We start from the raw sequence: 106,995 nt of genomic DNA, 5'->3' as shown, positions 1-106,995 counted from the left end.
GGTCAAGTCGAATACGATCATGCCGGGTCAAAACACTAGGTCAGTGGGGTCACTTAGTGCGTTTTAAACATTGAGCATGGGTGTCCACTCTCTATTTCAAGTAGTTTTCATCCGAGCTTCAACAAACTTAGTCAGAAGTTGTATCTAGATGATCTTAAGGCCACGTTCGAACATGGGCCATGCCAGATCAAAAACTAGGTTATGGGGTCACTTAGTACGTTTACTTATTCAGCATGGTGTCTGCTCTCTTATCCAAGTTGTTTTCATCCAATCTTCACCACACTTGGTCAGAAGTTGTATCTAGATGATGTGTAGGTAAAGTTCGAACACGGGTAAAAAAAACTAGGTCACAGAGTCACTTCGTGCGTTTTAAACATCGAGCATGGTGTCCGCCTTTTTTTGTTATGACAACATGCTAAATATTCTGTGGCATGTGGGGGTATACCCCCCCCCCCCCCCTATGAAGGAAGAGACACAATACAGACTTCAAGACAAAACTCTCCGGTCTTTTTCTCTGCTTCTGAACTTGGAGAATACCTGTTGAACGAGGCTTAGCCAGTTTTTTCACATTTTTATTCCAAAACAAAAACTTATCAGTTTTTGACAGGCTAAATGATAATATTTCTCCCTAATTAATTTCTCTATTGTTTTTGGATAAGCACAATTTAGCGGTCCACAATGGCCCGTGTATAGCCTTATGTTGGTTAAGACGTCTTATCTGAGATTGTCAAGAGTCTACACTTGGTTGGTTTTTAAATAAGCAGAATGCCTACCAACGAGGAGACAGCGGTCTGAGCCTGTAACAACCACATCTGTCTATTTTAAAGGTTCAAGGTCACACAAAGGGGTTAAAATCTAATATTTGGGCATAAAACCACTTGTCCAGACCATAACTTCACTTCCTCAAGCAACCTTTCCTTGCCACAAGTCTTCACCCAATTTCGTTGACATGTTGCAATGCTGAGTAGGACTTATTGAAAATAATTTCCAAAATTCATTGTAGTGGCACATAGGTCAATGGGCAAAATCTTATCAAAATTAGTACAAATTCATAAATTTTATCAGTATTTTTATAATTAAATGGTTGAAAGCTAAAACTCTGCCGAGTTACATTAATGAACAGTCAAAGAATCCTTTATATGAAAATTAAAACTAAAACTGTTAAAACTAACATCATTTATAATTTCATCATCTTCATCAATATCATCCACATCCTCTTCATCATCATCTTCTGCTTCCATAGCTTCAATTTCAGCTTTAGACTTTTTGGCGGGACGCACTAAAACACAAATTCAAAACTGTGAACAAATAGCTTCAGTAAATCATTGATCTAACAAGAAAGCTTTGGTTTTTGTGGAATAGAATAGGAAAATATCAAATTTAGTTTAGTGCATACATCAGATGACAACAGGAGTTTTTTTTCACCTAGGTATTAATGTGTCAAGTATTTTTGGGTTAATATAAGACAACATCTCAATAAGGACTCAGGATACAGGGAGATGGTCTTATTCCACTAAAAGAGCCATGTTCTGAGAAAACTGGGCTTTATGCATGTACGTAAAGTGTCATCCTAGATTAGCCTGTGCAGTGCGCACAGGCTAATCAGGGACGACACTTTCCGCCTAAACATGATTTTTGGTAAGGGCTACTACTACTAAGGAGAAATTTTCTTGAAACTAAAAATACCATACAAGCGGAAAGTGTCGTCCCTAATTAGCCTGTGCTGACTGCACAGGCCTATCTGGGACGACACTTAATGCACATGCGCTAAACCCAGTTTTCTCAGAACGTGGCTCAAATTATCAGCGCCCACCCAAGGCTATGTCTGATGGTAAGCCAAGCGAGGCAGAAGATTCGTCTCAAAAAGAGGATTCTGTCATCCAGCATGATCCAGGATGAACAAACATATGCTAAAGAAATCTTGGGAATTCTGAATGAATAAATGCATGATTTGTATATTATATATTATAACGATAATTTCAAAATATTGTTAAAAATCTCATATTTGTCTTTCTGTGTCATTTTTTCCATTTTTGGGCCTGAAATGATCAGTCTGGGCCAGAAAAGGCTGCATGATTATAGGACTTCATGGCCGGCATTATATTATAATTTTAGGAAGGACTGGATATCTCATATTTCATATTTGATCTTGACCTTCAACTAAGGGATGTTGTTCTTGTCGAGACTCTTGGTCTTATACTTTTAACATCTGCCAAGTAACATTAAAATCCTAAAAATGCTCAATATTATGTCTCTGACTTTGAATTGTTAATTTGACTGAGGTGCCTACTGGATTTCCTTGGCACCCCACAATCTGTTTAACCATGCATGCAACTACAGCAAAAATATGGGCCTCACTTCTGGAAAACAGTTGTTTAATGCGTATGTGTAGTGTCGTCGCCGATTAGTCTGTGCAGTCTGCAAAGGCTGATCAGGGTAAAGGCTTTCAGCTTTAATGGATCTTTGTTTCAAGAAAGTCTCTTCTTAATCTCAGCAAACATCAAGTTTAGGCAGAAACTGTAGTCCCAAACAGTATGCCCATGCTAATTTCAAACTACTCTTTTGCATGTGAAACAAACCCCGTTTTTCCAGAGCCAGTCTCATATGGAAAAGCCACCAACGCTGTATAAAATTACGCTCCGGTCAAAGTGTTGTGATCTATTTCCATCATGTCAAATCTGACCCTGACCTAAAACCTAAAGACTTGGTTTTTCCATGTGATGTTCTTTCCAATATGTCGGTCTTTACTACCAAAAGTATTTTGAAAATCCATTGACATTGAATTTGACCTTGGAAATTGAGCACATCACTTAATCTCATCATGCTTATTTGTGATCACTTCCTAAAGTGATTTGAAAATAAATGCTTGATAACAGTATGCAAGGCAATTAACAATCCAATCCTCCCCTCAATCTCTGAGCGAAGCTTACCATAGGGTCAGTAAAGTTGTTAAATACTCAAAATCAGGCCTGGCAAGTGCTTTTGTCCATTTTGTGAATGTAAATCCAACGACAAATTCCTGCCACACCAATGCAAGGTTAAATAAAGGTTAACAAATAATATTCTACGCCGAGAAACTGTACTTTCATTTTGACAATTTCGATGACCTAAAGGGCTCAGTAAAATAATGATCGAATTCTGCTATGCATAATGCAATCCATAGGTGGATGGTGATGCTGAACATTGAATCAATAATTAAAGTAAAAATTTGACAAAAGCTAAATTTACACTTTTAAAAAATACCATAGAAAGAAATTTCTGCACAGATTTGAATTTAATTTGGGTATGTTTGTATCAATTAATTAATTTTTACACAGATTGTGAAATTATTAATGTAAGGGAGTAGTTCATGAAAATACAGACTAGCTTGGGACTTCATGTAAAAGGAGGTTTTTCAAACAAGCATAAACAATTGTACAATCTTCACAAGCAAGGTACCTATAACTTTTGTGGGTGTGTTAGTTTCTACTGATTCCTGTAGGAGCTCGAACGTTCCATCATTGGACCACATGTTCTCCATGGTGACCTTGAATTCTGACATCTTGTAGCCAAACAGTTTCTGAAAAAGTATCTTGAATTATGACAACTGGAAGCCAAACAACATTTGCCAAAGAATTTTGTAGCTTAAAGGGGCCTTTTCACAGATTTTGGCATATATTGAAGTTTGTCATTAAATGCTTTATATTGATAAATGTAAACATTGGATCTAAGAAGCTCCAATAAAAAATCAAGAATAAATTTAAAAAGAAAAAAAAGTAAACCTCAGCAGGGTTCGAACCAGTGACCTCTGGAGTCCTGGAGTAAAAACCAATTAGACCGCTCGGTCATCCTGCCAAGTATATATGACAGATGTATTTTATACCTTATATAAGCAATCTTCGTAGTTTCCCAAAATTAAACGACTACAACAGAACTCTCCAAATTATTCAATCGTTTCGCGTTGCAACACTTTATAATTTTCAGGTTTTTAAATCTTTAAAAGATGCATATAATGGATATATTAGAGCATGGTAAATGTTCAGTTTTACTGTTTTCTTACAAATATCATACCTAAAATGAAAATGTGCGAATCTGAAACTTTTTTTTAATTTTGTCAATTTGACAAAATGTGAAAAGGCCCCTTTAAGACTTTCTGAAATATTTTAGAACTCTTTCATCTTAAAGCCAAACAGTTTCTCTTTTTTTATTCTGGAAAAGAATATACACAGTAAAAATTACTATTACCTTAATTTCAAAAGTGATTCAGAGATGAGGTGTCTACCTTGTGTGCAAAGGCAAGAAATGCATTTGAGTTGTCGTCACGTTACATGTACTTGCAGGCTTTTTCTCACAATTTTGGTAATATGACCAATACCCTTGAAATTGGAATTTTAGCATCAAATTTACTTCAAATTTGGGTAAAAGTGTTATTGCTGGATTTACAACTTGTGAATAGTTATTGATATTAAACTTGCATAAAAACAGAAAATACAAAAAAAAAGAAAAAACAGATAACAAACTGAAACTGTTTATTTTGTTATTCAACAGCTCTATTTCCAAGCAACTGAAAGTAAAACCATTTATTTTGAATTTTGGGACTGAATTTGGGAAAAATGATTTTCCATTAGAAATATGACAGAATAACCGCTCCATATGCCAAAACAAGGGACAAAATTGTCACAAAACCAGGTTTTTAATGTGAAAAAAAAGTCTGATAAAGGAAGACAACTCATACTGAACTGATTGATTATAATTAACCCCCTTTGTTTAAAAATAAATATATTTTTAGTCCTGAGGACCTTTACCTTGGAGATATTGACGTAATTCTTTCGTGCAACACACCGTCCACTGATGGTGAACACATGTGCCAAATGATTTTAAAATCTCACAATCAATGACAAAGTTATGGCCCGGACAAGCTCATTTATGGCCATTTTTTACCTTTGAACTCAAAGTGTGACCTTGACCTTGGAGATATCGACGTAATTCTTTTGCGCGACAAACCGTCTAATAATGGTGAACAAATGTGCCAAAAGATTTTAAAATCCCATAATGAACAACAAAGTTATGGCCCGGACAAGCTTGTTCCACCGGCCTGCAAGCCCGCCTGCCTGCTGACATTTGTAAATCTAATAACCAGTTTTTTCCTTCAGAAAACCTGGTTAAAAAACCAGCCCCGACTTGTATCAATACTGTTAGAAAAGATTGTGCGGCCTTGGGCTCGTACAAACCAATGAAATGAATCAAGATAAATAACAATCGCTATTTAACCCATATCAATAACTGAGCAAGGGTTGGGTCAAGGACAGTGACTGCTCCTTGCTTGATGCTAACTTACCAGTATCCGAGCCTGTTCTGGGGTCAACACTTGACCCAGGTCACACACTTTGTGTTCTTTGAGAAGGTGAATAACCCCTGCAAATAGATGGAGACAACCTTGAACAATTTGAGTCTTTTAACCCTTTCCCACTTAGAAGCAAATTGAAAATTGCTATGTGCAAACAGCATAAAACCAAAACAGCCTGGGAGTAACTAGCAGTCTGTTCAGGTTTTATGCTGTTTGCTGCTCATCAGTATCTAAGGGTTGGAGATAAAGCCTTTAAAAAATTTGAATCTAGTAAGAAAGGTCTTTAACTAAATGAAAATTTCTAAGGGACAACAAATGGGTGAAAATATGTATCTAATTGGTAAAGGGTTAAATATAAAACTGTGTATGATAAAGTTAGAGACAGACAAAAAAGCTGGGTTCTGGACGTAGTAAACAGTATTATTTCCAATTCTCTTGGAACTCAATTTGATGTTCACATAATAAAAGTTTTTGTAGTGTTTGAAAGGAATAAAAATAGAAATTTGACGTCAAAACAATGAAGTTCCTCTTGACCTCTACAGTATGTAAATCCTCAATTCGTATAAATCCAATAGCCTTTATCATTATGCAATAAACTCAAAAAGGTGAAATTGTGTGTGCGTGTATATTTATTTCCAAGAGTATGGGATTCTCCTTATCTGAGATTGCAGTTTTTGAGGACCCATAGCATGTCACGGCACACCTACATGTCAGCATACTAGACTTAAGAGTTGTTAAATTAAAGCTATAAAATTAAGCCTTGCTCTGCAAAATAGGGGTTAAATGCATGTGCGTAAAGTGTCGTCCCAGTCCGCTAATCTGGGACGACACTGATCGCTTTAAAGATATTTTCTGTTCAAAGAAAGTCTCTTCTTAGCATTAATCAAGCTTAGGCGGAAAGTGTCATCCCTTGGACAACACTTTACGCACATGCATTAAACCCCTTTTCACAAAGCACGGCTCAATAATAAAGAATAACAGGTGTGGGTCATGCTGTGGGGAAAATGGAGTTCAGAAAGGATACCCCACCTGTCTGGTATGAAGACCACCAACCAAATTCACATTCATACGGAATGGAAGTGAAACAAGCAAATTCGTTGAATTGATATCCCCCGCCAATATGCTTCTGGACACAAAAGTGTTATATTTGACACTCAAAAAAGCATTTTTTCAAGATACAAAGGGCCATAACTCTGTTATTAACAGATGGTGTACAATGCCATTTGGTGTGCATCATCCTATTATCCATATATATACATATATACTCATACCGAGTTTCAATGAAACCAAAGCACTTCCAAAATATGAGTCCGGACGGACGGAAAGACGCACAGACGGAAGACCAAAACAATATCCCTCCGCCTATGGCGCCAGATAACAAGGTTGTTTAGGTGAAAAGCGCATGTACCAACCACTTTTCTTTCAGTCTGAACCGATGAAATTTCTACCCGCCATCCAAGCTATTTTTGACTTTTGATCTGAATATCCACTTAACAACTCAAACGTAAAGAAAAAAAAGCTAAATGCAACTCAAAGTCTGTTCAGGCTTTATACTGTTTGCTGTTCATTGGTATCTTTGTGTTAGAAATGAAGCATTTTAAACTTAATTCAAGTGAGAAGGTATTTAATTTATTTAGATTTGTTAAGGTACTACAAAGACATTAGGGTGCTTATCTGTGTAATGATGGTTTACGTACAACTAAAACTAAAAGTCAACTTAGCAGGCCACGCCCACCTCAAAATTGTCAGAAGCAAAATTTACCTTTTTATGTCTGAATTCGTAGTTTTTTGGATATTGAATGGGTGATTATGAATAAAAACTTGTAGTCAAATGGAAATTTCTATAACCCATTTTTTACTTATCTGTAGCAATTGGCTAATTGTGAATAATGGCCCTAACCTTTCTTGAGCGCAGTGGGCAGCCCAAGCCCTCGTAGCTGGGGTTCCATGGAGTGTGTGAACTCAGGCAGCGCGCCTTCCTCCAGAGTGACTTCCTGCTCAGCAACCACCCCTGACCGTGCATAGTCAGCCTTCTTGAATGCGGAGAAATATCTGGAATTGAAAATATGCAATCAGTGGTTCTCTTTGGTCAAATCTAGGGCTGAATTTTGACCCCATTCTCCACCTGTAAAAAAGTTCAACATAACCAACACCTATTTGGGTCATCAAAACACTAGGGGAAAGGCTGTTGGCAAGAGGAGGAGCCCCCCCCCCCAAGTTTTTTTTATAGGAACTATTATTTTTTATCTGAAGCAACATGTAACGAGCCATGTGCATGTTATTAACCATAATATATAATGCATAATGTCTAAACACACAAATCAAGGATTTACACAATAACTGTTAGATGATGGAATTCCGCCTACATAATTGAAGATGGAGATCCAAGCAACTGAATGTTTTATTGATAAAAACAATTACATGATGACCGTGCAGTGTGTAAGGGAACCCATTCCTAATGGACAAAAGTATATATTTTTCCCAAATTGGACCTAAAAATTTCCTATTAAAGGTTTCCAAAAAGAAAAGAAAATTTTGACCCGGCCCCATTCCCAAAATGGTGAAATAAACACAATGCAGGTTTTTTTTCCCACTTTTTGGGAAGATAGCCCATGGCTTTGGAATTGGGAATTTTATCGGCATTTTCATGAAATTGGGAAAATACATTCATTTGCCTTTTTTTTCCACCAAAAAAGTCCTCTGATTAGGGAAATACTAAACTTTACATAACTCTTTATAATCATTCAAATTAAAAGAACAAAATCATATAATACTTTGTTAGACGTAATTGAATTAAAATTGAGATAAAATACGCATTAGACACTTCTTTCGAAAAAAAAAACAAAAAAAAAATTATTTTTTTTTGAAATTGGTAATTTTTTGCCACATTTTGGGAAAAAAGTATACTTTTTGGGATTGGGAACATAGCCGAATTTCGGCTATAAAATCGGGCAAAAAAACCCCCTGCAATGTGACGCATCCCTGCTCCAATAGCAAAGTGCAACAAAGTGACTAGAAGCATATGCAGTTTACTCTTTAACCCCTTAGAGACGTATTTTGACGCACTTGTAGTCGCTTTAATTTAATTAAAGACCTTCCTTGCTACATTCAAGTTTTAAAGGCTTTATTTCCAAGCCTTAGATACTGATTAGCAGCAAACAGCATAAAACCTGAACAGACTGTGTTACTCGCAGGCTGTTATGGCTTTATGCTGTTTGCACATAGCCATTTTCACTTTGCTTCTGAGTTGGAAAGAGTTTATAAGTAGTTACCAGAATACAGATTCATGAATACCACCACTAAATCATTTCAGCTAGCGCCAACAGTCTTCAAACCCTTCAAACACTGTACATGGTAGCGACTGTCCATATTTTTACATGTATTCACAAGACAAATATGTATATCAATTAAGTGCTATCATTCAGTATTGCACGACATATGGTTAATAAAATCTTGACAACAGGTTAATACCTTAGAAGTATGATCAGTGACTGAAAAAAAACACGAAATTCAATTGTCAGCAGTGTCCTTTTAACTTTCTGAGTTCGCCTTTCAGTGATTCATAATTGTATACTAGTGTATGGCTTTATGCTATTACAGACTTTGTGCTTTCCAGAATAAACTGGTATCCTTTATGCTAACAACTATGGTGACCTTTTATCGTAAATATATCAGTGATTTTTTTGTTCAAATTTTGGGGCCGTTATATTGCCCCATTCCATATGGAAAAAAGCATATATTTTTCCCAAAGGGGACCTACAATTTCTGATTTTAGGTTTCCCAAAAACATCATTTTTTTATCTCAACATTAACTTTATCTCCCATCCAGCTCTATAAGTTAAACCTTACTAAATATAATATTGAAAACACTTCTCAATTTTGAAGCATTTGCTAGAAAAACAACAACAAGCCTGCTCAGAATAAAGTCAAATGATCATGTGTATAATTTTTAATCATGAACTTAACCCTTTCCCACTCAACGTGAAAATGGCTTTTGCAGCCAGCATAAAACCAGAACAGCCCGTGAGTAACTCGCTGTCTGTTCAGGTTGTATGCTGTTTGCTACTCCTCAGTATCTAAGGGTTGGAAATGAAGCCTTTAAAACTTGAATATAGTAAGAAAGATCTTTACTTTAATTTAACTTTCTAAGTGACTACAATTGTGTCAAAATACGTACCTAAGGGGCAAAGGGTTAACTGATAATTGAGACATTAAAGTTTGAAGTGTTGCGTTAGAAAAGTCTTCAAGTGTACTCACTTCAGAACCTCCTCCTTAGTTTTGTTTGTAAACAGCAGTCCAGTCTGGCCTTGTAAATGCTTGCAGATCTTGTGAAGGTTTTCACGATATTCGTCAGAACTCGTACGGCCCAAGGCTAATGACATGACTTTGTTCTTTCCAAAATAAAATCTACAATGAAATATATATTCTTCTTTTGAATTTTGCTAACAGTTTGAAACCATAAATTTACACATTCAATCAGATTAGATGCATGCAAAATTACAAATCATAAATAGCTATTCCAACAACGCTGTAGCATAGTAGTATGTAATTTTTATTTGATTTTTTTGGTATTCAGAAATAATTAAGTTAAATAATTTTGACAAACGTCATCATGATCATCAACATTTTGTCTATTTATTTACAGAGTAAACAGAAATAAATGTAGCACAATTGTAGCTAAGCGCATGTGCCACAATGCAGTATTTTTCAAATAAATGGGCCATGCTCTGTGAAAAGGAGGTTTAATTCACATGTGTAAGTGTTGTCCCAGATTAGTCTGTGAAGTCCGCACAGGCTAATCAGGGACAAGACTTTCCTCTTTTATGATATTTTTTTGTTTAAAGAAAGTCTCTTCTTGGTTAAAATCAAGTTTAGGTGGAAAGTGTCGTCCCTGCTGGCGTATCTACAGGTCTGTTAAAATGGAAAAAAGTTTCCATAAATTCAAAAGAAATCCCAGAATTGAAGAATTTTCTTTTATAAATTAGTGTCTATTTATAATAATATCTCAATGTTATTATTTTAATTGCAAGCAACAAAGTATATAGCTAAAATTAATATGATTTTGATTCTTATAATTAAAATTATAATTCTTGTAAAAAGTGGTATAAAAGAAGTTTTTACCAAATCAGTGGACTTTTCATGCAAAACAATTCACAATCCCAAAAAAGCATTTTCCCCAAAAACGCCATGGAAAGGCCTACCGTGTAAAGATCATGATAATACAAGAGATGATACAATGCCCCCGATTTTTTTTTTACCTTTGACCTTGACGGATGACCTTGACCTTGAACTTCCACCACTCAAATTGTGCAGCTTCATGAGAACGCCGCTTTGAATTTTTTTCTTTTTTTGACCTTTGACCTTGAAGGATGACCTTGACCTTAAACTTCCACCACTAAAAATGTGCAGCTTCACGAGATACACATGCATGCCAAATATCAAGTTGCTATCTTCAATATTGAAAAAGTTATGGCCAATGTTAAAGTTTTCGGACGGACAGATGCCATATATTTGACATTTGACCTTGAAAAATGACCTTGACCTTCACCTTTCACCACTTTAAATGTTCAGCTTCATGAGATACACATGCATGCCAAATATCAAGTTGCTATCTTCAATAGTGAAAACGTTATGGCAAATGTTAAAGTTTTTGGACGGACGGACAGACGCCATATATAAGAAATTTGACCTTGAATGATGACCTTGACCTTCACCTTTTACCACTCAAAATGTGCAGCTCCCTGAGATGCACATGCATGCCAAATATCAAGTTGCTATCTTCAATATTGAAAAAGTTATGGCCAATGTTAGTTTTCGGACGGACAGACACCATATATTTGACATTTGACCTTGAAGGATGACCTTGACCTTCACCTTTCACTACTCAAAATGTTCAGCTCTATGAGATACACATGCATGCCAAATATCAAGTTGCTATCTTCAATAGTGAAAAAGTTATGGCCAATGTTAAAGTTTTTGGACGTACGGACAGACGCCATATATTAGACATTTGACCTTGAAGGATGACATTCACCTTCACCTTTCACCACTCAAAATGTGCAGCTCCGTGAGATGCACATGCATGCTAAATATCAAGTTGCTATCTTTAATATTGAAAAAGTAATGGCCATTAAAGTTTTCAGAAGGACGGACAGACTGACTGACATACACATATACTGACACACTGACAGACAGTTCAAATGCTATATGCCACCCTACCGGGAGCATAAAAATGACACTATGATGAGCACCTGCTGTGTTTCCAGTCTTGGCGGACGTCTTTCAAGTAGGTGTTCCTCATGTTGTGTACAGAAAACGTGAAAATTCTTGCATACTTGTCCACATTGTCCCGAATCTGAAGAAACAAGAGATGTTTGTGCAACATGTATGACCTTGACTTTTTTTTTATTATTTTTTTTTATTATTATTTTTTTTTTCAATCTGACAAGACCATTGTGAATATACAACAAAACACACAAGCCCAGTATGCTTTCTTCCGCCTTTACACAACTCATCATTTTTCATAACTATTCCTCTGTTGTTCTTTTCTTTTCTCTCTAAAAAAATATATATATTATATTAGCATATCTTGTATAACATGTCTGAACTTTATTGCTTTGTACAATCACTATGTTGTATGATCATATACATGTTTACATTGTATGTATGATATTGAATAAAAAAAAAAAAATGACCTTGACTTACAGCAAAGTCATCGTGTGACCTTGACATTTTATCTCTTGATTTGCAAATCATTTGGGGGTCATCCTTTGTCTTTACAGTAAACAAACATAATACTGGCCTTATCCTAAAAATGATCTACATAGTGTGGAAGCTATTTTCATGTTGCAAGCACATGTGACCTTGATCTTTAACCCTTTCAGTGTTGGAACCAAAATTTGAAGTCCTTTGCAAACAGTTTGGATCCAGATGAGACGCCACAGAACGTGGCATCTCATCAGGATCCAAACTGTTTGCTATTCTGATAGTATTCTTTGAAAAAAAATCGAAGAAAATGCTAATTTTAGAAATTCAGCAGACGACATTTTAGCAGACTACAAATTTCCAAGCATGCATAGGGTTAACCTTTTGACCTCAAAATAAATAGGCTCTCTATCATCCCAGGAAACCAGCATAGCAATTAAGATGATCATAGGTCAGGGTGTTCTCAATATTTACAGATATAACATTATTGTGCTGAAACCAATTGCATTTGACAAGCTTAGTTGTGCTTTTTTCTTTACCATTTTGGGAATGGGACGGAGTCCCTTTGGATTGGAAAATATCGCGTCCTTTTGACATTAATTGGAAAATTAACATTATTGACTTTCTGCTTACAAATACTTCATAATTGATTAGAAAAGTAATTTCAATACATGTATTATATTTACTAAGGTCCAACTTATATAGCTGGATTTGGAGATGAATGACATGTTTAACTTATTAAACAACATTTTTTTTTTGGAAACCTTCAATTGTGATTTTTTAGGTCCCATTTGGGAAAAATAAATACTATTTTACATTGGGAATGGGTCCCCCTACCGGACCCAAATTTGAAAGAAAAAACATGAAATGTGTTAGTCAGAAACACTATGTCCCCTTTTGCGCCGCTTTGATTTATTTAATTTTTTATCATTTGGCAGGTTCAGATAATTATCTCACTTTAAAGCTTATTACTTCCCTTGGATTTGTTTGTTTGATCTTTGAGGATGACCTTGACATTTCACCACTCAAAATGTGCAGCTACATGAGATACACATGCATGCCAAATATGAAGTTGTTATCTTCAATATTGCAAAATGTTAAAGTTTGGGCAAACCAACCAACCGACAGGGCAAAAACAATATGTCCCCCACTATAGTGGTGGGGGACATAAAAAACACTGCTTAGTGAAATTAAGCTTTCACCTGATGACCTCAAACTTACAGGTACACTATCATGCTTATACAAAATTGCTATTTTATAGATATAAATATCCATTGATGATTGATATCATGGAAAAAAATTGCTTTTAAAAAAACGATGATTTTGTTGAGTGGCAATTTCCATAATCTGCTCGGGTATTTCCCCTACCTGTTTTGGTGATTATGTTAACTTTTCCCAATGTGCATGACACCGAATTTCATCCATTGTTATGATGATCTGAGCTTGAACATGTTTAGCATCATAAAATTTGACAATGAATAACGTGTTATTTCGTATGTTTTCCGTTAAGTTTTATTAAAAGCCTGTGGCGCAATAAGGATTAGTTTTTTGCATGACAAACGTTATTGAATATGAATCAGTGTTTCTTTCAGGTGCAAAACTTCGCAATACACACACCAAATTCTATAACTTTAAACACCTTTTACATTTTCTGAAATTGGGTATGTATTAGAATTACTAGCAACATGGCAAACCGTGAAATGGCAGCGAAACCCCTGAATTCATTGAAACTAATTTTACTTCCCAGTTGTGTTATAACGGTCTGTCTAAAATGCGTATATGACTCATATCCGCAGATATGAACGAAAAGTTCTAATATAAACGAATATAGGCAATATTCATGCGTTATTTGCAGTTTTTTTATGAACAAATCACTGTTATATTGAAAATTCACAATATGTGATAAATCTGTTGTTATTGCTGTCTCAAGATAGAGCAATTTAATAAAAGCGGTGTTCTGACTGGTCGTTCATATTCACGGATATGAATTTGGAGTTACTGAAATTAAAATGCCAATGCAAAACGCTTTTAAATTCATTCCATCGCAACATTACACATGAGCAACGTGTATTTTTGTCACAGAACAATTTTCATATAACAAAAATAAAGGAAAATACATTTTAAAAAGCTGTAGTCTGTTCATATCCGCACTTTTCAGTGATATCCGCGGATATGAATCATATACACATTTTAGTTGTACCCGTGTTATAAGTTTATAAAGATCAACTTGATTTCAAGACTTATATAACATATAAGTCAGCTATTTGTAAGTTATTATTAATTTACATCTTCAATCAGCTTCTGTTTTAACTCCAATCCCTTCTTTCTTGTCTGTGTAAGTGAAACTGAAAATAAAGAAAATGTTTGGATACATCACGTCATCAGTCTCAAATGAAGTCGGGGTATCAGTAAATGACATATCATATATGATATAAACTGATGATCTTTATTTAGTTATTGAAACACATTTAATGTTGAACAAATGTCTTGTTAACTTACGGACAATATTGTTAAAATACGGCAATCCGAAAATTATGTCACTTTTTGGAAGGTTTAGGTCCAGAAAGGCCGAAAACCAAAAAGGCCACATACCAAAAAGGCCGAATACCAAAAAGGTCTTACCATAAAAAGGCCCCAAAGCGTACCAAAAAGCCCAAAAAATGAACCAAAAAGGCCTTAAAGCAATTATTGTTATTTGAGGTTTCAAATTGTGTTTACAAACAAATACACATAAATCAATATGGAATAAGTCATAAAACAGGTATTAAGTTTATTATTTTCTTTATTTGTTGTTTATGTTTAAGTATACTTTTACGACATATACAGTCAGTGTACAGGCACAGTCACACAATTTATATAACAAAATATACAGTTACAAGTAAACATTTACAGACAATATACAGTCACACTGACAAAATACAACATAATAACATAATAATATTGTTAAACATGTGAATGCTATTTTTTTATTAAATCAAAATTGAGTATGACATAAAATATGTATGAAGTTGTTTATTTTCTTTATTAGAAAATATACACAATTTCAATTAATTGAAAATGGAGTACGACATAAATGAATGAAGTTTTTTATTTTCTTTTTTACAAAATATACATAATTTCTATTAATTTCAATTACATAATAATATTGTTCAACATATGAATGATATTTTCTATTAAATCAAAATGGAGTAAACCTGTAAGAACTTTTGTTATTTTCTTCATTACAAAAAATACATTTACAACAAAAATTACATAGAATATACAGTCAACGTGACAAAATACAACATAATTTAAACTACATAATAAAATATACATGTGCATTACTCCAACACAACACCTTACACTTGACCGACCTTGGCCAGGAACTCGGAGGTGGTGCATTGTTTCGCATCATACTTGTAACATAAATTAGAAATCGAAAGCGGTCGTTATCATAAGATACTATGCGAAAATAGAAAATGTAAGTTTTGCAACGGACACGCCATAGAAAACGAGTATACCTTTTTACTTGTTTGTCCTCTATATAGAAAAATTAGAAAGGAACATTTAAAACCATATTTTCAAAGGTGGCCAACGTTAAATAAATTTAATGCAGTTGGCTAATAAAAAAGACATTATAAACTTTGCTAAATATATTTTTAATGCTTATAAAATGCGTAATAATATATACAATCAGTTATAATTTTCGATAATATCACAAAGAATTAAGCATGTTTATTTATTTCGGTTTAAGTCTTCCAAATTTAATGTACCTATTTTACAATGCGCAAGTAATTATCAATAGGTGTCAACAAGTGTCATTTTACACCAGATGTGGGCTTTCTACTAATCCGTTATCAAAACAAATGCCGCAAACTGTGAATGACCATTGACACTTGGTTACCCGGTCTGATTAGCGAGTTTTTGTGTACATGCAAATTCTTTCAACTTCTTATGTTTTAAACATTGCAAAAAACAGTTTAAGAGGAAATTAATAATACATGTATATAAAATATGTACTTAATTATATACGTTATATATATTAAATATTTGTCTTTAACAGTCATTAAGCCATTTGCGTATATCTTATTTAATTTATTTTATTGTTTTACATAGTAACTAAGAATAACGTTGTACTCTATATATTGTGTGTGTTACTTTTTTCACGACATTTACTATGTTATACGATAGGAGGCCATACCACAACACTAACAAAATGTCAACACACAATAAATTAACACTCGTGAAGAAATAAACATAATTTACACGATTTAAAAAACACTATAATTTTTATATATTTCAAACGCCAAATAAAGTCCGGTATAATTTCCAATATAATGAATAAAAAAAAGAAACTATTATAGACAACTTTGACACATAAACGGGTTTTATATTTCTCAAAAATTTTGGATCTTATATATATTTGGCCGCCACGTAAGTTTACAACACCTTCATTACTTATTTGTTACACTTTTAGATGCAAACAGAAAGTTCAGAGAAAAATATAATTTTCTGAAATGGATAATTGCTATGTGCTAATTGGCGATCATTATGCCGACTTTGATTACAAAATTAACGGCTTTTAATTAAAAAAACTGAAACATCTATTACTCAAGGAAAAAAATGTGACAAACGAACAATTCATACTGTATGCAAAAATTCACGATAATTTTGCCGACTTTGATTATAAAATTAACGGCTTTGAAGTAGACTTTTAAAAAAGTTATGACTATTTAATAGATATGATAATTAAGTTATGACTATTTAATAGATATGATAATTATATTCAGCATTACTATTCAATGATAATAAAAAATTGTATGGCCTTTTTGGTATAACATGAGGCCTTTTTGGTTCACTTATGCGGCCTTTTTGGTGAGGCCTTTTTGGGAAGGCCTTTTTGGTAAACGGCCTTTCTGGTACTATACCTTTTGGAAGTCAGTAGATATTGTGCAAAATGTATGAAAATCACTCTCGTAATTAAATAAGTAAAAGTAATAAATAGTCAAACAACACATATAATGGTCCTACCCTTCTTATCTCTTTTCGACTTCGGCATTGTGTTTATATGCACACAATTTATTATTGTTTACTATTTTCGCGAAAACACGTGTTTGATAAAAACAGGAAGTTAAATCTAAGCGAAGGTTACAAACCAACACAAATAGTGCATTCAAACTGTTTGTTATATATTGTAGTTCAGATATTATTTCTTTTGACCTTGCAGTCAATGATAACCCATGAAAGTGCAAGCACTTATTTCCAATAGGGTCCTTTGGTTTTGCTGAAGAGACAGCAAGCAGAAGAGACAGTATTGAGATACAAGGAATCCGGGTGCGATACCGTAGCTTTTTGCGAATAGATCCCTTGGTTCTTTTACGTGCTCATTGTATGGCACCGATACACGCCAGCATTACCTGGGTTTCATACCAGTACATCTCTAGTTGGGTGGGAAACAATTGAAGCATTTTTAAATTTCCGGTGCCCCGGCCAGGAATTGAACCGGAGACCTCTGGAATGGTAGACCAGTGTGTTACAACTTGACTACCGCACCACCCTATACACATTTTTTACGTCTCTTTGAGATCTAGATGTCACATGAGATCCAGTATGGGCATAGACAGTAAGATGATGTTAAATATTTATATCATTAATTTGATAAGTTAATTTATTTATCACTTCGTGTGTGTTCAGGGACCTATTTGTCTGTATAGGTTCCAGGTTTATTTGACACTTTTGTGTTGACATTGTGATGTCACAATTTGAAGTATTGATAATATCGTTGATCTATTGTTTAACACAAATCCTTATAAAGTAGAATGATCCATCCGAATAAGCGCCAGTCACTCATTGTAATTGCTTCTATGTCATGAGTCAATCCCTCTCCGTATGCTTTAATATGCGTATATCTATTATTATTGGTATTATAGAGGTTCATCTCACTAAACGATTCGCTATATTTTGATAAAGATTCGCTCGCCAATGAAATATCATTGTTTATAAAATTTGTTTATTAAAGGATAACTGAAAGCCAATTGTTTGACGCTTAACGTTTCAAATTGAACAAGCAAATTCGTTGAATTGATATCCCCCGCCAATATGCTACTGGACACAGAATTGTTATATTTGACACTCAAAAACGCATTTTTTCAAGATACAAAGGGCCATAACTCCGTTATTAACAGATAGTGTACAATGTCATTTGGCGTGCATCATCCTCTTATCCATATATAAACTCATACCAAGTTTCAATGAAATCAGCCAAAGCACTTCCAAGATATGGCTCCGGACACACAAAAAGCATGTTTTCAAGATACAAAGGCCCATAACTCCGCTGTTAACAGCTGGTGTACAATGCCATTTGGCGTGCATCATCCTTTTATCCACACACACATATATATATATATATATATATATATATATATATATATATATATATATATATATATATATATATATATATATATATATATATATATATATATATATATATATATATATATATATATATATATATACATATCAATTCAACGAATATGCTTGTTCAATTTGAAACGTTAAGCGTCGAACAATTGGCTTCCAGTTATCCTTTAATAAATATATGTTATATATGTTTCAATGAAATCCGCCAAAGCACTTCCAAGATATGGCTCCGGACGGACGGACGGAAAGACGGAAAGACAAAGCCAAAACAATATCCCTCTGCCTATGGCGATGGATAATAACAACAATCGAGTAAGCATAAGCATACTTATAGAAAAAAAGCAGTGAAGCGAATTTGAACCTCATACATCCAAAAACAAATGTTATAACTGCTTGATGAAATATGAATAACAGTTCGTACAACCGCAGACGAACTGACACACTTACAAACGCCGCAATAAACGCTAGATCATGAACTCAACTTTGTGACACCTATTGCGAGCGGTATAGTACATAATACAAATGCTAACAGGACATGCGCATTACAATATGATATCTTACGGTTGTCGACAAAAATTGATTTTAAAATGCATGATTCATTTTGTTTTGAAAAGCATAAGTCAACACCCGATAAGTTACCGGTAAGTGTAGAAGTTTAAGGTTTACATAATCAGCAGTATTAACTCGTCTACTTTGGTAGTCTCTTTATCTGCTTGCGTATGAATTCCTATTGAATGCCTATTGAATTCTTGTTTACTTAACGTGTCATTTGAATATTTGCAAATGGCTTACACGGAAGATAAACACAGGTAAGCTTTAAAAGATAGGTAGTTCAAAATATACATTTTTAATGCTGTTTAATTATAGTTCAAATTATTAGAACAATAAATAAGGCGTGTCGGTTGATTGTTGTTGACTTACTCTATTGCTAAATAAAACTTTAACATATAATAATTATAATTACAAAAATGCTGTTTAACCTATTTATCGGGTTTAGGGTCTTTCCGTGCAGCGTTAAAAAGGTAGTATATTGTGTTGACATGTTATACAAGTACAATTATATGAAATCGTTTAAAGCACATTTGAACAGCAAAGTATTTGCAAAACTACTATTGTTTTACTGTACATGTATTTGGATTTTATACAAATATCTTAATACGCATTTGTGTGCGGAGATATTCCAGTGCGACAGGAACAAAAATTGTATTTGAAAAAAAAATGGGAAAATATAGATCTATGCATCTTTACTAAATAAACTTTACTTTAAATACAGGAAATCATACCATGTAAGGTGTAGTTAAATTAGTATTTATTAACTGTATAATATGCATGCACTTAGAGCGAACGTGCTGGCCGAATACTTGCACTTGGACAAGACTACCTGCTCGCGGGAGAACACGTTTCGGACAATATTGGACCGTTTCAGCAAACTAGACGATGTACGAAAGGCCATAGAAGCCACTGGGGTGCGAGAATGCGGCATAATATTTGGTACGATTATATTGTGTAAAGGGACTCGCGTAGGAATCTAATATTTTCCGATTGTTTTGGCGCACATTCATTAGAGAATTGATTGTACATTCATTTCAAAGAGGCAGATGAACGGTTAATTAGGTCTTCTGTTTTCACACATAAGTTTATTTTTGAAAGTATATATAAGTATTAACTGGTTGGTAGACAGATATGTCTCATTTTTTATGCTCATACATATATTTTGGTATACTACTAAAATGTCGTAACCATAAACGTATACGCGGGCACTAGTTTAATCTGTGTAAATAAAATGTACATACGGCAGCGCTAAACGCATGCGCGTGGTCTTTAAGAGAACTTTACTGAAGTTATTTTTTTTTAAGACGAGCCTTTTGAAAAAGGCTATTTTGTATTAGTTAGATAGAGTTCATGGAGGCGTGTATCAAAAATAATGTTAATATTGACATTGTGTTTTTCATGATTTCATAAATATCAATACGACGTTGTAACTAGATAAATCACTGATTGAAAGAGGGAATATTAATCGTTTAAAAACCGTCGATATACCTATTGGTCATCTGTCTTGAATACCAGACTAATTTATATTTATTGAGGGTCAGTATTCCTATATTTTAAGCAGTACATAGAAATCAAAGGTGTGTTTCTAATTATAGTTTTTATTTAGAAGATTGTTACCCGAAATTTCCACCTATGGTAATTATTATTAATAACTAAAATGTTCTTACCAAACAATTGAGCGTTAAACAAATCGTTCTTGCCAGGTTGACGCGTCTGAAATGGTTATAAATATTTACATAGAAAATACCACTCATTTTATTCCGTTTTGTACATAGAATACCCAACAATGTTCTTGTTAGAGTTGTGAAAGGAATTTTCTTCAGGCATTGATTACAGCAAAAGCAACGAGACACAGGGTGCGAAGACCTTCCAGGGCCAATGTCTGCATGCGGTCAAGGGAAAACACAATCCTTACAAAGAGGTAGAACGTTATTAAAAACACATGTAAATCTAAGCTGAATTAGTCAGGAATATTTTCAAATCATCGTACGTGGACAGCATGCGTTAATAAAGCGGTTAAACGATATTATTGAAAAGAGAAAGTGAATTTGGTTGTTCATTTACCATTTATTCTAAAACCAGAAGTCACTGAATCGGGATTTAATTCTTTTATATTTATGAGCACATGTGTTTGTAACGTTGACCAAAGATCGATTAACATATGCAAAGAGGTAAACCGCACTTAATTCATTAAATGTCGTCACAGATTATCCTGTGCAGCTTGTGCGTGTGTTAGTTTAGTTTGAAGTTAGTCTTTAGCGAAAATCATAGTTTAGACGGAAAGTTTCGTCACTGATAAGCTTGTGCGGAATGCAACGGTTAATCTGGGATTACAATTCAAGGGCATGCATTATGTCCATTTTCTTCAGAGCTGGGCTAATTTGTATTTTTAGGTGATATGTATCCTCGGTGAATGTATTGAAGAGTTGGACGATGACGGGTTCATACCTGTGTATGGGTTCGGGGCGAGTGGGTGCGACCTGTTCCCGCTGGATAAAGAGGTACACTGCAGTACACGGTCACTGTGTCCTGTACAATAAAATCAATATGCTTTTGCTAATTTAGTTTAAACCTATTAATTTTAGCTCGATTGCATCGAAAGCCTCAGGCTTATTGAAACGCCATCGAGTCCGTTTCCTGGGCCTAGAACCAATACTTGGTGTCTTTGTGGGAAATCTGAAGAACGCCCCCACATTGGGTATCGAACCCGTGACCTCCCGGTCACTAGACAGACACCTTATTCATTACATCACGGCGATTGCTAATTTAGGAATGTGTTAAGAAAATATATGCCAAAATAAGCAAACGAATGCTCCAAGGAATGACCACATCACTATGACGTGCTATTGATGTGCGTAATTTTTAATGAGCGTAATTCATTTATGCTCCAGACCTTATTATAACCATTTACCCGGTGTATTATTATAACAATAGCTTAGCATAATGAAAGTGTGTGCTATAGGCTTTTATCATTTTTATCATGTTTATGTTGAAGTAGATGTCGTATTATGTGTTATGTCCATAATCGCATAAAACTGGTTTAAGAGTTTTATTATTCATGCATATGACAAAAATAGGTTTAAAGCATCTTTCATAATAGTTTCTCACACATTTAATTACCGTTCACAACGATTCACGAACACGTTTGCTTACAGAAAGAGTGCAAAGGTTTTACGGAGGTGTTGGATGCCTACGAGAGGGCAACGTCAGACGTAGCTTTAGGAGGAGCCACTAGCATGGCGCCACTAATCGACAAAGCGGTGGATATTGTTAAAAATACGAACAAGGTTAGCCTTTAGCTTGCAATGACGTTACTTTAATTTAAATAGGAAAACTAAAACTCTATTTTTACTTAATTAGAACGTGCATTTATGTTTGATGAATACGAGTAACATTGGTTTCGATTTTCCCACCCTGAAAACTCTAGAGCTTAAATGAATGTTTAAGTGAAATATGTGCAATTATCGCTTCCTTTCTAAATGAAGAAAACTAAATTTTTGCAACACAAAATGTATATATTAAATCAAAGATATATTGTCCATGTTTCATATGCCAGACATCATATTTAAGATGTGAGTCATAGATGTCTTTACATTTGTTGTAGTATCACATTCTTGTAATTTGCTCCACCGGCCAACTCACGTGCGAAAAGGAAACAGTGGTCGCCATCGTTGCAGCGTCATCATATCCACTGTCAATCATCGTCATGGGCGTAGGTGACGGGCCATGGGAGCGCATGCGCCATTTTGACGACCAACTTCCGCAACGGAAGTTTGACAATTTTCAGTTTGTTGATTTTCATTGCATTAAGGATACGTCTAGAAACCCCCAAGCGGCAGTGGCATTGGCAGCATTAATGGAGATACCTGACCAGTACCAGTATATTCGGGACTTGAAGTTGTTGGAGAAAATGTCGAAGAAAAGTGAAGGCCGAAACTAATACATCCTTGATGACATTATTGACGCTTGGCTCTGCGTGCGATGAATGTTTTATAAAATGTTGTGAAATGGCATAACGGCTGTCGCCTCATGTAATGAAGAATAAAGCAGGACAATGACTTGATTGCGGAATTAAACTTTATTATCATGCTCCGTGAATCGAACTGCGCATACAATTACAGTCTGTTCACGTAATATTTTACTTCACGTCTGTTTGTCATGTAGTCGATTTATGTTTATGTTTTGTATTTTTGATTAATAAAGATCTATGCATACTTTTACTCATCACTTTTATAAACGTGCGTTTTAAAATGCTTCCTTTTCCAGACATCCACTTACATTCTTGATTTGATAATATATGTTTTTTGTAAGTTTACTGAATGTGTCAAAATAAAAAAAAATTGTTTACATAGATATATATATTGGTCGTCGGATATGGAATGCATAAACAGCTCATAGATTCTGTGCGCTCTGTAGAACGGTTATAGCAAGCGTGGGATTGTAGAGTTGAAAGTGGGTAGAAAACTTCTAACTTTCTATTATTGTACTGGCTCGACCGTTTTTATTTTGTTTGAAATATTAACGATGATTGGTCATGTTTTTAACGAGCAAATTTATTTAAGGTATCCTAACAAGATTGAAATCATGGAAAACACATTTTGCTACTAAAATCAATGATTGTATTGATCGGCAATTACCGGAACCCGCTCGAGTATTCCAAGCACCTATTTTGGTGATTGCGTAGACTCTTCTCAACACGCATGCCGCGGGAATCCGTGTATTGTTATTACCGGTACGTTTTGAAGCTTGAACATTTCGCACTTAACGTCAAGTCTGAAAATCAATATCGTGTTATTTTCTGATAGTGTTTCATTAAGATTTATTGAAAGCGTGTGTCGCAGCTGGTTTTTGCATGAAACTCGTTTATTTGACATCGTTCAGTGTGTTGCTTTTGGGTGCAAAAAGCGTCCAGACAAAACTTTGAAATGCACACACCGGATTCTTTAACTGTAAATGCTTTTTATATTTTCTTAAATTGCGTGAGAGAAATTTAAATGAATAAATATTACTAGTAACATGTAAAGGTATAATTATTACGCTTTTGTTATTTAGTTTGTTAAAAAATAAGTATTATCCAAAATGCCATAATAAACATGTTTACTCGCGTTTGTTGCAAAATTGTGTCCAAGTGCAAAATTAACAAAATACACAGAATTCTATTGATTTTCGAAAATTTAACATGCTTTTACTTTCGGAGTTTTATACTGAAAAGCGAAACTCGAATTAAATTAGTTTTCTGGTACCACTTCCTCTGAACTTTATTCAAGCTATTTAAATTCATCAACCTGTTATCAGATTTTAAAGTGTTTTTGTTACATCATATTTGTCAAAAGGCATATTGACTACTCCAAACCGATATATATTTTACTTCCCCCTTGTACATGATCCACGTTTTGTCAGCAGTTTTATCTACAAAGCAACGGATACAAAATAAAATTGTGAGTTTCAAACGCGTTATATCTATAACTGTTCAAGTTTAATTGAAGGTTTCTGATTTAGAAAATGATTTGTATAATAATCTTTACTGAATAAACACTGTCAGAATATTCAATAATCTTATGTCGGAAATATGTAATGAACATTTTATAATTTTCAAACCGACACTCTATTTTTTAAACAGTTGAAAAAAACACTACTCGTATGAAGACTCGTTTCTTTTAGATTGACAAAGATCTGTGGTTATTGGAGCTGACAGTTTACAACAAAAACAGCAGTCATGTTGGTGTAAGAAAGTGCGTGCATGTTTTCACTGACATACATTGTCATTTACTATGTTTATAACAAGAACGTAACGCACACTTTAAAAGGGGCCGTCCAACAGATAAGTAAATTAACAAAATCAAAAAAAGTTGTTTCAGATTCGCAAATTTTCGTTTTTGTCATGATATTTTCGAGGAAATAGAAATACTGACCATTTACCATGCTCTTTAATATCCATTATATGCATCTTTTGACGATTTGAAAACCTGAAACTTATAAAACGTCGTGCAACGCGAAACAATTTAATAATTTGTAAAGTTCTGTTGTTGTAGTTATATTTTGGGAAACTACGAGGATTGCTTATATAGGTAAAAAATACATAGCATGAGCATGGATGGTCGAGTGGTCTAGGCGGAAGACTTTTTACTCAAGGACTCCAGGGGTCAGTGATTCGAGCCCTGTTGAGGGTTACTTTTTTTCCTTTTTTAAATTGTATTCTTGTTTTTTTTTACTGGAGATTTTTAGGTCAAATGTTCAAATTTATCAATATAAAGCATTTAATGACATGCTTCAATACATGCCAAAATCTGTTGGACGGCCCCTTTAAGTAACTGTACCATGTCGACGGGAAAAACTTAAAGAGCGTTGCTCTAGCGTCGGATATCAGCAATGTGCTATTATTTGTCTTAATATTTATCACCCTGATAAGTTAAATATTCAAGCGTTTGCGTAATCAGCGAAATGGCTCAACAATCAAATCAAATCAAATCAAATAAATTTTATTTTGAGTCGGCAAGACAATAACAAATAACATAAGCTGTGAAGCTTTTGAACCGACTATACAACAAATGTAAACAGTAAAACAAGAGTAAAGAAGCCAGTTAAAAGAAAGACAATTACTTGGGTATTAAAATACAAATACATAATCAGAAGAAATACAAATACACAAATACACAATTTAAGGCATACAACACAAATTAGACTTCGGTAGACATATTCCTTACTTTCCTGCTGGTATTTCACTAGGAGGGGCCATTTAAGGCATGATATTATCATTATCGTGGCACGCATGGGGTTAAATATGTTTAAAACAAACAAATCAATGTAAGGATGTAGATTAGCTGGACCAGCAGCAGAGTCAGTGCAAGAAGTTATTTATAATGACCAGGGAGTAATAAAGCATCGATGGAAACCAAAAGCAATATAAAGCAAAAATAAACGTACATTTGCAACCACAAATAAAACAATATGAGAGTTTAAAAGCTGTGTAGGAAGCTGCTGATCTACTCCTGTGGATAGGACTAAAAACTGCAATAAGAGAAAAGGAAATAAAAAACTGAACACAAAAAGAAACACAAAAGTGCGACCCGATAAAACTTATCTAAGAACGAATATCATATCAAATCAGATTTGGGGTGAACTGATCAGCAGCTTTCTCACAATAAAACAAGTAACATAGCGAAAAGCAACATAACTATGAGTAACACAACTATGAGCAGGCACAGGCAAACTAATATATTAAAGCAAAATAAAATACAAAAGCAAAAATAAAATACAAAAGCAGAAATAAGGACAGCACAAGCAGCCGAAGAACAAAACAAAGGAAGCAGTGTGGCATGCCGCTCCAGATCTGTGTGCTAGCTATGCGAGCCTATGTGACATTGCATGCTGAGCATTTACATTCTTTACCATTCCAGTGCACAATAAAGCTCTTAAATTGATTAAAATTGCTCGCTTTTCTGAAGCTTTCTGGAAAGGAATTCCACAGAACTGGAGCCGCATGCCGGAAACTGCTACTACCGTACTTTGATGACTTAACCTGGGGAATCTTTAATAAGTTGGTGTACCTGAAATGGTAACAAGAGTCACGTTTAAACACTAGGTCATTTAAAACAGGTGGTGCCATGTTATTTATAATTATAATTTTGAAAGTTTCAAGTGCCATAGATCTGATTCTTCTGATATACAGGCTAGGTAGATTTGCTTTACTAAGTAATTGATCATAGGAACTACAATAATCATCATATACAAAACGGAGCGCTCTTTCCTGTATTTTTTCAATTTTATCTGTATTACTTTTACCGCAGAAATGCCAAGTAAAAGGGCAAAAACTGAAATTTGATAAAATAAATGAATGAAAAATGGTCAGTCTACTTAAGCGACAGAGGTTTTTCCCAATTCTCTTCAAGATATTAAGTTGCTGAAATGCCTTACTGCATATACTACTAATATGACTATTAAAATTTAAGTTGGAGTCTAAGTTTACACCAAGGAGTTTGACTACATCATCACATTTTATGTTAGCATTTCTTATATCAAAAGAGGGATTTCTTGAAGAAGTTCTTTTTCCTACAGCGATTGCTTGAAACTTGTCGGGATTGGCTTGCATACAATTAAAAGTAAACCAGTCTATTAGAATATTGCTCTCTTCTTGTAGAACATTTACTAAACATCAACATTTGAGGTACAGTACGACAAGCATAAGAGTGATCAGCGGAGAATATGGTTACACAAAGACCTATCAATATACATGTATATTGATAGGTCTTTGGGTTACCTAGCTGACGCAAGAAATCACAAACTAGATAATTGATCTAACGGACTGCCATTTTAATACATCCTTCGATATCACCGACAACATTTTATCAAAGAGGAAGAAAAATAAACAGTTGTTTGGTGTACAATAGATGCAATTTTTGCTTTGTCTTCACCCCCTTCTATGTTTAAGGACTTTGTATATGTGGGGTATTGGCAATAATTTGTTATCTCCTGTTTAGTTTTGCCTTTTTAGTTATTTTAATTTCAGATTTTGTTTGGATTTGCCTTTGCTTCCGTAGCTTAGTTTTTGTCATAATCTTTTCAACCATTATCACATCGTATAAAGTTGGGTAGGCGTATGAGAGAGGCCTATGCAGAACCAGTCATAGATCTTCTTATCCGACCGTTTTGGGTTTGGTCGTTTTGTCCTATTCGGTAGATCAGACTGGTTTTAAATTTAATTTTATACCAGTCGAGCGTCTCCTGAGGCTATTTTGTTTATTTTGCTATTAAATTCAACATATTGAAGAAACAAGAAACCACACAAAGCCGGTAAGGTAATATGCTGCACTGTATTGAGTATCTCATTGAACATACGTATACAAAGACTATGAACTTGAGCCTTTAATGTAGGTATTCTTACCTTGTCGTGTGTATCACATAATTTCGCGATATTGTTTTTTTCGCTTGAGTGGATTTTGATTTAAAGACAATTTCAAGTTGTTCTACCGATAAGTAATCACTTATTGTAACAACGGGTTGCTCTTAATTAAAATGATATCTTAAACTCGTTTCTTAATGATTATTTATACTGTAGACGGTTGGAAAAAGTGTAACTGAACTTAAAGTTAATCCAAAACAGGAAATGAAAGTAATTAAAAAGTTGCACTTGAACTGTTATAAAGAAAGCATTTTTTTATATCAAATAGTGTTGTGTGCTGTTCTGTTAAATAAATTCTCTTTATTCTTTTTGAAATTACTTTTTCTCTTAGGTCTTATTTTCTATTTTATAGGTGAATATGAAGTTACTACTTGTGATGTTAGTCATCGTTATGGGAGTGGATGCAGGTATAAACTTAATGTATTAATTATTAGTCATGCAATGTTTTTAAATAAAACATACTCAAAACAGGACTTGTTTTATTGTAACATGTGATATTTTCAAGTTTTTCACTGGGACGTATTTTGTTTGAAAAACCATTTTCACCATTTTTTGAAAAAAACCTACATATTTCTCTCATTTTCATCAGAAAGATTGTTTGAATCAGTAAAATTAAAGTAATGTTCCAGAAATCCTCAATAATCAATGAGTTTGAATGTATTTAATTATTGTTCAAAATAAATTAATCATTTTTATGTTTTTTTTTTAATTTCAAGTGAAAAAAAAAGAAATTTTTTTTGATGTCCTAATATTTAGAAACAAATGAATACTATTAAATACAGATGTGCGAAATTTAAGAGAAAAATGCAGGTGTTTAAAAATAAGGGATATTTCTAAATTACCTGACTTCTAAATTACTCTAATTCTAAATTAATGCATTTCAAATCAGATATGGGTTATACATTGTGTAAATACTTGTCAATTGTTTCAACAAATGATTACACATGATTGTAAAATGTTGTTCCATTAGGTATCAGGGCCCTCAATCCATTTTAGGGGAAGCGGGGGGATTTTTCGCGGCGTTTCCCTTTTTGGGGGATTTTTTACTTACTCTCTCTCTCATTATTACATTTGTACATTTTTGCACTATATTCATTTCTTTTTTCATAATTTAGTATCAGGATCAGGGGTGGCGAAATCTAAAAAAACTATACTTGTCCACGGACAACCATTAAAGAACTTTAACTTGTCCGTTCTGAAGTACGCTTGTCCGTTAAATGTTTATATAAATTATAAACGCATTTATTGATTAATGTAAAATAATGTGGAATAAATCAAAATGAGTATTATTTTCTTGTTTTAGTTATAGTTGCATTTCCATGGTACATTCGTTATAGCATTATATTATGAACTACATAAACACTTTTTCAAACTTGTAATCTTGCAAAGCTAGTGTTATTGAAACATGTGTTACACATAATTAGCCTTTTGAGGAGTGAAACAAATCATCATAAAAATTGGCATACGCATTTTGTGCAATAATGATCAGTTGAGCCAACAGTGCCCTGATTCGGATCATTTTATCAGCCATTTCAAAATGCATGTTTATGCAAACAAGAGTAGATGTTCTTTATTATTAATACATGTTTTCTGCATGTTCATGTATAAAAAAATACATAATACAAAATCAAAGACTTTTACTCCCGCAAAATTCTTTGATTTTGTATTTTACTCATCAGCTAAAAAAAGTCATGAGAGAAATACTATTTATCTAAAAAAAATTATATGGAGCTCTGATCGTAATCTTAACAAATTAAACTAGTCCAATATGTGGATCTCATCAGTTCCATCTTTACCGTTAAAGTTGTCTGACATAACAAGGTACATGTAGACTGTGTTTTGATCATCTCATTTCGATACTTTTATATCTGTCTGATTGTAAAAATAAAGAAACCAGTCAGTACACTGTCTAACAGTCGGGACGAATGTTGAAAATGCGGCATGCTCCCGGTCTCTTATAGAATATGGGAGATCACTGTGCAGGAGAGTGCCCGTATTTTAGCTTGATTGCTCCGCAAATAGCACTTACAATGTAATCAAGTGTCAACATCCGGTTTTGTAATACTTAATAACGGCTTTAATACAATGTAAGTTTTTGTATTCCTCGACCAGACTGGTTGTCCACGGACAACTAAATTGAAAAAAAATCAGTTGACCAGACAAGCAAATGTACGACTCGGGCAACTCGGACATTTGATTTCGCCACCCCTGAGGATTGGCATAAAACCCGGGTTTTATAGTATTGACTGGCCCGGGCGGGTAATACTGGGAAAACCAGGGTTTTACTGGGCAAAAGCAGGCAATACTGGGTAATAAAGATATTACAATATTGTATAACTTATACGATAATAATGAGTTTGTACATATTAAAAGAACATATCTATTAACAATTTTTAACTATTAGTTCTAATTCATGTGAAAACATATTCATAATTCCTTCTAATTTTCATGAAAATGGAAATTCTTTTTCTTTGTCTGTTTGGATGGGCATTACTTGAGTATCAAAGATATTACACAACTAGTCAACTATACAACAGCACAACTTGCAATAATGATAATAATGATTTAGTACATAGCAGAAAATAACTATTAATTTTAGCAATTCTATTCTATTATTTACACTATTAACTTCTACTTCATGTGGATGCATAAATGATATTAATAATTACTTTTTTCTGCAAAAAAGTGCAATTCATTTTGTGTTTATTTTGGATGGTTTGGATGGGCTTTACTGGGTAATCAAGATATTACACAATTATATAACTTATGTAATTATTAGTCTCTATAAAAACATATCCATTAAGTATTAATAATTAGAAACTATTTGTTACATTTTAACCAACTACATCATGTGGAAAGTTTGGAATCCTAATAATACTATTTACCCAGACTTAACTGTGTATGGCTGCTCTGCTTATTGGCTAAACCTTCTGGGCCAAGATGTCACCCCATCGTCAGTGATGAGCCAAGTGGTTGAAATGAACAAATATTTTAGAAATCATCACAGTCCAGGTGCCCTACTCAGTGCTGTCGATAGTGCTGTGAAGCCGCAATTACCAGCGGACACCAGATGGAACACAGGGATTTCAATAGACGCAGAATCCTGCGTTTTGACGCGAGCAAATTAAAAATGACTTGTTTTTGACGCAACCCTTTTTTCTGCCGTGCGTCATGTTGACGCATCGAAAATTTGACCCGTATGTCAGTCTCTCGAGTTCCATGGTAATAAATCCCGCTGTGCTCCTAATTGAAATTAATGTTTCAGTATTTGAAACTCGGAATACCCCGACGCTGTTTATCTTATCTCATCTCTTCCAATACACATGTCACCGTCTAAATAGTGCGTGCACACTAACTGGGTAATTTACAGCAGTGATTACGTGATAAATGATTGACCATCCAATAATTGCAGGGTTTTGTCAGACTTTGCAGACGGCACGGTTTAAAAAGTAGGCAAAAGTAATTAAAGAAAAAACAAAATTGATCTGTTTATTAATTACGTAGATCCACTAGTAAGTCCAGTTTGTTAATCCACCGATAATTACGAGTAACACCCATCTTAAATAAACTGGAATCACAGTTCACTTTTTATACTAACAAGTCATAAAACTACACATAAACTTTGAGAAAACACATTTCCTCGATTAGATATAAATTATCAGAGAAGAATTAAATTGCTACGTCATGACCTTCGACATTGTAAATGGCGGACATAATGTAAATTAACATTCAACCTGCGTTCAATTCAAGGCAGCAAGCTGGCGATTTAAATTGCAAGTAATGGAGATTCAATAATAGAGAAAGCATTAACTAGATTTAACAAACATTTGATAAGGTTTGTTAAACCAGATATCAACAATAAAAATTTGGATTATTAAAGTTAAACTACTACCGGTAATTGTTAATTGTACATATTTCGGACATGTATAGTTTTCGGATGAACAGTAATAGATATACTAGATGTTCCATGCATTTAGATTGTAAATTAACATTCAACCTGCGTTCAATTCAAGGCAGCAAGCTGGCGATTTAAATTGCAAGTAATGGAGATTCAATAATAGAGAAAGCATTAACTAGATTTAACAAACATTTGATAAGGTTTGTTAAACCAGATATCAACAATAAAAATTTGGATTATTAAAGTTAAACTACTACCGGTAAATGTTAATTGTACATATTTCGGACATGTATAGTTTTCGGATGAACAGTAATAGATATACTAGATGTTCCATGCATTTAGATTGTGTTTTGTTAGAAAAGCTATCATAGGGATGCTGATAATATAATGACGATACATATGTGATGAAAAGGTGCTAACGGTCAGGGTTGGCATATTGACCGGTCAATTGAGTATTGACCGGGCCGGCGGTCAATACCCGGTTAAAACCGGTCAATACTGGTCATTATTGGTCAATACCGGTCGATTGAAAATTGTAGCATTTAAACATGACAAAGGAAGAATTTAAGCTATTCTATATTAAAGCAATCATTATTCTGTAATTGATAAACTTTTTTTTGAGTTATCTATTGTAAAAAAAAGCTTTAAAGCTGTAAAAAATACTTCTTTATTATTTATTGAAACGGTCTCAAATACAAAAGAGCTAAGGCAATATCTTTATCTCAGTGTATCACATCTGATACTGAAGTATTATTACTATTGTAGTTACCATAGTATTTTACTGATCTATTGATATATCTATTTGATAAGCTGATGGACAAACAGAACTCTTGTGGTTTCTAGGGTCATAAATGATCTGGCCCCTAAGCCTTATAATTGGTAATAAAATGCATGCACTGGTATGTCTCTGATAGTGACAATGAAGCAAATCTGCCCTTAGGCTATTTCATTTCACTCAAACAAAATGAGATAACTTGCTATTAATGTTATTAATTTAATAGTTACTTCTAACTTGTCTCCTTTCTATATTAAGAGGGTTTTCTTATTTTAAAGTTCAATTGGTCTTCAAATGAATAAGCAATCAAAGTTCTTGATTTTGGCAACAAATAATGTTTACCAATTGTTTACCAATTGTGGGTCTACTCTAGACTCTTCTTTTCAATTATTTCTTTCTTTTAATAATTATTTCTTATTCAGTTTTTTTTTATATCAATGGTAAAATAAAATATTTTTTCACTATTTTGTTAAAGAAATCCAGGCAAGAATACATGACAAGTAAGGGTTGTGTCAAAGGTGCCATGTAAGGCCCTATTATCAGTTTTGGGTGCCCTAACCTGTATAGGTTTGAAGACTGTGAAAGACTGTGGAGACAGTGGGGCATGAGGAACAAGTAATACACAGACAGGCTCTTGTTGAATCAAGCACAGAATTTTCTGAGCATTCATAATTCGTTAGAATTGGGGGAAAAAATTAAATCGACCAGCAAAATCCAATTGACCATCTTGACTCATTCGCAAAATTTTGAGAGATTGGCCTAAAAATTGCATGAACAGGTATAAAATAGTGGGTTTTAATAGCGTAAGACATTATTGGCAACATGTCTGTTTAATTTATATTATCAATTTTGCTTAATTAAGCGTGGAATATTAATCAAAATTGGGGGTAAAGTTCAATCGACCAGTATTGACCAGTAATGACCACTTTGGGAGTATTGACCGGGTCGGTTTTAACCGGTAAAAACCGCCGGTTAAAACCGGGGGCGGTCGATTGGTGCCAACCCTGCTAACGGTACATATCTAAAGTTACTTAAATGTGTTAAAAGACTTAAATGTGTTATAAGGAAGTAGATTTTAATGTAGTCAATATAAATTGCCGCCTTAGAGTCTTTTGATGATTTTTGCTTTGGCAGACTCTCTTCAGATTTATTCTGAACGCGAATTAGTTCAGCGAATTTTAATGTACCAATTCATTAAAATATGTTGTGTTATGTATCATGGTATTGTTATTTAATAAAGCAGTATAACTTTTTAAGATATTGTGTTACTCTTAGAGCATATTTTTATCTAAAAAATTGAATAATACAGACAAAAACACAATTAATGCGCTTCGAAATTGACCCCAGCATTTTTCAATTTGACTCCTCAAAATTTCAGTCCAGGGGTCATTGACTCCTGGTTTTTAAAATCTATTGAAATCCCTGGAACAGCCAAATAACAGCTCTGGACACCTACATCAGACATTGCCCTTACATGATCCTGCTGCTGGCTCAGCATGAGGACGCCATAGAACCACGCATCGTCATCCTCATATAGAACGTGGGCCTCTTCAATGAAGTGAAACACCTGAAGAAGCAGCTGTAGCTCATAGCGGACGCTTTAAACAAGGCGCAGTCAGATTCATGTATGCTGGCCGACGCATGTGAGTTGTGGCTGGACCTACTGGCCAACGAAGACCTTCAGCCTCATCACAAGCGTGTTTCCCAGAGGTTCAACCAAGCCATGACACTGTCCCACTTCCTGGCAAATGCTGCACATCCAGTATACAGTGGTCAAAAGCTTACACCATCTCATCACTGTGAGTGTAGTTCAGGAGTACATCATGGAGTCATGCCCAGAGGCTCTTCCAGACCTGCTGAATTTCACGTCCAAGGCTGTTGAAATCCTTTGTGCTCTGAGCAATAACAATGTGATAACTAAAGTGCAACCAAAAGTGTGGTGGTCCTTTTTAGAGAAGGCTTCAGTGGTTGATTCCAGTTTGTGCAACATCGCTAGAAAAGTTCTTCAAATGCCAAGCAGTTCAGCCTCGCTCGAACGTATCTTCTAAAATTTTGGAACTATACAGACAAAGCTCAGAAATAGACTCGGCATTCAGAGAGCAGCGAAGCTTGTTGACTGTTACCGGATTCTCAGAGGCCCACAGGAGCTAGACTGGTGAAATGTGACTGCATGTGTACAAATGATTATGTAACTTATGCAATGGGCACATATCCAAATATAATCTAATTAATTATTTTCTTAATCAGCATCATTTCACTGAACAACATGCAAATTTGTAGGTAGGCTTTCCATGCTTTTTAAAAAAATATACCGATTTTTTCAAAACCACCCCCACGCTCGGCTTTTGTCCAGTTTATTTTCACCCCTGGGGTATATAAAAGTTCCATAATTCATTCAAATTTCCAAATATGGGCATGCAGTTGGTGTGTACAGATGCTGTAAAGGTGTTTAAAGTTTAAACAAGATGAAATAAGTATTCTTTTACAGGAATTTATTTTTTACAAATTTTTATCTATGGAAGAGCGCCATGAAATGTAAGTGATTTCAGCCAAGTAAAAATTGGGTCGGTTAAAAACAAAGTGTCATAAAATTCAAAATAGTATCATTTAAGTCATATTTTAAACTTAGTTTTTATAGAAACACTATATACAGCAAAAATACCAAGAACTAGACAGATTTACCGTTTACTTTTTGAAATAAAAATAAACATGCAACATGCATGGTTCGTATTTTCAACAGTAAATCGCCCAATTTCGCCAAAACGTTGTTTTAATTTTAATAATTGAAAAATGTGCATAAAAATTGCAACATGTTTAACAATAAATATAGCTTATATGCCATATTAAATCAAATTACGTTAGAAAATAAATAAAACGCGTCGCAAAAAAGTATACGTCGTCGGCAGGATTCGAACCTGCGCGGGAATATCCCAAAAGATTTCTAGTCTATCGCCTTAACCACTAGGCTACGGCACCTAATAGTAGGCTCTTCAACCTTCGAAGCAATCGCGGGAAATCATTAGAGGTGCGCTACCTTAAGGAATGTCTATAAATAATACATATTAATTTATTATATTCATTGATTATTTATGTATTGTGTTAATAATATGTAGAGACTAAATTTATTGACGATGCTGGAACAGCAGCGTCCAAGGTTTGATAACCAGTAAAAAAATTCTTCACAATGGCGACCTATGTAAAAGACCGAGCCAGTCCGATTGAGATAACTCGATTTTTCAGTTACTTCCCTTGGCATTCCCCACTGCGTAGGAGATTGCTCGTTGATAATCATTGAAAACATTCTCCTAGATGAGTTCTCGTTCGTGTTGATAAAGGTAAATATTAATAGAACAGCATATCCTGGGGAAGCAGATTCAATAAGTGTATCAGAACGTTAATTTCAAATTAGTAATTTTACATCCATTTTATTTTTAGGCCACGACTTTTTTTTTTATTGGTTTACAAAAATTATTTTGAAAATGGTCCATCGGGCGGTCGAAAAAAAAAAAAGAAAAAACATTGGAAAAAAAAGTTAATACTAATAACATCAGAACAAAGACAACATATCTTTTATAACCTTAACACAGAGACAAAAAATCAAATTATGCAATGAAACACATCTATATCTTCAAATGAAATGAGTCCTAACAGCACCTTATGTAACATCAGGCAATTTTAAACACTCCATTACATGACATGCGTTCTTCTCCCATTAAAACGAAAAACTGCGCTTCATTTCCAAAATTGGATGCGCACCATTACGCAATGCGATGCCCGTTGCATAAATCTTATAAAAGATAAACTACTCATACACAAATTACCCGGTATGTGTTTGCTCTTACTCGACTTATGAGATCGTACATGAAAAAAAAATCGAGGTAGATAGATCCATGCGTCGTCGCGGTAATGTTTGTCAAAGTTGTTGTTGTCATGAAAACTCGTTGATTTACAACGCAAAACGTCTTATTTGAACTGACGCGAATTAATTCAATCATATTTGTCAACTTCGCTTTTGCTTTATTTTGATAATTTAATCCAAAGTTTAATGTTAGCAAGTGTTTTTTTTACTGGAATTGTAAACAAGGAGTCAGTTAAAGTCTTCCGAAAATGTGCAGTCTGTGTGAATTGACAGTTTGACGTCATCAAAGGAAAGCCGCTTTCTGTCGGAAGCAATTAAGCGACAAATTTCGCGCCGAAAAAATTGGCTTCCTTTGTTTAGCAATCAACATGCCGAACCAATCGTGTGTTTGTTTCTCAATTGCAATCCTCCAATTTAATAAAAGCATGTGCATAGCTCCGCCTTCGAATCTTTTGCAGAGAACGGAGGCGGAGTTTAACGGTTAATTGAGCTAGTGTTTTACACAAGTTGAGTTCCGATTTGCCGAAATTACTCGGCCCTAAGCATTGAAACGACAAATACATTTATCAATGATTTTCCGAGATATACCGATTTGTTCCGATTTCCAAACTTTCTGTACAGTTCCTATAAACTATGGCGGACGTGTTTACAAAATTCCTAAACACATATATCGTAAATAATGGCAGTGTTTTATTGGATTATTTATACTAATTATCAAATACTATCGGGTTTGTTTAATATAATTAACATGTTAAACAATATAGTTGCGTCACAGACACGGAAATAAATTTTGATGGGGTCGACATTTGACTGACGCTGATTATCTTATTGTCTGTAATTTTTACCCGAAATAAATTTTGAGAAGTGCCCATAAAAGGACTGGTACATAATGTGTCACATTGAAAAATATCCCGATCTCTGCAATATATGTGAACCAATGGTTGATTGTACTTACTTGATTTTATTCGCAACCGTACTCAAACCGGATCGTTTTTTTTCTCGTTTCGCTCGTTTTGCAGTGCGGTCGGGAATAAAATATTTTTAAAAAAAGACGATTTTCCGATTTTATTTTTTTTCCCATTTTCCAAAAATTAGGGTCGGCGGTTTTGTAAACCAAGAAATATAAAAGTCGTGGCCTTATGGACCAATGAAACAACTATATATTTTCTCTATTTTGTTTGATATTTGTTCTCGATTTAGTAAATAAATTGCAAATAAAAACATGTAAAATTAACTTTTTACGTGATCACAAAACTAAAGAATGCGAACGATTTCGAACCTGCAAATTGTTAACGCTGCACTGCTATGATATATATAGATAAAACAACATTTCATTGCGTGATTGTCCGTCCCGCTAGTGCAGTGATAAGGACGTTCGCTCCCGGCACAATGTTATATTTTGTATGTTTTGTGGTCACCATTCCTGACAGTTGTTTTTTTCCGTAAAATCTCACCCCCCCCCCCCCCCCCCCCCCCCCCGCAGCATTTGACCATATAAAAAATTAAAAAGTATTTCAGTACAAAACAAATAGCTTGAAATTGGAGCTATCATTCAAAATTCGTACCAACTGTCGTCAATCTAGTCTTATTAGGTAGGAGTGCTGGACACACTCCGGGTCCCAACATTATGCAGCCTCAGCGCGGAGGTAACTCATTACCTTGGAAAAACACAAATACACACACTGGGTGCAGCCTAGGCGCGTATAGACTCAAACAAGGCAACAAACTCAAGTGCGGGCACAATCATTAAAAATTTACATATTGAATACGATATTCTAACAGAAATAACACAACCACCTAAGTGTACATACACTACGCGACCCGTGATTTTTGCCTAATTTGCGAAGTCAAGGCGGGCATTTTGCTTTTTGGGTGGAAAATCACCGCGATTTCACGTGACTCATCACTCCGAAGTCGCGCGAGAGCAAGATAATCTTCGCGCTAAATCCCCTCAATGTTGTGGTGATTCGCTGCGATTCGCCGCAATTCGCCGTGATAGCAGTGGATATCGATGATTCGCCAATTCATGCATATAAACCGAATCATATCGATAGCTGTATACATAACGCTTTTCTAATGTTCACAATTATCAAATAATCCAACATAATCGCAACATCACTTCCGAAAAAAAATCTTTAACATTTATGTCGGTAAATATGTTTGAGAATTTCATTAACACAACTATATCACTATGTCATTTTTTAGAAGTGTAAAGAGTATAGTGCATAATGTGGAACATAGCTTTCATTGGACGAGCGTATTTAAATTTAGATCGAATGCAATACAATCTTACAAAAAAACGTTTTATTGCGTCATACGCCTTCATGTAAAAAACGTTTTCCTCCTGGAAATTGTGCTATGAATGCATAATATTATCAAAACATTTTTTCGACATGTAAAGCGTTGTAACAAATAAATATACCATTCAAAACAATTATACCATAAGAATTAATGTTTTGTTAAATTCCCAAATGAGAATAATAATTTATAATCCGAAACACACTTCCGATGTTTTAATGTTAGCACGACGTTCACAAATGCTTCCAATATAGCCATCATGTATATTTTCCGACAAAAGAGCGCGAAAATTATGCGGCAATGTACAAGGTCAAGATAAAGAGTGTGCAAGTATTGATTTTTTATACAAACTGCGTAGCGCAGAGAACATTGAATTCTGTTGATTTCGGTTAAATGTTTCTTTGGTATTTTTTAAACAGTTATATCGCCAAAAGTTTGATATTTCTTTTAAAGTCATATCAAATCAGACACGCCGTATCCGTATCGTAACTGATAGAAGTAAAACATAAAACCTTGACGTGTATAGTTTTTTTTGTTGTGAGAGACCATCTGAGTAAACGCCGAAAAATATATACAAACTGTTATTTTGTGTCAATGCCCTTTGATCCATTATCGCACTTTAATTGGCAGCGCAATGTTGTTGTTTCTGTGATTGTCACATCTTTTCACAGTTTGAACACGTACAAAGAGTGCCAATTAGACACTAGAATAAACAATATCACCCGCTGGACAGTCACAATAAATAATCAAATGTTGAGGGTTTTTTGTTTTGGACGTGAAAACCCAGAAAAATGCATGTACATTATACATCATCATATTTATTTAACTTTGCGAATGCTTAGTGCTACGTGATATACTCGTTTTTTGTCAGCAAAACAAACACAATGTTTAATGGCTTTGATATATATGCAATGATGTAATAACAACATAATATATAACACGATATCATAATAACATTTACTTAAAAATAGAACAGTAATGTATTTCCGATTTCCGGCTTATCAAGCATTGTGAATGTATGTACAACGCTCGGAAAGTAACGCGAGTAACACGAGTTATCCGCATTGGAGCCTGAAACAGAAAATAAATAAGTATAGCATAATCTAGTCCAAATAATTAGACGTAATCTACCGATTACATTTAAACTTTAAATGAAAGTGTTACTTAAACAATTTTCCGTGCCTTAAGGCGCGAATATTTTGCTAAACACTGTTAACAAAAGGGCTACACGTTATAATTCTTAATGAAATGCAAAAATAAGTATTAACATAATTAACAACGTCAATAAACACACACGGTAAGATCAAAGTTTAAAAGGAAAATTTATATCATATTTCTCGTAAATTACCAAATTATTAGTTTCGTCTAATTCAAATACCATGTATAGAGAAACAAGGTATTTATAACCGACCAATGACGAAACACTATGCAACTTTCAATTTACACAGTGCTACGCTACATGTATATGGCAACAATATGGAATTTGAACAGTGGTAGTGTATTCGGGCCTGGAATATAATTGATTGTAAGTGTTAATAAACATTCTGCTAATGCAATTAGTTAAATAATGTTTACATGTTATGTTCAATAGTTATTGCATGATCATTCTGCGCTGTTATATTAATTTGGAGCCGTTAAAGTTTCCGACATTACTTCATCAAGTTTGTGTCGCAACAGGAGTATTTAAGCTAATACGCCCATGGTATACAACAACGACAAAAGCTTTATTATTGCAATGTATAATGTTAGTGTATACATATATGTTACATGTAATGTAGTGTAACCCTCAACGTAAATCGCTTAAAAAGGGGAATCACGGCGGAACGCGGTGATTTGCGCTGATTCGCGCTGATTGCGCAACAGCGAGATACATCGCGCGACGGTCGCCGAGACATAACCCAAATTTTCTTGTCGCTCGGAAACACCGCGATTTGTCACGTTGCATCGATTGCGGTGATGCGAGAATCGCTGCAAAAATCACGGGTCGCGTAGTGTACCATGTTTGATATTTCGTTCGATTGTTAGATTTCAGCATATACATATATAAGGTCATTTCGCTATTAGTTAACTTATCCATATGTTCGTGGGCGAACTCAGATAGGCAAGTGCTCATACGATTGAGCTCACATGGTCCGGCTATGTGCTCATACCTACTTTCGAAAATCATCATGAATGTATTGCCATACTTAATGAACATGAATGTGACCCGCCTCCCAGTTTCGCTCAATGGGTCAAGTTACCCACGGGTACTACTTCCCCGTACCCCTAAAAAATTTTTCGTACCAAAAATGTTTCGTACCCAAATTTTTTTCGTACCAAATTTTTTTTCGTACCCAAAATTTTCGTACCCAAATTTTTTATCGTACCAAAATGTTAGTATCAATATACACAATTGTGGTGATATAGATAAACTTAAATTGATGTTTTATATCCATCCTCTTCAAAAGCATCGTCACACCAGTACTGCCAGTACTTTGATTTTCATATTGTTAGGTTAAAATCATGATCTAAGAAACTGTGACTAGATATTGTAATTAATAAAACAACAGTCACTTTGAAGTCTGCAGTAAAATTTTATATATCATACAGTGACAATATGTTACTTCTATTTCAATATTATTGCCAACAATTCTACAGCATTTGCTTACTCTTTTTTCTTTACAATAGAGGCTAGCAGAGAAGTAAGGATGATAAAAAACAATTACAACTGCATGTTTAATGAAGAAAAAATAGTATTGCCCACTTTCAGAGTATTGTCCAGGGTGGGAAAACAGGGGTTTTCCTGGGGGCGGGTTTTTCGTGCCAACCCTGTTTAGTAAGTTTGACAAGATTAAATTGAAATAGAATTGAGATATAATAATCATGAGACACATCTTTCTTTAAAAAAAATAAAAAAAATTCAGGGGGAATTTTTCTCCCCAAAAGGGGAAAAAAATATACTTTTCAGGTGGGGGACTGCGATCAGATTTGATAGAGTGAGGGCCCTGAGTGTAAATTACTTTTACAGTTTTTTTTGGCCCAATCTAATAGCTGAAATTTGGTTATATTTCCAAGTGCAAAAAGTATACTTTTTTTCCTAAAATTTGCTAAAAAATCCCAATTCGGAAAAAAAAGCTAATGACATTTCGCTTTTTAACCAAGTGTAGTCCGATCTGGTCTCGTCTGGGTTTTAGACTACACCTTGATTTGGATAACATCGGCATTATTCGTGTGCACAATATTCTCCGTGTTGTAAAGGCATTTATTATCCCCGCCAGGGGTCTCTGCCTGGTCTGGGGGAACATTACCTGTACCCTCAGGTGTGGAAGGGTAGCATCATTAGTTTAAAAAGGGGGATTTGCCACCAATTAATATATGAATACAAAATATATACCTTTTACATCATTTATTGGTTTTTATCATCTTCTAACTGTCAATACAGTTTAAAACTTAAATACATTTCAATTCATTTCATGTTGGGTGGGGTAATGACATCATAGAATCGATAATTGTTTGGCTGTCAATTTCAGTACAAGACAGTGTCTCGTCTTTATCATTGCATTTTGGAAGTGGTAACAACGTCGAGGTATCGACACATTGTTGAATTTCATTTGTTTTGCTAAGTTCTGTCTCGTCGTCGATTTTATTTCCGGTACTTTGAATCTGACTAAGCGTTTTCTGCGTCAATAAAATGTCAATTTTATTGCATTATTTAGAAATTGTTTTTCGTAATTTTCTTTCGATATTTTTTATTTTGCGATATGACAAAAAATATAAGCTTTGGTTCCTGAATAATCACTGGCCTATTTTTGTTTATGCTGTATTTTAAACCACGTGTCAGGGCTTTTTACTATTATATAACAGAGGCCGAAATTGGGCCTCTTCCCAATTGAAAATAAGGTCATTTTTCCCAAAATTGATAGAGGAATTTCCCAAATTGTAAAAATAAATTATTTTTTTTTTTTACTTAGACATATTGGGCATCTCCCTAATTGAAAGCAATGAGCTCTAATATGATTAATAATGCATGACAATCTGTCTTTTAATACTTATGCACAATGAAAAAGACCCTGTTTAAAAATCTTTCAAAAACACGGTCTTCCCTAAATGAGCAGTTATTGCGCATGAAATTCCCAATTTGAAAGGCCCGGGGCTGCTTCCCAATTTCCTGATGAAAAGCCCTGCGAGTTGTTATTATATCAGAAACCGGTACCAGTTAAAGCAAGTTTGAGAAAAGGTTACACAGCACTAAGAATATTTTTTTGATCCAAGGGGGAATTTTCATCTGAAATGGGGGGAAAGTATACTTTTTGACAGTGGGCATAGCGCTGAATTTCGACCCAAAAAAATGCAGATCGAGGCCCCTGGTAAATAATATGATTTAGTTCTTATGATTTTATTAATTTTAAATATTTGTATTGACTTTTTACGTTAAAAATACCCAATCCCAAAATTGCATTTTGCCCAAAATGGCCAGGAGTTGAACTGTATGTTTTCATTATTAAACAAGATGTGTTTGTGAAACACTTTGTACCCCCCCCCCCAGGCAGGGTTGGCACCAATTGACCGCCCCCGGTTTAAACCGGTGGTTTTTACCGGTTAAAACCGCCCCGGTCAATACTCCCAAAGTGGTCATTACTGGTCAATACTGGTCGATTGAACTTTACCCCCAATTTTGATTAATATTCCATGCTTAATTAAACAATATTGATAATATAAATTAAACAGACATGTTGCCAATAATGTCATAAGCTATTAAAATCCACTATTTTATACCTGTTCATGCAATTTGTAAGCCAATCTCTCAAAATTTTGCATATGAGTCAAGTTGGTCAATTGGATTTTGCTGGTCGATTGGATTTTTTTTTCAATTCTAACGAATTATGAATGCTCAGAAAATTCTGTGCTTGATTCAACAAGAACCTGTGTATTAGTTGTTCCTCATGCCCCACTGTCACCACAGTCTTTCACGGTCTTCAAACCTATACAGGTTAGGGCACCCAAAACTGATAATAGGGCCTTACATGGCACCTTTGACACAACCCTTACTTGTCATGTATTCTCGCCTGGATTTCTTTAACAAAATAGTGAAAAATATTTTGTTTTACCATTGATATAAAAAAAAACTTAATAAGAAATAATTATTAAAAGAAAGAAATAATTGAAAAGAAGAGTCTAGAGTAGACCAACAATTGGTAAACATTATTTGTTGCAAAAATCATGAACTTTGATTGCTTATTCATTTGAAGACCAATTGAACTTTAAAATAAGAAAACCCTCTTAATATAGAAAGGAGACAAGTTAGAAGTAACTATTAAATTAATAACATTAATAGCAAGTTATCTCATTTTGTTTGAGTGAAATGAAATAGCCTAAGGGCAGATTTGCTTCATTGTCACTATCAGAGACATACCAGTGCATGCATTTTATTACCAATTAAGGCTTAGGGGCTAGATCATTTATGACCCTAGAAACCACAAGAGTTCTGTTTGCCCATCAGCTTATCAAATAGATATATCAATAGATCAGTGAAATACTATGATAACTACAATAGTAATAAAACTTCAGCTATGTTAGCGTTTCCGATCGCCAAAATCGCCAAAGCCCATTGAATCTTTCAGCTGGCGATTAAAGTTTAAAATGTGAATGAAAATGGCGATTGCAAAAAACCCTGATATTTCTCTATAAGTATATAATATTCCCTACTTTTAAAGAGAACTCGGTACCGATTTCCACATGTAATCGCCATAAAAGCTCCAGGTGGTAATTGATAGTCCACTGATAAGAGATAACCGGATGCCCTAATCGTATATTCAAGCCACATAACACAGTCATGTATGCAGACAGATGCATCACAGGAAATTTTTCGGGTAACTTTCCAGTCGCCAAACTGTGATATGTAACGTCCAATCGGTTACGAGAATGTTTATGGAGGCGGAGTTATATAGCGATTATTATTTTTGATTGACGTCGGTCACAGAGTAAGCGTTTATCGCAAGTTTATTAACAATGAATAACAGTTGTAGCATTAATATGTGATATAAAACCGTTAAATAAAGCAGTACATTAAAGGCGGTTTCGGGCATCATCATCACACCTATTTACCGTACTGTAAACAATCATTAATTATGAGAAGTTAATTGCAATTGGTGAGCAGTGTAAATTTACTTACGGCGAGTAAGTTGTGAAAAACAAAACCCGTTAATAATTTGATGGTAACAAATTAAATCCAGTGCATGTATATTTTATCATGTCTATTTGTAGAACTGATTTACACCGTTTTTCTACAGCCACGTGATTATAACTATTCACTATGCATTAATACTGGTATGCCATGTAGAACCCGTGTGATAAGAAAGAGCGCGAAATTATTGCTGTCGTCTGCAATGCCAAGTTCTACGCATGCAAAGCATGCTTTTTTTAAAACAGAAGATGTGTAACTAAATATAGCCTTGCCGCTCAGTACATGCAGTATTTAAGACTTACACATTTACCGGTACGTTTAAATAAATTATATATTGCAACTATGGAAAAATATGTCCATTCAAGAATACATTGCAGTAAATGTATTTTTCAAGAATCAAGAAGCACCAGACTACGGCAAAAATTATTGGGAGAAGGGGGGGGCGAATAGGAGTTACGCAAGACCCACCCAATCAAAGACCGGGGCATATCTGAAAGTTCTAACATTGTATACCGTTTATGCCAGTGCATGAAAATAAATATAAATGAAAAATAAAAAGTAACAAATAATGTATTTAAATGCGACTTCATTAATAATTTAATACAGTCATTATTGATACCTATAGATTCGTGATAATGATTATGTCGTTCATTGAGCAAATAAGGTTATAATGTGGGTCGTCATCGTAGTGCTGAAATTTGGCTACTAATTTTTTTTCCTTAGCGCCAACCTAGCTTCAGTAACAGATGTGATTATACACTGAGATAAAGATATTTCCTTACTTCTTTTGTATTTGAGACCGTTTCCATAAATAATAAAGAAGTATTTTTTCCAGCTTTAAAGCTTTTTTTTTACAATAGATAACTCAAAAAAGGTTAATCAATTACAGTTTAATGATTGATTTAATATAGAATAGCTTAAATTCTTCCTTTGTCATGTTTAAATGCTACAATTTTCAATCGACCAGTATTGACCAATAATGACCAGTATTGACCGGTTTTAACCGGGTATTAACCGCCGGCCCGATCAATACTCAATTGACCGGTCAATATGCCAACCCTGCCCCCCCCCCCATATCTTTGACCTTAAAGGATAACCTTGACCTTTCACCACTCAAAATGTGCAGCTCCATGAGATACACATGCATGCCAAATATCAAGTTGCTATCTTCAATATGGCATATGTTATGGCCAATGTTAACGTTGGTGCAAACAAACCAACAAACAAACAGACAGGGCAAAAACATTATGTCAAGACATAAAAATGAAAGCTGGGGCAAACTGTGTTGATAAATCTTTCTCATATGTACAATTTAAGTGTTATAAAGGTTATAATAGAAAGCTTTAAAAGTTTTATTTGCAAATTGAAGAATGTGGTATTCAGTTGATAAGAACAAACAATCCCAAGTTTAGTTTCTAATGTATTTCATGTATACTTGTATATGTATTTTATATATTTACACAAATGTTTTAGGTGGTGCTCCCCCATCCATCAGTGTGCCCCAAGGAAATAATTGGCCAGAACCTGTCTCATACATCCGGTCTGGCACCAAGAAGACAATCACATGTACAGCTAAGGGCTCTGCAACACTCAAGTAAGGACGAACAGACATCAGGGATAGAAAATGATATGATATCAGGGCTTTTTTCCCTTTTTAGAGAATGGTCACAATTTTGACAAAGACATTTCACAAATGTAACATGACCACAAAACTGGACAAAAACTGCAGTTTTTAAATGTTAATTGGATTTTTTGGGCTCAAAACTGTGAAAAAGAGCCATTTCGCAACTAAAATTACAATTTGTTTTAATATTTTACACAAGCAAGACAAGATATTGACAGTGGTAAGTCTTTCCTATGGTTTGAGATAGAGTTTACCAGTCAGAATAATGTTGATCCCAATGAAAGTGATTATTTGTTGATAAAAAAGTGCCTGCACAATGAAATAGGATTTTAAGTAATAATTAAAGACATTTTAATATGATGCAAGTATTAACATGCTTTTACTATACTTATTAGCTCATCTATTTTTTGAAAAAAAATTATGAGCTATTGTCATCACCTTGGCGTTGGCGACCGGTTAAGTATTGCGTTTAAGTCCACTTTTCTCAGAAAGTATCAATGCTATTGCATTCAAACTTGGTACACTTACTAACTATCATGAGGGGACTGGGCAGGCAAAGTTAGATAACTCTGGCATGCATTTTGACAGAATTATGTGCCCTTTTTACACTTAGAAAATTTAAAATTTGGTTAAGTTTTGTGTTTAGGTCCACTTTATTCCTACAGTATCAAAGCTATTGCTTTCATACTTGCAACACTTATTAACTATCATAAGGGGACTGTGCAGGCAAAGTTATGTAACTCTGACTGGCATTTGGACGGAATTATGGGCCCTTTATACTTAGATAATTGAAAATTTTGTTAAGTTTTGTGTTTTGGTCCACTTTACCCCTAAAGTATCATAGATATTGCTTTCATACTTGGAACACTCGCAAACTATCATAATTGTACAGTAAAAGGACAAGTTGCATAACTCTGGTTGTCATTTTTACAGAATTATGGCCCTTTTTTGACTTAGTAACTTTGAATATATGGTTAAATTTTGTGTTTCGATCCACTTTACATCTAAAGTATCAAGGCTATTGCTTTCAAACTTCAAATACTTTCATGCTATCATGAGGTAACTGTACCTGGCAAGTTGAATTTTACCTTGACCTTTGAATGACCTTGACTCTCAATTATAAATTATAAAAATTATAAATTTTTGCAAAAATTGCCATAATTTCTTTATTTATGATTAGATTTGATTGATACTTTGACAAGATCATCTCACAAATGACCACCACACCCCACACCCTCAAACATCGCACCCAAGAATCCCCCCCCCCCACCCCCCAGCCCCCCCCCCCCCCCCCCCCCCCCCCCCCCCGAAATTTAATTAATTTTTTTTTGCCTGTTTTTTTCGCATTTTTGGAAGATAATGTAATAAATGTCCACATCCCCACACTATGCACCCTTCTTCACTCCACCCCTTCCTCCTTTGTGATTGAAATTGAGAGTCCCTTCACCTTTAAAAAGAAAATAGATGAGCGGTGCTCTTGTTTTTAACAAACGGAATTTTTTTACTAGTTTTGTTTTTCAAAATTTTGAAAAGTTTGCAACTAATTTTTCACAAAGTGAGGAAGCCAGGGCCGCTTAACAAAATCAGGAAAAAAGCCCTGGATATGGTTAGTTGTGAGAACAGAAAACCATCATATGTACTTTAATTGCTTAGTGAAACAGTAAGGAATCGAGAATCAGGGGTAGTGTTTTATCCAGGCCGTTTTAGCGTGGCGCGGCGCCACGCCGCTTTTTTGAAGCGCCTCGCTGCCCCTTTCAAAGCAAATCAGCGCCACGCTGCCCTTTTCAAAGGCCGCCGCCCTGTTTTCCGCCGTGCGCAACCTTATTGATAACATCTTAATTGCCTCTTAACCAAGCTTCTAAGCCAACTATTATCAGAGAAGATTCGGGCGGTTGTGAATACGTCATGCGTGAATAACCATGTGTCAATATCAATCGATAATTTCAGTGGCTTTGTAACACTAATCGGTCCGGATACAATCGTGCACAGTTACTTAGGACACTTGATGAAAACCTCGATGTTATTCACGTGGAAATTGTGCATTTCATGCATAATTCAGTTATATCAAAACATTTATTTTTACGCGTAATTAAATAAAAAAAAAAACACCAGTTGTATCTGTAAAATATTGATTTGATTTCAATTTAATGCAAATAAAATAATATTAATTTACAGGGCTTGCACTAAGCGGCGTACGGCCGTATATTACGCCCGATAATTGTTTCCATACGCCGATTACAAAACCCCATGACGTCCACTGTACTTCCTGAAAATTGGCCATACGCCGAAAATTGCAACCCGTGACATATTAAAGCTGTCGATTAAAATAACGCTCCGCCTCCTATCCAATACAATTGGCGCAGGCTCACAGTAGATGTGTGTTGATGAATTGTAGCAGACGACAATCTTAACACGTTTGCTGTTCACGGTTAGGCAGACCGCGCTTAATTGGAGCACGTGCTTGTTTATTGTCACGATGTTTTGATTACAATAACGTGTGAATGTCGGCAAAGAAGTTGATACCCCGTCTTGGACCCTGTTTGGCCAAAAGTTGTTAATTGTTGTAACAGTAGTAGGCCTGCACCATTGGTTCAATTAAGAACATTATGACCCGTTTGTAACTTGTCAAAATATGTTAATTGGCAAACACAGATATGAATTTTACAAAAATATTGAACTGGTACCACTTATCATTCGTGTTTAGAATGTCGCAACGTACGCTGTCCGATTTTGGCATTCCACTTTCGACGAAACGTAAATTAGAAATTGATGCAAATTGCTTTGTAAGCAAAACAAGTTTATATCGGAGACCAATTAACTTGTATTGAATTAATTGACAATGAACAAAAGACAGTACGGCGCCGTTCCTGGTTACACTTTGTGCGAAATAAAATGTACACAATACAACACGTGGTCATGAAAACAATGTCATTACGCAGAACTTTCTGACTATTCAACAAAGTGTTAGTGTTTGTGAATCTCCAGTTAAGATGCATATAAAGGACTTGTTTGTGCAATGTATGTAACGTTTTAAATATAAATAATTGTTTAAGAGGGTAACTCATTTAACAGTATTCTAAGACTTCTTTGAAAAGCTATAGTTTGTATAAGATATATATCCTATGGTGTTTAATCTTGTTTTTTGGTACTACATGAAAATATAAAAACACATAATAAAATATACATTCTGGATTTTGTTGGTTTAATTATTCAACAATAAATCTCAAAACTATACATACAATGTTTGTGTGTAACAAAGCTTGTTATTAAGTCACTATACAGATATATTTGTGCCCTTTTTATGGATGTCGCGCGCTAAAATGCCCTTTTTTGAAATTTTGCACCACGCCCTTTTTCCTTCCTGTATAAAACACTAATCAGGGGTGTGATTTTTCCGCAGATCAGGTTGTCCTGGAGTCATTTCCTTTATTCGCGTAAATTGATTAAAAAATGGCGGAGGGGTTACGACAGATTCTGTCAGCTAATTTCATAAGCTGCCCGAAAAATCAGCTGACAGGGAAACCTCTCCGAATATTACTCTCAGGCATGAGAATTTTCAGTGGAATTCCGTGGTTTTTATCATCGCCAGGGCCATTTTTACGATCGATGCAGATCCGATGAGATTTTGTGGGGGGGGGGTGGGGGGGGGTGGGGGGTTAGGCCATGTGTCCAGTAATGCTGACAAACAGAATAAACAAAATACAATTGATTCCATGATAAATTGGTTTCCCACTGTTCTGTTTACCCATATCTTATTATAGATCGACAAGGCCATTGCTTTAGACAATATTTGTGAAAATTCCACAAAAGAGGAGAAAAAATATGTCAATGAGAAATGGCAGATATTCTGCAGATCTCAAGGAACTAAAAGCCTGCTATGGATCGAGCACTTCTATTGTCTTGTTTCTGAACATTTGCTAATATTAGGAAAGTACATGTAACCCAGACAATCACTGAAATGGATTATATCTACTCCATTTAAAGTGTCAGACAATTTTTTTTATTTTTGCTGACATCTAGGTTACCAAATTCCCTAAACAGGCACGTCAGGTTGATTGAAAAGGCTGCGGAGTCGCTTTTTGTATGGAAACATTCTAAACAGGCGGCTTACAAATGGCTATGGTAAAACACTAATCCTCGGTGATGCACATATTCTTTAATTGCTGAGATAGCTGACAAATCATTGCAGGTGTATTAGTCATGTCTGTCACATAGCTTTTGTTAAATTTGAAACAATACAATTAACAGATGATTGATTTTTTCCACAGGTATCGGTGGACGGTTGATGGCAATCCGGTGATAAACAGAGTCAACCAAGTCGAGTTTAGTGAAAGCAATGGGACATTGTTCATAGGAGAAAGGTTTGAAGTGTCTCATTCTGGGAATTATTCCTGCGTCGTCAAAAATGACTATGGAGAAACCATGACCCCTTATCTTCAATTAATCAGAGCTGGTATGTATAGTTTTCATCACCTCATAGTAAAATGTTGTGATTGGCCCTTATTTTTCAGCCACTTTTGCATGAGCAATTTGTTGCAGTAATTTGAAAATATTGATTTTAATGTGTTGCATATTTGAAGTCATATTAAAACATAGCGTTTTTCCCACGCCCTTGTTGCGTGGCGCTGTGCCATGCTACCTTTCTTAAGCGCCACTCTGCCCTTTGCGAAGGCCTTATTGACAGTTACTGATGAGACTTAAGATAAAAACCCAGTGCAATCGTGGTGGAAATTTAGCATGTCATGCATAATACAGTAATATCAATTCATTTATATCTACGCGTTATTTAATTGAACAAACAAGCAAACAAGTTGTATCTTTATCATTATGGTCTTTTAGATAATTAATTAAAACAAATACTGTACCGTCATTCAACAAAATGGAAAACGCGAATTTGGCTGATATAGTATACGATTTTACTTTGCTATGCGCACCTGTTGCTTACAGTACACTCACCGCGTTTTCCCCAAAAAACGCGCTCACTCCACGTTTTTTACCTGCTAGCGAGTGTTTACGGGGAGTTTGAAAGCGAGGTAATACGCGGAGTTCCGCCGAGTTCGCTAATACCCGTGGCGTGTATTACTTTAGCCTAGTTGGTAAATGCAGACAATTTCCGTTCTTATCAGCGACCGCCGCGCAACACCGCGTTAGCAGTGTGTTACTGGGCATGCCAAAAAATGAAAACATTGTTATTGAAAATTGTTTAAATACTGTATAAAAATAAAGAAATTTGTATAGAAAATTAATACGTATAAAAATTATGATTTTTTAATTCACAGGTACGTCTGCAATATGAATGAATATGCGACATGTCAAGCGTTTTGACAAATTAATATTTAAATCATAGCACATATAACACAAGGATAAATGTTCCGTAAAATTTCCAAATGAGGATAATAATAAGTAATCCGAAACACACTACGATTTTTAATGTTAACACGACGTTTACAAATGCTTCCAATATACAGTCATCATGTATATTTCCCGACAAAAGCGCGCGAAAATTATGCTGCAATGTACAAGGTCAAGGTATACTCCTGCGAAGCGTGTGTGTATTGATTTTTGGATACAAACTTTGTAGCGCAAAGAACACTTAATTCTGTTGATTTCGGTTAAAAGTTTCTGTGGTATTTTTTAACAAAATTATATCGCGAATAAGTTGATATTTCTTCCAAAATAATTTTCAATCGAACACGCCGAATCTTTATCGTTACGGTATTTTAGTAGAGTAATTATTTTAACAGTGATTGTACTGTAAACTGATTTAAGAAGACATCTGGGCGGAACTGGATCAAGTGTTTGACGTCATGAAAACAAGCAAAGCTTGTCTACTGACCTATTGTGTAGGCTGCTGTCTGCGGTGTTTTGACAAAAGGGATTAACATGTGTGAATGTCACTCTGCCGATTTGGCCCATAATTTCTGGTAAACATTGTTTTGAATATCGACGCAATTAGAATACAACTGTGAATACTTAATGCAACTATCAACTCAATAGTTACCACCTTCTTTTAGCAATCATTGGAATAACCTACCTACAAAGAGAAAATAAATGCATTAGTGAGCAGAGAATCGACTTTGTTCCGACAATTCAAACCATTCCTTATGCATTCGTTGAATGTGTTTACTTGAGTAAGTTATGCTTTCAGACAGGAAGCAGCTTTCCTTTGATAACGTCAAACTGTCAATTCACACAGGTTTGCGAGACTTTTAGGGTCCTTGGTCATTTGTATACATGTTCAGTATAGAAAAAACACCTGCTTACATGAAAACTTTGGATTAAATTATCAAAATAAAAACAATGTTGCAAACTGTGATTATATTAATATGTAAGTATCACTTTAAAGACGACGTTTTGTTTTGTCGTAAATCAACGAGTTTTCTATACAACTACTTCTACAACCACGTCGAGATCGATCTATCTTGGTTGTTGCTTTTTTAATGGTATATTATATATAAATAAATATATATATGTACTTGTAATAAATGTAATTTTATTTGAAAATCAGTTAGTCAAACAAAGTTAAATTGATCGTTATCTCGTAAAACACGGAGTTTCCCTGCGTTGCCAACGCTGAGGGCCGCCGCGTCGGCTTATCAATTTTGCTGATCGTTCAACGCGGCGTCCAAAATCATGCAAACGCTGCGTATCGCGAAATTTTCTTAATCTCCCTCTGCGTTACTGCACGCGGCGTATGGAGGGAAATTGGGGAAAACGCGTGGAGTGTACTGTACATCATTTTAACTAGATGGTGGAAACTACACAACATAAATTGTCTCTTGCAGCAAAAATGGCAAATAACGATCAAAGTAACAATGTAGATCATCAATTTAGAAGTTATAAATAAAATGCCTGTCATAATCAATGATGCATAAAACATTTTAGATACCAACAACATATTTACTAGTACTCTACACATTGGATGCATGTCACAGAAACGATTGTGTTTGCAAATTAGTGGTCAGTTTACTCGCAAAGTTAAAACATCTGACGCCATTATAGTTAGAAAATGGGAAAAGACAAACGTGGTTTCATTTACTGTGGAACCATTATTAATCGTCAGGCATTAATTATCATAAATTTCGTCAGTCGACCGATCGGCGAATTTAAGATCCTAACGAACAATCATGCTCTATGTTTGAACAAAAACAAACACTAAGTTGAATATTTTAAAACTTTACCGTAGACATGAGGCATTTAATTCCAACATAATCCATGCACACATTCACTGCTGTTTCGTAATCAAGATTAATCCGGTTTTGACACAACGGGATGTAGATTACACAAGGTACTTAACTGACATGTTACACTTATTTAAACGCGTGTGCAGTAAAGCTGTATCGAATGCGTTGACTTCGTTTATGTAGAATGGTAATGAATTAGCGCTAATTGTTTATAACTTTATTACCCATTAGGTACATTGTGTTTTTCAGGGTTGTTGCATATTAGCCACCACGCAGCAAATGCCGATGAAAGACAATAAACCAAATGAAAAGATGACGATGTGTGATCAACATGCGTATTTATCACAAATTAATAAAGAATATTTTAATTACTGTTTGTTGTTTGATTGTTTGCGTTTAACCACACTTATTACTATTTTATATGTATCCATTTATTAATTTTTAAATTATTGACATTATTGATTTATATACCGGTAGTTTACTTTTTTAAGAACAAACACACACATAGAGTTTATAATTTTAATGTTGATATCAGAATAAAAAAGCATTTTATTTGAAAAAAAACCACTTAACAATCTGATAATATTCTAATAATAGAATAAGACTTATTGGCAATTGGCTTCGTTGTTACAAACACTCGTTAACGGTTATTCGATCCCACTTGTCCGCTAATCATAACAATGAAAGTGTGAATGGCATACATTAAGACGGTCCATTACTATCCCTTGATAACAAAAGACTAGTTAATTGGCATGTGACAAACAGGCCCCACCTCCTGCAGTGATTCTCAAGTGTGTTCCCGCATTCGTACCACGATTTTTCGCAACTGCAATTGATCGCGAATATGTATTACACACATATCGGATATTGACTGACGCATTTTTTTTAAATTCAAAATCAGAAATCGGCGAATTTAAGTGCTGACGAAATTGTCATTTTTATGAAAATGACGAAATTTTGTGCTGTCGAAAATAAATGGTTTCACAGTATATGTTAGTAGGTCTGTGCATAACCAGATGCATATGCACATATTGCTCAATTATGTTTATCATGCTGTACAGTTTACTGAAACAGCATGGATCTTAAATAGAAGACATTGGAAGGTAAATATATTAATATTGATTAGTGTAAGATAAATGCATCAATTTTCATTAATTGTGCTTGTTAAAGCCTTGTTTATATTTATGTATTTTTTTCGACAACTGCCTCTGATGCGCTTAAATGTTTCTTGCAAAACCCGGTAAATATGGAATGGTTTGCCCTTTTTTGCCTGAACTGCATGTGTAAATGCCCTTTTTGAATGTCATGCGCCATGCCCCTTTGCCCCTCTGGGAAAAACACTAAACATATAAACCACATTTTCATGTTATTGTAAAACCTTTCCTGTGTTTTTAACCAGGTTTTCAGAGGAAAAAAATTGTTAGATTGGCGAATGTCGGCGGGCGGGCGGAACAAGCTTGTCCGGGTCATAAATTTGTTCATTGTGAGATTTTAAAATCATTTGGCACATTTGTTAACCATCATTAGACAGTGTGTCGCGCAAAAGAATTACGTCAATATCTCCAATGTCAAGGTCATACTTTGAGTTCAGAGGTAAAAAATGGCCATAAATGAGCTTGTCCGGGCCATAACTATGCCATTCATTGTGAGATTTTAAAATCATTCGGCACATTTGTACACCATCATTGGCCGGTGTGTCGCGCGTAAGAATTACGTCAATATCTACAAGGTCAAGGTCGCCATGACTAAAATAGATTGATTTTGAAATGAGTAACAATGCACATTTTGAGTTGTCTCCCTTTATCAGACTTTTTTCAAATTGAAATCAAGGTCGCCACGAGTAAAAATAGATTGAATTTTACACAAGGGGAGTAACAATGCACATTTTTTTTTCAAATTGAAAACCTGGTTTTGTGACAATTTTTTTTCCTTGTTTTGATAATATCTTAGTAAGAATTTTATTATCTTCTATTTAATTAAGTAAAGATATAGTGAAAGGCAAACCAGATTTTCAAACTTGTATCCACTAATAGGACTTTCATACTGCCAATTTTTGAAATCTGCCATGAATACACGTTAAAACCAAACAATACTTCATCCTCAATAATTATTAAGGGTATCACGTTTAAAGCGGGTATATACGATTTTTATATGTGCTGAATTGTAAAATATTGATAAAAATATGTTATAATAACACACAATATGCAAGAAAAATGATACATTTAAGACGAATTTCATAAAATACAGCAAATACAAATTAGCGCCCCGAGCCGATTGTGACGAAGATAATTCGTTATTATTTTCATACAATAACCGATGCATTCGTCTTTTTAGTAAGTGTTCGTGTGTCGTATGAATCGATATCGCTGCAGGAATTTCAAATGAACCGTTAAACTAAATTTAGATTCACATCGTACATGCATGATATACATGCTGGCGAATTCGGCTGTACAGCCTTTTTCGATTTCAGAATTAAATATCTGGCTTATTTAGTATTTTTCGACACATGTTCTTCTTAACTTTTATTTTAGTTTATATTGAAATATATGTATAATAAGTTTTTACACATTTTATATTAATAAATAAATATTTGACAAGATCGTATATACCCGCTTTAAACGGTCGCATTTCTTGTTTTGCTCAAAAACGTTTACAAAAACAGTAAACAACAGTCAATATCAATATAATAAATATTGGGGTGCAAATACCATGGCCGACTAGCCACACGAAGTATAACGATGACAAACTGCGGTCTGAGGGTACTTGCGGTAATTCAAGGCACTACCGAAAATTCCGCAGTAATTTATTTCTGATTGGTTAGCGGATGGCACGGACATGACCGGAAACTAGAGGAAAATATTCGCTGCTTTCCGAAAATCTACAACTTGACAACGAAACAGTGCATATGCCGCCACCTTGAAATATTTTAAGTGATTGATTTGCAAAGTAAAGCACTGCGGTAGCATGTTGAAAAGCAATATTTTAACCAAATTATATATTGATTATGTTTTTGTTAGTTAACTGGCTTTTTAGCTCACCTGAGCGATAGCTCGAGGTGAGCTATTGTGATCACTCAGCGTCCGGCGTCCGTCCGTCCGTCTGTAAACAATTTTTATAAACATCTTCTTCTACTAAACCATTGAGCCAATTTCAACTAAATTTCATGTGGAGCATCCCTAGGTCATGGGACAAAAGAATTGTTAAAAAAAATTTGATCACATAACCAAGATGGCCGCCATGACCATATATGGTAAAAACCTTAAAAAATCTTCTTGTCAGAAACCGCTACGGTTTATGTATGTTCTTTTTATTACAGATTTGCCTCCCTTTAATTCATTCAAAATCTCATTTTACAGCAGAGATTCCAAATCTGACCTGTAAATGAGCCCCATATTTACTGCTGGTGCTATGTTACCTTTTCCCATTTGATCATTCTTAAGTATTGGTCTTGTAATGCTGCTACTGCTACTGCTACTACTACTACTACTACTACTACTACTACTACTACTACTACTACTACTACTACTACTACTACTATTACTACTTCTACTACTACTACTACTACTACTTCTACTACCACTACTTCTACTACTACTACTACTACTACTACTACTACTACTACTACTACTACAAGTACTACTACTACTAGTACTACTACCACCACCACCACCACCACAACCACCACCACGTCTACTATTACTACTTCTACTACTACTGCCACTACTACTACTACTTTTACCACTACTACTACTACTACTACTACTACCACTACTACTACTACTACTACTACTACTACTACTTCTACTACTACTTCTACTACTACTACTACTACTACTTCTACTACTACTACTACTACTACTACTACTACTACTACTACTACTACTACTACAACTACTATTACTACTACTACTACTACTACTACTACTACTACTACTACTACTACTACTACTACTACTACTACACCACCACCACCATTCACAGTGACAAAAAACGTATTCACACAATGGCTGCTACTACAACTTATAGCCCATATAGGGGGGCATGCATGTTTTACAAACAGCCCTTGTTTCTATGGGATTTTAACCACAACTGTTCATGTTTATCTCCGACACATATTTTTAGGTCACCTGTCATGAAGTGACACGGTGAGCTTATGTGATCGTGTGATGTCCGGCGTCCGTTGTGCGTGCCTGCGTGTGTCCGTGCGTCCGTCCGTCAACAATTTGTTTGTGTAGACAGTAGAGGTCACAGTTTGCATCCAATCTTGATGAAATTTGGTCAAAATGTTTATCTTGATGAAATCCGGTTTGGGATTGTATTTGGGTCATCTGGGGTCAAAAACAAGGTCACTAGGTCAAATAATAGAACAACCTTCTGTAGACAATAGAGGTCACAGTTTTCATCCAATCTTTATGAAATTTGGTCAGAATGTTTATCTTTATGAAATCTGGGTTGGGATTTTATTTGGGTCATCTGGGGTCAAAAACTAGGTCACTAGGTCAAATAATAGAAAAACCTTGTGTAGACATTAGAGATCACAGTTTTCATTCAACCTTTATGAAATTTGGTCAGAATTCTTGATGAAATCTGGGTGGGATTGTATTTGGGTCATCTGGGGTAAAAAATCTAGGTCAAATAAATAGAAAAACCTTGTGTTGACAATAGAGGTCACAGTTTTCATCCAATATTTATGAACTGTGGTCAGAATGTTTATCTTGATGAAATCTGGATTGGGATTGTATTTGGGTCATCTAGAGTCAGGAACTAGGTCACTAGGTCAAATCATAGAAAAACATTGTGTAGACAATAGAGGTCATAGTTTTCATCTGATCTTAATGAGTCAGGTGAGCGATTCAGGGCCATCATGGCCCTCTTGTCATTTTCTGCAGTCAAACGATATGCACAGTGTATTTCATGTGTGAAATACGTAAACAAAATTTGGAGTGTCGTTTTCAGATACAGTATTTTTTGTCGATTTTAAATTATTTTTAACATTCTTTAAATTGTTTTTATTGACTGACAAATACTTATGTGGTGATACGGATGGTCTGGTTTATAATATTTTATGGTTTTAATATGACGTCATTGTGCATATGGTATATGCACTGAATATACATGTAACTTACAGAAATAACTACTACTTTCAGTTTGAAAGTGTGATTGTACTGATGCTTTTAAAACAGACATAGGGATATCGTTTAAATGGTAATGTTTCGTTTATTTCATTTCGTTCAATGTTTACAAAATTCTGTTAATGTGATACCCTTAATAATTATTTCTTGAAAGCATTTCATTTTCCCCTCAAAATTGATCTTTAACCTAGACATTGCTTATCTTGGCCATGTGTAAGCAGATTAATTAATCACCGTCATGTGACAAAAAGTATCAGAACCAGCAGGCTAGTTCCTCAGTTGATATAGTGCTGGACAACAAATCAAAGCCCGGCCACACAATGCATGAGGAAATAGATCATTAATTTATTTCTGTATCCATTCTCCTATTACCTCTGATTCAAGTTTTTAGGGTAGTTGTCTGTTATTGGCAAAAGTTGATTTACTTAACCAGGAGTTTCACTGGCCCCAAAAAAGTTGTCGCCACGTTTTCGCGTCGTGAAAACTGTCAGTTATTCCAACCTTATTAATAAGAACTATCATTCGAAGAAACTTTACTTCATTAATGTCATTGACTATATTATCACTTTAAACAGTATGTTATTACATAAAAAACAATAAGTACCTTCATAAGTCTTAATAAGCTTTATTGTATATAAATAACATTTTTTTTTCAACTTGATAAACAACACAGATAACCAAAATAATATAATAATGTTAACATCAATGTAAACAGAATGTTGCATAAATGTTTCAAAATTAATTATTTAAACATAGAATCACGCCAATTTACATCATTTGAAAGGGAAAAAGAAATATAAAACATCAGAAAATAAAGCATCTCACTTCAAATTGTTATATATGGTCATTTGGACATGATATAAATCAGCTTCTGTTGTTAAAACGATTTTCTGTTAGTGGTGGATGATTTCAAGGTTCAATTAAATTAATGTTTTTCAGACCTATTTCTGACAGAAAGGCCCAGATAATTGCAATTTAACACTGGGAAACCTGTCTGCGCAGGATAAGTGTGATTAAACAAACCACCATAGTTTGATCGAAGTACTGCCAAATATGGTGGAAATAGTGTGAACAATCGAAATAAACAAACACAGACAAACAAATCCAAATACAATTTTTTTTTTCAGATTCTGGCAACCTATTTCCTGGTAATCAGAATACCCCTGCAGAAAACATTCAGTTGAATCAGTACAACCACTATGCATTGGAGTGCAAAAACAAGCCTTCCAGCATGCCCCCGCTTGAGATATCATGGGAAAATGGCACTATGGTAAGCTATGGATCCTTCCATGCCATTCACTGCATTTTGGAAAAGAACTTGTTCATAAATTGGACTTTCACAGGAGTGTGAAAATTCTAAAAAAAAGTTTTTCCATGGACAAGGTTGTTGTACAATCCTGCTTTACCGCAAGTAACATAAAGGATTTCAAACAAACGTATAGCTGTTATTTGTGATATTTTTTAGGTAATTTATAAATCATGAAAATTTGTATTTAAATTCATACAAATTTAATACTAACTTTTACATTAACCCGTGATCAGCAAGGTAACATCCTCTTATGAAATCCCCTCTGGTTACACTGAACTCTAATAGGATATTGTTTTTCCTACTTCTTCTAGAGTAAATTTATTTTGGCAGCAAGGCAGAGCATTAATACAGTAGAATTGCAATATCTCGAGCTGGCGATTTCTCGAAAACTGGCGATTACTCGAGCATTAAAAGAAGTCCCTAGCACTTTCCTTTAATTTCTATATAAAAATACCCGCAATAACTCAAACATGTGATTTTCGATAACTCGAGGATGTGTGACGGTCCCTGAAAGGCATTTCACACCTTATTAACTGGCAATTATTCGAGGACACTTTCTCGTCTGGTCGGTGCTAAAAATATTCGAGTTGTGAAAACAGCGCAATCAAGCAGACAAAAGACGCTCGATTAAGTGTGAAGTTAGTTGCAGTTTGAGAACCACTGCAAAGTGTCATCCTTTGAGAAACACTGCAAATTGCCTCCGAAGCTCTAGATGTAGTACGCCGATTCTTTCAAGCAACGCCTAACACAGACCGGGAACTACAGATGCTCTGCTTGCTGTCGCGAAACGTCTACCGCCATCAGTTCCGGGAAGCAAATGGGTTGCGTAAATCTTTAATCCTAGACTTTGCGCAACAAGAGTCTGACTTAATGAACATAAAATACAAAGTGTGTAGTGATAATGTTGTTTTTAACCAGGTTTTCCGAAGGAAAAAACTGGTTATTAGATTGGCGAATGCGGGCGGGCTGGCTGGCTGGCTGGCTGGCGGGCTGGCGGAACAAGCTTGTCCGGGCCATAACTATGTCGTTCATTGTCAGATTTTAAAATCATTTGGCACATTTGTTCACCATCATTGGACGGTGTGTCGCGCGAAATAATTACGTCGATATCTCCAAGGTCAAGGTCACACTTCGAGTTCAAAGGTAAAAAATGGCCATTAATGAGCTTGTCCGAGCCATAACTATGTCGTTCATTGTCAGATTTTAAAATCATTTGGCACATTTGTTCACCATCATTGGACGGTGTGTCGCGCAAAATAATTACGTCGATATCTCCAAGGTCAAGGTCACACTTTGAGTTCAAAGGTCAAAAATGGCCATAAATGAGCTTGTCCTGGCCATAACTATGTCATTCATTGTGAGATTTTAAAATCATTTGGCACATTTGTTCACCATCATGGGACGGTGTGTCGCACGAAAGAATCACGTCAATGTCTCCAATGTCAAGGTCGCCACGACTAAAAATAGATTTTTTTTAAAAACAAACTTACAAAGGGGGTTAATTTTGTTTGTTCATTTCAAAAGTTCAGTTTGAGTTTTCTGCCTTTATCAGATTTTTTTTTCACAATGAAAACCTGGTTTTGTGACAATTTTGTCCCTTGTTAGTGTGTTTTTTTCATGCGCATGTACGTACCTTGTGTGCTTTTTTAATATGCTACATGAACATTGAATATTGATATAATATTTGTTATTATATATGTGTTTTGTGTGTATGTTGAATTAATTAAACGAATTTACGATCATCCTTGTTGTTTTGTTTATTATACTTTAACCTTAAGCGGTTTTTACAAAGCCTTTTTTTCTCTAGCACCATCTTACATGTAAATAAAGCGTTTGCGGTCAGAAATTGAGCATCATCAACAGAGACAGTCAAAACAAATAATACCATGGATACCTCGAAACCTGGGATTACTCAAGCATGGAGGTCAGTCCAGTGCTTCCTCGAGTTATCGCAGTTTTACTGTACTTAATTACAGGACCACATGTTGGCCCCAAAATAGTTATTTAAGGGAGGACATTGTTATAGACTTCATTTAAGGCTAGCATCAAAATTGTTTTTAGAGTAATTTTATTAATTTATAATGTATTAGTCTTATATACTTAAAGATCACTGTGTGCTTTATACTTACAGAATTCTCTTACTTTCACTATGACAGAGGAGGTCCAACCATCCAACCGTCTTGTTATGCAACCAGATGGTATGTCAAATATGTTTTTCTTACCTTTACAAAATTGTAGAATTTGCATTTGACTTATTAGGAACTTTTTAACCGATTATACAATTGATTTGTAGAATGTGATTTCCAAGTGCTTTACTTTGAAAGTCTTGAGCTTTTTAGACATCAAATGAACAATGCCAATAAAATCACGTGAAGGGCCAAACAAATTAATTTCAAAGTTTTATGTTTGATTTTTTTTAATGTAAGCTATATATAAGTGGTGAATGGAGTTCCTTAATAAATGATATGAATAAATTACTCCAGCTCTGCCCTTAATTCAACAAGCTCTTTTAAGGTTTATAATACAATGCTTTCGAAAATGTCACTTATATTTAAATTTATTTGTAGTATTTTTTAAGCATCACTTGTGTATATCATCACATGTAAAGCATCTGAACTTTGTTATACAAAAGTTCACATGAGTTTTGTTTGTTATTTGGAAAGAAGCATGCGGTGGTGTTTATGACTTCAAATTAATAATTTAATGGAGTTATCCTTAAACAATGGCAGGGGAAAGTAAAATGTGTGTGGCAAAGCCCAGTTCTTAGTGTTGTACAAACCACATTTTCACATATGTTTTTTCACTGAGTAGTGTATGTCTAATGTGCTTACTTTTTTTTTAGGTACCCTTCATTTTCTGTGGTTGACTTCCGCAGATAGCCAATACTTTCGTTGTGTTGGGACCAACAAAATCAACGGAGTTACTGTGTCAAACCCACAGATCCTGAAGCTGAATGTTGCAACAGGTAAAGTTATCCATTTTCAGTTAAGGTTTTGAATATATTGTTAAGTGAATTTCATATATATGTTTCTTAATAGTTTTTAGTTGCATGAAAATGCTATACCTTTTTTAGACGTTATTCCATTTTCATGCAGAATCAAACCCTAAATTGTATTGGTGCACTTGTTTGCATAAATTGTGACAAGAGATTGATTTTTATCAAGGACCAAGACATAGGTTGAAGGCATGAGGCACTTTAAACTGTTTGTCGTTCTCTCTTCATACAGACATGGCGAAAGACTGTTTCAATTTGTTTGCCAGACTGGCCTACGAGGAGAAATAATTTACAGGCCAGTTGTTAATTTCACAGGCCTCAATTATAACATGAGTGTTTAATCCTGGAGGGACATTGCATAGTAAATTCAAAAATTAAAAGTTAACGTGGTTGATTTATAAAAGGGCTAAAAAAGTGAGAACAGCTGATGTGAAGATTAAATTAAGTGTATTTTTAAGTTTGGGAAAGATATGTACACATATAAACGTACATAATTGCGTTTTATTGATGTATTTTACACAGATTTATTAATATATTAAATACGTTAACCTTTTATTATCTCCCATTTCACTAACATGCCATAACAGTAAACTTTATAGAGTGACCAACATTATAAAGCAGAATATGCACATGAATCTGATTATACACAGATCAACGAACATATAAATCCAATCATGTTTGTCTGTTTCCATTTTTGAACGACAATATTGTTAGATTTCTTTTTGCGAGTAGAATGAACTCCAAATTATGAACATTAATTCTGTGACATTCATAAATTTCTAATGACAATGTGTTAATTCTATCTAAAACGTATTCTCCATCATTCAATGACAAACACTTTTCATTAATCTATGCTTATTATATGATGTCCATCGATAATTTGATTTTAAATAGTCGTTTTCACTGAGCATCGTTACTTCTTTTTATTGTCCGCCATCTTGGAATATTTGCAACACGCCTGCAAAAAAAAAAATTGTACAGATGTCCGACTCCTTTTGCGACCATGTGAAATTATGTTTGTTAAATTAATTCACAGGCTAATCAGGATGAGACTTTCCACTTTTATATTTTTATGCTCCTGGTAGGGTGGCATAAAGGTGTTGAAACGTCCGCCAGTCTGTCCGTCTGACAAAAACTTTAGCATTGGCCATAACTTTTGCAATATTGAGAAAGCAACTTGATATTTGGCATGCATGTGTATCTCATGAAGTTGCATATTTTTGAGTGGTGAAAGGTCAAGGTTATCCTTCAAGGTCATTAGTAATAAAATACAATACAAGGGAAGTAATAAGCTTTAAAAGGGAGATAAGTTCTAAGCCTGCCAAATTATGTATTGAAATTTTATTTCAAAGCGGCGCAATAGGGGGCATTGTATTTCTGACAAATACATCTCTTGTTCATTTAAAGAAAGTCACTTCTTAGCAAAAATTAAGTTTAGGTGGAAAGTGTCGTCCCTGATAAGCCTGTGGGGACTGCACAGAATAATCAGGGATGACTTAACGCACATGCTTTACACCCCTTTTCACAGAGCACGGCTCAAATATATTTTTTTAGGGTGAACATATCACTTCAGGCCTAAAAGTACAATTTTGGGACATAAATTCCGTTTGTATGTCCGCTGATTATAGTCCTGTTTTCTGGAACATTGGTGACGCCAGTTCTAACTTTGTTACAGGTCAAGATAATAACCGTGCCCCAGAGATTAAGTATAATGATGATGTTACAGTGATGGCTGGGGAGGATGCTGTACTCACATGTATCTTCTCCTATTACACAAAGACAGGGTAAGCTTTGTTTACAGGTTAACTTATAGTTTCATCCTTTGCCCCTCCCTCCCTCCACTCTCCCACACCTATTCTCAGTTTTAGGTGTTTTTGCTGCTGTGTATTTGCTCCCTGCTTTGGATATATTTTGGACACAGTCTAGTTATCTAGTGAAGAATGATTGAAGATATGACCTTCCTAAAAAAAATTCATTTAGAAAACCGACTCCCCTTATATGTCTCTATAAAAATGTTTTTTTGGTCAGGATTAAAAACAAAAAATTATGTGCAAGCTCTTCAATTGCATTCATCAAAACCATTTGCGTTTACTGTAATTATTTACTGTAAAATATAGAAACAAACAATATTTAAATCATACAGGGTCTGAAAAGTAAGAGACAAAAAGTACAGGTGTCTGAAATTTAGAGAAACTCTAAAAATAATGCATTGACAAAAGGATATGTGTATGCAATGTGTATGGCGTCATTGAATTGGAGCATGTGTTTGTAAAATAATAGGCAGTACAGCATAAATTACTTTGATTTATGTTTTGCTTTACGTTGTAGGGTGAAACCATTGTCTCTGCAACATAGTTATTCACCTAATAATGCAAATGAAATGGCCTGTTGCCTTCAGGCATTTGTCTGCCAGGTTTTATGATCTTAATCTGGTTGTAAAAATGCATGATCCAAGGGTCATCAGATAAGCCCACCAGGGCAGCATTCTTGTAAAATATCATAAAAAATGTTGGATTATTAAGAGTCATTAATTACCAACAAGAACCTGTATGTCCGAAAATGTAGAGTCACAAATATAATTATTTTGGATCAAACTTGGGTGTGTTCATAAAACACAATGTCTGGAAACTTAAAGATTAATTGCGGTACACAATTTCAGAGAGACTTTAAAACGGGCCTTTTCACGTTGTGGTAAACAGACAAAATAAAAAATGTTTCAGATTCGCAATGTTGAGTCACAAATATAATTATTTTGGATCAAACTGGGTGTGTTCATAAAACACAATGTCTGGAAACTTATAGATTAATTACGGTACACAATTTTAATAGCTTAAATACGTTACCTGCTATCTAGATAGCTACTTACTCCAAAGGATCGTATTTTATCCGGAAGCTTTCTGTCGGAATCCCACACTTGTCATAAACCTGTCTAGGTCGGAACGGTCACATAGTGCAGTGCAACCAAAAACGGGATATTACCCAGAATCAATCACTCTTATTCCGGATGCGATATACAAGGCCGACATTTTTGTTGTTTACTTAATTGTTGCTCTGTTTCGCTGGATTCTTCTGTTTTACAGAACTAGAGAAGTTTTGAATTGTGTTTTAAAATATTCTCCGTTATTATCCGATTATTTCTGTATTGTTTTGTGATTTTGTTTGTTTGTTTAAGGCAAATGCCTCAAACACGTGGTGCGTGTGGCCACATTAGAGCAGCTTGGGATAACCATGACAGCTGCCTTTCGTGTGCCGGATGCAACCAGGACAACTGCTGCCCTTTCTGTTTGAATTGGTCAGAAGAAACCTGGGCCATCAAGCGTAGACCATTCAAGAGCCAGAAAAGCAACATGCGTGGCTCAGGTTAAAGTCGGGAAAGTTCAGCTAGCCATGACTTTTCCCCACACGACCTCGACCACATGCCATCAGGAGATGCCATGCATCGGTCCTTGCCTGGTGTCAAAATTTGACCGGTCCGTTCATCGGGAACGACCAGTTGACCGGTCCGGAGACTTCACCGGTCACTGGTCACCGGTCAACATTGACCGGTCCGGTCACCGGTCATGCTATGACCGGTGTCGTCACCGGTCAACCGGTCACTGACTGGTCCGGTCACCGGTCATGCTATGACAGGTCCGATCACCGGTCATTGACCGGTCACCGGTCACTGACTGCTTCTGTCACCGGTCATGTAATGACCGATCCAGTCACCGGGTACCGGTCTGTGCCACAGACCGTTCCAGTCACCGTAGATGTTGACACTACCTTGTCAGTACTCCACAAAGGTAGACGCAGTCGCGTTTCTACTGTGAGTCACAGACGTAAACGCGTAGTGTCTGATGTTTCCGGCTACTCCTCCACCTCGGGCTCGTCATTGTATGACTCATCGTCTTCTTCAACTAGCCCTCATCATTATCGGAGTGGACGTCGTTCATGCTCACCGAGTGTTTCTCGGCATAGATTTTCTTGTAAAGAGCGATCACGCCAGCGCTCTGGGAGACGTTCCATCAGGAAACATCATTCCCAGCGCCGCCGAACAGTGTCTCGGCATCGCAGGGATAAGGGACATAAACCTTCCTCTATTAGGCGCTCTCGGACCCCTAGATCCCCTAGGCGATCCTTCTCTGAGGAATCTAGTGACACCCTTCCACGTGTGTCGGCCTCTATTTTGGCCTCAACACACACTTTAGCTGTTCCTACAACCACTGGGCATAATTTGTATTCTAACACTAGTTCGCATACATATCAGGCTCCAGGTACAGGGGTTTACCTAACCACTTCGGCTGCCTTTCCAGCCCCACGGGTCTCTTCCACATTGCATAGAAGTATACCCCGGGCTGCCGCTACACCATCAAATCCCAATACTTTTTGGATCCAACAGTCGCTGGGAATCTTTGTCCCTTTTTCGACTGATCCTTTACCAGCGACCGCTGGTATTCAAAGTGAGTCTGCTGACTTGATCACTGATCGACCTAACTCACCAGCTATATCTTTGATGGTGCCAGAAAACGATCCTCTCATGATAGAAGCGGATGAATCTAGTATTCCTACTTCTGTATCCACCGGTTTCAATCAATCCAATGCTCTCGCAGACGGTTCGATTGAGGCGGGTTTGGAGTCTAATGAGGCCGAACCTTATTATTTGGACTCTATCAATCAGGTTTACGAACTAATGTTCCATACCTTAGATGAGGACTTCTGCCCCGCCCTTCCTTGTCTCTTACAGGATCTGCTGTTACCGTTGCAGAACAGGTAGCCCGCAGACGGGAGCCGGGCAGGATAAGTAAGGCGACTTCCGGAGTGGATCTCCGCCTTCTTATTGGCTCTTCCACAATGGCTGTATTCCAGTCACTTGAGCCAGCCAATAAACCTTCGCCATCTCCATGGAAAGCCCCTAAGGAGCTGACGGAGCCTTAACAGATTGACGGCGGTAAAAGTTATAAGGCCCCGGTACCCGACCCTTCTACCGGTTTGGACCTTTCCAAACTTCCGGTTCCTGATGCTGACATTAGTAAGCTGTCCCTTACAATGCCTTCCTCATCTACCCATACAGCAGTCCCTCTTTCCCTGTTGGAAAATTGGGAGCTGAGAGAACGCCGTTCCATAGGTCTGGCTAACCAGCTAGATCTTATGGCAGCCACAGCCTTAGACATGATTTGGGAGCTCTCTGATTCAATCCCAGAGGAGCTCCATGCCTTGTTGATACACCTTTCACGTACTACGCAGTGTTTAACACACAATGCTGCGTTGTCAATGTCTGAGATGTTAAGGCTTCAGAGAGACCTCATCCTCTCTTCCTTGCCCAATAATTTCCTTTTGGAAACATGCGTAAACTCCCTTCAAACTGCTCCTTTAACAGCAGATTCTCTTTTCGGAGGGAGGATACAGGCGGCACTTATTGCTGATCGTGAAGATCAGATAATGCCTCCTTAGCTAGGAGCAACTCTGGCCAGCGCCCTGTGGTTTTTAAGCGCCCTGCTTCTAAGCCCCCAGGAGCCCCACCGGCCAAGAACACTAAAAGGGACAGTTTCCCCAAAAAGCGTCCTTCTGCTCCAGGTCAGCCCACACATAGGCCTTCTTTTCAAAACAGAACATCTTCCTATCGGAAGCCGTCTGTAAGCCAAAATTGGAGTAAGGGCAAACCCAATGCGGACAAGAAGTCATTTAATCCTTCTTCCAGCAAGGGTGGACCTCCAAAAGGTCAGCCCTAGGTCAAACCCGTTTCTACCGCCACAACCTCCAATGTCAGAGGTACCAGTCGGGGCCAGACTTATGCACTTCGCAAATCAATGGCTCCAAATAACTTCGGACGCGTGGGTTCATTCTCTTGTCACACAAGGCCTCACTTTTCAATTCGAAAAAAGGCCCCCACTCTCTCGCGTCCCAATCGATCTGGTATCTCCGCATCCACAACTTCCAGACTCCATTCTCGGACTCCTGGAAAAACAGGCGGTAGAAAGGGTTCACGACCCTTGTTCTCCAGGATTTTACAGTCGCCTTTTCCTTGTTCAAAAGAAAAGCGGCTCCTGGAGACCAGTCATAGACTTAAAAGTGTTCAACACGTTTCTAGTCAAACCTACTTTCAAGATGGAGACTCCTGCCTTCATTCGGCGCTCCATCAAACCCATGCAATGGGGGGTTTCCTTGGACCTGGAAGATGCATACTTCCATGTTCCTATCCATCCCAACTACCGGAAGTACCTGCGCTTCTCCTTTCGAGGCCAGGTCAACCAGTTTCGGGCGATGCCCTTTGGATTGGCCACAGCTCCACGAGTTTTCACCAAACTCATGGCCGCAGTGAGCGCACATCTCCGATTACACGGGGTTCAACTGCTTCAGTATTTCGACGATTGGCTCTTACACCAGCTCGATCGTCAACTGCTTCTGCTACACCTAGAGTTCTCTTGGAAGGAGCTCCTCTCTTTAGGACTCCTTCTCAATGTAGCCAAGTCAGACCTTATTCCCTCTCAGGATTTCATATTCGTGGGAATGAATTTTCTGACCCACATCAATCGGGTCAGGGTATCACCGCAACGTATATCAGACCTCCTTTTGAAGGTCAGATGGGTGCTGTCCCAATCTCATATCACAGCTCAAGATTTCCTCTCACTCAACGGTATCCTGAGCTCTGTAGCAGACTTCGTGCAGTTGGGACGTCTCTTCCTACGTCCTCTTCAGCACTATCTCTCAGCTCAATGGAAATGGTCTCCAGACAATCTGCTAACACAGATTCCCATCCTTCCGTCCTTAGTCCCTCACCTTCTATGGTGGCTAGACGAGGAGACCCTGTTGGCAGGAGTACCGCTGCTTCCCCCGCAACCGTCTTTACATCTCATAACGGATGCGAGCATGGAAGGTTGGGGCGCTCACCTGGAACCCCGCAGCCTGACATCAGGATTGTGGTCTCCTCAGGAGTCTCACCTGCACATAAACAATCTCGAAATGCGAGCAGTCTTTCTAGCTGTTTCTCAATTCCAATCACATCTTCGGGACTCCTGTGTGATTGTATCGACAGACAACACATCAGTCGTGGCTTACATCCAGAAACAGGGAGGTACACACTCTCACTCCCTGTATCTGGAACCAAGGAACTTACTTGTTCTTTGCAAGAGCCTCAACGTCTCTCTCTTGTCCAAACACATACCAGGTCGTCTCAGCGCCCTGGCGGACGGTTTGTCTCGCAAACACCAGTTACTTCCATCGGAGTGGACACTTCATCAGGAAGTGGCCAATCAGATTTTCCTCACATTCGGTTATCCACTGGTCGACCTGTTTGAGACCAGAGACAACCACAGACTTCCTCTGTATGTGAGTCCAGTGTACGAACCAGCAGCATGGGCGTTAGACGCGCTTTCGTTCGATTGGGATCAACTGGACGCTTACGCTTATCCCCCACCCATTCTAATTCCCCAAATCTTAGGGAAAATCAGTGTGAGCTCTTGCCATATCCTCCTGATAGCCCCTTGGTGGCCCAGGAGATCCTGGTTCAACGACCTCGGTCTCCTGTGCAATTTTCCCAGGGAACTCCCGCACAGATCAGATCTCCTATCTCAGAGAGGCAGACTTCACGTGGATCCATACATGTTCCACTTACACGTCTGGCTGTTATCAGGCAATCCCTGCAGAAGAAACGAATTTTCTGTCAGGGCTTCAACGCTCGTTGCCTCTGCAAGGAGAAAGTCCACCAGAGCAGTCTATTATGCTTGCTGGAAACTCTTCTCTAATTTGTGTGTTCAAGGGAAAATTGATCCCCTCAATCCCTCTGCTAGACGCATAGCGGATTTTCTAATCTATCTCTTTGATGATAAGAAACTTTCTCTTAGCTCCATCAAACCATACAGATCTATGCTTTCGCATACCTTGGCTTTTCGTAAGTCATCACAAGTCTGTGCTGACCCAGCCATTTTGGAACTGATCCGAGCCATGGAACTTAAACGTCCTGTGTCTCATTCTCTTACCCCCAAATGGGATTTGGCTTGTGTTCTTGGATGGCTTACTAAAGCTCCCTATGAACCCCTTAATCAGGCTTCTTTACAGTTCCTAACCTGGAAGACCGTTTTCCTTCTTACCATGGCTTCATCCAAACGTAGAAGTGAAATTCATGCTCTTTCTATCGGAGATAGCCATCTTCGTTTTGATTCCTCCGATGACTCCGTCACTTTGTTGTGTCAGCCAGGATTCCTTGCTAAAAATCAACTCCCCTCAATGGCTTCTAAACCCTTCAAGGTCCCAAGTCTTTCTAGAACTTGTGGAAATGAAGATGAAGATAGACCTATGCCCTGTCAGGTCTGTGAAGTTCTATCTTAGTAGAGTTAAGTCTATTGTAGGTTCTCGCAAGAGACTCTTCATTCCCTTAAAAGGGGGGGGGGGCGATGTGTCTGCGGCTTCTATTTCCCGTTGGGTAGCCTAGACAATAAGAAAGGCTTACTCTTCTCTTTCATCAAGGGATTCATCCCTTTTTAAGATTAGACCGCATGAATTACGAGCAATGTCGGCTTCGTGGGGGTATATTAATCATACCCCACTCTCTGACGTGCTTCAAGCTGCTTTCTGGAGGAATCAGACCACCTTTTCATCTTTTTATCTTCATTCTCTGGAGTGCCAACAGGACAACTTGTATCTGTTGGGCCCCCTTGTGGTTGCACAAACGGTAGTATCTTCTACGGCATAGGTATATTATGCTTATCCGTGAATTAAGTTAAGCTAGTACTAACGAAGATTAGCTGAGAACCCAAGATATGGGTTCCGCTGTGATGGGGAGCTATTCGCGAACCGTTCCGCCGCAGCGGCAAAATCAGCTATCTAAATAGCAGGTAACATATTTAAGCTATTAAAACAAATTTTTATAGTAAAATTCATTTTAATTAGTAAATACTTACCTGCTATCGTTGAGTCCCACCTCCCACCCCGCTCTTCGTATAATATTTTCATATTGTTTATTGGAATAAGAGTGATGGATTCTGGGTAATATCCCGTTTTTGGTTGCACTGCACTATGTGACCGTTCCAACCTAGATGGGTTTATGACAAGTGTGGGATTCGGACAGAAAGCTTCCGGATAAAATACGATCCTTCGGAGTAAGTAGCTATCTAGATAGCAGGTAAGTATTTACTAATTAAAATGAGTTTTATTATAAAAATTTGTTTCAGAGAGACTATAAAGGGGCCTTCTCACGTTGTGGTAAACAGACAAAATAAAAAAAATGTTTCAGATTCGCAAATGTTTGTGGTAGTTATGATGAAACAGTAATACTGAACATTTACCATGCTCCAAAATATCCATTATATGCATCTTTTGACAATTTAAAAACCTGAAAATTATAAAGCATTGCAATGTGAAACGATTTAATAATGGGGAGAGTTCTGTTGTTGTTGTTATATTTTGTGATACTCTGAGGATTGCTTTTATAAAGATTTAAGTATAAAATACATCACATGTTGTATGAGCACGGAAGGCCGAATGGTCTAAGTGATAGACTTCTTCTCCTAAGTGATAGATTTTTACTCCAAAGGTCAGTGGTTTGAGCACAGTTGAGGGTTACTTTTTATGCCCTCGGTAGGGTGGCATATAGCAGTTGAACTGTCAGTCCGTCTGTCTGTCCGTCCGAAAACTTTAACCTTGGCCATAACTTTTGCAATATTGAAGATAGCAACTTGATATTTGGCATGTATGTGTATTTCATGAAGCTGCACATTTTGAGTGGTGAATGGTCAAGGTCATTCTTCAAGGTCAAAGGTCAAAAAACAAAATCCAAGAAAAGTGACAAGCTTTAAAGGGAGATAATTTATATTTTATATCATTTGGCAGGTACAGATCATTTTCACAAGGGAAGTAATATTTTTTTAAAGGATATGATCTGAAACAAATTTTAAGGTCAATGTTATCCTTCACGGTCAAACGTAAAAAAAAACAATCCAAGGGAAGTAATAAGCTATAAAAGGGATATAATTTCTAAACCTGCCAAATGATATATTTAAATTTTATTTCAAAGTGGCGCTATAGGGGGCATTGTGTTTCTTTCAAACACATCTCTTGTTTTTTATGCCCCCTGATCGAAAGATCGGGGGCATACTGTTTTTGGCTTGTCTGTCTGTCTGTCATTCGTTCATTCATTGTGTGTGTCCAAAAACTATAACCTTAGTTTAGGTTTTGCAATAACTTTTGCATTATTGAATATAGCAACTTGATATTTGGCATGCATGTGTATCTCATAGAGCTACGCATTTTGAGTGGTGAAAGGTCATCATCCTTTAAGGTCAAAGGTCTAATATATGGCTTCAAAGCGGCGCAATAGGGGGCATTGTGTTTCTGACAAACACATCTCTTGTTCTTTCTTCAATTTTATTCTTGTTTTTTACTGGGGCTCTTAAGATCGGATGTTTACAGTTATCAATATTAAGCATTTAATGACAATCTTCAATACATGCCAAAATCTGTGAAAAGGCCCCTTTAAGTATAGGCTGGATGCGTGATGACCAGTTTTTGATGAGGCACATTTCAATTGTGTCAGAGAAACTTTAAGTATATACTTGACACGTGGCGACCAGTTTTTAATGAGGCACATTTCCATTGTGTCAGAGAAACTTAAAGTATAGACTGGACACATGACAACCAGTTTTTGATAAGGCACATTTCAATTGTTTCAGGTAAACTTTAAGTATAGACTGGACACATGACAACCAGTTTTTGATAAGGCTCATTTCAATTGTTTCAGAGAAACTATAAGTATAGACTGGACACATGCCAACCAGTTTTTGATGAGGCTTATTTCAATTGTTTCAGAGAAACTTTAAGGATAGACTGGACGTTTAACAACCAGAACTTGGGTTCCGGAACGAAGTTGACACTGCCCAAGGTCAAGGTTCCCGATGACAAGCAGAGTCAGGCGGGAGAGTACATGTGTGAGGCCCACCTTGTGGGAGTGCAGCCTGTACGAGCCAAAGTCATCCTGAAAATCACATGTAAGTAGGCCAGCTTACTGTTAAATCTTTATTTGTTTGTTGAACATGAATTTTCATTGATTGTATGGGTGTCCATTCCACAAATTTGAGATCCCTTTTCTTTTTAGCTCACCTGAGCGATACCTCGGGCTGAGCTATTGTGATCACTCAGCGTCTGGCGTCCGTCCGTCCGTCTGTCTGTCTGTCTGTAAACAATTTGTAAACATCTTCTTCTACTAAACCATTGAGCCAATTTCAACTAAATTTCATGTGGAGCATCCCTAGGTCATGGGACAAAAGAATTGTTAAAAAAAATTTGATCACATAACCAAGATGGCCGCCATGACCATATATGGTAAAAACCTTAAAAAATCTTCTTGTCAGAAACCGCTCATCAGATTTTCAAAAAATTTCACAGGGATGACCTTTGAAGGCTCCCCTGAAAAAGTTGTTCAAAGAAATTTGATTCCTCAAAAAACATGGCTGCAGGAGCTCGTTGAACTTTGCATGTTTATTCGTTTTTGCCTATTTTGTGAAAACTTTCAAAAATCTTCCACATTTTTTGTCCAAACCTTTCCAAATTTGCACAGTGTCTTTATATCAATGAGGACAAGAACCCTACAAAAAATGAGCATTATTGGTCCATGAAGTACAGAATTACCTCCCCTTGAATTGAGAAAATGGTGTTTATGCAATAAAGTCCAAATTTTTCATCCAATTCTTTCCAAACTTGTAAGGATTTAGCATGGTTCAAACAAGGGAAACAACTACGGTTTATGCATGTTCTTTTTATTACAGATTTGCCTCCCTTTAATTCATTCAAAATCTCATTTTACAGCAGAGATTCCAAATCTGACCTGTAAATGAGCCCCATATTTACTGCCAGTGCTAGGTTACCTTTTCCCATTTGATCATTCTTAAGTATTGGTCTTGTAATGCTGCTACTGCTTCTGCTACTGCTACTGCTACTACTACTACTACTACTACTACTAACTAACTACTACTACGACTACTACTACTACTACTACTACTTCTACTACTGACTACGTCTAACTACTACTACTACTACTTCTACTACTACTACTACTACTACTACTTCTAACTACTACTACCACTACTACTACTACTACTACTACTACTACTACTACTACTACTACTACTACTTCTACTACTACTACTACTACTTCTACTTCTACTACAGTACTACTACTACCACCCACCACCACCACACCCACACCACGTCTACTATTACTACTGTCTAGCTGACTACTGCCACTACTACTACTACTTTTAACCACTACTACTACTACTACTACTACTACCACTACTACTATACTACTAACTACTACTACTACTACTACTACTACTACTACTTCTTCTACTACTACTACTAACTACTACTACTTCTACTACTACTACTACTTACTACTACTACTACTACTACACTTACAACTACTAGTACTACTACTACTACTACTACTACTACTACTACTACTACTACTACTACTACTACTACTACTACTACTACACCACCACCACCACCACCACCACCACCACCACCACCACCACCACCACCACCACCATTCACAGTGACAAAAAACGTATTCACACAATGGCTGCTACTACAACTTATAGCCCATATAGGGGGGCATGCATGTTTTACAAACAGCCCTTGTTTCTATGGGATTTTAACCACAACTGTTCATGTTTATCTCCGACACATATTTTTAGGTCACCTGTCATGAAGTGACACGGTGAGCTTATGTGATCGTGTGATGTCCGGCGTCCGTTGTGCGTGTGTCCGTGCGTCCGTCCGTCAATAATTTGTTTGTGTAGACAGTAGAGGTCACAGTTTGCATCCAATCTTGATGAAATTTGGTCAAAATGTTTATCTTGATGAAATCCGGTTTGGGATTGTATTTGGGTCATCTGGGGTCAAAAACAAGGTCACTAGGTCAAATAATAGAACAACCTTCTGTAGACAATAGAGGTCACAGTTTTCATCCAATCTTTATGAAATTTGGTCAGAATGTTTATCTTGATGAAATCTGGGTTGGGATTTTATTTGGGTCATCTGGGGTCAAAAACTAGGTCACTAGGTCAAATAATAGAAAAACCTTGTGTAGACATTAGAGATCACAGTTTTCATCCAACCTTTATGAAATTTGGTCAGAATTCTTGATGAAATCTGGGTGGGATTGTATTTGGGTCATCTGGGGTAAAAATCTAGGTCAAATAAATAGAAAAACCTTGTGTTGACAATAGAGGTCACAGTTTTCATCCAATATTTATGAACTGTGGTCAGAATGTTTATCTTGATGAAATCTGGATTGGGATTGTATTTGGGTCATCTAGAGTCAGGAACTAGGTCACTAGGTCAAATTATAGAAAAACATTGTGTAGACAATAGAGGTAATAGTTTTCATCTGATCTTAATGAGTAAGGTGAGCGATTCAGGGCCATCATGGCCCTCTTGTTTTATTTTTTTTTTCAAAATCAGAAATCCATGAATTAACTTGTCCACAAAAGTTTTTGAAAAATAAATAAATTTCATGCTGATTAAATAAATTATTTTACAGTATTTGCCTCCCCCCCCCCCCCCCCCCCCAAAATACAACGCTTTAACAATGTATGGCCTGTTATTATGTGATTAAAAAAATATCCTTAAAGTACTCGATATATTTGATAATGAAAGAGGTAAGGTTATCACAGAAAGAATGTCCCAATCTGGGAAAGCAATCCCATAACTCTGCTTTAGACTCTTATCAGATGTACATGTATTAAACTGTTTTGTCAGAAATCTATATCCATAATACATTTGTGATGATATAAATGAAGCATATGTTTTCATTCACTTTTATGTATGAAGATTAATTATGGTGTCATTGTGGCACTACCAAGTGACACTTTGGGTGTGAAAGAAGTCACCATATAGTGACAGCTCCTTTTTTAGTACATTTTATTGCCCCTACCGGTGAAACCGGAGGGGACTTATGGTTTGCTCTCTGTGTGTCCGTCAGTCTGTGAGTCTGCCACACTTTTCTGGATCCTGCGATAACTTTAAAAGTTCTTCATATTTTTTCATGAAACTTGAAACATGGAGATAATGAACATCATTTCATTTTGTTCATATGTCAAGAATTCTGGTTGCTATGGTAACAAATAGACTAGAAATATTGCTGAAAATGGTGGATCCTGCAATAACTGTAAAAGTTCTTCATATTTTTCATGAAACTCGAAACATGGATAGATTGCAATATGGAGATTATGCACGTCATTTCATTTTGTTCCTACGTCAAGAATTCGGATTCTATGGAAACAAATAGACTAGAAATATTGCTGAAAATGGTGGAGTTTCACCGGTAGGGGACAATATTGCTTGACAATAGTCTTGCTATGTGAGCTTTGCTCTGACAAAACAGGACTTCATTCATCTGCGTTAATTGTAGCCTCAGATTAACCTTTGGATTTGCACAGGCTAATCAGGGATGACATATTCCACTTTAAATTGATTTTTGTGCCCCCAAACCAGCAGTTCTGGGGCACAAGTCGCGCCGTCCGTCTTAAGTTAGTTAGTTAGTGTGTCCGTCTGGATTAGTTTCCGCTCAATAAGTAGAGCAATTGTCATCAGATCTTCACCAAACTTTATGAAAATGTGTATGGCAATAACATCTAGGTCAAGTTTTATAATTGGCAAAATTGTCCCAGACAAGCCGAGTAACGGCCATTGAATCATTGCAAAAAATTTGGTTTATTGTTTCCGCTTAATAACTCGAGCAAATGTCATAAGATCTTCGCCACACTTCATGAAAATGTGTAAGGCAATAACATCTAGGTCAAGTTTGCTATTCGGCCTAATTGACCTAGACTCTCCTGAGTTACGGCCTTGAATCATCGTACATTTGTTTTTTTTCCCGTTTCTGCTCGATAACTCGGGCAATTTCATAGGATCTTCGCGTAAGGCAATAACATCTAGGTCAAGTTTGATAATCGGCCAAATTGACCCAGACACTCGTGAGTTACAACCCTTAATTCATATAAAAATTGCGTTTCTTCTCCTTTCCGCTCTATAACTCCAGCAATTGTGATTGTATCTTCACAATACTTCTTGAAAATGTGAAAGGCAATAACATCTTGGTCAAGATTGATAATCAGCCTAATTGACCAAGGCACTCCTGAGTAACAGCCCATGAATCATCGAAAAATTGAGTTTTTTCTCGTTTACGCTCAATTACTCAAGCAATTGTCATTGGATCATCACCAAACTTCATAAAAATGTGTATGGCAATAAAATCTAGGTTATGTTTTATAATCAGCCAAGTTTACCCGGGCTTTTCTGAGTCACGGCCCTTAAATCATCAAAAAAATGCTTTTCCACTCAGTTTCCCAAGAAATTGTAATCAAATCGCTACCAAACTTCATGAAAATGTGGTAGTCAATAAGATTTACGTAAAGTTACATATCCAGCCAAATTGACTCAGACACTCCTGAGTTACGGCCCTTGAATCATTGAAAAATTGCGTTTTTTCTCGTGTCCGCTCAATAACTCAAGCAATTGTCATTGGATCTTCACCAATCTTCATCGAAGCATTTTTCAATTATCAGAGCATCTAAGGGGGCATGTGTCATCCTTTGGAGACAGCTCTTGTTTTGTTTGAAGAAATTCTGTTAGTGAAAATCCAGTTTAGGCATAAAGTGTTGTCCCTTATTAGCCTGTGCGGACTACATTTGAATCCTTATAATCCTATACACTACCTGTGTCTTTCCACCAGCGCCACCAGAGTTTCTGCCTGCTGAGAAGCCAGCCCACCTGTCCTCTCCTGTAGACAAGGATGCCACATTCCACTGCCGGGCCACGTCATATAACGCTTACCAGGGGCCGCCGGTATGGATGATCAATGGGAAACCTCTCATTGGTAGGGCCACTTTCTGTGAAATAAATGCTTATTTTAAACTTCATCTAATTGGAATGATGGCTTATTTTAAACTTCGTCTAATTGGAATGATGGCTTATTTTATTTTGAACTTCCTATCATTGAAATAACAGCTTATTGTCCCCTACCGGTTTCACCGGAGGGGACTTATGGTTTGCGCTCTGTGTGTCTGTGAGTCTGTCACACTTTTCTGGATCCTGCGATAACTTTATAAGTTCTTCATATTTTTTCATGAAATTTGAAACATGAATAGATGGCAATATGGACATTATGCATGTCATTTCATTTTGTTCCTACGTCAAAAATTCTGGTTGCTATGGCAACAAATATTTAAAAAATAAATAAATCTGTCAATGGTGGAGCCGGTAGAGGACATATATTGCTTGGCAATAGTCTTGTTTCAAACTTCCTCTAATTGGTAAGATGGCTCATTTTAAACTAAACAATAACCTAAGCACATAAACGAGTTTCATACAAATCAAGAACAGTTTTAAAACTATATATTTTCAGCAGTTTATGCTAAATAATAAATAACTGGCAAAATCTTATATTCTGGTGCAGACCAGTGTTTACTTACTGTTTAATAGACTGATCCAGGAAAAGCACAAGATTAGAAAACCCCACTTATTACCCCGGTACAAACAACGCTGGTCCATTCAGTGCTCCAGCTAGGCCTTAATCGAAGGGCGCCGCGCCCTGCCCTCTCGAACCTCCGCCCTGCCCCCCGAACCTCCAACCTGCACCCCCCCCCCCCAAAAAAAAAAATTTTTTTTTTTTTTTACATATGATTATTCATAAATCTCTTATTGCATTGTAATTACTTTAATCCTCATTGTAGACATTATATTTGAATGATTTAATAATAATGGGAATAATACAATTATTTATAACAAATAAATTAACATGCAATAGGAAGCATTCCAGAAACACCCGCGCGCTCGTACGTGCCCTTTTCACAAAATACTGCGCGTCGAAAGTGCCTTTTTGACAAAATACTGCACATCTAAAGTGCCCTTTTGACAAAAAAGCCCCCCTGCCCTTTTCAAATCCTAGCTGGAGCACTGTCCATTAAATCAACCTATGATAGCTTACTTTAAATAATAACGGTTGATACGGTGTGTGATTTTGATTGGATTATAAATGGGTCATATTTATTTGTACCAGCAGATTAGTGGGTTTTTCCAAAAAGATGCTTTTTCCCGGATACATATATTTGTGAACACTTTGATTGAAACAAAGACAAATCAATTGAAAAACAGTTCTGGTTTAAATGGTGGATGCTTTCTTCATGTACAATTTTTTTTACGAGATTGAAACAATTTTGCAAATCAGACTTTGTTTCAGGCATAATTTCAATATTTTAGCAAATGGCTCAAATGACCAACTACAGTGTGAACCCTGTGACCTCCATGCAATTAACTATGGACACATGTGTTACAGGTTGCCCCCCATTCTTCTTCGACTGTGGTCAGCCAATTGAAGGATATTCCAGGTGTATTCCCATCAAGCAGTTCTGCAATAGCAACCCAGATTGTCCTAATAATGCTGATGAGATTAACTGTCCTAGTAGGTTACACATTCTTAATTTTACTCAAAATAATTAACCAGAATTCTAAACATGTGATTGCTGTTCTTTTCCATTTGTCTAAGGATGTTTTTTTTTAAAGGATCTGAAGTAGTTTGTTTTAATATGCAGCCTTTTGCTTTTATACCTCAAGAGACCTATGAATTCTAAATTGGTCAGCTTGATGCTTGTTTGCTTCAGTTGACCTTGTATTCAAAAAATGAAGAGTATCAATATCATGAATTAATGCTTTTAGTGCTTTTTTCAGGGCTTATCAGCAAAATTTTAAGTATTTTTGTTAACCTATTCCTGGATAACTTATTTTAAGTATTCCATTTATGGGACATTATCTACATTTTTAAGGCAAAACCTGCCCAGAAGGCACCAAGTTGTGTTATGATGCCTGTATACCGAATGCTCAGACCTGCGTAGCCCCTGCAACCTGTGAGTTCCCAAACTTCAGTTGTGATCAAGGCAAGAAGTGCCTGACTCGTTCTCAGATATGTGACGGTATTGCGCAATGTGGGGACGGGAAGGATGAGGAAGGCTGTGGTAAGTGGTAATCTGTGAGTTCAGTTTCTTGTAAAGGAAACTCCTGCTTAGGCAGACATTTGTGTCCCTGGTTACTTTGTGTGCACTGCAAAGGCTAATATGGGACGACATTTATGCACATGAATAAAGCCCAGTTTTCGCAGAACTGTTACAAACTTTTTATGATAATAACGTTTTTTGCAGTTGCAGTTGATAAATACATATCCAATTAGCTCCAGGTTAGTTTACTTTTACAGTTATTTCTTGTCCTTTAGAATAATTGTACCCCCACAAACGAAGTTTAGGGGGGTATATAGGAGTGTGCTTGTCGGTCGGTCGGTTCGTATTAAGTGTGCGCTCTCTTATTATGCCCCCCTTCGAAGAAGAGGGGGTATATTGCTTTGCACATGTCGGTCGGTTTGACTGTCTGTCGGTCGGTCCGTCCACCAGGTGGTTTCCGGATGATAACTCAAAAACGCTTAGGCCTAGGATCATGAAACTTCATAGGTACATTGATCGTGACTCGCAGATGGCCCCTATTGATTTTGAGGTCACTAGGTCAAAGGTCAAGGTCACTGTGACCCAAAATAGTAAAATGGTTTCCAGATGATAATTCAAGAACGTTTATGCCTAGTTCAAGTTGTTTTCATCCGATCTTCACCAAACTTGGTCAGATGTTGTATCTAGATAATGTCTAGGTCAAGTTGGAATATGGGTCATGCCGAGTCAAGAACTAGGTCATGGGGTCACTTAGTGCATTTTAAACATTTAGCATGGTGTCTGCTCTCTAATTCAAGTTGTTTTCATCCAATCTTCACCAAACTTTGTCAGAGGTTGTATCTAGATGATGTCTAGCTCAAGTTCAAATATGGGTCATGCCGGGTCAAAAACTAGGTCACAGGGTCACTTAGTGCGTTTTAAACATTTAGCATGTTGTCCGCTCTGTTATTCAAGTAGTTTTCATCCCATCTTCACCAAACTTGGTCAGAAGTTTTATCTAGATGATCTCTACGCCAAGTTTGAACATGGGCCATTGCGGGGTAAAAACTAGGTCACAGGGTCACTTAGTGCGTTATTTAACATTCAGCATGGTGTCCGCTGTCTATTTTAAGAAGTTGTCATCCGATCTTCACCAAACTTTGTAAGAAGTTTTATCTAGATGATCTTAAGGCCAAGTTCGAACATGGACCATGCCAGATCAAAAACTAGGTCACAGGGTCACTGAGTATGTTTTACACATTCAGCATGGTGTCTGCTCTCTAATTCAAGTAGTTTTCATCCTACCTTCACCACACTTGGTCAGAAGTTGTATCTAGATGATGTGTAGGTCAAGTTCAAACATGGGCCATGCTGGGTCAAAAACTAGGTCACGGGGTCTCTTAGTGCATGTGCATGGTTTTCGCTGTTTTTTGTAAAGACAACATGCAAAATATTCTGTGTCAATTCAGCATGTGGGAGTATTCGTCATGTCTGTGACAAAGCTCTAGTTGAAAATTGTCATTGTGGATTACAAATGGGAACGTCCCCCCTCCCCCCATTTCCATTTTTTGAGGCACCCTCTCAGAAGATTGGTGTTAATTTTTGTGCTTATAGTATTGGGCTTTTGGTGGGCCTACCGGAAGACAGAGCACCCTCAGTCTGCATTGAAAGTGTTGAAAATATTTTTTAAGTTTTCTTATCGTTTTCATAACTTTTGGCGTATGAACATTTTCGATGACAGGAGCCTTGAGTAGAACGAGCCTTGTCCTGTGAAAACTGGGACTACTCAGGCTGATCTGGGACAACATTTACTCACAATGGCATGCATTTAGCTCAGTATTCACAGGAGGCTTAGATTTTAGTATGAAGAATTTCCTTTATTTCAGCCGGAAAGGCTATGATAGAGAGGGGGAAATTCAGATTGAACTCCCAGAGAACCCAGCTTACAATTCCCAGGGCACAGAAGACCGATGTCATGTGTGTGCAGTGCCTGGTTAGCAATAAGTATGGCAACATCTTTGGGGACGGCTGTCTAACAGTTATAGGTCAGTCAGTATTGAATGATATAGTGGGTAATGTTTAAGCCTTACAGTTATAGATGAGTCAGTATTGAATGATGTAGTGGGTAATGTGTGAGCCTTACAGTCATAGGTTAGTCAGTATTGTATGATTTATTGGGTAATGTGTCGGCTTTGCCAAAAGATTACCGTGGGGTAATGTATATGGTGTCTGCCTAGGGATCGGGAGATCGAGTTTGATAACCGCTGTGGTAGCGTTCTTTGATCTCCCCAAAAGATTCAAAGTAATGGTTCTACCCAGAAAGCTGACTCAAGAGTGTTTCAATAAGCCATAGGCTTTCGCTGCTTTCAAGCTTGAATAGATAGGTATAAACAGGGTCCTGTCGTAGACTTGATCTCTAGTTGGAGAGAATTTTAGGGATCTTTCCAAAATCATAATACCAGATAACTGGAAACATATTAGAGATTGTTTCTGAAAGTTATGCTGTTTGAAACAATCAATATATTTTGTTTGTTAAGGTAAACAATGTGAAAAATGTAAAAACAATACATTGAACAATGATATGTTAGGGCTTCCTGTAACTAGTATACACTGTATCGACAATGTTCCAGCGCCAGCGAAACAGGTAAACATGAGAGACACGACTCTTCAATACACTACATAACTAGTGGTTTACAACTGTTGAATGGGGTTAAGAAGTATTCTCAACAATTGACCATGCTTATCAGCAACGGTAATTAATAATCACTTAACACCACATAATCACACATGCATGAAGAATTTACCATCTGCAGGTCAAGAACCTGTTTATAGAATATAGTTATATACTAAGAATATAATTTAATAAATGTTTAAAGCCCTGTTTAAGCATTTATTGATTCTTAGTTTTAGTACTATAATTTCTTGTAATTTTCATAATTTTGTAATTAACATAATTTAATAAATGTTTCTGTAATTTACATAATCTTGTAATTTACATAATTTAATAAATCCTAAGAATATAATTTAATTAATGTTAAAGCCCTTTTTAAGCATTTACTGAATCTTGGTTTTAATACAATATTTTCTTGTAATTAACATAATCTTGTTTTTTACGTCATTTAATAAATGTTATTGTAATTTATCTAATCTTGTAAATTACATAATTTAATAAATGTTTAAAGCCTACATCCTAAGAATACAGTGTAATAAATGTTAAAAGCCCCATTTAAGCATAATTGATCCTTTGTTTTAATACTATCTTTTCTTGTAATTTACATAATCTTGTTATCTACTTAATTTTATAAATGTTCTTGTAATTTACATAAACTTGTCATTTTCTTAATATATTTTACGACTGCAACGATAAAACAACACATTACTCCATTTAACTAGTTTAATGACCCGATTCCAAAATATTTTGCCTCCCAATAAACATCACAAAACATGTAATAGAATGCGCAAAGTATTCACTAACAGATCTCTTTAATATATTATACGAGTAAAAAATGAGATATAAAAGGCCGCAGCGTTACGCAAAGAAATAACAGCCGGTGGTAACCACGAGCCCCAAAAGATTGGCTACTCACTCATGGAAACCTGTTACTTTAAAAATATGCCTACCGGAGGTGGATGAGCACACGTTAAAATTACAAAACGTGAAGTAACACCGTTATAGTAGCAACACCGCTTACCCAAAATAAAAAATGCTATTGCTCATCAAGCGACCGAACTAGGAAGAAACATATACTTTGCTGGACTAAACCTAGTTCAGCCAATCGCTTGACCATTGGATCACACTTTTACATGATAATCGCTATGACACTTTTAATGACTCACTAATACTTTACTTGATCACTACACTTGTGATCACACTTTTTTCGCACTTGCGAAAATACTTTGTACCTTTTACATACTTAATCGGACATTGATCACTACACTTGTGATCACACTTTTTGCGCACTTGCGATAACACTTACTTGATCACTACACTTGTGATCAAATACTTTTACTTGTACCTTTAACATACTTATTCGGACATTGATCAATACACTTGTGATCACACTTTTTCGCACTTGCGATAACATACTTAATCGGACATTGATCACTACACTTGTGATCACACTTTTTTGCACTTGCGATAATACTTTTACTTGATCACTACACTTGTGATCACACTTTTATCGCCACACTTGCGATAATATTACATGTACCTTTTTACAAACTTAATCGGACATTAAAATTCAACTTATCGCTCAATCAGCGATTTGACACCTAAATGTTTTTGACCCTACGGTATTGCTACTATTTTTTTTTTTTTTAAGCTTAAACTTTAATAACTTGGAATTATCCGAAAGGACAAGGATGATAAACTACGCAAGTAGTCACAGAGTCCATTCAGATAAATGTATAAATGCGCATGCCCATCCGACCCCCGGCAAACAGAATTTTCCACCACAATAAATTTCAATTTTCTTAATTTAATAAGTATTAAAACCTGGTTTAAGCATTTATTGATTCTTATAAGTTTTAATACTATCTTTTCTTGTAATTTATAGCTTATATATGTTCTGAACCTTAACATCAGTATGCTACATATGTGTTTCTTACGCATAAATTTGGTATTTAGATAAAAAATAATTAATAACATTGAAACATTTTCATCAAATACTGAAGCTTTGCAATGAGGAACACAACAATAAAACACCATAATTACAGAGGAATGTATACAAGTCAATGATAAACTGATATGTACTGCTGGCTGAGAAAATCTCTTGTTTACCTGTTTCAACTCACTGGCGTTAGCTTGTTGATACAGTGTATAAGGATGGGCTACTGAGAATGTTTTTAAATGTGGACAACATATTTAAGAATTACAGTCTCAATTTTGGCTAAATGCATGTGTGCAAAGTGACGTTTCTGATAAGCATGTGCAGTCAGCACAGGCTAATAAGAAAGAATACCATAGACTTGATTGTCATTGTAAAGCGACATCCTTTTAATAAAAAATTCCATGAAAGCAGATAGTGTTATCCATGATAAGTATATGTGGACTGCACAGTCTAATCTGTGATAAAACTACTCAATGTATTAAGCCCGTTTCTTTCCAGATGTAGGCTCATATAATTGAAAAGTGTATTTATTTTAACAGGTTCCAGATAATTTGTCCTGATTTTGACAAAGCAGCTCTTTTATCTGTTTTTATGCCCCCCTTCGAAGAAGAGGGGGTATATTGTTTTGCAAATGTCGGTCCGTATTTCCATCCGTTTGTCCGTATGTTCGTCCACCAGATGGTTTCCGGATGATAACTCAAAAACGCTTAGGCCTAGGATCATGAAACTGCATAGGTACATTGATCATGACTTGCAGATGACCCTTATTGATTTTGAGGTCCCTAGGCAAAAAGTCAAGGTCAGGGTGACCCAAAATAGTAAAAAGGTTTCGGGATGATAACTCAAGAACGCTAATGTCTAGGATCATGAAACTTCATAGGTACATTGATCATGACTCGCAGATGACTCCTATTGATTTTCAGGTCACTAGATCAAAGGTCAAGGTCACGGTTACCCGAAATAGTAAAATGGTTTCCGGGTGATAACTCAAGAACGCTTTTGCCTAGGATCATGAAACTTCATAGGTACATTGATCATGATGTAGATGACCCCTATTGATTTTCAGGTCACTAGGTCCAAGGTCAAGGTCATTTGAAAAAAAAGTGATGAGCTATTGTCATCACCTTGGCGTCGGCGTCTAGTTATGTTTTGTGTTTATGTCCACTTTTCTTATAAAGTATCAAAGCTATTGCATTCAAACTTGGTACACTTACTTACTATCATGAAGGGACTGGGCAGGCAAAGTAAGATAACTCTGGCGTGCATTTTGACAGAATTATGTGCCCTTTTTATACTTAGAAAATTGAAAATTTGGTTAAGAAAAAGTATACTTTTGCAATTGGGAATATAGCCAAATTTCGGGTATAAAATCCTGCCTAGGATCATGAAACTTCATAGGTACATTGATTATGACTGGCAGATGACCCCTATTGATTTTCAGGTCACTAGGTCAAAGGTCAAGGTCACAGTGACAAAAACTTATTCACACAATGGCTGCTACTACAACTGACAGCCCATATGGGGGGCATGCATGTTTTACAAACAGCCCTTGTTGTTTATAATTTCTTTAACTTTAGCAGTGAATTGTTTTTTTGTTGGAAACCAATTTGGGTTTGCTGCTTCTTTCAGACAAGATTCAGATAGACAAGGGCCCCAATGCCACATATGACGTTGAGCCCAATATGGAGATTGTCATCGACATTGTTGCCCGCACAGACCCAGACTGGCAGAACCAGATGAGCTACCAATGGTTCTGGTACATGCCTGTAACCACGCCGACTGGTGACAAGATTATAGGTCAGTCTGGTCAATATCACGTTCATTTTGACCCCTTTACAATTGCTACAAAAGGCATTTTAACTGATCTTTTAGGGTAGAAGGTACTTAATATAATTTGAAAAGTATACAGAAATCGGACTATTGGAAAGTGTTATGCAAGTATCTACTCAATTTGATAATTTTGGTGTCTATGCTTAGGTTTCGGGGGCAAAGAGCTCATTAACCCTCTCCCACTCAGAAGGACAGTGAAAATGGCAATGTGCAAACAGCGTAAAACTAGAACAGCCTGAGAGTAACTTGCAGTCTGTTGAGGTTTTTATGCTGTTTGCTTCTTGTCAGTCTCTAAGGGTTGGAAACAAAATCTTTAAAACTTGAATCCAGTAAATTTCATTTTCAAAGGGACTACACAGTTGTCAAAGTACGTATCACAGTGGTAAACGATCATCACACACAGTATCGCAGAGGTCTGTGTTATTTGTGTGATCTCCTCCATGCGCCAGAGCTTGTCTAGAATGTTATTTCTGTCATCATGCAATTTTGAATAACTTGCCCCTGTAGAGAGGGCCTATCACATACAAACCCATGTCTATTGCTCAAAGGTCAAGGTCATGCTTAGAGATCAAAGGTTAAATAAAAGATGATAATAAAAAACATGTTTGGACTTCATCATTTATTGGGAAATGAGAATTTAATTTCCCACACATTTTCACTGTTATGGCATGTTGTGTTGCTAGCGCTTTAGGCTTCTGAATTTCATTGTAAATTTAATGATATATCACACTTGAGGAAATCGTTTCAGTATTCAAAATTGTGTTATTTGTAGCTAAACCAATATTGCTACTCTTTAGAAAAGCATGTGGCTCTGAATTCCCATGTATGTAAATTACCAATATATATACCCTTCAGAGAAGCAGCACTTCCAGTATTTCTAACTGTCACTGGTCTCCAAGGAGAATTGTTTGTTGTTGTTTATGTATAGTGGCTCAAAGATGATTAATTGATGTATGCATCTGTGTTAATTCTTTTTGATAAACTGTAATGTTCATTGATTGTTACTCACTGCTATTACTACCTTACAGAGAAGCAGCAACTCCCACCCACCTCCAGCTATAGCCAGTACTTCAAGCTGTCAATGTCGGGCAAGGAGCTGACCTTCACCATACCCGACGTGAAAACACCGGTAATGGAGGGCAATACAGCCGAGTATGATATCTACCAGGACCTGACGGATGACAGACTGTTCTCCATCAATATCAGCCACCAGTTTGACCATAGAGTGGTGAACTTCACAGTGAAAGGAAAGGAGCTGGAAAAACCAAGTAGGACTTGATTTTGTTAGAATATTGCAAGGTTATGTTTCCTCCGTATTTTATCTGAGTTCCAGCTTTTCATGTCACGTTTTCCTCACAAAGAGTACACAAAAACCTTTTCTGAATAATTTCATTCTTGTTATTTTATGTTGAGCAAAACAAGACAGCTTTTTATCTAGGGATGACAACACTAATAATAGTTCAAAACATTTCAGACTATTCTGAAGAAGTTGTTATCATTGAAAATAAAACAGATACACAACATTTTGTTTGACTTATTTCCCTGTAATTCCATTTCAGAGCCTGTGCCAGTGATCAAGCCTGCAGGATTCAATCTGTGGTTTATTGCTCTGATTGTGGGTATCCTGGTAGTGTTTATCGTTGTGGCCCTTATCATCTGCTATATGTACCGGAACAGAGGTGGTACCTACCCATGTAAGTATACCAGGGGTTAACCCTTTACCTCATAAAATCAAACTTTTACCCATTTGTAGTTCCTAAGAAAATCAATTCAAGTTTAAGACCTCCTTACTAGATACAAGTTTTAAAGGCTTAATTTCCAACACCAAGATATTGATGAGCAGAAAACAGCATAAAACCTCAACAGCCTGCAGGTTGTATGCTGGTTGTATATAGCCATTTTCACTTTGCTTCTGAGGTGAAAAGGTAATTTTAGGCGGAAACCCTCCTGTTGTTCCAAGTTATAATTTTGGAGGTTTAGTAACTTCCCAAAGAATACATTCCTTAGTGCAAGTCAATTATCGTTGAGACATTTCTTTGGTAGTTTTCTATTGCAATTTATCAGTGTTGTTTGATCAAAGTTCGCCAAGTTAGACTGATTTATGTTTGTTTTTTCCTTTTAGTAGTCAATAAAACTATCAAGCCTTGAAATATTGGTAGGTGATCGCCAGAAAAACAGTTGTTAATTGTTTCAAAACATTGCTTAAAGATATTCATTGAAACATGGCTCAGTTTATTTCTGTTTTTTTTATGTTTGCTAAATTATATGTATTCATGCATGTGTTTGTTAACATATTTACAAATATTGACTTAAATATTTTGCAACCTTTCTTAGTTGGGGGATATTAGATAAAAAAATGAACATTGCCCATGGGCCAGTGGAAGTCCAATCCTTCAGTTAATCCCTGTATAGGGCCGGACTTTAGATCTAGGATCACAACGGCTACAGGGCGCTGCTTTAAAGTGTCAGAATGGAAGGAAACCAGTTTTGTGACATTTTGTTATAATTTGCTAATCAAAGGCCTGTCTGAGTCTTAACAATAGCAGTAGTAATCAAGGTTTTAAAGCATGGTCTTTTCATTTCAATGTAACATTTGTACAAATATATTAAATTGTAAAAGATGTTCACACTTTTTGCATTGACCATTCCAGAGGAGCATCAGGGTTGTACCAAAAAGGTCAAAGACACAGCACTCTGCTATTTCTCTGGATATCATTCTCTAAGTTTTGAAACATTAACTGTAAGAGGCAGTATTCGAAGAAAAATAAGTATAGGAAAAAAGCAGCATACTAAATTTGTCCTCAAAATGGATTGCTATTAGCATTCACAAAAGCTGTTAATTGCTCTTATTTCAGTGGACAAGAAGGAGAAGAAGGCAGGCAACAACCCTGAACAGGAACTGAAAGAGAATGATTTTCAGGATGTGGGGAGAGTGTAAGTACAGTGGGGTGTTTGGGAGTAACTATCCTGACTGAACTGGGTGGAAGTGGAGTGTAGCCTTTATGTATGACTTGAGTGATAGAAGTGTGTAATTGTTATGTCTGAGTTTAGTGTCAACCTTGACAGACCTGAGTGAACTAAGAGTGTTAACAATTTGTCTTGCTTGAGTGAGAGTAGAATGAAAGTTATTTCTGACATGAATGAAAATACAGTGTAACCATTTTGTCTGGACTGCAAGGGTAGAGTGTAACCTTTTATGTGCTCAGGCAAGAGTAGAGTGCGACCATTATGTCTTGCCTGAGTATGAGTAGAGAGTGACCTTTATGTCTGCTCTAAGTGAGAGTAGAGTGTGACCTTTATGTCTGTCCTTAGCAAGAGTATAGTGTTACCGTTATGTCTTACCTCAGAATGCGAAGTGTGTTACCTTTATGTCTTACATGAGAAAGAGTAGAATTTAACCTTGATATCTGGTGTGAGGAAGAGTAGAGTGTATCCTAAATGTCTGAAATTCTCTCTTGAAAAAAAAAACTTGATTTTTCTCCTGCCATTCCAGTGATGACTTCTTTGATGATACCAGAGATGCGGAGACCGGTATAAATGCAGAGGTAAGATGGGATAAGATATGCGATGTAATTGCATGATATATAAAGGAGATCAAACAATGTGAATTTACATGGGGATAATATTAGTTGAAATAATTATAACATACTATGGGATATGAAATAAGATTGGATTTAATGAAGTACATTTATTAGTATTACGTTAGATGTGAAATGAGGTAAGATTAAATAACGAAAGATATCTACTAAAGATATATAGGATCTGGCACGAGGTGTTATCATACCATGTTTTATTAAACGAGTTCAGGAATTTCCTGGACGAGTTTAATAAAATATGGTATGAAATGACGAGTGTCAGATCTTTTTTATCACATGCTTTTTAATGAGCAAATTAAATAAATATTTATGCAAACATAATGATTAATCCCGAATGTTGTTTATATTTCATGACGTCATTTGATATCAACGTCATTTCAGCAAAAATAACAAAATGCAATTTGTCAATCGAACAAAAATAAGCCAATGAAAACGCTTAAAAAGTATATTACACATGTGTAAGATAAAAAATATTCTTGATTGTTATATTACATGGGAAACAGGTTATGGCATGTGATAGAACAGAATTGTTGAAATAAAAAAAAATCTTGTGTTTTATAGGAAAGACTCGACAGAGGTAATTGTCTTCATCAAACAATGAACATTTTCAAATATGTTAGTTCCTCTTCTCAGTTATGGATGAAAATCAATATTCTGCTGAAACTTACAAATGTTGTTGATATCAGGTTGGCTAAAATGTCTTGAGATATCATGAGATGAAATATTGTATAGGATGGGATGAAATATAAAAGAAATACAAAACAACATATAGGAATGACTTAATGAAAATTGTATAGACAACCACAACAGGTAGACAGAAACTTCAAGAAACTTACAACACAAAATTGATACACACTGTAAACTGTCAAAGAATCCTATAATTAAACATTTCTAGAGATAAGGTTTTGTTTTTTAAAAAAAATGTTGCATGCAATCGCTGATATAGAATATGATGAATTATTCATTCTTTATTTTTATTTTTTTTTACGTTCTAAGTCTACACCGAAGGTAAGTTATCAAGATTTTTCTCATGGGTATCCTGCACTTGATTTCTTGTTAATGGAAGTATCAAATATTGCCTTATTTTAAAAAAAATGGTTTAATGCATGTTCCTATAGTGTTGTTCCAGATTAGCCTGTGCAGTTTGGATTTCACTTTTATGTCATTTTTTGTTTTAAGTGAAGTCTCTTCTTTACTTAAATCCAGTCTAGGTGGAAATTGTTGTCCCAGATTATATTTCACAGGCAAATCTGGGGCGACACTCTAGGCACATGCATTAAGCCCAGTTTTTTCAGAACAAGGCTCAAATATTGCCTAAGTTCTCATGAAACGCACTTTTATTGATGACAATAAATGAATGAAGTTGGTTTTATAAAGTCATATTCATTTTTTTGGGTATATTTTACTATGTGTAAAGTTGCTAACAAAAATGCACTGCAAAGCTCTGTGCACCCCTAATGCTGCTTGATTTTGATTGCAGCATATGATAGAAGGCTTTTCACATTAATATTCCTTTAACTGTTCACTGCCATTTAGTGTTTAACCCTTTCCCACTCAGAAGCAAAGTGAAAATGGCTATGTGCAAACAGAATAAAACCAGAACAGCCTGCAACTAAGTTGCAGTTTGTTCAGGCTTTATGCTGTTTGCTGCTCATCAGTATCTAAGGATATGAAATGAAGCCCTATTCACTTGAATCAAGTAAGAAAAGTCTTAATTAAATGTATCTTTCCTAGGGACTACAAATGCATTAAAATACGTATTTAAGTGTGAAAGGGTTAAAGAATAATCATATACAGAATCTGCAAATATTGGAACAATTAAGGGTTACTTAATTATTTTTCCAAATTGTTATTTTGATCCTTAGTACTAAAAGATTGATAGTTTTTCATGCTATGAAATATTTGTTAGCAACTTTACTGATAGGAATTTTTGTACGAATTTGCATGAGACATTTGTATAAAATTGGAATGGGTTATTAAAAAAACTTAACACAGTTTTTATGGTGATCTGGATTGAAGATTTATTTCGAATGGACTTTTTTTCCATTTGGATACCTTAAACCTAACTTGCACAATACATACCAATGAATTAGTCGCTCCGAGTTTTGTCACTTCTACTCTGAGTGCTTCATAGTTTATTATGTATATTATTATATATTTTTAGATAGAATATCATTTAAATACATAAGTAAGAGTGGATAACACCTCTTATATCAAATCCCTGCTAACATGACTAAAAGCCTATGTTTTTCCTCACTTTTTCTAACTGTCCATTTCACGGTGCCTATACCACGTGACTTTTTCGGATCTGTGTTGGGAGAATAAAGCACAACCCAGTTAACATTTTTCAGAATCTCTATAAAAATATTTCACCATTTTTAATGGGATAAAGTGGAGAGCTCACTAATTCAGAAGAGTTTTCTATAGGTATCATGATCTTTTTAAACAAATAAGTATTTTTTCAGTAAAGTGCAACAGCGCGTTTGAAAGGTTTGAAAAATGTTGGATCTGTGTGGGGACTTCATATTACAATCGCGCGGTTTCACTTTACTGGAAAAATGCTTATTTGTTTAAAAAACTTATACCTATAGAAAACTCTCACGAATAAGCAGGCTCTCCACTCTATCCCATTAAAAATGGTGAAATATTTAAAAAAACATCCTGGGTCGCGCTTTATTCTCCCAACACAGATCTTAAAAAGTCACGTGGTATAGGCACCGTGCTTTTGTTTCTTTGCCATGTGGAGCTCACTTGTGAATTGGGTATTTAAGTGGATTGAAATATTTTCATAAATCCATGTCCGATCCAGAACTTTGTCTATCATCAACACTGTTCATCATGTTACAAAAGTGTCTTTTTTACTGTTCAACAATAAGCTTAATTTCAAAGTGAACTCAATGTATGCTTAGAATTCTATGCTTAGAATAGTGCTTACTTTTTGCTGTCTTTATTGTAAATTTAAAAACAATTATTATGCCCCCCTTCGAAGAAGAGGGGGTATATTGCTTTGCTCATGTAGGTCGGTCGGTAGGTCGGTCGGTCCGTCCACCAGGTGGTTTTCGGATGATAACTCAAGAACGCTTGGGGCTAGGATCATGAAACTTCATAGGTACATTGATCATGACTAGCAGATGATCCCTATTGATTTTGAGGTCACTAGGTCAAAGGTCAAGGTCACGGTGACCTGAAATAGTAAAATGGTTTCCGGATGATAACTCAAGAACGCATATGCTTAGGATCATGAAACTTCATGGGTAGATTGATCATGACTCGCAGATGACCCCTATTGATTTTGAGGTCACTAGGTCAAAGGTCAAGGTCACGGTGACCTGAAATAGTAAAATGGTTTTTGAATGATAACTCAAGAACGCATACGCCTAGTATCATGAAACTTCATGGGTAGATTGATCATGACTTGCAGATGACCCCTATTGATTTTGAGGTCACTAGGTCAAAGGTCAAGGTCACGGTGACCCGAAATAGTAAAATGGTTTCCGGATGATAACTCAAGAACGCATACGCCTAGGATCATGAAACTTCATGGGTAGATTGATCATGACTCGCAGATGATCCCTATTGATTTTGAGGTCACTAGGTCAAAGGTCAAGGTCACGGTGACCCGAAATAGTAAAATGGTTTTCGGATGATAACTCAAGAACGCATACGCCTAGGATCATGAAACTTCATTGGTAGATTGATCATGACTTGCAGATGACCCCTATTGATTTTGAGGTCACAAGGTCAAAGGTCAAGGTCACGGTGACCCGAAATAGTAAAATGATTTTCGGATGATAACTCAAGAACGCTTTTGTCTAGGATCATGACACTTCATAGGTACATTGATCGTGACCCGCAGATGACCCCTATTGATTTTCAGGTCACTAGGTCAGAGGTCAAGGTCACAGTGACAAAAATCGTATTCACACAATGGCTGCCACTACAACGGACAGCCCATATGGGGGGCATGCATGTTTTACAAACAGCCCTTGTTTGTGTAAGTTTTATTGGAAAATCCATGTGTAGCATTCTAAAGCAAGTGTTCTATATTTGCTCTGTTCTGCATTCAATATAATTAATATCAGAGATCAAATACACTTAAATTAGTAACTTCTTTTTGCATTGTTTTATTGTTAGTTTAAAAACAATTACTCATATTTTTTTAAATAGGAACATTCAAGTGTCTCATGCTTGACAATTGTTCTATATTTGCACCAACATAAATATAATTGTTATAAGAACCTGAGTTTAAAGTAGAGACTACTGTTTTAGTTAAACAATTATATTGTTTTGTGTCTATAGGAAAATGCAAGCGTATCATGTGAGAATATAGGCTCTATTTGAACCATGATGTAATAAATATGCATGATACCCTGGGAGATTCATGACAACAATTACCTTCAGTGTCAGACAAGAATACATTGTATATGAACATGTTGTGTCTGCTAAGATTTCGTATTTCAGACACAGCCATTTCACACCAAATGTTGTTATTAAAACCTGTTTGTGTTGCCTTCATGATTTGTGTATGACATCTCATCTTACACTTTAAAGGAGCGAGTGTATATTGCTTTGCCCGTCAGTCTGTCAGTTGGGCCATTTAGTTTTCAGTTACTATCTTTCAAACACTTAAGCTTTCTATCATCCAAATTTGTTAGACTGGTTTCTTGGAAGGAAAACAAAACCATCAATTTCGAGGGTAAAGGTCATGGTCACTGGGACAGATGTTAAGTTCCCAATTAAAGATAGCAATTATTAATTTTCCATCTGTTGTGTGTTTGTATGACGCTGTTTTTGGTAACAGTGTCTGGCATTTTGTAATGCTAATCACAGATCATTTATGATCTCCTTTTCTAATTGAGCGCTACAGGCGTATAAGACGCCTTTTTTTGTCTGATCTACTAAAATTCTACTAAATAACTCCCAGAGAGGTTGATCATTTTACAGAGATTGATCTTGTCATCAGTGATAAATTAATTAATCGGATTGGCATGGAGGAGGACATGGGAAACCTCTATGCATGTGGGTAAAGTGTCGTCCCAGATATGCCTGTGCATTCAGCACAGGTTTATCAGAGACGTCACTTTCTGCACTATGTACATTTTTGCTATGAAGAGACTTTCTTTAATAAAAATATCATAACAGTGGAAAGCGTTGTCCCTGCATTGCCTGTGCAGACTGGGCAGGCTAATCTGTGACAACACTTTCCGCACATACTGTTAGCCCAGTCTTTCCAGAATCAGGCGCATGTAGTCTGTGTAATGTTTTGTCTAGTTCGAAGCAAAAAAACATATATCGGGAGAAATAGCACTGAAATAAAGGGTTATTAAAAAGTGTGCACTTAATGTATCTATGCAATTAATAAATCAATCAAGAAATCATGTTTTTTTCACCTATTAATACATAATCTTTGCTACAGGAGCGACCATTGAGTAGTGGCATGGAGGATGACAATGGATACCACTTTGCAGATGATGTGAACGGCAGTAAATTCCAGGAGGACGGCTCCTTCATTGGAGAATATGGAGAGAAGAAGGCTCATCACAGCTCCAAGGAGGCTATTGTGTAGGATCCACAGATCTAGTCTAGTGGTGTTACTAATAACAGTTTAATTACAAATTTTTTAAAAGGTTTCTTTCTGTCTTTGAAATGTCAGTGGGTATTCAGTGTTGAATGTATGATAAGAGAAATGATGCTTGACTACTTGACTACTATGAACATTTAATAGCCCATTTAGTGTTCCAAAAAAGATAAATGGTGGTTTGAATTTGCTTGGTTTGTTGGTAAATATTTTCTGCTTTGAAAATGAAGGTAGTCAAAGTTGTGAGCATGGTAAATTATAGTGAATTTAATGTGATTGATAAACAAATTCATGTATATCTGGTTGTGTTTTTTTTGTTCTTTGATGACAGATATGAGTTAATATGGTGTCATTGTTTTACAAAGGACTTCTGTAAAGAGTGTGCAGGTTTTAATTTCCCATTCAACAATACAGTTGTGTTATATATCTTGATATGGAATTGCTATATTAAAAAGCATTTTTAATAGTTATGTTTACATTTTGGTTGTGATTATTGTATCATAAGATGAAAACATTATTTTCAAAGGAGAGAGTATAATAAACCTCGCTAGAAAAAAAGAAAACAAAGTTAAACTAACAGCACCTACTTCAAAATACATCAATGATTAGAATAGAAGTTGTTTGCCTGTCTCATACAAGTTCACTCTTTTAGATTTCAAAATTGTAAATAACATAAATTAATGATTGCTTTGTATGTGCACCATTCTAGCAGATCTGAAAGTAATTTGTATTTCTTTTCCTAGTGTCTGTTTGACAGAAATCAGAGCTTCATATATACATTTGACTAATTTTATAATTATTTTATGTTATAGAGTAAAAGAGGTACTACTGATAATGCTGACAAATAAGCCATATATAACTTTGCGTCATTAAGACACACATTATTTGATAGTATAATAAATATTCTGTCATATATCCATCAAAGATGTGATACTGTGTATTTTATTAATATAAGTATAATGGTGCATAGAACATGACCTATCACTGTGATTCCAAAGTTTAATGTAATAATTCATGTCCTTAGCTGTGTGCTGCCTTATTATTGATAATGTTTGGTTATGTGCCAGTCTCATGAATCAAATATAATTTACACTGACAATCTCACACAATATCGGGATAACATTGTTTAATTCACAATTTTTAGTGCAAAGCATATTTTTGTAAAAAATAAGTTTGACATATTCAATTTTATTATGCTGTGGAATATTTGTATAACGTACAAATGTATTGACATTATCCAAGTGTTATACAATCAGATCAGGTGTTTTGACATTTAATTTGCGTATGTCAGGCATTTTTTTCCTATTCATGTTGCTGTGTGCATGGACTGTATGTAAATTTTATACAAGTAATTTGCATTTTACGCTTCAGTCTTTCTTTCTCAATTATAAGTGTTGTTTTGGTCTTCCAATATTGTTTTGATTATAAAAATATGTAAGCTTTGTTGTTTTAGTTTAATCATTATCTGAGTATAGAACATCTTTGTATAATCATCAAAGAAAAAGAAAGAGAATCATGTGTAGATCTAATAATGAAAAGCATTTGTTGTGTGACTTTGAAGAACTTACTTTTGTTTTATGTAATCAAAGTCTATGAATTAATTATTCTGTAGTGCAGATATAGTATGTAAGAGTATATTTTATTTCTCCTCTCTTGTACTAGAGCTATTTATTATTGTACTACAATATTTTTATGTGATTATATCATATAGTCAGCATTAGCTTCATAAATGTGTTGTGTGAGTGTAACAACTTTTCATCTTAAATCCTGAAAGCTTGAAATCACATCAAATTAATGCATGAAAATGTGTATAGAAAAAGAATGAGGTCTAAATCTGTTGCTTTAACAGCGAGTTAAGCTTATCATATCAAAAGTGAGTAAAAAATATAACAGAAACCATTCTTCTAAAACATTTCAACATGAAATGTTTCTTCTTATTTAATTAAAATTGAGACAAAGTTTAAAGTTTTTGCATCCATTGAATGACTGTTGTTTAAGTTTGAGCAACAGATCCCTGTATATCTGAATTCTTTGTATCCATGCATTTTTAGCTCACCTGAATGCTCAGGTGAGCTTTTGTGACCGGTCTTTGTCCGTCTTCCGTCCCTCGTCCACATTTGGTTTGTAAACACTCTAGAGGCCACATTTCATGTCGGATCTTCATGAAACTTGGTCAGAAGATTTATCCCAATGATATCTCGATCAAGTTTGAAACTGGGTCATGCTGGGTCAAAAACTAGGTCACTAGGTAAAAAAAAAGAAAAACCTTTTAACACTGTAGAAGTTACATTTCATGCTCAATCTTCATGTAACTTTGTCAAAATGTTTGCCTTAATGATATGTTGGTCGAGTTCAAAAGGGTCCGGTCCGTTGAAAAACATGGCCGCCAGTGGGCGGGGCAGTTTTCCTTATTTGGCTATAGAGAAACCTTGTCAACACTCTAGAAGTCACAATTTTTGCCCAATCATCATGAAAGTTGGTCAAAACATTGGTTTTATTATTATCACGGACGAGATCAAAAATGGTCCAGATCGGCCCAATTTTCATGAAAGTTGGTCAGAACATTTGTTTCCTTGATATGAGAGTTGAGTTCGAAAATGGTTCTGGTCAGTAAAAAACATGGTTGCCCGGGGGGGTGGGGGGGGGGGGGGCAGTTTTCCTTATTTGGCTATAGAGAAACCTTGTAAACACTCTAGAAGTCACAATTTTTGCCAAATCATCATGGAAGTTGGTCAAAACATTGGTTTTATTGATATCTCGGACGAGTTCGAAAATGGTCCAGATCGGTGAAAAAACATGGCTGCCAGTGGGCGGGGCATTTTCCTAATTCGCGATTAGTGAATAGACTTATTTTCTAGTGAAAGGTGTGTGATTTAAGGAGTGAATAGTGTGAACGTGTAATATAGAGTGTTTATATTCGGTGGAGGATTATTCACTGTCTACAAACGATTGTTTGGTTCCTCTACAAAGGGGGTTCAAGAAGAACACAAAACAGAACATGGCCGCCAGTGGGCGGGGCATTTTTTTCTATATGTATATAGTGAAAACATGTGAACACTATAAGTCACATTTTTGGCCCAATTTTCATGAAATTTGGTCAGAACATTTGTTTCCTTGATCTGAGAGTTAAAAAAACATGGCTGCCGGGGGGGGGGGGGGCAGTTTTCCTTATTTGGCTTTAAAGAAACCTTGTAAACACTCTAGAAGTCACAAGTTTTGCCCAATCATCATGAAAGTTGGTCAAAACATTGGTTTTATTGATATTGAGTTCGAAAATGGTCCAGATCGGTGAAAAAACATGGCCGCCAGTGGGCGTTGCATTTTTCTCTATATGTATATAGTGAAACATGTGAACACTCTAGAAGTCACATTTTTGGCCCAATTTTCATGAAATTTGGTCAGATCATTAAATTTTGTTTCCTTGATATGAGAGTTGAGTTCGAAAATGGTTCCGGTCAGTTGAATAACATGGCTGCCGGGGGGAGGGGGGCAGTTTTCTTATATTTTTATAGTAAAAAAAGCTTGTGAACACTCTAGAAATCACATTTTTGCCCAATCATCATGAAACTTGGTACAAATATATATATATATCACAAAATTGATGCCATAATTATTGCCCTTAGATTGTCCAAATTTTCATTATACTATACAAAATCCTTATAAACACTAGAGGTCACAATTTTGTTTCAGGTTTTATGAATCTTGGTCATAATATTTATTTTTGTAAGCAAAGTTTGATGTTTGGCAAGGGGGGTCACCTCAAAATATAGGGCACCAGGTCAAATCTTACAAAAACAAAAACACTCCATATGCCAGAGTTTTGGTTCAATAATGATGAAACTTGACCAGGATGTTTGTCTGGACAATATCTAGGTCAAGTTTGATGTTTGGTAAAGATTGAATGAACCGACTCCTCTCAGGTGAGCGAACTAGGGCCATCTTGGCCCTCTTGTTTAAAATTACAAGTGTGCTTGAAGTATTTTGTATGATTCACATGCAAAATGTCGTTGAAAGAATTTGTGATGAAATCCTGTCGAAGTGCCCTTGTTATTTGGTCAGTAGTTTTCCATAAACACCTTGAAATAATATTTCATTATCCATTTACTATTTACATTCACATGTGTAAGTTATCATTTGGCACACATGTATGCTATTTTTTTACTCTTGATAGTTCAACAAGTATCGTGTAATTATTCATAATTCAACTTTCACTGTATTTCTAGAAAATCTACCTAAGGAGGGAGATGATGCTTAACCAACATCAACACAAATAATTTGTTTTAACGAAATGTTTCTTTGTAACATTTTGAGTTTGTAAAAGATAAGAGCAAAGAAATTGCATTTATTGCTTTTGGACAGACAGTATATAGTTTCCATTCAATTACATAGTAGATTGAATAATATTTATTCTTTGAATATTTGTTTTAATTTTCTATGCAATGAAAATGAAATTTTCAGTACATCATTGCCATGCATTCCAGAAATACTAGTAGTTTTATGTAGCCTTGTTTCAAAGAGACAATAGCCAAATTAAAATCTGAAAATGCTCAAATCGGACATAATATACTAAATACAACATTATATATAATATGTATAAAATGTCGAATTGGGTTAAGTATTACATTTTACCATATGTTTACTATCTGTGTATTAAATACAGTAGTTGCACATTCAATCCAAGGTTTACTGGACCAATAGGAAACTTATGAAATCTAGATTTAACAATATCATCATTATTGTACACCAAGATGTAGGTGTTTTTTTATAAAAGGTTGTATTTTGTCCCACTCGATTATTTTAAAACTTTTGATTTATAATAGAAATCCATACAATCAATTGTCTTCTGTAAAGTAAACTCACCTGTTTGGAACAGTAATGACATAGACTTTTGGCAGAGTTTCATTAATGGTTCAAGTCTCTTTAAACCAAGTTCTGGAAAAATGGGGCTTCATGCATATGGGTCAAGGGTTGTCTCGGATTAGCCTGTGCATTTCCAACGGACTGCTAGCTAATCTAGGACGACACTTAACGCACATTTGTTAAGCAGAGTTTTTTTAAATAGATTAAAAGCTGTGTGGGTTTGCTTCAGCTGTGTTATATACCATGACAACATTCCTGCTTATTGCTTTCAGTTTGTGTGTGATTTTGTGAGTTGGAGAGTTAGATTTATCCCATAAATATTGAATTCATCTTGTACATTTGATGCAAGCCTTATGTTCAAACACTAAGTTGATTCAGAGTTTTATGTTTAGATCAACACCATTATTTTCAGGGTCAAGTATATACTCTGCTAATATGTTCACTAAAACTTTAATTTTCTTCTTGTTTTGGGAGAATTGCAGTATGTATACTCTACTGAATTTTTACCGACATTAACAATTTACAAATTACTGAGTTAATTGATTACTTTATTATGATTTCGATTTCTTTTCTACATTTTTTTTTTTGAATTTATGTGAAGAGTTTAATAAAAATTCTATAGAATTAATGTTATTTTATTTTAAAGAAAATTCATATAAAAAACAGCAACATTTTTAGCAGATTGATATGAATGAAGCTTTAACTGGTTATTTATTCTTTAGTTCAATGTGGTAGTGTTGCTGCAGCTGCTTGAAAATATGTAAAGCTTGTTTGTCCATAAAAATGATAACATAGCTTTTAGAACTGTCACTGCTTTGTGCGACATTTGAGCTGTTTAAGTTGTTGTTTTTCAAAATGTGTTTGCTTTTTCATATGTAAATGATTTTATTAAAATATCTAATGTAAATATAATGTAAATAAGTCATCAACCATATAACATTTGTGTGGTTCATAAATATACACATATTACACCACTAAATGTATTACTGGTATTTTATATTGATTTTACTCCATTTTAGATTTCCACATCATTTATTCAGCTTGTACACTCATTCGTCAGTTTAATTGAAATTAAGATAAACCTATCAAATAGGCCATAAATTTATCAACATTTATATTGATGAATAGTTTTGTGTATTTGAGACATGGACAAATACTTCCAAGAGATTGTTTTTTCCCTTTTAACAAATTAAAATGTTTATTTCATTACATTTTCGTTAAATATAATTATGATTACTAACTTGGTTTTTACTTCTAACTTGTTTCGTATCTTACAATATAAAAATTGAAACATATATTTTAGCAATTAATAATAGCATTTGTAATATGTAAATGACCGTTCTTGTATTCTGTATTGTTAAAGGTAAAAAGTAGCCATTAGTAAACTGTTGTTCTTTCTTACTTTTTGTCCTGTTTTTGCTTACACAAATCATATATATAAATGACATGCTTGAAAAAGGAACAAGACAATTTGATGTTGGTAGAGGTTTTGTTGACAATAAATTGGAGGGATTAATTTAAATGATAATGCAATTAAATTGCAAATTTTAAGTTGTGAGAATGTGTGCACAATATACAGATGTATTTTCAAATTATTTTAGTTACACTTAGTTTTATTGCTTATCATATTAATATAAACACATCCACATATTAATAAGTATGCCCATTTGATTCATTTGATCATTTCACATGCCGTGGTGAATGTAATGCCCTCAGTGTATGCTACGAGATTTTATTATACATAAAATTGTACACTTGCGAAAGGTGATTTCACCAGGCAATATGTGTTAATAACGTGTAATTATGTACTAATATAGAACCACCTAGTTCATTTGTACAGTTCATATCTGATCAGGTTGATGTTATACCCTCAGTGTACACTGATAATTTTATTTCCATAAAATTGTACACTTGCGATTGGTGATTTGACCTCGATCTTTTTTTAAAGATTTATTATTTACATTTTGTAATGCATATTTTACAAAGTATATTTGATAACATAATATGTAGATTTAAATACATGAAGTGAATCATTGATTTAGCTATGGTTGTGAGAAAAAAAATTGTTTGGGAATTTGATTGGTGACAATTGAAAGAAGAAAATTTCAATTATTTCTGTTTAAATGTTATGATCTGGTAGTGGTCATTTTCCTAGAAAAAATACTAGTTTGTTATTAAAGATTAGTTAAGAGGTAACTCCTTAACTCATTTCTGAGTATAAAGTCGCCAATACGTGTGTTCTAATCTGTCTAAAATATCTCCGTTTTAATATCCTCTTTATGAAGTAGATTATTTATTTTCTTTCTAATAAAACCATTTAAACCATTTGTAAGTAATGAATACTATTTTTTGTCGATCGTTTCTATTGACTTCCATCATAATACTACTTTATTAGATTTTAATGTCATGATACAATAAGTACGTGATATTGATGCAATGTCAACATTAAAATGTCTAAACTGTTGTAGAATATAAACATTCAGATTTGCATACAATTTGCTTTTATCTTTTTGTTTCTTTCTTTTATTTTTAACTTTCGAGATGTATATTTCAGGACTGGAAACACCAGTATGTTGCAGCTATTAAATGATTGCTTCTTCAATCGCGTTTTTTTATTTTTTGCTTTAATTTCAAGATATTCAAAAACGTCAACTTATTTTTGTTAGTACAGCTGATTAAGAAATAGAGAAGGTTGTGTTGACAGTAGTTGAATAGTTTTCAGTCGCTCAAAAACGATTTGAAATCAACACAACTCTCGTTTCCAAAATATTTTGCGTATGTGTTATTTCATTAAGAAATAAATTCAAACACACCAAACATTACTAAAATTTATTTACCCATTTAAATTTTCATCTAATATATATAAGCAGAGTGGAGATAATAAAGCCGCGGGCTAACGACACTACAGGATAACGTGAACGTATCGTAGGTCGCTAAAATCCAACCAGCTTAGATAACGTTAAATTGCATCGACTGTGACATGTTAAACTTGTTGGATGAACCACAGCATCCAGACACACTGAGGTTGCTACCAAAACACGGACCACAACCACAAACATTAAATTGGATGAACCACGGCATCCACACATACCTTTATTGTTAAAAATGGATGCACCAAAGCAGCCACACATACTTTTGAATTGGATGAACCACAGCATCCACATATACCTTTACTGTTTAATTGGATGAACCACAGCATCCACACATACCTTTTCTGTTAAAATGGATGAACCACAGCATCCACAGATACCATTACTGTTAAATTGGATGGAACACAGCATCCTCAGTTACCTTTACTGTTAAATTGGATGAACCACAGCATTCACAGATACCTTTTTCGTTAAATTGGATGAACCACAGCATCCTATTCAACGGACATAATCAAAATAAACCTGAACAAAATACTTAGAATATCTGTAGCCACCACTTCACTGTCGGGAATGAGGTGTTGTGCCCCATCAACAGATCATTGGCGGCCGAAGATATTATATAATGAATTTTGTGTGATTAATTTTCCTTACATAAATTCGTGCCTAGTAAAAAATATGTATCTGTTTTCTCAGCCTGTTGAATTTTTCCCGCCACAGAAACTGAGTTTCCTCCAAACAATTCATGTTATTAAACATCAATCATCATGAACATTGCCGGCAGGAGGAGAATGGGTTATAGGTGATAGTGGCCATGAACATTGGCAAGAGGGGCATGGGTTTTAGTTGATGGAGACCATGAACTTTGGCAAGAGGGGAATGGGTTTTAGTTAATAGAGGCCATGAACATTGCCGGCAGGAGAGGAATGGGTTTTAGTTGATAGAGACCATGAACATTGCCGGCAGGAGGGGAATGGGTTTTAGTTGATAAAGGCCATGAACATGGCTGGCAGGAGGGGAATGGGTTTTAGTTCATAGAGACCATGAACATGGCCGGCAAGAGGAGAATTGGTTTTAGGCGATAGAGGCAATGAACATTGGCGGCAGGAATGGAATGGGTTTTACTTGATAGAGACCATGAACATTGCTGGCAGGAGGGGAATGGGTTTTAGTTGATAAAGACCATGAACATTGCCGGCAAGAGGGGAATTGGTTTTAGGTGATAGATGCCATGAACATTGGCGGCAGGAGAGGAATGTGTTTTAGTTGATAGAGACCTGAACATTGCTGGCAGGAGGGGAATGGGTTTTAGTTGATAGAGACCATGAACATTGCCGGCATGAGGGGAATGGGTTTTAGTTGATAGAGACCATGGATATTGCCGGCAGGAGGGGAATGTTTTTTTTATACCTTATGATAAAATATAACATTTCTGCAGTGAAAACACAGAAGTGAAAATAAACAAATTGTTTTATTCACCGGTGAAAATAACAAATTTTCGGAACTCCTTTTTCTATTTTTAGAAGATCATAATTTTTTTTTATGTATATTGTCTATGATCACGAATGAATTAAAATCGACATTCCACCGAATCCAACACATTTTCTTTTTATTTTGTGCTTTTTCACCGTTTATTAAAATTTTTAAAGAATTTAACTGCACCCAATTGTATAAACGCTGGTTAAAGTTACCGCTCTTGGTAAGTTTGCGGTTATTCAGGTTTAGTAACCGTCACGGTAACTCGATTGTATAAACACGACATACCGCAATGTAACTAAACCGCGCATAGTGGAATTTAACCAACGGTAAATTTAACCAAAACATTCCCAAAATGCATTTTCTAATGACGTAATTTTCGCGCGGAGTGTCACGCTTCCATTTCGTTAACAAACAAAACAAACAGCGACATGTATCTTTTTTATCAAATTCATTTACAAATGATTTAACAATAAAATAAAGTGTACATTTTAACTATGAGTTCATCAAATTTTTCAAAATGTTTACGAACATATGACCAGGGAAAAAATTATCATGATGTCAGGATTTGCCTCATTTAGCGGAATCCCAGGTGCTTCCAACTGCGAGAGAGTGCTTGCAAAGACGCCTATTTTTTATTTTTTATTTTTTTAGTGATGTAACATGTTCATGGTCGCCTATTCTTCTAATTTGGCTTATAACCCGTTGTCATGACTGCGGTTTAATACAAGAGCACCGCCTTGCGGGTGCAGACCGCAGGGACCTATCTCAATTTCAATCACAAAGGAGGGAGGGGTGGAGTGGAGAGTGGTGTATAGTGTGGGGGTGTGGTAATTTATAACATTATCTTCCAAAAATGCAAAAAAACAATTGTTTGGCGGGGGGGGGGGGGGGTTCTTGGGTGTGATAGTTGGACGGTATTTCAAAAATAAAATAATAAAAATAAATATTTGTGTTTTTTAACCATGTGTGAAAAAAGCAAGAGATGTGTATGTCAGAAACACAATGCCCCCTATTTGGCCGCTTTGATTTTTTTTTACATTTGACCTTGAAGGATGACCTTGACCTTGAACTTCCACCACTCAAAATGTGAAGCTTTATGAGAACGCCGC

At 35.8% G+C, this 106,995-nt stretch overlaps 3 protein-coding genes and 1 long non-coding RNA gene across 8 annotated transcripts; 3 read left to right on the top strand and 1 right to left on the bottom strand.

Moving 5' to 3' along the window:
• Nucleotides 1-1,097: 1,097 nt before the first annotated feature.
• On the bottom strand, nucleotides 1,098-17,208 carry LOC127858724 (mRNA turnover protein 4 homolog). Its single transcript, XM_052395959.1, has 8 exons — nucleotides 17,042-17,208; nucleotides 14,318-14,376; nucleotides 11,578-11,681; nucleotides 9,584-9,733; nucleotides 7,227-7,378; nucleotides 5,318-5,394; nucleotides 3,439-3,559; nucleotides 1,098-1,279 (listed from the first exon to the last, which is right to left on the bottom strand). The coding sequence occupies exons 1-8, from the start codon at nucleotides 17,067-17,069 to the stop codon at nucleotides 1,113-1,115; spliced, it is 858 nt and encodes a 285-aa protein (XP_052251919.1). The 5' UTR covers nucleotides 17,070-17,208; the 3' UTR covers nucleotides 1,098-1,112.
• Nucleotides 17,209-17,492: 284 nt separating this feature from the next.
• Nucleotides 17,493-23,336, top strand: LOC127858722 (uncharacterized). 4 transcript variants are annotated; one of them, XM_052395957.1, is made up of 6 exons: nucleotides 17,493-17,633; nucleotides 19,773-19,924; nucleotides 20,809-20,906; nucleotides 21,379-21,486; nucleotides 22,141-22,272; nucleotides 22,590-23,336. In XM_052395957.1, the coding sequence occupies exons 1-6, from the start codon at nucleotides 17,602-17,604 to the stop codon at nucleotides 22,923-22,925; spliced, it is 858 nt and encodes a 285-aa protein (XP_052251917.1). In that variant the 5' UTR covers nucleotides 17,493-17,601; the 3' UTR covers nucleotides 22,926-23,336. The 4 variants fall into 4 exon arrangements, with proteins under 4 accessions (XP_052251917.1, XP_052251916.1, XP_052251915.1 ...); XM_052395956.1 differs by lacking the exon at nucleotides 17,493-17,633 and adding an exon at nucleotides 18,637-18,745; XM_052395955.1 differs by lacking the exon at nucleotides 17,493-17,633 and adding an exon at nucleotides 18,948-19,074.
• Nucleotides 23,337-27,680: 4,344 nt separating this feature from the next.
• LOC127857002 (uncharacterized) lies at nucleotides 27,681-104,142 on the top strand. 2 transcript variants are annotated; one of them, XM_052393255.1, is made up of 19 exons: nucleotides 27,681-27,775; nucleotides 28,237-28,291; nucleotides 46,351-46,471; nucleotides 50,770-50,954; nucleotides 59,945-60,087; nucleotides 62,258-62,324; nucleotides 62,969-63,091; nucleotides 64,797-64,905; nucleotides 73,901-74,079; nucleotides 78,831-78,974; nucleotides 80,433-80,558; nucleotides 80,920-81,108; nucleotides 82,953-83,111; nucleotides 87,306-87,473; nucleotides 88,535-88,774; nucleotides 89,066-89,200; nucleotides 90,362-90,440; nucleotides 91,000-91,051; nucleotides 96,519-104,142. In XM_052393255.1, exons 2-19 carry the CDS (start codon nucleotides 28,243-28,245, stop codon nucleotides 96,666-96,668), a joined length of 2,418 nt encoding a protein of 805 aa, XP_052249215.1. In that variant the 5' UTR covers nucleotides 27,681-27,775; nucleotides 28,237-28,242; the 3' UTR covers nucleotides 96,669-104,142. The 2 variants fall into 2 exon arrangements, with proteins under 2 accessions (XP_052249215.1, XP_052249216.1); XM_052393256.1 differs by having other exon boundaries at nucleotides 27,697-27,780.
• Nucleotides 60,096-61,592, top strand: LOC127857005 (uncharacterized). Its single transcript, XR_008038279.1, has 2 exons — nucleotides 60,096-61,249; nucleotides 61,412-61,592. It is a non-coding gene; the product is annotated as an uncharacterized LOC127857005 (long non-coding RNA).
• Nucleotides 104,143-106,995: the final 2,853 nt, after the last annotated feature.

Source organism: Dreissena polymorpha, chromosome 14, assembly GCF_020536995.1.
Source record: "Dreissena polymorpha isolate Duluth1 chromosome 14, UMN_Dpol_1.0, whole genome shotgun sequence".
Lineage (NCBI taxonomy): Eukaryota > Metazoa > Mollusca > Bivalvia > Myida > Dreissenidae > Dreissena > Dreissena polymorpha.
Note: the sequence above shows the minus strand (reverse complement) of the source record. Positions and strands in the feature narration are given on the sequence as shown.

Bases quoted from the DNA above. Each gene is read 5' to 3' on its own strand.
- LOC127858722 (XM_052395955.1), top strand. From the start codon at position 18,956: ATGCTAACAGGACATGCGCATTACAATATGATATCTTACGGTTGTCGA. The intron at 19,075-19,772 runs GTAAGTGTAGAA...GCATGCACTTAG, and splicing joins CAACACCCGATAAGTTACCG to AGCGAACGTGCTGGCCGAAT. The intron at 22,273-22,589 runs GTTAGCCTTTAG...CATTTGTTGTAG, and splicing joins TTGTTAAAAATACGAACAAG to TATCACATTCTTGTAATTTG.
- LOC127857002 (XM_052393255.1), top strand. From the start codon at position 28,243: ATGAAGTTACTACTTGTGATGTTAGTCATCGTTATGGGAGTGGATGCA. The intron at 60,088-62,257 runs GTAAGCTATGGA...TTATACTTACAG, and splicing joins CATGGGAAAATGGCACTATG to AATTCTCTTACTTTCACTAT. The intron at 91,052-96,518 runs GTAAGATGGGAT...TCTTTGCTACAG, and splicing joins AGACCGGTATAAATGCAGAG to GAGCGACCATTGAGTAGTGG.
- LOC127858724 (XM_052395959.1), bottom strand. From the start codon at position 17,069: ATGCCGAAGTCGAAAAGAGATAAGAAGG. The intron at 9,734-11,577 runs GTGCTCATCATA...ATTTCATTGTAG, and splicing joins CAAGACTGGAAACACAGCAG to ATTTTATTTTGGAAAGAACA. The intron at 1,280-3,438 runs GTACCTTGCTTG...TTTGTGTTTTAG, and splicing joins CACACCCACAAAAGTTATAG to TGCGTCCCGCCAAAAAGTCT.